Source organism: Adiantum capillus-veneris, chromosome 7 (genome assembly GCF_014529385.1).
Source record: "Adiantum capillus-veneris isolate H3 chromosome 7, ASM1452938v2, whole genome shotgun sequence".
NCBI classification, from domain to species: domain Eukaryota; kingdom Viridiplantae; phylum Streptophyta; class Polypodiopsida; order Polypodiales; family Pteridaceae; genus Adiantum; species Adiantum capillus-veneris.
The window spans coordinates 94598912-94743090 of record NC_140937.1 but is presented as its reverse complement, the minus strand read 5'-3'; the positions used below and the strand labels follow the sequence as shown (position 1 = coordinate 94743090).

Genomic DNA, 144179 nt, shown 5'->3' with positions numbered 1-144179 from the left:
AGTCCCACCTTTCCTGGCGCAATCTCTTCATCTTTCACGAGCTGATCTGGGGATGCTCCCGCTTGCTTTAAATCTGATAGTGATTCTTCGCGGCTCAACCTTTTCTGAATTTTTTGGAACTGAGCTTCAGACCCTTCTGCCTTCTGCACATCCACTCGTGTTCTTTGTTTATCATCTACCACTGTGTGTAATGCTGTTTCATGTGCGGAGACCAGCTTTTCAAACACATCCCCGGCTGCCAACAAATCGTTGTAGGAGCCTGCCTGCCTGATTTCTCCATCTTGCATCACCTGTTCAAGAGGACAGCAATCATTACAATTTTCATAACGGCAGGTCTTGTCCCAATCACGCACATCCACTGTTCATACCCAGTTACATCCACTACAATGAAACTCACCTAATCCTCTTCCCTGCATACAAACAAGCATATCCGGCACATACACATCCAGTAACCTTACATACATGTCACAACCAGTGCTCTTACCCTACACCCATTCATAAACATTGTTACCAAGCTTTGTATACACAATCAGTTGGGTTATGGGTAATAAAATAGATGTACCTTCATAGATTCGAAAAGTCTAAGCTTGAGCTTACGAACTAAAGCAGGGGCAAAATCACTTGCAGAAAAAGACAAAATACACATACAAAAAGAATATTGAAGCCAGAACAATTCAAAATTCATTTCATTCATTCAAGGAAAAATGGATATATAAAACATAAAAAAGAACAAGACCGACTTAGAATTCGCTCTATCTGCCTAAAAACAGATGAATATACAAAAACAAAACAACAGTTACTTAAAACTGTCTTCAGAAGCTTCATTGAATGAAACTTTGAACGAGAACTCAATTTTGAAGACCTACAGCAAGGACAAGACTGAATTTGGATTCGCTACTTGTCCAAACACAAAGAATAAGATCACCACCTATCTCGTGCACACCTTGGACCTCGAAGAAGCAATACACAACCACAACAAACACAAATCTTGAACACTTGACAACACCTGACCTTAACTTTGCTGCTTGTCCAAACACGAAGAATAAGATCAACCCATTTATCATGCATAGCTTGAACCAACAGCTACAACATCTTGCTTCACAAATCCAATGCTCAACAGTAGGTGTAGGTAGGTATAGAGTTTGTCATCGTTAGAACTTCCTCTACAAAATTCACGAGCTAAGTTTCTATCACATTCCCAAGGTGATGGGCAAACTCAGCCATGATGAGGGAGCAATGTATTAAAGAAAGCAAAAGATCATAAAAGAGCTATGTCAATAGATAACAGTGGTAGATTTCAACTTTTTCATTATCGTACATGTGTACCCCCGTCACTTATCATTGAGTTGTAGGTCAAAAATATATAGGGTGACAGGAGCACCAACATGTTTACTCTTCATTACTGGAAGTGGTCTCGACACCTTGAGAGACTTACCAAGATAGTGTCCACAAAGGGCAAATATTCCATCTGATGTGTAACCAGCACTACTGTCTTGTCCTTTAATGCCCCCATCACACATTCCTGTTAACCAAAATGACTTTCTCAATTTCACTATCAGCACTACAAGCTCACTATGTGCAATCATTAAAAGATGCAGGAAATTACATGAAACAAGTGAGAAGATGTGTGTGCATCAACCGCACTAAATGGATCATCCAATAGGTAAATGTCTGCATCATTGTACACTGCTCTTGCCAATTGGATCCGCTGCTTCTGCCCGCCACTTAAATTTGTTCCTCTCTCTCCAATCTCTGTAAGATCACCATGGCTAAAGCACTTCATGTCTTCTTCTAGTGCACAAGCACGCACCACCCTCTTATATCGTGGTCCTTCCATTAATTCTCCAAACAAGATGTTGTCACGAACTGACATTGACTGGATCCAGGCACCCTGAGAGACATATGCTAATCTTCCGCAGATTCGCACCTGTAAGAAGAACATCCCTGCTTACTAACATGATCACACTTAATAAGGCACAAGACACCATGTTTAACATTAGTCCACGCTCAATGATGGATTGCATTGCTAGGACAAGAGAAAGGGAGTCATGCTTACAGTGCCTGATGACCTTGCCATTTCTCCAAGAAGTGCAAGAAGGAGAGATGTTTTGCCGGCACCTACAGAGCCGCAAACAGCTACCTTCTCTCCTCGCTTTATCACCACATCAAGTGCACGAAGTGTAGGTTGAGGATCCTCAGGATGCCATCTCAGAGATGCACCATCCACCCTGATTACATAATCTGAGGTTATGGTTTCACTACCACCGACTGTCGCCAATGCTTCTCCCTCAGGAAGTTCTTCTTCTTGCAAAAAGTTCTCCAAGCGAATAAAAGATATATGAGCTTGAATAAAGGAAGACAAGACGTCAGGAGTCATCCTAACAGGATCTTGGATGATCCTAAAAATTGCTAGTACTGTGAACACCATTGTGGATTTGAGAGGGATGCCAATAAGAAGACAAGTGATGAAGACCAAGCATGTCAAAAAGGTGGGCATAAGCCAATAAACAATGGTAGCGTACATCTTTTTCTGCTGTGTTTCATGAAGATAATTCAGTTCCTCCTTGCGCATTTCTTCTAGAAATAGATTAAACTTCTCTTCCCATGCTTGCAACTTGATGACCTTCATCCCTTGTAGAACTTCTGTGGTTGCTCTGAGCCTTTCATCCTGCTTTTCCATAAACTTGCGCTGTGCAACTTGCATTGCTTTGATCAAAGGAGAGAAACCCACAATTACCACAATAATGATAACCAAAGCAGGAAGTGCAGCGAGCCCAACTACAACAGAAGCAATAGTAAATGCCCCTACAAGAACCATAGGCACAAGCCAGGCCCAATGCAGCCTAAAAGCAAGCTCAGCAAGACGATAAGCATCAACAGCTACCAAGTTCACTATTTCTCCGCTTGTGTAGCGCTGTCTGCCAACGCTGGAAAGCGCAAGCTCTTTCTGATAAACGGAAGCCATCATAACAGATGAAAGTTTTGCCCCCAAAATCCTCACTCTAAAGTACCAATGCCTCTGGGCAAAAAGCTCAACAAGCTTGGTGACTGCAAGGGCCGCGAGAAGCACCACACCTTCATGCTTAAACCGCACATTACCAGACGCATAATCGACAAAATAATAGAGAAAGATTGGTCCAGAGAGGATTCCAGCTCCTTTACATAAGGCTGTGAGACCACTTATGAGGATGTCCTTCCAGAATAACTTCCACAAAGCAAGGACAATGGATTGTTTACCGGATTTCTTGAGTGACTCCCAGATGGTGAGGAAGTCGGTTACAAGCATCTCTGATCTGCAATAGGCGGGGCAGTGTGGTAAGTCCTGAGGCACGAGTGCTCTAGAGTTGCCCAGCTTCATAAGGGGAAATCCACACCAGAAGAACAAGTAGCCGAGCCAGCTAGCATTGCCCAGGTAATCTGGAGGTTCCTTATGGGAGAGGTGAGGCAGCAATGGCTTTTTCAACTCTTGGCGCGCTGCCATTTTCAGACCAGAAATGTTCTCTGAGGAAAGTTGTGATGTCAAGCTCCTCTAGATACCTGTCCTCCCCTAGCAGCAGGTTTGGAGCTACGATGTGTAGAGCAGAGGACCATGATAGAAGCACTTTTGAAGGGATAATGGACAGGGGACACAGAGAACCGCTTTCAACCTCAATCCCAACGGACGTAAGGGAGTATGCAAAAGCCGCAGGCAGCACGAGCTTCTCTGATAGGCAAGCACCAGCTTCAGAAGCAGGGGAGTGGGGAAGCTGATTGTGGAGGTTCGAGAATGATCATGCTTGCATTGCTTGGGGAAGCTGAGAGTCACCAGCAAGACATTCTATGGAAAAGTAGTGATGATGACACAGAAAGAGAATATGCAGAAGCTGCCAGTGTCCAACAGAAAGAGAGCTTCAATTAAAACTGCAAAGGTCAGTAAGGGCCAAGGCGCAGAGATGCAGATGCTTAAAAGATTAAAAGTAAAAACTGTGATTGCTTATTATTATGGCCTCATAAATGCTTATTAGTATGGCTTAAGGGTGAGTTCAGACTAGGCGTCGGAAGATAAAAGCAAAGGGGCGTCGATCCTCCATGGCAAAATTTAATTGGTTGGAGTTGAGGCACTCTTCCGGCGGGCCCTCCATTTTTCTTCCGACCCCCCTCCCCCTTTCGAAAGAGTTGATGGCCTCTCTCAGCCCCATCACTTTGTCACTTTTCCTCCTCCACGTTGTTCACACTAAGAGGCGGCACATTTAGGAAGGCTTGTTTCTTCTGTCGGTTCAGTCTAAACCCAGCCTAAGGCTACCTATAGAGATACAGGGACATTCCAAATTTCCAATGCAATTTCACAAGAAGATTTGGAAATTTTCACATGTAAGAAAACGGAGCCTTTTTCATTGTTTTTCATACAATGCATAACATCATGAGCTTCTTTAAGGGAGGCATCGCGTACCTGGTTAGGTATGATTGGGAGAAGGGGACCGCAGGCCCAGTGGGCAATGCATAACTTCATGAGCTTTTGCTCGAGAGGCACCGCATACCTAGCTAGGCACGATTGGGGCCAAAGGGGACCGTTGGCCGGGTGGTAGCTAGGTATGTGGTGCCTCCCTCACATAAGCTCATGATATTGAGGTAAGTCACAATGTGGGAAGAATCCTTGTGTCAAAGATCTTGGGTTCAAACCCCCTTGACAACTCGTATGACATATGGCCCTTAGGGGCTGTTCTCCTAGTCCAAATGATGATTGGCCACCCTAACCCGGTTGGAATGACTCACCTTAAGAGTCGGGTTGCCTCCACCTACGGGGGTTGGGTGTGTGACTGTGTTGTAATTTCAAGTTCTACTCTCTCCAAAAAAAAAAAAAAAAACTTCTTGTGAATTTGGAAGTACGATTGAAATTAAATTTGAAAAGCCTCTTTTTTTTTTGAGGTTGGTAGTATGTGCCAACGATTTTCAGAAAATCGTTAAATCGATGAATCTGGCAAGATGCTGTGTGGCACACATGTTTGGGCTATGACTCGAGGAGCAAAAATCAACGAGCATCTGTAGCGAAGGACGCAAACAGAGAGACGACGAGCAAAGACAGGCAAGTAGCGAGAGGTGACCAGCCAACAAAGGAGTCTGACTTTTTTTTAATTAAATACCTTATTCGATGAGCTGTTGGTTTACAGCGTTGCAGTATTGTGCGTTCCTCTTGTGCGCTCGGGTTCAAAACTCCGCCGTTGTCTTTTGAGAAATGGTTAATAGAGACTCACTTAATGAGGCATTGGAGAATCTCCAGAAGTATCTGTCTAATATCTAATAAAATAAAAGTGGAACCCAATCTTTGCAAGCACGTCACATTACTTGGAATCTGAGGAGATGTTGTCATGCCTACCAAGGAAAAAAAGGGGAATGGTGCCCGTGGAGGAGAGAGGAGAAGAGAGAGGAGTGCAGTGACGTTTGTATGGCGGCGCATGATGATTTTTTTTTAATTCTGTGTAGCGTAGCACTGGGGCATCGCGTGCACTGACGGGCCGTCTCTCTCTCTCTCTCTCTCTCTCTCTCTCTCTCTCTCTCTCTCTCTCTCTCTCTCTCTCTCTCTCTCTCTGAGACGCGGACACAGACACAGAGTCTTGCGCCATGCTTTAGCGGGAGGTGAAGAGGAAAAGGACAGGGGAGGGCGAGGTGGCGTGTCAGTGGGCACGGACAGGGTGAGTCGGACGCGTCGTAGGAAATGGTGTGGGTAGCTATTTATATAAGCACGGAGGTGGCGATGCTCTTTATGCGGTGAGTGGACTAGGTCGCAGCCATGCTCCACAGCGCGGTGTCTTTCCTACGACCTCAGCATCGCGTATCTGCTCCAATGCTTGCTGCAGGTGGCGATTGGTCGGTTGTGAGGTGGTACACGATGGACGCTCCTCTCGATGGCTATTGCCGGCCCACAGTTCGGGATTGCTCGACTATTACGGCAGTGCACACAAGCGGTGCACACAGCTGAAGGCGGACAGTGTTACGCTACGACCTGCTCGTGGTGCGACGCATCTGCAAGTAGATGCCTTGTGCCAGCTCGAACTCCAGCGTGAGAACCGAACCCCAGCGGACTTTTGCTTCGGCTCACAGCCTTGGCGAGTAATCTACCTCATTAATAAATTAATGAGGCGCAGCGTAGCCCCAACAGAGTGTTGCTCAAAATATGTCTGCTAGGATCTACAAGGTATATACTATAGACTGTAGTACAAGCGTCTTATTATTTAGCACTGTGCTGCGTAACCATGCATAGGATTAATAAATTCTAGCTTTACTAGACACGTGACTCATGTTCCTGATTCAGACATAAAGAACGCCACGCAGTTTCAATTCCCAAACTTCCATGACGTACCTGGCTTTTTCAGCAACGTTCAATTTCAAAGCTTTATTGTAAATTTTTTATTTAATTTTTTAAACTTCCTTGGCCCCTCGCACTCCGCAGTGTCGCACAGCAACGTCCAATTTTAAAGCTCAAAATTTGGCCTACGTGGCATGCTCCTGCTCATTAACTCTCCCATTACAACGATTCACTCTAGACACTCTAATAGGAGAGAGTTCACACTCTTCATCATATGAGCTTCAATCTCCATTAAGCTTGAACGACCATTGTTGAAATCAAAAGCTGCCCTGCCACCAGTGTTCGGGAAAAGTGTGCCTCAGCTTAGCCTTGAGCCGGTTGCAAAATCAAAGTGGCCGATTGAGGGGAGGGCAAGAAGGAGAAAATTCCGCTTAAAATACATGGAAAATAATGTAATGTTGCAAAAATAATGGCTAGTATTGTAAAATTTCCGGTTCAGATTTGTCTTGGAGGGATTTTTGTATATTTGTGAAAAATATTTTTCCCGAACATTGCCTGCCACTAACATGTAGCAATACCAACTAAGGCCAGGTTCATATGAGGCAGCGGTAGGAAAACAGAAAGGAGCGTGAGTCTTCGTGGACAAATCCCATTGGGCAAAAATGTTCTCGCTTTTTTTCGGACCCATGGCAAAATGGACCAGCCCTCCCCACCCCCCTCCCTTCCAAAATCCCTCACAGTTGCCCACTTTTCAGTGCGAATCACAATGTGTGCAAATTGAATTGGGTTCACGAGCTGTAGCCCCACCACTAGACTACAGCTCAATGTTTGATAGAAAAGCTGAAAATCCAAATCATATTTGTTGCCGCCTGTTGTGAACGAGGGGGGAGGAGGAAAGTGAAAAGCAGGCTCTCTGTCGCACAAACTCGTCTGAACCCACCCTAAAAGGACTCATTTGAAGTACAAAGAGAAGGACCCATCACTATGGGTGCCCCCCTCGCTTGGGAGAGAACGTCTTTCAATGCAAAAGATGGCATGTACTAGTCGAGCTCTTCCCACCTAGCCCTTAGCCAATGATGCATCCAACTCGTTCGTTATCTAATGGAAAGTTGTATGATGTTCTCTAACAACGCCTCTCGTGAACTCCACTAGCGAAGGCAGTAGGCAAGGCTGTCCGCCGCCTCATTTAAACCCAACCTTAATGGCTCATTTTCCATGCAGACTTGAATGGAGCCTAAAAGTGCAAGGATGCAAGGAAGGTGCCACAGGATTGTAATATAGTGTGGTTAAGGTGGAATGTGGTTTTGTATATCTTGCAAGTTTTAATTGGAACTCTAAACAACAAGAGCATGAAAACCTTGTTTATTTCGAGCTCCAAGGAGGTAGGCTGCCAGACTTTTACTGGGTTTGAATAGACATAAGAGCATGAAAACCTTGTTTTTCGAGCTCAAGGGATGCAGGCTGCTAGACTTTTAGTGGATTTGAATAGAAATGCCACCAATAAGCAACACCCATGCTAGATTTTTGAGTTCATGCAACATGAACCTAAACGAATTCCAATGTAAAAAGTCATGTGACAAAGCCTTGGAGGGGATATACACACCAACATCCATTAATAAAGCTATCAATTTTGTTTGATTTCATCTACAAAAGCTGAGACAACAAGGGTAAACTTTTTTTTCAAGAAAAACTAGGCTTTTGCATTAAGCAAAAGAAGAAAGTGTTACAATAATTATCAATGCCATTATTTTTGAACAATTTCTTTTGTGTAACTAATCTAAAAAACATTGAAAAATATATGGTACAAATGGAATTTTACTTTACCTACTATTTTCAAGGTTTAAGGAAAAAGCTAGTCACTTTTGTTGCACATTGCAAGTGTAGAAAATCAAAGAGACTCTCAACATTACGTCATCATATGTAGCCACTGTTTCGACAAAAAATATATTCTTTACACTCGACAGGGAAGATAAACGCTTTGGGAGAATGATGATAACCTATGATTTTATCCCTCTTTTAAAGCCAATGGAGTGGTCAAAACCTCCATTAGAGTAGCACGACATCACATACAGTCTAATCCCTTGTATGTTCTGCTTACCAATTTGATTTCTCTCTCTCTCTCTCTCTCTCTCTCTCTCTCTCTCTCTCTCTCTCTCTCTCTCTCTCTCTCTCTCATATCGATCCATAATCTTTCTCTCTCTCTCTCTCTCTCTCTCTCTCTCTCTCTCATATCGATCCATAATCTTTCCCTGATTGCTTAAACAACCATGGCCACTCAGGAAATTTTAGATACGGATCAAACGGTGGTATTCTTTTGAGAGCTTAAAGGTGAATGCAATATCATAGCCTCCTGCAAGAAAAACTTCAGGAGATGCAACAGGAATGTTGACGCTACAAGAAGCAAAGATTCAAATCAAAAAGCACCAACAATCAAGAAGAACAATTCTTCTCTATAACCACAATATATAAATCCTACTGCTTACCCACCATCAAGACCCGATGGTGCATTGACAACATTACAAGCAATCTCAACGACAATCAAAATGGTTGTGACCAAAGGAAGGTAAACAATAAGAAGCATGCCAGTCTCCCTTATCTCCCACTTCAAACTCACTCTACCACAAAAAATTCAGAGTATTCAAAACTCAACTCAACTCAATAACTCTAGGACCTTTTCACAAAGCTCTGATACCAATTATTGAGCATGTAGTGGAAGCCAATAGCTTCTCTCATAGACATGGCAATGGAGAGTGTGAGCAGAGAAGAGAAGAGAGAGAGAGGGGGGTGATAACACATGAGTGGAGCAAACAAAAGAGAGATTATATTACTTTTTCTTAGCCTTTAAATAGGCTTACCTCTTGTTCACACACAGTGATGGCCACCCAAGTTGGACTGACCCAAGAAGGGATGAAGGTAAGCAACACATTTTAAGTGGACAGCATGAAGACCAACAATGACAAAGATTTTGATGTTAAGGAACAAGAAGAACATGGTAACTTAGATGACCAAGATAGCACAACTATTCTTGCACCTTAACTACACAGTCATGTGCATATTCAAATGGGGATTGATGATGTTGCTCTTAACTTATTGCATGATGTTGGGACTATGAATTATTACTTTCTATGTGTATTGCACCAAAGTTGAAATTGCACATGACTCCCATAGATAAGGTAAAAGCAACTTTTCAAGGAAGATTAAATTTTGTTTATATAATGAAAGGGTAAAGATACCAATTAGGAGATCTTATTGAGTCATATAGTAGATTTTAGTTCTTTGGGACCCACATCAAAGAGATGTAGCTTCATATGTTGTACAATGTTTTCTTTGTTAATGAATAAAGTGGCATCATGGAAGATGTGATTTTTTGAAGAGCATTTCATGACCATCGCTTTTTGAAAATTCAACGAACAAATTATCCAAACAAGTATCATGCGTTTGTTACATATGGAAAAAACTTTTACACCCTTCAATACATGGTGGAATGTGCTTCTCACATACATAAAGTTGGGTAAAAACGGCACATACGATAAAATGTAAAATGGCTTTTGGGTTTAGATCTTTATTTAGTTTAAAAAATTTAGCATCATTCATATCCTAATTGTCGTTGTTCTTGTTGCTGTCGTTGTGATTATCACCTCCATTGTTTTTGTCACCATCCTGTCCTTGCGAAGCAAAGAAAGAGCTCCACACGTGTGTCCAAGCTTCCATATCAAACTCGTTGCGCTATCATAGCTAATCTTCCCCAGTTAATTATTGCATTGTGAGCAAGAGTGCCACAATTATTGATGTCCTCTTTGATTAGATTTCGAGCATTGTTTAGCTCAAAGAATGTGTTGAAGAGATTTTGTGGTTTGGAAGGTATCATGGAAAGCTTGGGTGTTGTTGCGAACAATTTGTTGGGGTTTAGAGCAATTGGTCGAACCCATTATCAAACCCTCATTACCCCTAATTTTATTATTTTGACGGTTAATACAATAAGGAGCGTGAGGCCATTATTCTTATTGTGCTTCCACCCAGTTTGTGCTTTTGCTCTCCATCCTCACACCACTGCACATGCACGCATGTATCTATGCATGTGCACTTTCACAAGTGGTGTCAAAGCTTTAGTTGGTGGCACGACGGTGGCATCTCGACATTATCCCCTCTCCCTGTGTCTGCATCGGCCTCAGCTCGGACCTTGGTGATTGAGTGTGTGCAATATACTTTTTGAGAGTGATAGTGTGTAGAAAAGGATTTAACGAGCTTGGAATCCTAGAGGTGAACGCCTTACGGTAGCTCAAGCATTTCTAGATTGTGCAGTAGCATTGAGAACCTTAGCAAAAAGTTGAAGTCCTCTAAGCAACTTTTTTTAGATCTTAAAAAAAAAAACTACAAGCATACGACAACGCTACAATAAGCAAAAGGAGGAGAGAGATAGTGCTGGTCAATTTAGACAGCAATGCAACAGGGAAGAGAGTGATATAGTGTTGACAATTTTGAGTTATTAACATCACCTTCCTGCGTGGTATAGACAGAGTGAGACATAATCTGCGCAGCTAACCTTTTGGAACACTCGAAAAATGCCACGCAAAGTAGGTTGGAGGCTGCACATAACTCCATATATACACTATGAAATTATCCAAGCACCATAGGTTGCAAGTAAAGGAATCCAGGAAACTCACATCACAGCTCATAAGTTATCTTCAATGAGTCAAAGATGCATAAATAACCTGTCAAATTGAGTGTTGCAAGATCAGATTCAAGGACATAGCCTCAAGTGAGATCAAACAAACAACTCAATCTACTCGTTGTGTTCCTACCAATAGTAGCAATCCAGAGAGGGAAAAGTCCATCAATTAGGTAGTGAGGAGATCTATGCAAGTCTTTCATGTCCCTAAGCATTTTTATCAAGGGTTAGACTATTTCTTGGTCACTCACTGCGGAGAGCCTACCTGCTACCAAGAGGCTATTCGCATCGAATATGGCATGAAGTGGGAGCACGCAATGGAATCGGAGTATAACTCACTTATGGCATATAAAACTTAGGAATTGATGAAGTTTCAAGAGGCCAAACAAGTGTTGCCTTGCAAATGAGTGTATAAGAAGAAGTACACGACAAAAGATACCGAGCCTAAGTATAAGGCTAGATTAGTTGCTAAGGGATTCAAGTAGAAGAAAGGCATGGACTTTGATGAGATTTTATCTCTAGTAGTGACTACATTGTGTCGTGCTTGGACTAGTAGCCTCTAAGGACATGGAACTTGTCCAGATGGACGTAAAGATGGATTTCCTTCACAGGGATCTAGAAGAAGACATCTACTTGAAACAACCAGAGGGTCTTGAAGTTGAACATTAAAGGCCTACAAGGTCAGAACTGGTCTACAAGTAAGGCATTGTATGGCCTAAAGCAAGTCTCAAGGCAGTGGTACCAGAAATTTGACAAGTGCATACAATCCCAAGCTCATGTACGGAGCTAAGAAGATCACTGCTTGTATATACCCAATAGTTGAACAATGGTTCACTTATAATGTTGATGACATGCTCGTTGTTGGGAAGTCTAATGATAAAATTTCCATCTTGAAAAATTCCCTTAGCATGCAGTTTTCTATGAAGGATTTGGGAGATGCAAATCACTTTCTTGGTATGCGCGTTAAGAGGGATGGGAAGTGTGGAATACTAGAGTTATCTCAAGAAACATATATCCACAAGGCCTTGCAACCATTTAATGGGGGGGGGTGGGGGGTGGGGGGAGGCTACATGTAATATTCCAATATAGGCATATGCAAAAATTACGTGGATAGTCCAAGATCCACGCCTAGTTGTACACTACAAAAAAAAAAAAAACTCCAAAAATTGCACTGTCACACACATACACACGTTCTCACCAAGAAATGTTGTTGAGTGCATTTTGGGGAGAGAGAGAGAGAGAGAGAGAGAGAGGGAGAGGGAGGGAGAGAGGGTAATGCAATAATATGTACAATGAAAAACCTTCTCTATTGAAAAAGGAACCATTATGATGTATACCTTAGACTTCAAGTCTCCATTTTGTACGTACAATAGTATGTACAATGGAAAACCTTTGCGATTGAAAAATGAACCATTATGATGCATACCTTAACCTTCAAGTCTCCATGAACTAACTAAATTTCCCAACCACAAAAGCTTCAGTGCATGCTCAACATGCTTTAAGAGTCCTAACCAATGGAAAGGCTTATTGCTAATAATCCCCCCTTCAAGACTATCTACTAACGCTTGACAACTAGTCATGAAAAAAATGGAGTTGATATGATCCATTTGACCACATAGATTAGAAGTCTCTCTAGACCATAACATAGAGTGGATGTGTGTGTCTATTCTTGTTCAATCTTGTTCAAAAAGTATCGGCATGGACTGACAAGATAGACTCAATCCTAAAAACCATGACAACTAACCAAAACAAATTAGAATTAAGTAAACATGTCTTGACAATGCTTGAACCCATTACATCTATTGACACAAATAAAATGACTTCTAATCTACAATTGCCTCATAGAGCATATCCCAAACAATAGTTTTTGCACGTTGGCAAGAAAAAGATCATCACCATAAGAGTATGCAATTATTTGACAAATGCATTTTCATAAAACTTGTCCTCATTCTTGCTATCAATTGTAGCAAAAGCACAAGCAATCTTCATTACACAAAATAATTCTCCAAGTACTTTGATGTTCAAGTCACTCCATTTTCTTTAATCCAATCAAAATTTCATACAACTCCATAGAAGCTTGAATCTACGATGTCAATGAAACAAATAACTTTGACACTTGAAGAAGAATAAACAAAAATATGAAATACCTCTTAAAAGATGCACAATTTAACTCTCAAAAATATAAAATATCTCTCAAATGATGCATAATCAAAATCTGCATGTGAAATGCAAAAATGTGCAGAATAATGTTTTCCTTCCACCTCTAGGGTTGTTTTTTGAAAATCAATTTCTACATAAAATTTTCTAATAAACAACTTGCTCTCATACCATGTTGGTGATCAGAGGAGAAGATGAAGATGGTGAAGAGAGGGTGGATATGGAGGCTCGATGGAGGTGATTATATATATATATATATATATATATATATATATATATATATATATATAGAGAGAGAGAGAGAGAGAGAGAGAGAGAGAGAGAGAGTACAATAAAAGAATCTACTCTATTGAAAAGGAACCATCAATGTATACATAAAGCTGTCAAGGCTCTGTGCACTAACCACACATTTGCTAACTAATAAAGCTTTGTGGTGCTTGATCTTCATGCTTTAAGAGTCCATACCCATGGGGAGGCATATTGCTACCACATGTATGCCTTATGTGAGGTGTTAATCAAAACACATATACGTGCTTAACAAGCTTCTTGCTTTGAAGCTATACTTGTGGCCATTGTGATGCTCAAATGTGGATAGCTTGATTGATGATTACTTTGTTTCTTGGTCAATTGAAGCATATGGTTATGCCAATCTTGACGCATATATTGCAATAGTGCTATTGGTGATGAGAGAGTTGATTTTAGGCATCTAATGCATTGAGGGGCTTTATACGATGAAAATTTGATTGCATTATGGTTGAGCAAGCTCGTGTGAGAGTGGTTTCTATAAGTTTGATGCTTTCATGGCTATATATGAGTTTTTCAACTCATGGTAGTTAGTTTTAATGCTATTGCTATCTCATCAAGCTTATGAAATGTCTATGGTGATTATACTTATCTGTGACCACTAATGCAATTTAAAGCAATCTTGACTATGTATGCCATATGTAAAGCTCTTTATGAGCACTTAACGCTCTTGATTGGCCACTTGATGCTCTTTTGCTTAGCCAAACCAATTTTCAAGAAAATTTGATACACTTTTGATACTGTTATTGCAATGTTGATTGCTGACGCCTCTCCTGCGTTATTGAGATTGAGTTTGATTCTGGTGGGAGAATAACAGATTTTGAGGTCATTGCTCTACTTGGAAATTGTTTGAGAGCAATGTGTACTACATAGGTAGATTTTGTCTATCGGTTATCTTTTACGTACAAAGTTTATGAATCCTTGTACTCACTTGTGATGCTGACTTTGGCAACTTATGGTAGTTGTCTTGTGTCTTGAGTTTGCATAGCCTTTTGTGAGGGTCGTGGTAAGGTCTTCTAAAGCTGTGCACTAGGGGTTGACTTACCCAACGTGAGGTGGACTAGGTTGATGGAGATAGGACAAGGTGCTCGATAGGCGAATTGGCTTGACACTGTTATTGTTGGAATTAGGGTCGTGATGCACACAAAAATTGGAGAAGATGAAGAAGCCCAAGGCACACAACAAAGAATGTATTCCTTAGTGTGCAAAAAGAAAGATAATTTAGCCCTCGAGTTACCCATATCTACAATGCATGGGGGAAAAATCCTCCGAGTGAGGAAAAAACTGCCTCAACGGTCCTAAGTGTGTTCACACACATCACTCCATAGACATAGTAACAAATCTCCCCTAGGAGTGATGCAGTGAACGAAAGTTGGTACATAGTGTATAGGGAGGTACCATGCCCTAAGGACATGATCAATCCACAAAGGGAAGCAAGCCCAAATCTTTGCAAAAAGGTTCAAACTTCTCACAAGGCAATGCCTTTGTGAAAAAATCCCGAAGGGATTGGGAGCTTAGTTGAATCACTACTCGGGTGCAAAGTGCAAATGAGAAGATAGGCTCACGTATTTAAAGACGAGTTCAATAGATCATCTCTCGGAGATCAATATGCTTTAGCAATTGATGGCAATGTGGTATTTTGGATTTTTATAACTTGTCATAACTTCAATGTTTAATTTGATGTTTGAACTTTTAAGCCATCATGATAGTATAATTAAGGCTATCATGATTCAATGTCACTCTCTCATATCATTATTCATCATCAAAACATTAGTAAGGATATGGAGATGATGATGAAGGGTGGGGTATTCTCCTACTTTATTTTAGTGTATTCGGGCAATGAGATAATGATGGAACAACTCCAATCTCCTTCTTGCAACCACACTTTGCCTTAAATTTTGTGGATTTTGATTAGGTTTGGTTCCACCTACCAAGTTACAACACTACCTCTCATTATGCAATCTCAAGTTTGCACTCCCTTGCCTCTCTCTCTCTCTCTCTCTCTTTTTGAGAGAGGGAAAGAGAGAATGAAGAGTCAATGAGAATGTTGGATGGTTGAAACTCATCGATGCTTGCTTTCCCTCACTCTCAATCTCATGTTCACATAGCTACATTAGTAGAACAATCTCCATATAATATTTTACATGTGGTTAACCTCGTTGTTTATGAACCCTCTAACATGAAACTTTGAAAGAGTTTAGATGACATCATGATGGATCTTGCAAAGGGTGAGTAGGCTAGTGTAGCAATGAGGAGAACTGTGAGCTTTATGTTAAGCTACGTTGATATGACTAAACATAGTTTGCGTGTCGCAACGGTTTGGGGTTGCATTGCATGTAAGTTCAAGTTACAATTACATATCAATTATGAAAACGATGTTTTATTTCTGTTAATATTAAGTGATTAAGATAGAAAGAATGTCGTTTTTCTTTTTCAAACAATTATAGGTAGAGAAATAAGGCCAGAGATCCTATTCATGCCATTAACAGAGCCCCCTATATGCATACACACATGGTGTATCAAATATGTCCACTACCTATAGCACAACACATAGGTGAACAAAAACTTAGGTAAACATACATCTTCAAGGCCAATAACTTCAAAGCATTGTGAGAGAAACTTTTCAATGGCACTTTATATAGCTTTGTGTCTTCCTTCATAAAGAACAATGTAGTATATGAATATTCCCTTTTATTTTGTGTGTGCGTGCGTGCGTGCGCGCGCGCGCGTGTGTGTGTGTGTGTGTGTGTGTGTGTGTGTGTGTGAGAGAGAGAGAGAGAGAGAGAGAGAGAGAGAGAGAGAGAGAAGAAGAAGAAGAAGAAGAAGAAGAAGAAGAAAGTTTTAACGTCGTAGGAAACTATCCCAGGAGACCTTAAAGATCTAGCCGATGAAGAGTTGAACTCAAGACTTGTTATTCAAGAGGGAAATGGCATAACCAATCTACCACACTTGGGTGATAGAAAGGTTATACCATTTTCCTCTTTTTATTTGCACACACACATACCCACACACACACACACACACACACACACCCGAGAAGAAGAAAGTTTTAACGTCGTAGGAAACTATTCCAGGAGACCTTAAAGATCTAGCCGACGAGGAGTTGAACTCAAGACTTGTTATTCAAGAGGGAAATGGCATAACCAATCTACCACACTTGGGTGATAGAAAGGTTATACCATTTTCCTCTTTTTATTTGCACACACACATACCCACACGCACACACACCTGAGAGAGAGAGAGAGAGAGAGAGAGAGAGAGAGAGAGAGAGAGAGAGAGAGAGAGAGAGATTGAGGCATTGTTCAGGGTTCAGTCTTGAGACAGATACAGGTTCTGTCATCACCCAGACAGGAGATAGTGCATGCTTACAGGATAGAATATTACAGAGATTTTCAGATTTGTCACTGGTCAGCTATTTATGATTGTTTTTTGAGCTATCTTTTGGTTCCCAGAGCTCAATTTACTTTGGAGACTCTGTCAAAATACTGACAGTTCTTGAGGAGAGGTGTTCAGCTTGTTGTTTACAGCTTGTTTATTGTGTACAGAGGCCAGTTTACAGGGGAAAATCTGCCGGATTTTTCCCAGGAGTAAACAGTTTGGCAGATATGGCATCTTTTCAAAGTGAGACTCTTTACAACATAAAGAAGCTGGATGGCACAAACTTTCCATTTTGGAAGAAGCAGGTTTGGCAGGTTTTGGTGAAGCAAAAACAAGTGAAGCCACTGAAGCTCAAAGGGGAGAGACCAGAAGGTATGGCTGAAGATGAGTGGGAAGAGCATGACGAGTTAGCTTGTTCCACAATCATGCTGACACTGGCAGAAAATGTTTACTTCAACGTAGTAGAAGAGACTACAACGTATGGCGTATGGCAAAAGCTATGTGGTATGTACGAGAAACAAAGTGCTGCTTCTCAGATTTACTGGCTCAAGAAATTGGTGGATTTGAAGATGAAGGAAGGGACAGCCATGTCAAATCATCTCAATGAATTTCACACAATTTTCAACCAGTTAACAGCACAGGAGATAGTCTTTCCAGATTCAGTGAAGGCTATGTTTCTCTTAATCACTTTTCCAAACAGTTGGGATACTTTTCATATAGCGTTAAGTAATTCTGTCGCGCCAGAAGGTCTTACAAGTGCCAATGTAGAAGGCAGCTTGCTCACAGAGGAAGTGAACAGGAAGAACATTGACAAAGGCAAAGGCAATAGTGCTTTGGTCGTTCGAGGGAGACAACAGTCTAAAGAGAAGAAGGGTAAGAAGGCACAAAACCGAAGTAGGTCTCGTGACTCGAAGTTAAAGGATGACATAGAATGCTACCATTGTGGCAAGAAGGGTCACATGAAGAGAGACTGTACGAAGTGGAAACAAGAAAAAGGCAAAACAAAGAGTTATGAGCAAGATGAAAAGAAGAGTTCAGTGAAGATTGAAGAGGTGAATGTCACAGGATCTGGTTCAGACAGTGATTCTGGTATAGCAGCTGGTGATATCTTCCTCACAAGCAATCTTGATTCTATTATCTTGACTGCAGAGGATGGACATGCTATGAGTGATTGGAATATCGACTCAGGGGCATCTTTACATGTTTCTCCGCACAAAGAGTGGTTTACATCATATGTGACTACTAAAGATTATGTCAGACTTAGCAATGAGCAGGTTTGTGACATACTTGGAGTGGGAGATGTGCAGTTGAAGTTTCAGAATGGCTCTTCTTTATGGCTCAAGAATGTCAGACATGTTCCAGCAATCCGAAAGAGCTTGATCAGTACAGGGAAGTTGGATGATGCGGGTTATGTGACAGTTTTTGGGAATAGCACTTGGAAGATCTCCAAAAGTTCGATGACTGTAGCACATGGCAGCAAGTCAGGAACTCTGTACACTTTACATGTTTTAGAGGTTAAAAACCATGTAATTGATGTGATTGAGCAGCCAAGTGTGTCACTGTGGCATCGTAGGCTGGGACATATGTCAAAAAGAGGAATGGAAATACTTTCTCATTATGGTTATTTTCCTGGCTTTTCATTTCAAGATTTCGAGTTTTGTGAGCATTGTGTTTATGGTAAGCAAACACAGGAACCGCACAGATCAAAAAGCAATCGTAGGGATGAACAGTTAGCTCTTGTGCACAGTGATCTATGCAGACCAATGCCTAGTTTGTCACTAGGGGGAGCAACGTACTTTTGTACATTCATAGATGACTATTCTCGCGAAGTATGGGTTTACTTCTTGAAGCACAAGGATGAGGTGCTCAAGGTCTTTAAGACATTCTTGCAGCTTGTGGAGAATCAGACTGGTCGGAAGCTGAAGTGCTTAAGGACAGACAATGGTGGAGAGTACGTTTCCAAGGCTTTCCAAGACTTTTGTGAAGCAAAAGGGATAAAGCGGGAACTTACTACACCATACAATCCTTCACAAAATGGAGTTGCAGAACGTATGAATAGGACCATACAAGAGAAGGTCAGAAGCATGTTGTCAAATGCTGAGTTGCCTGATGGATTTTGGGCAGAAGCAGTGGCTACAGCAGTCCATTTGATCAACAGGTCTCCTAGTAGGGTTCTGGATAAGAGTGCAGTGGCCGAGATGCTATGGATAGGCAAGGCACCTTCGTATAAGCATCTCAGAGTCTTTGGTTGTGAATCTTATAGCCATATTCCTAAGGAGTTCAGGAATAAGTTAGAACCAAAGAGCAAGAAGTGTATATTTCTTGGCTACGGAGAATCGGGCGAGATGGGTTACCGGCTTTGGGATCCTGAGTCCAGAAAACTTATTCATAGCAATGATGTGCATTTCAATGAAGCCAAGTTTCACGCTAAGCCAGAGAAGACAGAGGAGATCAGAAGAGTTGTCTTCAGGGAAGATGGACCTAGTGCTAGCACATCAAGACAGCATGGTCACGCTCAGGAACAGCCTATAGTGGCTAGAGAGGCAGAATCAGTTGTGGTGAGACGTTCTGAGCGTGTCTCCAAACCACCTGATCGTTATGTGCCATCTCTAAATTATGTCATGCTCACAGATTGCGGAGAACCATCTTGTTACAAGGAAGCATTACAAGTGGTTGACTCGAAAAAATGGCAGTTGGCCATGCAGTCAGAGATGACAGCTCTGCATAAAAACCAGACATGGAAGCTAGTTAAATTACCACAGGGGAAAAAGGCTCTACCTTGTAAATGGGTTTACAGGTATAAGATCACCGCTCATGATAGTCAACCAAAGTACAAAGCAAGGCTTGTTGCCAAGGGCCTTAAGCAAGAACAAGGCATTGACTTTGATGAAGTCTTCTCTCCAGTGGTCAAGATGACTACATTGAGATGCTTTCTTGCATTGGTTGCCATATTGGATTTGGTGTTGCACCAAATGGATGTCAAGACAACGTTCTTGCATGTTGATTTAGATGTGGAAATTTACATGCAGCAGCCAAAAGGGTTTGTTGAGAAAGGCAAGGAAGATTTGGTATGCCAGTTGTTAAAAAGTCTTTATGGCTTAAAACAATCACCGAGGGCATGGTACCATAAGTTCCACCAGTTTATGCTTTCACAAGGCTACAAACGTAGTGAGTTCGATCACTGTCTATATACAAAGAAGGCTAAGGATGGCAGTTGGCTGATCCTTATTTTGTATGTGGATGACATGTTGATTGCTGGCAAACACTTGGAAGAAATTTCAGCTTTGAAGTCAAAGATGGCAAAATCGTTTGACATGAAAGACATGGGTGAGGCAAGTCATATACTTGGTATGCGCATTGAGAGAGACAGATCAAAGAAGTTGATTTGGTTATCTCAAACAGAGTATATCGACAAAGTTTTGCAACGTTTCAATATGGAGAAGGGAAAGGCATTGAGTGTTCCATTGCCACCATTTGTGAAACTTAGCAAACAAGATTGTCCTGTGTCTGAGGAAGAAAAGGCTGAAATGGATAAGATTCCATACGTGTCTACAGTGGGTAGTTTGATGTATGCAATGATTGCTACACGTCCGGATATTGCATTTGCAGTGGGAGTGGTTAGCAGATATATGTCGAATCCCGGCAAGAAACATTGGGAGGAAGTGAAAGGTATCATGAGATACTTAAAACATACAAAGAGTATGCGCATATGCTATGGTAGTCAGAATTTGAGTGTCAGAGGATACACTGACTCAGATTATGCAGGAGACTTGGATAAGAGGAGATCTACATCAGGCTATGTCTTTACATTGGCTGGAGGTGCTATATCATGGCGATCTCGATTACAAGATTGTGTTATGCAGTCTACTACAGAAGCTGAGTATGTTGCAGCAAATGAGGCATGCAAAGAAGCTATTTGGCTTGGTAGATTGGTAGCAGACTTGGGAATCAAAGCAGATATGCCAGAGTTATATTGTGATATGCCAGAGTTATATTGTGATAGTCAAAGTGCTATACAATTGGCAAAGAATCCAGTGTTCCATTCGAAGACTAAGCATATTGATGTGAAATATCACTTCATTAGGGAAGTACTTGAAGACAAGCAGATACAACTGCTGAAGATCCACACCAAGGAAAATCCTGCTGATCTACTCACAAAGGGACTTCCAGGAGAGGGCTTTGTGCATTGTCGTGAGTTATTGGGCATTGGATAGATGGCAACCATGTAAATCTTTGTACATTTATGTTCATAGATTTACAGTTACTTAAAGTGCCACATTGGACTTTAAGTGGGAGGTTGTGGGATTAAAGCCCAAGTGGCCTCTTATACGGATATGGCCGGCCACCCGCCTAACTCACTTATCACTAACTCTTTGTATATACTCACATATACTTTTGTGGATAATAAGGTTTTTGGGAGATAACCCTTCAAACGATTCTCTGCGTACTGTGTAAGCTCTCTGTGTAACTCTGTGTGTGTATGTGTGAGTCGATCCACGCTCCGCTCCGCGACTTCATAAAGACCTTAGGGTTAGCTTCATTAAAGACCTCCAAAGGTTAGTGTTAAAAGTCCTTTGATCTTAGGCAAGCTAGGGCTGAGTTTGAGGTGGGAATCCGGCCCAAGCTTGAGGTGCTTGTTGTGCTTGCTGACTAAGGTGCTTGAGGTGCTTGTTGTGCTTATTGACTAAGGTGCTTGAGGTGCTTAATGAATAAGGTGCTCCATGACTAAGGTGCTTGAGGGGGTAAGGTGTTTAAAAAGTCAAAGCATATCCCTACTCATGAGGGGGCGAGCCCTCTTTGTAGGAGCTACAGAGAGAACACACACACCCTCACACAAGGCAAGCTTGGTACAAATAAAGCAAATAGGACACTTGTCAAGCTCCTCTTCATGTTGCCCTCATAGTGTGCCTAAAGCCTATTGGTTGGCCTCCCAAGGGGTCTAATGATAATTTAGTTAATTTAATTAATTGTTTATGCATTCATCAAGTCCTCTGTCTCGAAGGGGAAAGGGGAGCACTTGTCCCAAGGCTACCCTTGCTGCTTGATATGCACTAAGCATGTGATTGGCCACGCTTGAGAAGGTCCAATCAAATGCAAGCTAGTGCTAGAAGAGGGAGTCGACCAAAGCAAGGAGGGGGCTAGCTTGGGGGGTATACTCTCCCCCCCCCCCCCCCCCCCCCCCACACACACACACACACACACACACACACACACACAGTCATTGTGTGGAGTTGCAAAGTGCAATATCTCCATCTCCTTCTCCAAGATTGTAGAGAAGTTGAGAGACTACACCAACACTCTTGGCTATGGAATGCAAATCCAACCAATCCAATGCTTAAGCTTGCCATCTTCTCCATCTTCATTACTATGCTATTATGTATGCTAAGCAAGAAGATGATGATAAGTGAGGAACTATTTCTTTCTCCTATGAATATTTCTTCTTCCTCTTCCCTACCCTCATTCCCCGCTAGCTCTCGCCACCTTTGAAGGTGTTTGAGGCCTTGGGACTGAGGCTGGAGATGGTTAATGCTTTTTATAAAGTCTATGTTATGCTCATGATGCATAGAGCTTTCCCTCTTCATTGCATCATCTAGGTCACAAAGAACACAAAGATTGTGTTGTACCAAGTCTCTCTTGATGGGAGAATCTATAATACAAAAGCCTATTGGAGGGGGACCGGCTCCACATAAATCTAGTCCTCTACCGTTGTCAAGTTCTCTAAACTCCCTCTTTTGCAAAAGTATTGTTCATGCCAAGTTAATTAAGTATTATGGTTAAGCTGCTACTGCTAATAAGTTCACCCTCTATGTTCTCAAAGTAGTCTCACAAAAATGCTCTCTCTAATTCTCCTAATTCCGCTATTCTCAAAGTTCATAGGCCATTTCCATTGCATTGGTATCAGAGCTATTGGTTTCTCTTTTCTTACTTAAGAAGAGAGGTCCTTAAGTTGTCCATGAAAGGTTGGGCATGTTTATTGCAATAGGGTAAGTGGAACATGGATCTATTATCTTGGTTGAGAAGGACTAAGTTCAAGGTACACCCTTGGGAAGTATAGTCTTAAGAATGGTGCCTCTAGGGGCTTGCCTTTGGCTTAACTATTATTGAGCTACGAGCAAGCTCAACAGGAACCATAATCAGCCGAGCAATGTTAAACCCTCTCCACTAGTCTTTTCAATCAACAATGTCTAAACCACGGGTGTGGCTGCTTGAGAACTCATTTTTAAAGGTAAAGGATAGTATAATTAGCATGGCTGACAACAACCAAGAGAGTAGAATGAACATTGATAACTTTGATTTTGTACATGAAGGTGCTAATGATGATGCCCCCATGTTTGTCAATTATCTTGTTACTAGGTTGCATCAAGCTATGGGCAAGCTATGGGCAACCTTCCTTTGCAAGCCGAAGTTACTCAACAACTTCGTGCTTATGGGATTCCCTTCCTCTCCAAGAGGAGAGAGAGCTTAGGAGGCCTCTTGACAAGACCCCCAAAAGAAGACTCTCTCCCATCAGAGAGGAGGAATCCAAAGAACAAGAAAGAAGAAAATCCCTAAGCTCCTCTGAAGATGTGGCTCTACAAAGACGACGGTCTAGACAATCGCCAACTCCTCCCAAGAGGAAATGGTCAACCCATCATCCCTCTCCTCGTCACTCCGAAAGGGAAGAGAGGAAACAAAGGGTAAGAAGGAGGTCACCCTCTTCTCCTTCCTCCTCTTCCGACAAAAGCTACAGCTATTCTCCTAGAGAATACAAGAGGGTTGGAATTACGGTTGCAGAGAGACACACACAGCTTGGAGAAGACGAAGGAAGCTCAAGGCACACAATAGAGAGTGTATTACTTAGTGTGCAATGGAAAGATAGATAGCCCTAGAGTGATGGGCGTATATACAATGCACGGGGGAAAAGACCTCCTGAAGAGGGAAAAAATGCCCCGGCGGTACTAGTGTGTTCACACACATCACTACCACACGTATATGGTAACAAATCCCCCCTGGAGTGATGCGGTGAACGAGAGCCGGCACATGAGTAAAGGGAAGTGCCATGCCCTAAGGACATGATCAGTCCACAAAGGGGAGTAAGCCCAAAGCTTTGCGGAAAGCTTCAAGCTTCTCACGAGACAATGCCTTTGTGAAAAGATCTGCAAGGTTGTCCTATGTTGGCACATAAGCCAAGCTGATCTCTCCTGCTGAGAGACTCTCCCTCACATAGTGGTAATGCACCTCAATGTGCTTTGTGCGAGCATGAAAAACTGGTTTCCTAGCAACTGCCAATACGCTCTGACTGTCAGTGTAGATAGTGTTGGCAGTGTCCTGTCCAACACCCAAATCAGCCATAAGGCGTCTCAGCCATACACACTCAACCGTAGCTGCGAAGACTGCCCTGTACTCAGCGTCACAACTCGAAGTGGCCACAGTAGGTTGCTTCTTGCTCAACCATGATATACATGAACTACCAAGCATGAAACAAAAACCACTTGTGGACACTCACGTGTCAAAACAACCAGCCCAATCTGAGTCCGAAAAAGCATGTAAGTCTGGCGGCAATGATCCGCCCTTCGGATAAAACAAGCAAAGATGTAAAGTGCCCTGTACTCAGCTTCACAAGTTGATGTAGCCACTGTGGGTTGCTTCTTGCTTAGCCAAGATATACATGCATTTCCCAAGAAAAAACAATTCCCACTTGTGGAATGTCATTTGTCAAAATTACCAGCCCAATCTGAATCGCTGTAACCAAGAAGCTGCATAGAACTGTGCTTTCCATACATATCCCCCCTTGGAAAGAACATGGAAAGATTAGGGGTACCTGAAAGGTAACGAAGTATGCGCTTCACAGCCTGCCAATGATGCATACCTGGGCTGTGCATAAATCTGCTTGCTTGTGAAACCCCAAATTGAATGTCTGGATGAGTGTTGCCTGCCAAATATATCAAGCAACCAACCGCTGCTGCATAAGTATGTACATCAAAAGGTTCTCCAGCATCGTGCATGCTCAACTTTGATCCAGTTTTTATGGGTGTAGAGATGGTTTACAATTTTGCATACCAAACTTGTCCAAAATTTTATGCAAATATTTTGCCTGCAACATGTATATGCCATCCTCTGATTGCACAAACTGAATACCCAAGTAATAATGTAGCAAACCAAGATCAGACATCTCAAAGGTTTTTCTCAAAGCATCTTTAAACGCTTCAATTTCATCTGCAGTATTGCCTGTAAGAAGCATATCATCCACATAAAGTGTTAGCATAATGAGAACTCCATCTCTCTTTTTGACATACAAAGTACTTTCTGTTGGACTATTCTGAAATCCCTGGCCAATCAAATAAGTATGTATCTTCTCATACCATGCTCTTGGAGCCTGTTTGAGACCATACAAAGCTTTACGCAATCTACATACCTTTTGCTCTTACCTTTTACAACAAAACCACTTGGTTGACTTACATAAACTTCTTCCTGCAAATCACCATTCAAAAAAGCACTTTTGATATCCAACTGATGCACTTTCCAACCATGATGAGCAACAATTGCAACTAGTGATCTAACTGTGGACGCACGAGAAGTAGGAGCAAAGGTTTCATCATAATCTATGCCTTTCTGTTGCGCATAGCCTTTTGCCACAAGCCTTGCTTTGTACCCATCAACATTACCATCTTGTTTCCTTTTTACCTTAAATACCCACTTTGTACCAATAGGCTTTTTACCTGTAGGCAAGTCCACTAGATCCCATGTATGATTCTTATGAATAGAATCAATTTCTTGCTGCATAGCATCTTTCCACTGAACACACTCTAAAGCTTGTTCAAATGAATCAGGCTCATCTGCATCACAAAGAGTGCTAAATCAAGCCAAATCTACTTGCTCTCTGCCAAAAGTAGTACCAGCACGTGTTTTTTGTGGCAACGGTGCATCCAACTTGCTATCCTGCAAAGTTTTTTGAACCCATTTAGGCAAGGTTCTTTCTTCCCTGAGAACTTCTTGCTCTTCACGCACAATTTCCTCTACATCATGAGGTGTCACATGCTGATCAAAAGATTGATCAAGATTATCAACCTGTTGTGATTCTTGATTCTCCACAAAAGAAGGAAGAAAACCTTCAAATACATCATGTGTCTGCATATGAGGTACATCAAAAGCAACCATAGGTTGAGCAGTAGTTTCTGCAAAAATTACATCACGACTTTCAAAAATCTTGTTTGTAGCAGGATTGTAAAGTCTATAACCTTTACTTCCACTACTGTACACCACAAATATACATTTGATTGCCTTATCATCAAGCTTCCCATGTAACTGTTGAGGGATGTGAGCATAAGCAAGACAACCAAAAACACGAAGATAACTGACTGAAGGTTTTTTGTCATACCAAGCTTCATATGGAGTAATGGTCTTCAAGGCACGAGTAGGACACCTGTTCAAAACATGTGTTGCACAAACAACTGCCTCCATCCATAGCTTATGAGGAAAACTCTTAGCCTTGAGCATACATCTAGCCGTCTCCATTAAAGACTTGTTCTTCCTTTCTGCAACACCATTCTGTTGTGGTGTGTATGGCATACTGGATTGGTGTTTAATGCCTTTCTTTCCCAAAAAATCCTTAAATGCACCTGACATGTATTCACCTCCTCGATCGGTACGAAGAGTCTGTACTTTGCAACCTGTTTCATTTTCAACCATGGCAACATAATGTTGAAAAATTGCAAACACATCTGAATTTGCTTTGAGTGGATACACCCAACAAAACCTGGAAAAGTCATCAATGAAGGTCACAAAATAAAGGCTGTTTCCTACATATGGCGTCCTCATAGGACCACATACATCACTGTGTACAAGCTGCAACTTTCGTGTCCCTCTAACTGAACCATCTTGCGAAAATGCAAATCTGTGCATCTTTTCAAGAACGCAACCTTCACATACATGTCTTGGTGGCATCTCCAATAAAGACAAATCATGCACCATATTATGACGTTGTAAAGTCATCAAACTGCCATAACCAACATGCCCAAATCTAGCATGCCACAACTCAGCATCCTGCATGGTCTGAGTCTTTGTTTCTGCAATACATACCTGAATCTGCTTTTCATAACGATCTAGCACAAATAGTCCATTTTCCAGCGTACCTGTAGTGATAAGAGAATAACCATTCTCTCGATCTCGTACAACACATCTGTCATCCTCAAAAATGACCCGAAGACCATTTTTTGCAAGAGAGGATACAGACAACAAATTCTTCTTGATCCCTGGAACATATAAGACATCTGGCAAGCATAAATCTGAACCATCTGAAATGGTAATCAAAATCTTACCAACGCCTTTGATTGGATAAGAAGCATTATTTGCACATGTCACCTTCTTTCCTACTGGAGCTACATCCAATGAACAAAACAAATCCTTCCTTGAAGTAATATGCCTGGATGCACCATTATCAAAGTACCAAATTATTTGTGTCTTGTCAACACTGTAAGCAGAAAAATCTGAATATACTAAGAAAGCATAAGAATCCTGCACAAAGTTTGCAGACTCTTCTTTAGCTGTAGAAGAATCACCAGAAGCTGAAACAACCAAACTTGACTCTTTTTTCTTTTCTTTAGCAATTTGCTTTTTACACTCACTAATGTAGTGACCAGGTTTCTTGCAGTAGTGACATTTACCTTTCTTCTTGGACTTGTCGGAATCACCTTTAGACTTCTCTGAAGACTGTCCTGCACCAGACTTGGAGTGATGAGCACTCTCTTTACCCTTGTTTTTGTTATGTACAACAAGAGCATGATCCATACCATCCACCTGTAAAGACTTGTTCTTACGTGATTGATCCTCTTGCAATAGCAAAGCCACTAACTCTTCAAAACGAAGAGGCTCAGGATTAGCTCGCAAAGACAGAGTCAAAGAAGTCTGAAAAGTCAAATAAGATGGTGGTAGTGAATTGAATGTTTTGGAAACCAAGTCCTTCTCTGGAATCACTTCATCAATGCTAAGCAATTGCTCTTTAAGATCCCTAATTTTTGTAAGATGCTCGACGATATCGTCACCTTCGTCCATCTGTATTTTGTCAAGTTGTTTCTTCAAAAACTCTATTCTGGCAGCGTTTCTTCCTCCAAACATAGCTTGCAGAGTGTTCCAAGAATCCTCAGAAGTTCTGCAAGATTTGATATGTGGTGTGATTGTCCTCTTTATGGTTAAGGCAATCACAGCCATAGCTTGTGCATCTTAAGTATCCCATTTCTTTTGCTATGGAGTGACTTGTGAGGGTCCTGCAACAATAGCTACACCACGACCAGGCGTGGCAGGTGCAATGCTACCTGGACGAACTTCATCTCCAGATACATAATCCCACAATCCTTTACCAACCAAAACATTTTTGGCCATAAAAGACCAAAGAGAATAGTTGGTACCATCCAATTTGTCTTCGAATGTAAACGCACCAAAAATCTCTTTCTCCGTAGATTGAGCCATACTGTGGATGCACACAAGAGAGCAAAAGAACCTCTAAGAGATTCACAAATCTCCTCTCCAATGCAAGCAAAACTCTACTCAAAATCTCAGCACAAAGCTAAGACAAGCTGCTTCCCAAAAGAATTGTTTACCTGAAGAAAATCTGTCAAAAAGCACACCCTCTTGATCTAAACGCCTCCGAAAAGTAACTTCTGCTACGCTGCTCAGAACAAAATTCTGAGGGCTCGAACGGCTTCAAAAGAGGGGTAAAAATAATTAGAATACTCCTGGAACGTCGAGGATGCTCCCACGAGCAAATTTTCCGAAAACTGCCTGAAAACTGCGATTGCGCGCACGGACACGAAAACGCAAGTAGAGGCTCTGGAAATCACCTTGTTGTGATACCAATTGTTGAAGATGATGAAACAGGAAACAGAAGGAAGATAGCAACTCAGAGTAGGAAGAAGATGGAGAAGGAGAAGACACAGAGCTTGCGTACGAGATCTCTGTAGTCTATCTCTCTGTATTAGAATAATCGAGTATATACAAACTCAGAGCTACAAAGCTTATATGAGACCCTAAGAGATAAGGTGTCCTTTCAAACCAGATGTCCAGGGGGAAAAACCGAGTGGGAGAAAATTGTCCCTGGTGAAGCGCGTATACACACTAACACTACTACATGTCTACATAGTAGTCATACGACAAGTGGGAGCAAAAGTCTCTTCATAATCAATGCCTTTTTGCTGTGCATAACCCTTTGCAACAAGTCGAGCCTTATGGCGATCGATCGCACCATCCGGCTTGCATTTCAACTTGTAAACCCACTTCGTACCAATGGCCTTTTTGCCAGGAGGCAAATCACATAAAGTCCATGTGTCATTTTCTATAAGTGCATCATATTCTGATTGCATGGCGGCCATCCAATTTTCCGAATTCTATGCTTCATCAAAAGACAGAGGCTCCTCAACATCATGTAAGCTAGACACAGCCAAAGCATAACAATCTGATGCATAAGATGCATGGCGAGAGCCTGAACGAGTACGACTAGACAAAGGTGCATCCAATTTACTGTCACGCAAAGTGTGCACCACCCATTTTGGCATACTTGTAGCCTGCTCATTTTCAGCCCTTTCCTCATCAAGTACATCATGTACATCTGCATCAGTAATAGGCTGATCTAGAACATTTTCAGAAACCCCCATAGGCTGTACATTTGCCTCATTGGAACTTACATTCATATTTCCACCAAAGAGGCAACAAAGTGTCATAAATGTCCTGTGAGCTTACATTACTGTCTCTAGTACATGACAGCAAGGGCTGAACAGAATCTTCCACAAACACTACATCCCGTGAAACCAGAATACGTTTTGTTTGCGGATGATACAACCTGTAACCTTTGCTTTCAGCACTATAACCAACAAAAATACATTTGACAGCCTTATCATCCAATTTTCTGTGGTGCACTTGTGGCACCAAAGCATATGCCAAACAGCCAAAAACACGCATGTGCTCAATAGAAGGCTTTCTATCATGCCATGCTTCATAAGGAGTAATAGATTGCAAAGCTTTCGTAGGACACCTGTTAAGTGCATAAGTGGCACACATGATGGCCTCAAGCGAAAAAGAAGCGGCAAAGCTTGACTTTTGACCATACATCGTGCCATTTCCATAAGTGACCTGTTTTTCCTCTCAGCAACACCATTTTGTTGAGGTGTATAAGGCACTGTACCTTGGTGTTTTATCCTACGACTAGCCAAAAATGCATTAAATTCATGAGACATATACTCCCCCCCTCAATCGGAACGGAGGGTCCCATAGTACATTTCGAGACATTTTCAGCCATAGCTAGAAATTGTTTGAAGCACATAAAAACTTCGGGCTTCGCTTTAAGCGGAAATACCCATGCATGCCTGGAGTAATCATCATTGAATGTCACGTAGTACAGGTGATTGCCCAAGGACGGAGTTTGCATGGGCCCACAAACATCACTATGCACAAGTTGCAACCTGCATGTGGCACAAACTGAACCATCCTTTGGAAACTTAGAACGCTGCATCTTACCCAAAATACAGCTTTCACAAACATGTTTGACAGGTGCTTCAAGAGGCGGCAAAGAAGCAACCATATCAGATTTCTACAAACGCAGCAAACTGGCAAAATTCAAATGACCAAAACGTGCATGCCAAAGTTTTGCATCTGAAATAGCCCTTGAATCTGCAACAGCATTTGCAAAATTTTGTCCACACTTGTCATACAAAGTGAGCTTATACAACCCACGGCACAAAAGGCCAAATGGAACAATTGCATCACCAAAACTGAGATCATGAACTGTACATCTGTCATCCACAAATTTGACTACAAGTCCAAGTCTAGCAAGTGCCGATACAGACAAGAGATTCTTCTTGATCCCAGGTACATAAAGTGCATCAACAAGTGTGAAGGAACTGCCATTTGCGGCAGTAAGCACAATCTTTCCAACTCCCTGAACTGGATAAGAGGCGTTGTTGGCACAAGTGATAGAATTCCCATGAGGGACAAACTCGAGAGAGGTAAACAATTCACGATGTGAGGTAATGTGCTTTGTAGCACCACTGTCAAAATACCACACAGGTGAATCTGCAACAGCTGACAAGCATGCATCATGGACAACAGGATTGTAAGTGCACTCTGCGCTAAAAGCCCATTCTGCATCAACATCAGCATCACAATCTCCTTTCACAAAAGACTCAACAATGGCTGCATTTGTAGTGGAACTAGCATTTGCAGTGGAACCACCCTCTTTCTTCTTAGCCTCTTTTGCCTTCAACTTATGACACGACTTGATCAAGTGATCATTAGCTTTACAATAATGGCAACGCATCTTCTTTTTTCCCTTATCACCAGAATTTCCAGACGAAGTGTTGCCAGCAGAAGCATTAGGAACAGATTTTTTGCCACTCGCAGCAGAACCATAAGAAGTGGGTGCATTACTGCTACCACCCTTTCTTTGAGAAGCAATAAAAGCCTGTTCAACTGCACGCTGCCTAGTCCTGTTTTTTCTAGAAAGTGACTCTTGCAACAACAATGTGCATAATGCATCAAACTTGACAACTTCTGGATTTCCTTGGGTCATCAGTCTCCAAGTACTAGCAAAAGTCTGGTAGGAATCTGGTAAGGCATCAAGAACAGTCTGCACAAGGGAACTGTCTGAAATGACTTCACCTGCAGAAATAAGCTGCTCATTGATATCCTTGACACTAGCAAGGAAAGTGTCCATATCATCTTCCTCATGCATAATCTTCGACTCCATCTCTTTACGCAGCAAAGCAATTTTAGCCTCATTGTGACTTGCATAAAGACCAACCAAAATATCCCAAGCCTGTTTTGCAGATTTTGCTGAACGGATGTGAGGAACAATGGTGCGCTTCACAGACAATGCAATCAATGCATGAGCCTGCACATCCTTTACATCCCAACGAGCTTGTTCTGCCGTAGGCAAAACAACTCTAACAGCAGCAATCCTTGCAGCAAGACCTGCAACATCCTCAACATCGCCTACATCCTCAGAACCAGGACGTACATCAATGCCCTGCACAATGTTCCATACACCTTTTGATACAAGAACATGTTGCATCATATAAGCCCACATAGGGTAGTTGTCCCATCCAACCTGTCCTCAGCAACAAACATCTTGAACACATCTGTGTTGTTGTTGTCAGCCACGGTAAATGTTGCACATGATGTGAAAACTGCCGAAAAATAGGAGAAACGGAGCGGGAACAACACGTGCTATATAACACAAACCGTAGAAGACTATAAGGCACCTGTTTTGCAGAAACGACAGTGACATAAATTCTGCACAAAATGACGAAATTGCATGTGCAGACCTGCCTGTAGTGGAAACGGAGGCCGAAATGAGCCCAAATCGAAAATCTGAGCAGACCAAGCTCTACGAGTTGTCCCGAAGTAATTGTCGACCTGCGAACGCTCACCAAAGCTCATTGAAATCGGAGAAAGTGAGCAGGCGTATACTGGAGCAGCTGGCGACTAACCCGGGAGGACGCAACCTCCTCTGATACCAATTGTTGGAATTAGGGTTTCAAAGAGACACACACAGCTTGGAGAAGATGAAGGAAGCTCAAGGCACACAATAGAGAGTGTATTACTTAGTGTGCAATGGAAAGATAGATAGCCCTAGAGTGATGGGCGTAGATACAATGCACGGGGGAAAAAAACTCCTAAAGAGGGAAAAAATGCCCCGGAGGTCCTAGTGTGTTCACACACATCACTACCACATGTATATGGTAACAGAGGGGAGGACATGACAAATCTTACCCTGCATGGCGAATGTCCCTAAATCTCAAGAAGTTCAAAGAGGGAGGAAACAATAACTATTTTCTTACGTATGATGGCACCTTTGGTGCTATTGACAAAGTATTGGCCTTCATCCAACAATTTGATGCGGCCTTTCGAGACGAGGCTTCACAAAGTCCTCCAAGGTACGCCATGTAGCTATGCACTTCTAAAAGTCTACTCGTCAATTGTGGTCTAGCATTCGTGGCAATGATAAAGCCCCAAAGACATGGAAAACTCTACGAGTTTCCATCATGAAGAAATTCCCCGCGAGCGATGCAAAGGAAAAAGTGCTTGCCGAATGGTGGAGTTTCAAGTTTCTCTCCCATGAGTCTATCTGCAAATATGTAGACAAGTTTTGGGATTTACATCTCAAGATCACTGTCTTTCAAAAGATAGACTTTTGCCAAGAAAAAGCAATAATTCTGTACGGTATTACAAAGAGATGGCCGAATACGTCAACTCCCAACGGCCTAGTTCTACAACCAAAGTAATCCACCACACTATGGTTGCTTCGCACATCAATTTCCAAGAAGGGGCTAGAAGGAATGACAAGCCCATGGAAAGCAAAGACAAAAGTGATGCAAAGGGAAAACCAATGCCCAAAATTCTTCCCAAGGCAATTCCAACAACAACAATCCGTCCAAGGAGAATGGAGTTTACAATGGTAAGAATAAACTCTTTTTTTAAGGAGCTTGAAGCTTTTTGCATGGACCGCAAATGTTTTAAGTATGGGGAGCAAGGACATGGCTATCATTCTTGGCCGAAGAGAAATGCCTGCAAATAAGACTCCTAGAGCTTCCTCTATCGAAGCTCCAAAAGAGGATCCTCATTGCAAAGGATCACCTCTCTCCTATGCTTGGGGAAAGGTAAGGGAGCATGATGCCTTCATCTTGTTTGACCTTGGCTCTACTCACAACTTCATATCCACGGAGTTGGCCACCAAGTTGGGCATTCAAGCTTTCAAGATGGGACATACTGTAACTGTCGATACAACTTTCAAGGGATAGAAAACTTCCGTTACTCCCTTGATTGGGAAGTTGAGGCTTCACGCAAAGCTATGTCGACAAAGAAGACTTTTTCATCTCTCCTCTCCAACATGAGGATGCTATCCTAGGGGCACCATAGTTCAACTGCATGGCTGCCAACATGAAGTTCCTTGAAAGGAGAATTTACTTCACCTACAAGGAAAAGAACATGTATATAGATGCTAGTGAGTTTGGTCATACTATACCACTTGTAAATCCTCTTGCTTTTGATAAATCAATGCAAAGCTCAGTTTCTGCGTACATGATTTTTGTCAAGAGTCCTTGGAAGGTCCTAATGTTTTATCAAATGTAAATGGTATGAATCAAGAAGAGTTAGACTTGTCTAATTTTCAAAAAGGATTCCAAGATGTGTTCATCAATGATATCCCTATGGACTTACCTCCAAAACAAGGGGACGATGACCATCGAATTGAGCTCCTACTAGGAAGCTCACCGCCTAACAAGCCTCCTTATCGGGTTTCCCAAGCTCAACAAGCGGAGATCATGAGGCAAGTACAAGAATTGTAAACAAAGGGATGGTGAGGCCTAGCTCCTCTCTCTTTTTTTCTCCATTTCTCCTAGTGCAAAAGAAAGATGGTACATATCGTATGTGTGTGGACTATCGAGCACTAAACCATATCACTATCAAAAACATATTTCACGTACCTCGGGTAGAAGATCTATTTGATAAGCTACAAGGATCTACCTACTTCAGTAGGATTGATCTTAAAAGTGGCTATCATCAAATAAGGATAGTGAATGAAGATATCCTAAAGACCGCGTTTTGTACAACGTCTGGTCTTTATGAATATCTAGTCATGCCTTTTGGCTTGACTAATGCACCAGCCACGTTCAATCGTCTAATGGAGAAAATCTTTAGACCCTATTGCAAATTCACTAGAGTGTTCTTTGCAGATTTCATCATCTACTCCCACCCTTTGGAGGAGCACAAGCAACATCTCCAAGTGATTTTTCAAGCATTGAGGAAAAACAAGCTTTTTATCAATTAAAAAAAGTGAATTTTTCCTTCAAGAGATTCACTACTTAGGTCATATTATCTCTCAAGATGGTATCCGTATGGATCCATCAAAGTTGGAGGTAATAAGAGCATGGCCTAATCCATGGAATCTACATGAGCTAAGAAGCTTTATTGGTATGTGTGCATACTATAGACGCTTCATAGCAAAATTCTTTCAAAAAGCAGAACCATTACATGACTTAACAAAGAAGAACGTTAAGTACTCATGGACTGATAAGGAGCAAAATGCTTTTGACAAGCTCAAAGAGAAGCTTACCTCCCAACCAGTCCTTATCCTTCCGGATCTCTCAAATCCATTTGAGGTCCAATGTGATGCTTGTGGTGATTGCCTTGGAGCAGTCTTGCTTCAAGAAGGGCATGACATAGTATATGAGAGTCGAAGGCTCAATATGCTATGCTCAATACGGATGAACGAGTCTTGGGCATTTATGAGAAAGAGCTTTTAGTTGTTTTACATGCTCTAGACACATGGAAGCACTATCTATTGGAGACTCCATTTATTTTGCGAATCGACCACCAAAGTCTCAGGTACTTCATGACGCAAACCAATCTTTCCGACAGACAAATGAGGCTAGCAAATTTTCTTTCACAATTTTATTTTCATATTGCTCACATTCTTGGTAAGCACAATAAAGTGGCCGATGCACTTTACGAGGACCAAAAGTTAATGTGTATCTATAGCTACTCACAATGGTCTATCTTCTATGATAGATGAGTATGCTACTGACCATGACTCTAAAGACTTAATGTCATCCCTTGCATTGGGGAATAAAGAAGAATCATTCACCTTGCAAGATGGTTATCTTCTCCATGGCAATAGGCTATTGGTTACCCACTCCCTTGCATTGGGGAATAAAGAAGAATCATTCACCTTGCAAGATGGTTATCTTCTCCATGGCAATAGGCTATGTGTTACCCACTCCCTTCGTGAGAAAGTTATGTATGAATCTCATGCTCCTCCCTATGTGGGGCATAGAGGCATTCAACCTACTCTTTGAGGAGTAGAGACATACTTTTATTGGCCTACCATGAAAGTGGACATACAAGAGTATGTTTCAAAAAGTGTGGTATGCCAATAGACTAAGTATGATAGACGGAATCAACCTAGATTACTCCAGTCATTGCCAATCCCTAATTCACCATGGGAGAGTATATCCATGGATTTTATCTTTGACTTACCCAAATCCATCCATGGGAATGCGGGAATATGGGACAATAGTCGACAGGTTTAGCAAGCAAGCACACTTTATTCCTGTCAAAAAGACTTAAGACACACCAAATGGCAACTCTCTTCATATCACAGATTTTCAAACACCATGGATTACCAACATCCATCGTGTCAGATAGAGATCCTAGAATGACCAATAATTTTTGGAAAGGTCTTTGAAAATCTAGGTATAAGATTGAATTTCTCTTCGGCCTATCACCCACAAACGGATGGCCAAAGTGAGATAGCCAATCTTACGATACTCGATCTACTAAAGACTTATGTTAGAGAAGTAGATCAACGCTCAAGATGGGAAAAGTACTTACCCCTTGTAGAGTATGCGTACAATAATATTGTCCATACTTCTACGGGAAAAGCACCTTTTGAAATCATTGAGGGAAGACCTAAAACTCTCTTTCTACTTAAAGTACATGGGAAGATCTTCGATGTCGATGAGTATAGCCGTGACCTACAAGAATCTCTCCAAAAGATTAAGGAGGCTATATCCATTCCTCAACAAAGGCAAAAAGTTGTTGCTGACAAGCACAAAAGGGCCTTAACATTTAAAGAAAATGATTGGGTCTTACTTAAGTTTCCCAAGGCTCGATTGAGACAAACGACGGGCAAAAATCCTACGTGCCATCAAAAGTATTATGTTAAACTAGTAAAAAGTTACCACGGCCCTTTCAAATTTTGAAGCCAATCAATGAGATAGCTTATCAACTCAAGTTGCCCAATCATTGGCTCATACACAATGCTTTTTCAAGTGAGCCTACTTAAGCCCTACAAAGGAGAGCCACCAAGTGAACCAATTATTGAAGACCCTCCCAAATTCGAAGACCAAGAAGAGGTGCTACAACCCGAAGCTATCCTTCAGCATGAAGATATTAAGGTACTACGACATGGTAAGATTATCCGACGATATCTTATAAGCTCAAAAATTATCCTTTTGAAGATGCTAGATGGATGCAAGGTACACAGCTTAAGGATAGTATGAGCCTTGTCAATGCTTACAATCCTACATTAGAGTAAGAAAATGTCTTATAAGACTAATTCTCTTTTTAAATAGTATGCATGCTTTCAATCAAGTGTGTGATGACGATGTCTCTCAAACACCAAGTAGAATTTGTCACTCTACTTTGGGAGAATGAAATGGACTAAAGATTAGACATGCTTGCGGTAGCTATGTCTCCCAAGCACCAAACGGATTAATCATCCATCTTGGAATGATGTTGTAGGGTAAAAAGGGATCCTCTACCCACTAAGAAACATTGACTAATGACTAAGGCTTTATCTCTTCTACCTCATAGTCGAGGACGACTATGATTTCAAGAGAGAGGTAATGCCATATAATCTGATATCTAACCAACCCAAATGATTTTCTCATATTATACTGATCATTTAATGTGGGAGAATAAACGAGAACAAGGGTTAGAATATAGACATGTGCTTACAGATCTATCTCAACACATGGGCCAATGGTAAAGGGGTCCAAATGAGAGATGGTCTATCAAAGAACAAGGCTAGCTAATGGAGCTTAAAGACCTTAGGGTCAACTTCATTAAAGACCTCCAAAGGTTAATAGTGTTAAAAGTCCTTTGACCTTAGGGCCTTAGGCAAGCTAGGGCTGAGCTTGAGGTGGGAACCTGACCCAAGCTTGAGGTGCTTGTCGTGCTTGCTTGACTGAGGTGCTTGAGGTGCTTAATGACTAAGGTGCTAAGGTGCTCCATGACTAAGGTGCTTGTGTTAAAGTTTAGGCATCCCAAGTGAACTGCCCAATGTGAACCCATTATTTATTTTGGCTTTTAGTGATTTATTTCACTTATTTTTCAAAGTCTGGGTAGGGCAATTTATTGAGGTTTCTATATAAGAAACCCTCAACCCCCATTGTATTATAATCTATTATCTCATTGCCTTGGTTGATTGGTTCAATGCATCTCTCTCTCTCTCTCTCTCTCTCTCTCTCTCTCTCTCTCTCTCTCTCTCTCTCTCTCTCTCTCTCTCTCTCTCTCTCTCTCTCACCTTGGTCTACACGCTTTCGCATCGCCGACTTTGACATGGTATTAGAGCATTGTGCGTGAAGGACCTTGGTGGAGCAAGGCGACTAGGAAGAGAAGAAGAAGAAACCCTCTGCTGCCATTACCCTAAAACACTACCTTTGTTGCCCTATGTTTTACAATCTCCTTAGCGTTTTTCTTCTTTGTAGGCATTACCGCGGAAATCTCCCCGAACTACCAGCGTTTTGCTCTGTTTCCTGTCGTTTTGAAATGCACACGCCTGCTGCCCTGTTCTGCCCACTTGCGCATTGACCTGCCCCCAAGAGAGCCTACGTTTTTGAAACACAACTCCCTACTGCCTAGCATTTTTGGTTGTGTTTTTTAGCCCTGAACGACAACATTTCCTGCGTGGACAGCAGCCTCTTTGGAGGCGTTTCTTGAGCAAGAGGAGTTCCTCTGTTGGCTAGACCATCATCCATCATTTTCGGCCTTGCTTGGAGCGCGTCTAGAGTGTGTTTTGCAAGCTGGACGGCAACTTGATGAAGCGGTCGGAGAGCAGCAAAAGAGGCGAGACAAACCAACTAAAATCTATGAGGAGTAAATCAACCTTCGAGTTAGCGGCCTATGCACCATCACAATTCTCAAGAAGACCACCCAACTGTTTGGCTCGACATTTTGAATTCAAAGGCAAATGGGCAAATTTGATAAAGGAGAACGGCATCGGCAAGCTTGACACGGATGGCAGTACCAGTACTCAATTAGCTACCTCGGTACCCAAGAGGTACGACCACAATTATGACTGTGATTCGACGCTTTGTTTGTCTCAGGAGTTGGAAGCCAAAGGCAAAAGCAAGAATTCACTTGAAGAAAAAGTCAAAGGCAAGATGTACAGAGGTTACAAAAAGGAAGATTTGAAAGCGGAGATCGGCATGGCACACGTGGCGGTGGCCACAGTGGCCTCGACGTCAGATTTCTAGGCAAAGTGACGGTGTCATCACTAGCTTCATCCGGAGAGAGGCTTGTGAGTGGCAGAGAGGGGTAGACAATGCTCCCTATGATTGACTTGGACCCTTGTGTAGGAGTTCAAGTTATTGGCGTTTGGACCCGTAGGTCGGAGTTCAAGGCACATGCATCTGGCAAGCAACCAATCACGCGTATCAAAGACACTATGTATGGGCGCGCCATTTCATTATTGTTGGTTGGATCATGGACAGGATGTGTTCCAGAGTTCATTATCTTGGAGTGTTAAATTTTGCACGTGATATGTTCACAGTTCACGAGTGGGGATTATTGGACGTAGTCTTGTCTATAGTTCAGATTTTCTACAGAGGCAACTAATGCTCAAGATGGCATTTCTTTCAGGTACAAAGTTGAGGAGAGCAACACCGAGGTGTATCTAGTAGTCTGCAGCTGTTGGGGTGTCCATGGTAGCTTTTTTCATTGACTTGGTTTCATTATTGATGTCCACTATGAGCTGCAGAGAGGGTGTTAATGTTTAGGTATCTCAAGTGAACTACCCAATGTGGACCCAATATTTATTTTTGCTTTTGCGGATTTATTTCACTTATTTGTCAAAGCCTAGGTAGGATAATTTACTGAGGTTTCTATATAAGAAACCCTCAACCCCCATTGTATTATAATCTGTTATCTCATTGCCTTGGTTGATTGGTTTAGTGCATCTCTCTCTCTCTCTCTCTCTCTCTCTCTCTCTCTCTCTCTCTCTCTCTCTCTCTTTTAAATCCCGTAAGATGTGGGAGCAGCACCAATTTGATCGAAACCACTTATAACCCAAGCTCTATTGAATACACAACACTGTTTTTTAACCTTGCTCTCATGTTTGACCCTCTGGCAAATCCGATCTCACTCAATAAAAGGCTTTCTGCATATAAGGGAAATTATCGCTTTGACGAATACTAATTGCACCGAATAAGGCAGGCCTAAACCGGCCGCATACAACTGGCAAAAGCACTGAGGCACAGTAAAGACTTCGCGGCGGGCTGCATATAAATAAAGCAGAGGGCATGCGAGGAGAGCACCCGACTGTGCACCAATACACAACTCTGAGCATTCTTTCACACACACACACACACATCGTAGGAAGCAAGTCTCGGTTCTGCTTTAGGCTTTGCAAAAACGACGCATGTCTACTTGAAGGAGGGCTGCCCTGCTTGATCATACTCAAGCAGCTCACACACATACATCTCAACAGGCGAATCCAACTCAAGACAAACCTTCATCATCAGGAAGCACAATCAGAATAGGCTTTGACATCATTGGGAATACAACACGGTAAGGGAAACTCATGCTTCTTTCAGTACTGTGGATCTTGTTACATTATGGCAAAGTTTAAGCTTAGTTGATTGATTTACGTAAGCAAGGTATACATAGCTGCTATTTGACATGTAAACTCCTGTCTTTTGTATAAAAAAGAAAGCGTTTTTTTGGAGAAGAAAACACTCTCTGCAATTCAATAGAAGAATGTAAAGTAAACATGGGGAAACTGGGAACGTATAATTGCTCTACATAAATGTGTATAAAGGCATAAGAAGGGGGAATGTTTTCAGTATGGTATAAACATTGTTCGCATAATCTGGAACACTATCTTATCTGCATGTTTTGGAACACGGGATATCTCATATGCAAACAAATGATACTGTCTCGGGATACATGGTTGAAACAAATGACCAAACTAGGTCTTAACTCGCCTTGCAGTAAAATAGTATACACTCTAAATGGTAAAACAAAAGTGTGTTATGAAAATGTAGTTAAACATGGTGTAGCATATTGGGTCGAAAATATAGAAGCAGACGTCTGATATGCCATGGTCTAACTTTATCTGCTATCAAAATCTGAAAAAAGTAAGATAATGGTTGAGAAGAGCGTAGTAGAAAAAAAAGGTTTTTTTTAAACAATGATTGACTAAATAATGGTAAACATCTACTCATGAATAGCATTCTGTATGTGTTTTGCTTGGCAGCCTCATATCAGAAATCATTTAAAATGGTTTCAGCACGAAGCATACAGACGACGACCCCGAGTTCTCAGGTAGACTTTCGGTCTACTAGAAGGTGTTTAACCAGAATTTGGCATAAGCGTTCCTTTCTTTAAATTGTTATATACAGTGAGAAATTGTAAGCAAAAGTTAAATCTTGTATATTGATTTTTAAACCATTTAGGAAAAGTCTATTGTAATTTTCTGAACTAGGTACTTGTAAAGTAAACTAATGAAATGCTACCTAGTATGTGCATAGAAGAAGATCCTCATGTGAGGCTCCTCAGAGAGGAGGGGTGGATGAAATTGAAAAAAAGGTCAAAATAGAAACAAAAATGTGGAATTTTTTGCTAGAAGGAAAAGATTGTCTAAAGGTTTAAAGGTGTGACATAACCGTATCGTGGAAAGTACGTACATATTTGGATAGGTAGTTGTAGTTTTATATTTTTCAAACAAAAATCCTCATCTGAGGCTCTACAAAAGGAGCGGTGGTATAATTTTTGAAAAATGGGTCCACATACAAACAAAACTCTGCCAAACTTTTGGAAAAATATATCTTATCCGTTATACAAACCCAAAAATGGAAATCACTCCTACATTTTTCTCTAAAAAACCTATTTCTATATCTCTCTCTTTATCCTCTCAGGCTATCATTCTATCCAATTAGAGGGTAGGATGCCCAAATCTCACAGATAGTTGATATAAAAGTGTTGTTGTATAGCTGAGGTTTTTTCCAGTTATTCTTAGAAACTAGCATCTAGAATAGACCACTAATAAACAAGATTTGGTTTATATAACTAAACTACAGGGCATGATGCTATCTATCGGAAGCCAAACTATGGGGGATATACAATCCTTTGAGAATGCGAGCCCAAAAAATTGCAAGAGATGCTACCTATCCAATGGAAAGCCACGTCCCTCCACCATACGTGACTTTCAGAAAGGATGCAAATCAGCCTTCATCATCAAACCTGAAACAACCAGTGTACTTGTTGAAATTATGGTAGAGGAAAGTCTGTCAAACAAAATTATGGTGGAAAATACCGTTAAAAGACGGATCATGCCTGCTAGAGAAGCAAAGAAAAAACTCCCTTGAAATGCATATAAGGAGAGTGAAGGGGTTTAGGGCTATGTGACAGCAATAACAAGCAGAATAGATTGTTTGGATACTTGTCTTCCCATCAAAGTTGCCCATTTTCTAGCTGGCTGCTTGTGTTGGGTGGTGGTAGGTATAGGTCTATTCTCTCATGGATTCTGAGACTCAATTAGTCTCCTACCAGAATCGGATGTATCAGTTTCATTTATAAATATTTGGATTGTGTCAATATTGTCTTCATATATTGTCTACTGTAATTTAGGTCTTATCTATTTTAGGTCAAGTGTCAATATATGGTTCTATAAGAGGGTATGTCAAATTTAATCTCTCTCTCTCTTTATTTCCCAAGTTGTCCTTGGTCGGACAACTACCATATATTAGTGTGATGCAGCTGCCATGGCCGTGTAAACATCTCTCTCTCTCTCTCTCTCTCTCTCTCTCTCTCTCTCTCTCTCAAAGAGGTGCAGACAATGTCGCCAACATGCGCAAGCTTAGAAAAAGCAAAAAAATGGGTACACAAGATAGGCCTTTGCAACTATGCCAATTTTGGCATACTAACAAGAGCCTTGGCATAGTACAACTGAGCTGCTTCACTCAGGAGGCTCATTTATCCACCCAACTTACTTATAATTGAGCCTCGTGTGACCACGTCCTAAAGTTGACTTTCTATAATTATTGCTAATCCACGATGTTAAAGACACCTAGGCCATGGGGCCTTGCCTTTGCTTTTAGAACCACAAATCCCTTGGAGAACCCACTGTTTTGTGACTCTTCTTTTAAAATTTTATGACCCCACCAAGGTGCGGGTCACATACTATTACATTTGAAAAGGTTGGTCATTTCTTACATTTTGGAGAGGTGTCATTTCTTACAATCTTACCCTTCACTTTTGCATTTTAGATTAGATGTTTCGTAAGGTTTTTTGAAGTGAACCAGGGATTGACACATGGAGGGTCTCTCCTTCCTTGAAAATTTTAAGTTGCTTCATATATAGTAAGTATAGATATATAGTGTAGTATTTAATGGCCTAGTAACTTGTGTGTAGCGGAAAATAGCATAGACATAGTGAGAATTTCATTGAATAGATTCCTAATGAGCATAGCAAGAGTGCTTGGGTGGAGAGAGCAACAAAAAGCATAACACCTAGGTAGATAGGCATGAACAATACTACAAAAGAGAGAGAAATTAAGATATTGACAACAATTGAGGACCATGATTTCATGGAGCTGGCCCTCCCTCCAAAAGGCTTTGTATTATAGGTTTCCCCCATCAAAGGGAGACATTTTACAATACATCTCTTTGTGGTCCTTCAATAACTAGCTAGTGCATGAAGATGGAAACTTCAAGCACTAAGCAAACACTTATAAAACATAACATCAATTCCCTCACGATCTCAAACCCAAGACCTCACACACCTTCGAAGATGGTGAGAGCTAGCGGGGTATGAGAGTAGATTGAGAGGAAGAAGGAGTAGTCTAACGAGAAAGAAGTACATCTCCTCAGATAATCACTCATATTAGCATAGCATAGCTTAGTAATTAGCATGATAGAGGAGATGAGTATGCATTGAAGCTTGGATCTTGGTTGGATTTGCATCACAAAGCCAAGAGTTGTTGGTGTAGGACTCTCTTCTCACAAGCTTGGAGTAGGTGATGAGCTTTCCATTAAAGCTTGAGAAGGAGAGAGAGAGTCTTCTTGCTTCACACATGAGGTTGTGTGAGTGTGTAAGTGATAATGCTCTCACAAATTCAGCCCCCTCTCTCTCTTGGTGGACCCCTCTTCCGTTTTACTCATGCAGGCACCCCATTGGCCCATGCCAGGCTTAGCCAGCAAGAATTAAGTAGCATAAGTGATAGCCTTTTGACATGTGTCCCCGTTTTCCCTTTTGTAAGAGCTTTAGGTAATTATTTAATGCAACAATAGGAATCAGGCAAGCCATTGGGCTGATGAATGCTCATTGGACCCCTTGGGAGACTGTCCAATAGTCTTCCAGAGAGCTTAATTCTTATTGGTTTAAGTGTTTTAAAATGAAATAAACTAAATGTACTCTAGCCTAATTCTCATTGGTCTACCTCTATGGCCATCCGATAGGATTTGAGTGCACCTTGTGGGCACCTGGGCTAGGAAGCTAGCATGTGTCCCCTATTCCCTTTGTGTAAAGGAAGCTTGTGAGTGAGTGTGTGTGTGTGTGTGTGTGTGTTTCTCTCTCATCCCCTACTTATATGGCTCGCGCCCTCCTATGTAGGAGCCTTGAAGACTTTTTGGCACACTCACTACACATCCAATTTTACTAAGCTTGACCATTGGACACAACCTTTGAAATTTGGAACCTTAGCATTTTGGAAGTCTTAATGGGCTGAACCTTAGGGTCTTTAAAGCCCATTGTTGCACATTGCTCTTTTGCATATGGACCCCCATTTGGATCCCTATTTTCCCTCCCTACTGTGGCCGGTTTGCCAGCTTAACTAATATTCTAGCTTTTTCTCCCCTGGTACTTCCCCATATTAAATGATTAGTTTAACATGGAAAATCATTTAGGAGAATTAGATATTGGTTATTATAACATCTAGTATAGATTTTTGGTTTAACATTTACAATATGAGTTGAAAATTTAACATTAACCCATGTATAGCATGTACAAAGGACATTGCCTAACTTGGCTCACTCTTTTTGCCTTGACTAAAAATAACTTTGCAGCTTTTGGTTCAAATTGGATATAATTAAAAATTAAAACTCTTCATTTTTTTTGTAGCGGTCCCGACATTCCCACTCGAGCGGATACAAGAGCGTGTCTTTGGGCATCACCAAATATACTGAGTAGGTGATACGATTTTTGAAAAAGAAAAAGAAAAAGAAAAAGAGGAGAATCCACACAAATTCTTCTCGTGCATCTTGTAAGATCCCTTGGTCAAATCTATCGCGCGAGGCAAGAAGGGAAAGGAAGGCAGGGCGATTGACCCTAGGAGGTGGCAGTGCATATGAGCAGTAGGCCCTACGAGACGAAGGGAGGGGAGCGAAGCAAGGCAGCAGGAGTTGGACAAGCTTTAGGGGAGGGGTTGTAAAGGTTAGCCTTTTTTCAGAAAAGTTAACGGAGGCCTTGCTGACAAACAAGTCAATTGGTTGACATGGTTAGTGTGGACACTCTGGGGCAAGTCATTGCGAGATCATATTGCATAAGTGAACAATTATTATTTTGGTGCTTTGAAGTTGGTATGCCTATACCGTCGGCACACAAATTTGGGTACTTTAGGAAGATTCAAGAGTATTATGAGTAGCAATCAGCCAGTAGGTGATACAATTTTTGAAGAATCTCTTTTTATAAAATTGTAGTAGGTGCCTACAATTTTCTAAAAAGAGATTAGCAAACGAATCTTTCCAGATGTTGCAACGGAGCTGGAGAGATGAATCTTTCCATATGCCATTGACGGAGGTGTAGAAAAAGAATCTCCATGATGATGTGGCAAATGCAGCAGTCTGTAGGGACGACAATGCAGGCTAAGGACCGCAAAGTTGGGTTGGGAGCGCAACAACTTTTCTTTTTAAAGAAATGAGCTAAATTCCTTGATCAATGGGCCATTCGTGAAGACTGGTTAGTGTAGTGATAACAGGATTTTATTTTTCACCACAGACTAAGTTTAAATCTCGGTCGCTATGGTGCTCCAGACAAAGCTCCAATCTAGAGGAATCTACGTAGATTCTAATGAATAAATTTATGAATCTCCTAATAGAAGAAATTGCAACATTAGGTCTCCACAATTCAAAAAAGAAAAACTCTTTTCAAAATATCTAAAATGCAAAATTGAGGGTGTAGAAAATGAAAAGCTTCTTGCAATTGGAAAGTTAGAAGACTTTTATTTTATTGGTGTTCTAAAGGCCTTGGTACCCAAAAGGTAAAGGTTGTTCAAATTTCTTTGTTAGACAAGTGTCCCTAAGGGACTCAAAGTCTTGTGAATAGAGGCCATGGACCTGAGGGTGCTCATGCATGGTGCTGCGGCAACAGCAAGGCGGGGAGGAGGCAAAGTTGTTGAAGATTTTTGGAGGTACTAGAGGGCATTGTACTCTAAGGTGGGTTGCCGAGCGACTCCACCCTCCTTGGTCACGTTTTTCTCTAGCTAGCTCTCATCTTTTTGGAGCAGATGGAGGTGGCCCCTCTTGGCTGTTTGCAGCTGAAATGGTGACCGTGTCTTCGTTTGTCCGATGCAGTGGGTCGAAGGAGATCTATGGCGGTGGTGGCAACTCGGCCCGGGTCGTGGCTTCCTTAGGGCCTCGCTTCATCTTTGGAGGGTACTTGGCCCACCTTGATGGCTTGCTTCACGGAGGTGAGTGGTACTAGTTCCGTTTGTCTACTAGTTGGGCTTATTGGTAGTGCTTTGTGACAATATGTGGTGGGTGTCCTGGGACATGGGGTCCGCTTGTGGTAGGAGTGCTCCCATGGTGGCTTCTCGGATACTCATTATGGTGATGGGGACAAGGGCCTCGCCCTGATGCAAATGTATTCATTGTAGGGTTAGTTTTTTTATGTACTGCTCAAGTAAAGGCTCCCTGTAAAAGCCTTGGTCTTGTTGGTGTCTCCTTTTTGGTTTATGATTACCTTTGTTAGTTTGTTGTGGGTAAGGGCTCCATGTAAAATCCCGAAATAGTGTGCTTGGTTTGGTTAGTTGGCTCTCATGGCACATGGTGTGCATGAGTGGTTGTAAATATTTTGGTTTTCCATTTATTTCAAACTCACCTATTGGCAAGTATTGCAAAAAACAAGTGAAAGGGTCACGACGGCTTTAAAAAACAATAAAAAAGTGATAAAATAGTTAGATTGAATTAAACTAGTATCAGTGTTTGGGAAAGGATTGCCTCAGTTTAGTCTTGAGCCGATTGAAAATTGAGACTAGCTAGTTGGTAAATGGAAGAAAAATCGATGAAATATGTGAAAAAGTCGTCCAAAAATTTTACAAATCTCAAAATTTTTGTTATTATTTCCGGTTTTTTTCTTTGTGAGGAGGAAACTCGATCAACAGCTGCTTAATAAAAGAGACTTTCTCGAACATTAACACTGACTGGAATCAAGCTATAAAATGCAAGAAATGTAAAGCCATGTGAAGTTGTGAAATGAAAGGTGAAATAAAAAGAACTAATTAATATATGTGTGTGTGTATAAAATTTATTAGAATTATGCAAGGTGAAGCTTCACTTTAACATTCTAAAACAATAGAATGCAAATATATATATATATATATATATATATATATATATATATATATATATGTGTGTGTGTGTGTGTGTGTGTGTGTAAAATTTACTAAAATTATGCAAGGTGAAGCTTCACTTTAGAATTCTAAAACAATAGAATGCAAGAAAAGTAAAACATGTAGGATGTGAAATGAAAGGTGAGTTTCCATCATGCACTGAAAAAAATGAAAGTCTCCCTAACCCAACACAACACTAAGGGTTTCTTTTAGAAAGCCAAAAAAGAAAGCTCAAACTTTTGAATAGAAACCTAGTCTCCAAAGCATCCTTTACTTTATTTGCATGTTTGAAAATGACTTTAGAGATCCAAACATTAAACAAAATATTCAGAAGAGTTTGATCTTATGATACAGTCTTTGAGATAGTCTTTTTGTCTAAGCGGCAAGTTTCATTCTTATACAAATACAAACGGGAAATACTAGTAGAAATTTTCAAAATTTTCAAAATGTTCGAACTATTTTCTAGTATATTTAATCGGGTTTTTTCCCTTTATCAACTTGAAATAGTTTTAGGGAAAGGATTGCCTCAGCTTAGCCTTGAGCCAGTTGAAAATCAAAACTAACCGGTTACAAACCATGGTAAAGGGAAGAAAAACCTGTGAAATATGTGAGAAAATAATTTAAAAGTCATGCAAATTTTAAAATTTTGCTAGTGTTTTTGGTTTGCTTCTTTGATCGACGGCCGCTTAATAAAAAAGACTTTCTCAAATATTGACTAGAATTAAGTTATAGAATGCAAGAAAAGTCAAGAATGTGAGGCTGTGAAATGAAATGTGAAATAAAAAGAACTCATCAATACATATATATGTGTGTGTGTGTGTGTGAATATAAATTATATATATATATATATATGTGTGTGTGTGTGTATGTTTCCATAGAATTTACCAAAATTATGCAAGGTGAAGCTTCACTTTAACTTTCTAAAACAATAGAATGCAAGAGAAGTCAAGATATGTCAGGATGTGAAATGAAAGGTGAAATAAAAAGATCCATTCACTATTTAACATTTAAGGTAAGTCTCCGTAATCATTGAAAACATCGATGAAAGTATATCTAACCCAACTCTTCTCTAAGCCTTCTTTTAGAAAGCCAATAGAACGATTTAGTGAAGTCAATCTTTTTGAAATCCTCAAATGAGAGAATCATTTATTAATACCTAAGTGTATTAGTGTTCAAGAAAGGTTTGTTTGAGCTTAGTCTTAAGCTGATTGAAAATCAAGATTAGCCGGTTGCAAAGGATGGTAATTCAACCTAATGGTTTTATCACTTTCTTATTGTTTTAAAAAGCCACCGTGACCCTTTCACTTGTTATTTTCTATGCTTATTTGAAAGCATTAAAATATTTTATTGTTTTTATTTTTATTGTGTCTTTTTATTTTATTTTGTTTCAAAATGTTGATGTGCAATGTGCACCACTTATCTTATTATTGGGACCCCTTCGTAATATATAAATCATTTGCGACTAGGGGGTAGCGACTAGAAGAAAATAAAAAATGGCCCATTAGTGGAGATGACAAGAAGATGCTTGAGGAGATTTAGAGGAAGAGGACTGAGAAGGGAGAGGCAGATCACGTGAAGGCCATGCCTCCCAATTAGGGATTTCTCTTGTTACCATATACACGTGGTAGTGATGTGTGTGAACAAACTAGGACTGCTGGGGCATTTTTTCCCTCTTTAGGAGGTTTTTTCCCCGTGCATTGTATATATGTCCATCACTCTAGGGCCATCTATCTTTCCATTGCACCCTAAGAAACACACTCTCTATTCTGTGCTTTGAGCTTCCTTCGTCTTCTCCAAGCTGTGTGCGTTTCTCTGCAACCCTAATTCCAACAATTGGTATCAGAGCAGGTTGCGTCCTCCAAGGCTCAGTCGCCAGCAACTCCACCACACGCCTCCTCACTTTCTCCGACTTTCATGAGCTTTGGCGAGCGTTCACAGGTCGATAAAAATTTCGCGTTTGCTTGTAGAGCTCAGTCTGCTCAGGTTTCTTATTCGAGCTCATTTCGGCGTCCGTTTCCACTACAGACAGTACTGCACAGGCTATTTTGTCATTTTGTGCAAAAATTATGTCTCAGTGCCGTTTTCTGCATAACAGGCGCCTAACAGTCCTCTACGATTTGTGCTCTATAGCACGTGTTGTTCCCGCTTCATTTCTCCTCTTTTTGGGCAGTTTTCACATCAGGTGCAGTATTTACTATGGCTGACAACAACACATATGTGTTCAAGATGTTTGCTGTTGAAGATAGATTGGATGGGAACAATTGCCCTATGTGGGCTTACATGATGCAACATGTTCTTGTGTCAAAGGGCGTCTGGAATATTGTGCAGGGCATTGATGTACGTCCTGGTTCTCAGGATGCAGGCGATGTTGAGGATGTTGCAGGTCTTGCTGCAAGAATTGTTGCTATTAGAGTTGTTTTGCCTACGGCATAACAATCTCGTTGGGATGTAAAGGATGCGCACGCTCATGCGTTGATTGCGTTGGCTGTGAAGCGCACCATTGTTCCTCACATTCGTTCAACAAAATCTGCAAAACAGGCTTGGGATATTCTAGCAGGTCTTTATGCAAGCCGCAATGAGGCTAAAATTGCTTTGCTGCGTAAAGAGCTGGAATCAAAGATTATGCATGAGGAAGATGATATGGACACTTTCCTTGCTGGTGTCAAGGATATCAATGAGCAACTTATTTCTGCAGGTGAAGTCATTTCAGATAGTTCCGTTGTGCAAACTGTACTTGATGCCTTACCAGATTTATACCAGACTTTTGCTAGTACTTGGAGACTAATGACCAAAGGAAATCCTAAACTTGTCAAGTTTGATGCATTATGCACATTGCTGTTGCAAGAGTCACTTTCTAGAAAAAAACAGGACTAAGCAGCGTGCAATTGAACAGGCTTTTGTTGCTTCTCAAAGAAAGGGTGGTAACAACAATGCAGCCACTTCTTATGATATGCTGCTGCAAGTGGCAAAACTTTTGTTCCTAATGCCTCTGCTGGAAATTTTGGTGATAAGGGAAAAAAGAAGATGCATTGCCATTATTGTAGAGCTAATGATCATTTGATCAAGCAGTGTCCTAAGTTGAAGGCCAAAGAGGCTAGGAAGAAAGAGGGTGGTTCCACTGCAAATGCTGGTTCCACTACAAATGCAGCCATTGTTGAGTCTTTTGTAAAAGGAGACTGTGATGCTGATGTTGATGCAGAATGGGCTTTTAGTGCAGAGTGTACTTACAATCATGCTCTCCATTATGCATGCTTGTTAGTTGCTAGAGATTCACATGTGTGGTATTTCGACAGTGGTGCTACAAAGCACAATACCTCACATCGTGAATTGTTCACCTCTCTTGAGTCTGCCCCTCATGGGAATTCAGTCACTTGTGCCAACAATGCCTCTTATCCGGTTCAGGGGATTGGAAAGATTGTGCTTACTGCTGCAAATGGCAGTTCTTTCACACTTGTTGATGCACTTTATGTACCTGGGATCAAGAAGAATCTTTTGTCTGTATCCGCACTTGCTAGACTTGGACTTTTAGTCAAAGTTGTGGATGATAGATGTACAGTTCATGATCTCAGTTTTGGTGATGAAATTGTTGCATTTGGCCTTTTGTGTCGTGGGCTGTATAAGCTCACTTTGTATGACAAGCGTGGACAAATTTTTGCAAATGCACTTGCAGATTCAAGGGCTATTTCAGATGCAAAACTTTGGCATGCACGTTTTGGGCATCTTAATTTTTCCAGTTTGCTGCATTTGCAGATATCTGATATGGTTGCTTCTTTGCCGCCTCTTGAAGCACCTATCAAACATGTTTGTGAAGGCTGTGTTTTGGGTAAAATGCAGCGTTCTAAGTTTCCAAAGGATGGTTCAATTAGGGCCACATGTAGATTGCAGCTTGTGCACAGTGATGTTTGTGGACCCATGCAAACTCCATCCTTGGGAAATTACCTGTACTTTGTGACTTTTTTTAATGATTACGCCAGGCATGCATGGGTATTTCCGCTTAAAGCGAAGTCTGAAGTTTTTATGTGCTTCAAACAATTTCTGGCTATGGTTGAAAATGTATCAAAATGTACTATGGCCACCCTCCATTCCGATCGAGGGGGGGAGTATATGTCTCATGAATTTAATGCAATTTTGGCTAGTCATGGGATAAAACACCAATCTACAATGCCATATAAGCCTCAGCGAAATGGTGTTGCTAAGAGGAAAAACAGGTCTCTTACGAAAATGGTAAGATGTATGGTCAAGAGTCAAGCTTTACCACATTCGTTTTGGCTCGAGGCTGTCATGTGTGCCACTTATGTACTCAACAGGTGTCCTATAAAAGCGTTGCAGTCTATGACTCCATATGAATCATGGCATGATAGAAAGCCATCTATTGAGCACGTGCGTGTTTTTGGCTGTTTGGCTTATGGTTTAGTGCCACAAGTGCAACATAGAAAATTGGATGATAAGGCTGTCAAATGTATTTTTGTTGGTTATAGTGCTGAAAGCAAAGGTTATAGGTTGTATCATCCGCAAACAAAGCGTATTTTGGTTTCACGGGATGTAGTGTTTGTGGTTGATTCTGTTCAGCCCTTGCTGTCATGTACTAGAAAAAGTAACGTAAGCTCACATGACATTTATGACACTTTGTTGCCTCTTTTTAGTGGTGGAAGTTCAAATGTAAATTTCAATGAGGCAAATGTACAACCTATGGGAGTTTCCAAAAATGTTATAGATCAGCCTATTACTGATGCAGATGTACATGATGTACTTCATGAGGAAAAGCGAAGCTAAGGCAATCCTTTCTTGGACACTGATTTCAATTAAACTCAACCTAATGATTTTATCACTTTCTTATTATTTTAGAAAGCCACCGTGACGCTGTCACTTGTTTAAAAATTGGCTCCTACTAGCTTGCTTAAAATAAAACACATTAATTGAAAGATGTCCTCAAGATTCCCTCTACCCTCATCGCCTAGTTCTCACCTCCTGCTCATGTTGCCAAAATCTTTTTCTGTTTGTGTGTTGCCCTTCCCTTCTGGACTCGTATATATATATTTGTGTGTGTGTATGTAAATATAAATATAAATTAATAAATAAATATGTATGCATGTATAGAATTTACTAAAATTATGCAAGGTGAAGCTTCACTTTAGCATTCTAAAACAATAGAATGCAAGAAAAGTCAAGACATATCGGGATGTGAAGTGAAAGGTGAAATAAAAAGATCCATTTAATATTTTATAATCAAAATAACATTTAAGGTAAGTCTCAATCGTCACTGAAAACATTGAAAGTATGCCTAACTCAACTATCCTCTAAGGCTTCTTTTAGAAAGCCAAATAAATGATATAAATATATATTAAAACACAACAAAAATTCCATATGATTGTAGGCACTTACTTAAACTTGCTCCCTCTCGTTCCTCTTAACTTAGTAGGTCTTCGTGCCTTCTCACCTTGTTATATATAAAGGGGTGGCCTATAAGCAATGTGCCAGTGCTTTTGTGGAATTTAGTTTACTTCTTAAGTTTAAAATGATTTGTGGTACATAAAAAAGAGCTAAAAGTTTTCAAAAAATTATTATGTTTAAACTTCAAATCATTTGTTGCACCCTCTTCCCAAAAAAAAACTGAATAATGCTTTGGAAAAGATCATATGAAAGGACATCATCTCTTTCTCTTCAATACTTTTATAGAGGGACTCATGTCAAGCAATAAGAATTTGACGACCTTTGTCCATATGGATACTAAGGCCTTTAGGGGACAAAAATAAATGAAGCTTTGGAAAATAGCACTTGAAAAGTACACAATTTCTTTTCTTCGAGACTTTTGAGGCTCTCTTTGGGGACACATATCAAACAATTAGAATCGAACAATCTTCACCCATATGGATGGGACCTTAGTACCTATATGGATACTAAGGCCCTCAATAGGTTTAAGTTATCAAGGCAAAGTTGCCCCGTGCTCAAGATGGCTAAGTGTAACTGGAAAGAATTCTTAAAACCAGTGAAAAGGTTTCTTTGGAAGAACAACACAAAAACCTCCCAACCGTGATAGTGGGCTAGATGGGAGGTAGTTGCTCGCCCGATTGACCAAGGAGGGCTCAACATTCGTAACCTTGTATTTCATGCAGAGGCCCTTTGTGCCAAATTTATGGTCTCACTGGCTAAACAAGACCAAGCTTGGGCTATCATGACCAAGGAAATGATTGATGTAGCAAAACTGGGATCGAAAGGGGGAAAGTGGAAGGGGGTTGTGATGCACGACAAACTGCTCGCCCCGAAGTGGTCTTATCTTAGATCTGGTGGACTCTCAGGGGAGCTGATGAGGAAGTGTAAAAGTGCAGCTAAGGTTTTGGAATGGGGGGAAGCAACCAGATACTTTAAGAACTCCATTTTGCACTGGTCCCCTTGGCTCTCTAAAATAGTGGGGCCGCCGCAAAGCCCCTACTAGAAAGTGAATAATAAGGGGCTCGTTCGACTAGAGCAATTCTGGGATGGCAACAAGAAGTGCTTGAAAACTGCTGACTCTTTAGCCATCCAATTTCAACTAGATGGCCTTGAGATCTTACTAGTGTATAGGGTGATTAAAGAGCTCGATAAGGTGGTGATGCCAATTTGTGAATCCAACTTTGAATGGGACGATTGGAGATGGCCTGGGAGTAGCCTCTTTTGGAAACCACACTCTAAAAGCATCTACCATGCATTAATGTACGAGGCTGATTGGTGTAGACCCCTAAACAAAGTATGGAAGAGGCACTGGACGGAAAAACGGTGGGAGGGAGTCATGGAGAACATCTGGAAGCCAAGATGGCCTCAATATATGAAGATATTTCTGTGGAAAGTGATGTGGGGTGCTTTGCCGACGGGCGTAAAGATACAAGAAAGAGGCATCGGATCCGATCGATGCTCGGGGTGCAGAATAGCCAGTGAAGACCTAGCCCACCTGTTCATGGGATGTCAGGCAATTAGGGGCATGGCTGGGAAAATATGCAAGTGGATTCAAAGGACATGGCAAATTAAGTTCTTCAAGAATGATCTCTTATTTGATAGTAACAGGATGGGAAGTCTTGCTCTTATCGTATGCACTCAAATAATCAGGTGCTACTTTTTCCACCATATTTGGCAAGCAAGGAACCGCCGCGTGTTTGAGGGGGATCTTGCTGTGGCAACCTTTTGAGAAATCATGCAAGAGAGCAGATTGATGATCCACATGATCGGATGCAAAAAAGCCTCAGAGGATTGGTCTAGAACAATACATAACATATTGTAATGAATAAAGCCGAGAAGTACGAATGGTTTCTCTGCCAAGCAGATAACTTGTAATCCTTTGACCCTCAAGGCTCGATCTGAGCTCGAGGATTGGTGTATATTTTGTTCTTAATACTATCCACTCACAATTGTGAGTTTTGCACCAAAAAAAGAAGAAGTTATTAAGGCAAAGCAAAATACCTTTTACATAGACATTGAAGACCATATACTCATAAGCATCAAGCTAATATTTCCTTGTATCCTTGCCACATAGTGATTAGTATTCTCAAGTTTTCCTTTCGTTCTACACCTTGAATACTCCTTTATGGAGGGGCTTTAAAACAAAATAGCATAGTCTTAGCCTACTTAAAGACAAGAACATCTTTGAAACTTAGGAAAAGAAAAAAAAAAGAGTTACCTACAACTTTGAAATTGCAACACACACCCAACCCTCGTAGGTGGAGGCAACCCAACTCTTGAGGTGAGTTCTCTCAATCAGATAAGGTTAGCCAAACCACATGGGAAACACACTTGAGAGCTGAATCATGTATTTGAACAGTCGAGGGAGGCTAAACCCACTCAAAGGCTATGACTCTTCCAACTAAGCTAGCACTCATTGACATGTTTGAAACTTTTGCTTTTTATCAACTTCCACAAAAGAAAACATATAACTCACAATATCTAGTGCTCCAAAAACCCTACCTTTAGTGTATTTCCACCTTAAAATTTTGAGATTTACCAGCCTAGGATTGATGAAGACAATAACTCTATAAATTTTAAAATGAAGCACAAAAAAAAAGGATAGCTTGAGCATTTTTATTTTTCGTTTTTTAATGTTTTTTGTGTGCAAAAAGGAACACAAGTTTCAGCTTTTGTGTGCACGACCATAAACCAAGTAACATAAATGTAGCATATTATGTCTTGAATTGTGTGCCCATTCTTTTGTTTGAAAGTGCTACAAAATACATTAACACCAACGTGGTTCCAACCTCTCATCCCAAGTATTTTTTGATTTTCTATTTGCTATGATTATTGAAGGAGCTAGTATGTGCATTACCACATTAAAATTCTAATGAAAGATGATTCCACCTCTCTTCTATGAGCTGATTCCAATTGAAGTTTCTTTCTTCAAAGAGTTCTTTAGCTTTGACAACAACCCTATATCTACGCCGCTAACTCTAATTGAGATTGTACAATTAAGCTCAACTAATATTAGTTACATTTTTTGCCTCTCTATTTAACTTTTTTTCTTTTGTCAATTTGGCCTTCTTTTTCGTTTCATTTAGGTCTCCGTATCAATAGTAATAGCATCTTTCTCTTCATATCCTTTCTTCTCTAAGTTTGCTAGAGCAACGTGCAGACCTTGTAGACATTTTTCACACCTTAGTCGGCTAGCTCAGTAGGCAGCGAGCATGCAATATTTATGAGAGGCGAGTGAAACTAGAAGAGTAAAATATAGTTACTTGAAGCACAAACAACAAATCATAGCCTACCTCTTTCGTACCGAGCTCAATTACATACAACTACAACTTTACCTTCAACAAACACCCATACTATAAGTACTGCTCGACTAAAAACTCATTGACCTGACTAGTTTCAAAACACCATTTACCTTTCAGTTCCCACATCGGCTCTCCAAGTTTATGTTGGAAAATGTTTCTAACTGTGATTTAGAGCTCTCCCCTCCTCTTCCAGCCTTAGAGCTCTCCCCTCCTCTTCCCCACACACACCGATAAAGGGCCATGGAGAGAAGAGGGCCCTTCAACTTTACATAGGCACTAGTCGATGAAAACTGACGCACCATCTGAAAAGCACCCTCTACAACGGGTATAAAGGGTGCTTCACAAATGTGGGCGGTGATTCAACCACACCCCAACGCAGGGGCCCTCTCCTGGTTCGTTATGGTCCCTTGAAAAAAAATAAAAAAAAAAAAGCTTCGCTTCGACTAGTTTTATGGGATTGCGCTCTCTCCAGGTTCGTTAATGGTTTTTAGAAAAACAAGTGATAAAATTACCAGGCCTGCAGGCATAGTAGAAATTTCTTTTTGACACGCAATTTTCGAAGCCCCCTTTATATGCTTTGTGTGATGCAATCAACTTATATAATTTGCCATATATAACGTTAAATGACAGGCAATTTCGAGATTCTAGCATGTCAAATGACATGAGGTTTTTTAAAAGCACTTGTTTGATAGGAAAATTAGCCCTTGACAAAAAAATAGGTGTCAATTTTAGGCCTTGATATGAGTCTAGATCCCACTTTAAAAGCTCTACTCTCTAAGCTTCTTTAAAAAAAAAAACATAAACACATAGAATTGAATTAGAAAATCATCCCTAAGCTTTAGAGCCCTTTGCTCTAAACCCCACTTTAAAAATTCTACATCCTTAAACTCTAGAGCCCTCTTTACAAATTTAAAATTCTAGATCCCTACGTTGTAAATCCCACTTTAAAAGCTCTAAAGTTCTAAGCCCTAAAAATCTAGCCCTCGAGGTGACCCTTTCTTTACATGTGGGTCCATGTAATCTTTTCACTTTCTTTAATTGAAAGTTTTACGTTCTTAAAAAAAAACTCTAGGTCCTCATTGGAGACCTTACTTAAAAAGTTCTATATCTTTAAGTTCTAAACTTAGCTTTAAAATCTTAAAAAATAAAAATAAAAAATCTCTAGAGATTAAAGCTCTAAAGGATAGACCTTTTCCTTTAAGTTTGAACTAACAAAAATGGCCATCTTTTTTTGGCTTTCTAAAAGAAACCCTTAGTGTTGTTGTGTTGGGTAAGGGAGACTTTCATTGTTTTCACTCCACGATGGAGACTTACCTTTCATTTCATATCTGACATGTCTTTACTTTTCTTGCATTTTATTGTTTTATAATGCTAAAGTGAAGCTTCACCTTTCATAGTTTTAGTAAATTTTACACACACATTCATACACATATATGTTTTTTTTTGCATTCTATTGTTTTAGAATGCTAAAGTGAAGCTTCACCTTGCATAGTTCTAATAAATTCTATACACACACACATATTAACTAGCTCTTTTTATTTCACCTTCATTTCACAACTTCACACGGCTTTACATTCCTTGCATTCTATAGCTTGATTCTAGTCAGTGTTAACGTTCGAGAAAGTCTCTTTTATTAAGCGGCTGCTGGTCAAGTTTCCTCCTCACAAAAAAGAAAACCGGAAATACTAGCATAAATTTTGAGATTTGCAAAATTTTCGGACGACTTTCTTACATATTCCATCGGATTTTCTTTTGTTTACCATGGTTTGCAGCTAGTTAGTCTCGATTTTCAAACGGCTCAAGACTAAGCTGAGGCAATCCTTTCCCAAGCACTGATACCAGTTTAATTCAATCGAACAATTTTATCAGTTTCTTATTGTTTTTGAAAGCAGTTGTGACCCTTTCACTTGTTTTAAATTTTAATATATAGAACTCACAATATTTGAGTGTATTGTACTAAAGTCATCCAAAATTTTTATATATATCCATCCCTGACCATGCTCAACCAAGTCATGGCTGGCACCATACCTAACATAACACAAAAAGAAAATGTTCCAAGCAGTATTGAAACTTTTCTAGGGGTTTTACAGGGAACCCCCAAACCTAAATACAACCAATACTATAGCCGAGGAGAGTGTTATACAGGGACCCCTCCAACCCATACACAGGAAAACATAGCCAAAACATACAAACGAGGAGATCCTTGGATGCCACTACACCACAGGGCTTTGCCACCGCCCATCGGTGTGTCCAAAGGAAGCAAAACAGTCGAACCGCCAGCACGGCAAGGGAAACCATCACCTGACATGTCAAGTCCGTACATAAAGCCATAGAGAATCAGATTTGATGAGGATTATAACCTACCACGCTGCATCAAGAAACCACCACCAAAAATAGACAACGAACCATGTGAAGCATTGCCAGTACTCCAACTCCATCCAGGCTTTTCAAGGGGAGCCAAGCCCCTTTGCAAGGGTGTTCTCTTGCACTACAGGACCTGAACCAACCAGATCCGCCATCCCATCAATGCCAACATAGTCACGACTGAAAGTAGACCTCCCCGAGCCACACCCGACATGGCGTGCATTAACCCCTGCAGGAGCAGGAAAAGGCCGCCGCCCAGCCTTGGTTCCAAAAAGAAGGTTCATGTGAGAGGAAGAGCGCTTGAAGCAGGGCCGCTTAGTCGGAGTACCCTCTCCCGAAGTGCCGCCTTGATGCGGGAGCACCCCTAAGGGCGGCTTTGTCCTGATCTCTATCATCGACGACGCCTACAATAGGTGTGTCCCATCTTATAAATGAAAACTTTGTCTATAACCTGAAGTTTCAACCGGTGAAAGAACTTCTCAAAATGAAAAGGTGACTCTTGGGATTTGTGGAGCCACTCAGTAGGTGGGTATAACGTTTTATGCTAAGTCTTTATCATTTAACTTCCAAGGCTTTCAACGTTTCATGCTTTCAAAGGCAGCTCAAAATCCTTTCCTTGGTAAATGAGCATTCACTTCATATTTGAAAACTCAAGACATGTCCATCATTAGATTTACACACTCTTCATTTAAACGAGTGGCCACTATCTTATTTCAACCAATCAACAGTTTTGATCTATCAAAAAATGCTTGAAATTCAACTCAACCTTGTTTCTATTTTAGTCAAAAAAAAAAAGAAGGCATCTCTATAGCTTTTGCCCTTTGGACAAGCCAAAAAAACCATTTAACGCTCCATTCCGACTACTCTTATGGGATTGCTCCCACTCACCCAATTCTATAACTCAGAGATTGAACCAATAGTGGGTACTAGGCCAACACCCCTTGAGAGATCCGTTATTGGTCTTAGTGTAAAAGATCAATGAGAAGGTGCGAATTTTCTTTGTTGTGTACTTTTAATCCTGCCGTCAAAAAGAGAGTTGGAATTTTGACAACGTCCTCTTTGTAGGCGCTAGCGTCGAATGCACTGGAGGAAGGTGGTTACTGTATGGCGACTAGCGACAGCAAGCCTAGCAGCCTCTTTTCTTTCTCAAGAACACTGGACGTCCGAAGCACTCAAGAATACCGTCTTTTCACGAATCCCAGCAGCTGCCATGAAGCCGGCTCGTCTCTTCTACGTTTAGCTGCTGCTCTATAGGGCCCTTCGCCCCTGCTACCTGCAGCTCGACAAGGTTGTACAACCATTTGCTTCGCTCCACCACTCATTTTCTGCTCTTGCAACGCTGGACCTTCTCATTCTGTTGCAAAAGCAACCTTCGTTTTCTGCTTAATTCCCTTCAATTGTTCCGACATTTTGGTCTGTTTGAGACTCTCATCACTGCATCCTTTCAGCTATGGAAGACGACACAGAGCATATCATTTACAACATGCGCATTCCAGAATACATCATGCAAGTCTCCATGCAACAAAGCTCCGACTGTTTATCTGCTAAAATGTTGCGCGATCCACACATAAACCCTCCCAAGTTACCCACTCTAGTGCTCGTGAATTCTAAAAGTGGAGGTCAGCGGGGGCAGCAATTTCTTTCCCCATGTCGAGTGCTTCTCACCCCTGCTCAGGTGAATTTGGCCTGCCTTGTACTCAAGCTTTTCTTCTAATTTCCTCGCATGTCATTGACTGATTTCATGAGCTTTTGATGGTCTTTCTTACCGTATCAGACACCCTCACTTCAGCTTCTGATCCATTTTGAGCTTTTTACTAACCTTTATTGGATACACGTACTTCAATAATATATCCCCTTTTGATCGTAGTCGAAAAATCATCCAAAGGCAGGGACTAGTGTATATCCTTGGTGTGAGTATTGCTTTATTTTTGCAATGCGTAAGCTTTACCTATAGACTCTCCATCTGAAGTTTGAGAGGCTTCTTACCATGCTTTCTCTATAGACTCTCCATCTGAAGTTTGAGAGGCTTCTTAACATACTTTATCCTCGTTAGGATTCTAGTCAAGGAAGCAGCATTAACCTCCTCTTAATAGATAAGATAGCTTTCTCTTTAGCTGTCATGTTTTGTAAAGACTAATGTCGTTAGTGGGGTTGTCATCGCGTTTATGTCAATACTATGTTTGGTGGACTTGATGGTTAGGCTGAAATTTGGTATCGTGGCAGAGACAAGCTTGTGCGTGGTAGAGAGGGGCAAGAAGTGCTCCGTATAATTAATTTGGACCCTTGTGTTGGAGTTCAAGTTACAAGTGTTTTAACCCATGGGTCGGAGTTCAACACACATGCATTTGGTAGGGAACCAATTAGACGTATCTAAAACACTATGGATGAGTGCACCAATCCGTCGTTGTTGGTCGGATTATGGACAGGATGTGTTTCAAAGTTCATTGTCTAGAAATTTTTGGACGTGATGTGTTCACAGTTCACGAATGGGGACTCTTGGATGTAGTTTGGTCTATAGTTCAATTTTCTACAAGGCAACCGATGCTCAAGATGACATTCTTCTAAGGAACAAAATTGAGAGTAGCAAATCCAAGGTGTATCTAGTGGAAAGGATCCTTTGCTGGGGTGTCCATGGTAGCTTTTTCATCGACTTGGTCTCACTATTTATGTCCACTATGAGCTCCAAAGAGGGTGTTAGAGTTTTGGAATCTCAAGTGAACTGCCCAATGTGATCCCATTATTTAGTTTGGGAATTTGTCCTTCAGGTCATGCCATGTGATCACTTTGTGACAGGCACCACTTTGGAGATCGTGGATTTGGAAGGCAAAGCCCCTTGTTTAGTTGGATTGAGATCCTGGTGAGTGGCAGTGGCCTTTGTTGTGCGATGATGGAGCTCCTCTATACTTTTTTGAGTACACCGTATCCCTTGGGAGGAGGCTTCTTTTGTGGACCCAATACCCACCTCATTGTCCACGCCAGTCAGAGGTATGGTAGAATCATTGCATCCTCCTGCTTTCCAGCGACAGTTTTCGTAATGCATCTGGACCCTCAAGATCAGCCATAGGATATGTTTTTTTATGTGGATGATGATAGCACACACAGGATTGCTTGTTGGCACTTGGGTTGCAGTCACAAGTCATGATTTGACTTTTTAGAGATGTACTTTAGAGCATGAGTCCCTGAGGCACTGTTTCTGGGTTTGCCCATATGCACAGCAAGTGTGGATGACAATTTGTTGTTTGTTGATTAGAGTGGGCATCGATGATAAATTCGTGACGTGGGGGGTAGTTGCATGGCTTTTGCAATTTTTGGGGTCACACACCTTTTTTCAGGGCCTGCCGATAGATCCGGTCTTCATGCTTACTTCAGACCGGACACTCTACAAATGATCCCAGGTGCAGGTCACCGCTTGGGTTTTTGCCAGCAAGACACAAATTTCACTATGAATATGTAGCATCACTCTTTGGACTCCCCTACATCCACCATTTTTACAGCCATTTGGATTGAGCTGCTGCATACTCTTCGTAGTCACCGGGATTCCTCAGCCTCCTTCTCCAAGGTAGTGGAGCAATGTCGATGCACTTTCTTCACACATGGGCGAGATCGTCAACTCTTTTTAGGCGAGACCATGCCACACCACATGGCATTATGCATCTCCCTAGTGTTCATTTTACACACCACCTTGACGTTTACATAGCCTACACATTGTTCCCTCGCTTTTGTACTTCTTCTCTAAGGCCACTGAGCATCTCTAGAGGTCTCTTTTGCGCGCGTGCGCACACACACAGATATGAAGTGTTATCTGTCACAAAGTGATGACGTGGCAGACAGAAGAAACCCTAATTTTCGAAAATCGCGGAGGCTAATTATTATTATTATTATTATTTTTAAAATTTAATGATGAGTGACGCGAATCTTGCTTTTTCTCTAGTGCAATGAGAAAGAGAGAGAATGCTTTTGCTTTCAAGTTTTGACTCTCTGTGAGAGAGAGAGAGAGCAATTGCTTTTGATTTGAAGCTTTTGGGGCTCTGCTTTTGGGCATCCCTTGTAACCTTTAAATTAGTGGTGAGGGCCTCACTTCTCAGAGCATCTGGACGCAGAGTCTGAGAGTGAAACCCTAACCGCTCTCTTGTACTTTGATGATTGATTAATACAAAAAGAAATACCGAAAAGGGCGCCAGTCTTTGGGGCCAATATCTCTAGGCACGGAACTCCGTCGGGCCAGTGCAAATCTATTGTGATCTGTGAATTGTTTGAAGTGGTTATTTGGTGCTATTGTGATTGATTCTTGACTTGGAGTGTCCAAGTCTGTTACAGTGGTATCAGAGCACGACCGATTTCTCTTCTACGGGAAATCCGATCCCCAATTTTTTTCCGCGGCACCTATGGATTCAGGCAATGATCAGTCGACTCCCTCTGCATCTGGAGATGCGGGCTGGGATCACAACGAAGATTCAAACAGAGTATGGTCCGCCTCGGCCTACTCAGGCGGAGCAAAGAGAGATGAAGCGTCGTCAATTGATCGGCGATGCAATGAAGATGATGCTCAATTTTGCGAAGGACCCAAAATTTGCAAAATATATGAGCGAGACTTCTTTTCAAGAAGTGCATGAGCAGTGGGGCAGAAAACTAGTGCACCTACTCTCAAGAAACCTTTTGCTCACAAGAAATATTCAGAGAAGGAATTAGAAGAGGTGGTTGATGCACAGATTGCTCAGCTTTTTGACGCGCAAAAGAAAGCCAAAAAGCATGGCAAAAAGCAGAAGAAAAGCACTGACTTCCTAGGATATTTGGGTCGTCAGTCGACTTTTGACAAGGCAAAGAAACAGAAGAAGCGTGTTCGATTTGAAGGAGTACCCAATTCTTCTTCTTCTTCTTCTTCTTCTGACAGTTCTTCTAGCTCTTCAGATTCGAGCGAAGAAGACAGAAAAGGTAAAAAGCGAAGCAAGAAACAAAGCTTCGGAAAGGGCAAGAAAAAGGCAAAGAAGGCTACATCTCGCCCAGAGACTGACAGTTCTACTGAGGACTCGTCTACAGACAGCTCAGATTCCGATGACGGAAACTTTTATGCGAACAAGAAGAATTTTTACAAACCTAACCAGTATGACTTTCTCGAAGATAAAAGCAAGAAAGTCCGAGAGTTTAAGGAAGGTGGCCACTCGATCAAGTTTGATACTTTTTCAGAATACTCAGATGCTTCGAAGGCTTTGTCTTTTATACAGCAGTTTGACATCGCTTTCGTGGGAGGACGCTATTCAGAGCACTCCAAGATTCGGAGAGCTGCCTCTTACTCTAAGGGGAATGCTCGTACTTGGTGGTCCACGCTTCTTTTAAATAAGACTGCGCCAGTTAAATGGATGAAATTCAAGAAGCTTTTTATTTCTTCTTGGTTGACGGAAGAATATGAACGAGATATACGAGGTGCTTGGAACCATCTTCGGATGACCAAGAAGGATACAATCAATGCTTATTGTGAAAGATTCTGGAGCTCTTTTCTACCCGCCTCTTCATTCAAGAATATCTCGTTCAGAGAATAGATTGAGCGGTTTACCTTGGGTCTATCTACAGAGATCCGAGATCACTGCTTGGAACAAAAGTAAGCTTCTATTCAGGAGTTGATGAGTCATGCGAAGCGGGGCTTTGCCATTCACTCTGGTAGTCTGACCTACCCCACAGATGAGGCCATGACACAACGAGCCGAACAGACTTCTGGGAATGAAAGTAGAAGGAAAAAGAGAAACCCAAAGAAGAAGGATGCACGACCCAAGCTTACTCCTCAGGAGAAAGCTCGCTTCATTAGAGAGGGAAAGTGTTTTGGATGCGGGGAACATGGACATATCTCCGCGAAGTGCCCTATAAAGGCACAGAAAGAACAGAATGATAAGAACGACAACAGGCCTGAGAGTTCGAGAGCAGCTGAGGAACGTGGCAGAAAAGGCAGATAGAAAAGCAGAACTGGTACCACATGGCGTGGGACTTGCACCGAATCAAATGAATGAAAGTACAAACTATGCCGCTTTTTGGGGCAAAGTGAAGGATCAGGAAGCTCTTTTGAAGGAGCCAAGGCCAACTTCTTTTCACTTGGAATTGGCGGCTCGATTTGGAATTACGTCCGACAGACAGACGCCACAGGCGGAGGTAGTTTGACTGGCACCCAGATGGGATGTTGCCATTACACCGAGCATTGGCAAACTTCGTTTGCAATGACAGGGGTGTTCAGGGCACGCGAGTGACGTTCTACTCAGGATCCCTTGGTACCACAAGAACTACGCCGTGGTTGACTACCGGGCCGAGAAAGCGACTTTGATAAATGAAGGGCTTAGAGATTGTACTTGATGAACTTGAGTTTCTTACTCATTCTTTTGGGAGAGAACTGAACGATGGATAAAGGTTGAATATGTTTTGACCTGAACAAAAGAACGCTAAGATTTTTCTCCACACTCATGTAGATTGCTTTTAGAGGGCCTGAAGATCAAACCATTGATTTGATACCTGGAAGCACGCCACCGAACCGGCCACCTTACCGTGTGAGCCGAGTATAGAATGAAGAGATTATGAACCAAGTGAAAGACCTCTTGGAAAAGGGTCTTGTCCAGCCTAGTACTTCACCGTATTGCTCTCCAGTGTTGTTGGTTTTGAAGAAAGACGGATCTTGGAGAATGTGCATCGATTATAGCGCTCTCAACGAAATCACCATCAAGAACAGATTTCCGATTCCTAGGATCGATGATATACTTGACAGATTGCAGGGATCCTCGTACTTTAACAGGATTGACTTGAAGAGTGGATATCATCAGATCAGGATAGTGCGAGGAGATGTCTACAAGACAGCTTTTCGGACGACTTTTGGGTTATTTGAGTTTTTGGTGATGCCTTTTGGCTTAACGAATGCTCCTGCGACATTTAACCGGATGATGGACATGATTTTTCAAGAGTACAGGCTATTTGTTGGCACTTTCTTTGACGACATCATTGTTTTCTCCAAGAATGAGGCAGATCACCGAGACATTTGCTTCAAGTCTTTCAGGCATTACGAGATCACACGTTAGTGATTAATGCAAAGAAAAGTGAATTTTTCCTACTAGAGATGCACTTTTTGGGACACATTGTGTCAACAGCAGGAGTGCAAATGGACCCGGTCAAGATAGAGACTATCCGTGATTGGCCCGCTTTGAGGAATGTCCATGAAGTTAGAAGCTTCTTGGGATTGTGTTCGTACTACAGGCGGTTCATACAAAAGTTTGCAGAGGTTGCTTCCCCTTTGCATATCTTGACACAGAAAGGAGTCTCTTTCTCGTGGGGATCCACAGAGGTGACTGCCTTTCAGACATTGAAAGAGAAATTGACTACAGGACCAGATTTGACTTTGCCGGACTTGCAGAAGTCATTTGAAGTATTTTGTTATGCTTATGGTCGTAGTCTGGGTGCGGTCTTGATGCAAGAAGGCCATGTCATTGCTTACGAGAGCCGATTGTTCTCTAGGCCGGAGATAACAACACAGATTTATGAGAAAGAGGTTTTGGTGGTTATCCATGCTCTTACTCAGTGGCGGCATTACCTACTCGGAGCGGATTTTACTGTCTTTACAGACCATCAGAGTTTGCGCTACTTCTTGTCACAGAAGCAGCTTTCGGAAAAGCAGATGCGGTGGGCGAACATCTTGTCACAGTTTCACTTCCAGATTGTCCATGTGCAGGGACAAAAGAATGTGGTGGCAAATGCTTTGTCTCGGAAGCCGTTGGTTCTGGCTATTTCCGCGATACATCATAGGAGCTTCGAGGATATGGTCGATCGGTATGCCACAGATATAGATTTTGCAGATATTTTTCACACGGATACGAGATGGGGAGACAGCAGCTCGATACTCCCTTCGGGAAGGCTACTTGATGAGAAAGACTATGTTGTGCGTTACACAGCCGTTGAGGAAAAGGTTATAACTGAATGCCACTGTCCACCTTTTATGGGTCATCGCGGCATTGCTACCACCATGAAGGGGGTAGAGAGATACTTCTTTTGGCCGAGACTCAAAAAGGATGTGGAAGAGTTGTGCGCAGTATGCCAGAAGGTCACGTTTGACAGACATAAGGCATAGGGATTGTTACAACCTTTACCCATACCCACCTGCCCCGGGAAAAGTATTGAAATGGATTTCTTTTTTGATCTCCCGAGAACACAGAATGATCACGATGATTTTCGGATTACATGGCACGTCTGAGACGATTGTCTCCGACAGAGACCCCAGATTTATGAGTTTGTTTTGGAAGGCAATTTGGGAGAACATTGGCACGCGGTTGCAGTTCTCGTCATCGTTCCACTTGCAGAGACTGACGGGCAATTTGAGATTGCCAATTCAGTGATTTTAGATTTATTGAAGTCTTGTATCTCGGATCAGAAGACTCAATGGGAAAAGAACTTACCTTTGGTGGAATTTGCCTACAGTAACACGATACACTCTTCGACGGGGAAGACGCCATGTGAGATTGTTGACAGTGCTGCGAAGGTTCCATCCTTCCTGAGCACGAAAGATTAGATATTTGAAGCGGATGAATATTCGCGAGATTTGGATACGGCTTTTGCCAAGGTTCGCGAGACTTTGCAGGAGTCTCAAGAACGACAGAAAAAGGCAGCGGATCGCCATCGTCGCGACTTGAAATTGAAGGAGGATGATTGGGTGCTCTTACGCTTTGAGAAGGCACGCCTACGAAAGAAAAAGGGAAAGGAGAGGCTTTTTCCAAAGCTTAGTATGCGATACTACGGACCTTTCCAGATCACTGACAAGATAAATGATATCTCCTTCCGATTGAAACTGCCAGATACTTGGAGGATTCACAATGCATTGCATGTGAGTCTCTTGAAACTTGTTAAGGGTGATGTGCCTGATGATGGGGAGCCTGATGAGCAACCCGAAGTGGAAGAAAACGAGGAGATCCTTGTTGCTGAACAGATTTTGGCACATAACGATACGAAGAAAGGTAAAGTCCGAAGGCGGTTCTTGGTTAAGTTCAAGAACTTTCCCGCATTTGATGCGAAGTGGATGGATGAGGAGGACCTAGCAGATACTCCTCAGATTGTGAAACTTTACCTCGATGTTTTGGTTTAGCATAGTCTACTCTAAACGGAACCCAGAAATTCAGCTTGGCCGAAGATTTGGTGCAGTGGGATGCACAAGAGGGGAGTTACTCCGCTCCCTTGTCAACAGATGCCTTGATTTTGATACTAAAGTCACTGATGTCTCTTTGAGCTTCATGGATACTGAGAGCTGACAGTATTCTGCTGGATGACTTTGTGAAATGGAATTCCTGATTATGATACTGATTTGTTCTTGACTTCTTGTGAGTGCAGGAACTGATAGACGAAATGACTGCAGCATTTTGGTCTACTTGATCTCGAATAGACATGGTTGCAATAGGGGTTAGTCAATCGGACATCGAGGAGGTCCCGATTGGACCTAGATGTGATTGCTAGCTACATTGCCGATAAATCATGGTTTAAGATCCGAATGAATGTTGAATGTCATGTGATGTCGTGTGATATGACTGTCGATTTTGTACATGTGCTAGATGTGTGTTCCTAGTACGTAGGTACTAACAGTCAGTGTTTGCTAAGACGGTTTATGGCTTTTGTCGGTTTTGCAGGCGTAATCGCGGTTGATTACAATGCTTTCAAGAGGAGGGTATGTCACAAAGTGATGACGTGGCGGACAGCAGAAACCCTAATTTCTGCCAGAAACCCTATAATTCCCGCAAATCCTAATTTCTATCAGAAACCCCAATTTTCGGAAATCGCGGAGACTAATTTTTTTTTTTAAAATAAAAATAAAAATGATGAGCGATGCGAATCTTGCTTTTTCTCTAGTGCAATGAGAAAGAGAGAGAGAATGCTTTTGCTTTCAAGTTTTGACTCTCTGTGAGAGAGAGAGAGAGCAGTTGCTTTTGATTTGAAGCTTTTGGGCATCCCTTGTAACCTTTAAATTAGTGGTGAGGGCCTCACTTCTCAGAGCATCTGGACGCAGAGTCTGAGAGTGAAACCCTAACCGCTCTCTTGTACTTTGATGATTGATTAATACAAAAAGAAATACCGAAAGGGGCGCCAGTCTTTGGGGCCAATATCTCTAGGCACGGAACTCCGCCGGGCCAGTGCAAATCTATTGTGATCTGTGAATTGTTTGAAGTGGTTATTTGGTGCTGTCGTGATTGATTCTTGACTTGGAGTGTCCAAGTCTGTTACATCTTCTAAAGGCCATAATGACCTATGAGACCAAAGAGTTACATCATGGTGAATCTGATACAAGGTCTGGATACAAAGAAAGAAACTAACTAAACAAGAAACACTGCTAGAGCTATAAAAGGTGGGTATTAAAATGGTGGATATGTGTATTAGAATCCGGAGATGGCTCATCGGTCGGTGTATGATCGTGTCGATGTCTTCCATGGTGAGAGTTTGGACAGGGCATCTCCCGTGTCTCACCAATATAGATATGATTCTATGTTGCAACCTCCTCCATCAATGGGGGCATTCCCTCATCCTTGGCCTCTTGGATATCCGTAGCTTTGTTGCTTGATCACTCAGTATACCTGAGCGAGCGAGCGAGCGAGAGAGAGCGAGAGAGAGAGAGAGAGAGAGAGAGAGAGAGAGAGAGAGAGAGAGAGAGAGAGAGAGACTCGATTGTTGCTTAGCAGGGGATTCTAGTCTTTAGCATTGCTGAGACTGGCCATCATGGACGTCACAGAGAGAGAGAGAGAGAGAGAGAGAGAGAGAGAGAGAGAGAGAGAGAGAGAGAGAGAGAGAGAGAGAGAGAGAGAGAGAGAGAGAGAGAGACTCGATTGTTGCTTAGCAGGGGATTCTAGTCTTTAGCATTGCTGAGACTGGCCATCATGGACGTCACATCAGATTGGAGTTTCAAGGTGAGGTTCCACATGATCAACAATTGACTACTGCCCATTGGTAGCCTGTTAGAGTGGTAGGCTCTTTGTTTCCACTAATGAGGAGGCACCACTTGGGAGACTGGTGGATTTGGGAGAGAAAGCCCCTTGTTCACTTGGTCTTGGATCCTGGTGAGTGGTAGTGGCCTTGTTGAGCGCTGAAGGAGCCCTTCTAGCCTTTTTTGAGTACACTGTCTCCCTTGGGAGGAGGCTTCTTTTCCGGACCCGGCACCCACCTCATTGTTCACGCCAGTCAGAGGTATGGCAGGATGAGCGCATCCTCCCAGCTTTCGAGCGACAATTTTGATCATGCATGTAGACCCCCCGGATCGTCGTAGGATATGTTTTTTCATGTGGATGATAGCACTTGAGGGATTGCTTGTTGGCACTTGGTCGGCAGTCAGTGATCCGACTTGTTAGAGATGTTTTTCAGAGCCCGAATCTTTGAGGCACTGTTTCTGCGTTTGTCCATATGCGCAGCCAGTGTGGATGGTAGTTTGTTGTTTGTTGATTAGAGTGGGCATCCATGATGGATTCGTGAAATGGGGGGCAGTTGCATGGCTTTTGCAATTTTCGGGGTCTCACATCTTTTGTCAAGGCTTGCAAATAGATCTGGTCTTCCTGTTTACTTCCTTAGGATATAGACGGGACACTCTACAGATGATCCTAGATGCAGGTCACCAGTTGGATTTCTGCCAAAGAGAGTTTTCACCACGATATGCAGCATCGTGCTTTGGACCAATGTGCCCACATTTTGGGCCATAGTCCTCCCCTACTTCCACCATTTTGACAGCCAATTGGTTGCATACTCTTCGCAGTCAGTGGGATAGGGCAGTGGAGCAGCGTCAATGCGTCTCTCTTCACACATGGGCAAGGTCGTCAGTTCATTTCCGTAAGGATCATGCCCATATCACATGGCCTTATGCACCCCCACAATGGTTCATTTTACACTCATTGTACAAACCACATTGATGTTTACATAGCCTACACATTGTTACCCTACTTTTGTACTCCCTTTGGGTGATAGGCCATTGAGCATGTCGAGAGGTCTCTTTTGTACACAGAATACAACCCCTTTTCTCGCCAAAAAAGAGAGAGAGAGAGAGAGAGAGAGAGAGAGAGAGAGAGAGAGAGAGAGAGAGAGAGAGATGAGATGTAATATTAACGTCTTCAAAAGGCCAAAATGACCTATGAGACCAAAAGGTTACATGTGGTGAATCTAATACCAGGTCTGGGTACAAAAAGTACAAAGAACTGAAAAGAAAATAGTGGGTAGGGGTGGGGTGAAAGCTGATACAAAGGGAAGACAAAGGGGTGAGCTGATACAATGGAGCTCTTTGACAGTCGAGGCATCATATACATATACATCAGTATCCGGGACGGCTCCTATGTCGCGTTAGTATGGTATGGATCCTCTGTCGCAGTCTGCGTCGATATCGAGAGGGTCCTCTCATCTGTGGGCGACGAGACCGCCCCAACTCTATCGTCCGATCAAGCAGTATGCCTCTGGTACCTCTGGCGTTGTTATGTTGTGGGGGCTGCTCGAACTCCTTTGTCTGTGACTAAAAGGAATCTGTGACCTTCCGCTGTCGCTGGATCTCTCTCATTGTGCCCCTCTTCAAGAGGTCTTCTCTGTGTTTGCGAATCTCCAGTAAGTATAATCTGAGGCATCTCTGATCCTGGTATCTCATGACTATAGAAAGTGGCCCAAAACCCTCTCTGAATAGACAGTGAAAGCGGCCTCATATCTCATAGTATACTGGGCAGTGACATATGTAATGTAGCTCTGTCTCTGGCTCTATTTGGCACACCTGACAAATCCTGGACTCAGCGGGTACTCCTCTAAATCTACCTGTCTCGATCTCTAGTTGATGTGAGGATGTGCGTATCTCATCAATAGCACATCGTATCCCGTGGGATAGATGAGTATCCATGTATCCTCGTTTGATCACAAAACCATCCTCCGTGAGTTGGAGAAGATGCTGTCTATAGAAAGTCATCTTCGTACCTAGCTCATGTGTAGGTTGTATCCATGTCCTCTTCGTATCCAACTGAATCAAATCCTATCTGATGAGCCTGGTAATCTCTGCCCTTGTGAGGGGGATGGAGGGTGTGAGGATTCTAGGTACTAATCCTTTATTAGTACTTAAACTCATGATTAAGACTTAAAAAACTTGAACTGAACTCAGGAACAAGACTCAGAAGACTCTGTGTTTGATTGATTGAAAGTGTGATACAAGGGCTCCTTATATAGGAGACAAAGAGACACGAATGAAAAGACACATCTCCTGGTGAAGAGACATGACTTTAGACGTAAAGAAACATCCTTTCGGCGAAGAGATGCAACCATTGGGCGAAGAGTTGTACCCGTAGAGCGAAGGGGTGTGACCAGTCGTCGAAGGAGTGTGGCTTTTGGTGAAGAGGCACGTCTCTTGGGCGAAGGGTCGTGTCCATCCAAAGGTAGGGGTTCTGCTTGGCATGGCACTTCGTATATCTGCATCAATGAGTAAGTAGGTAATGTAACTAAGTCACAAACGGGACATTCACTCCCTCTTTAAATAAAGCCTAGGAAACTCCGGGAGAAGGAAATGTATTGTTGTAGTGCTTCTGCATCCAAAGCTCTATCTGTTAAGTCCCATGTCATGGCACTATTATTGACCATGACTATTTTGCCAAACTGAAAACTGATCATATCTGCAACTTGTCTCATCTTTGTCAAAAGTATGAGTATCACATCTGCAACTTGATTAGTGCCTTTGTCAAAGTCTTTTGTAACTTTGAGCTTTGTCCAATAAAAGATTGACTCTGTATCTACTTCGAGTGAAATTATTGGTAAACTGACTTGAGTTTTCTGTTGAGTGATGACCACTGGTTGGAAATCTGTAAAGTATTCCATTGGTTTGTCTGGAACAGTAAAATCCTCCTGAAGGGATGTCGTAGACAGAGACAGAGTAGTGTTTGAAGGTATATCCATCTGTAAAGGTTTATCAATAGAACAAGTTGTGTCCAAAGATTCATTTGCAGCGACTGAAGTCGTGCTGCAAGAGTCTGCATCTGATTTATCCTTTGCATCGTTAAAGGCAAGGAATGGAGTCTTCAACTTTGAAAAATTATTATTCACCACTGCATTTGGTATCTGTTCAGAAACAAAGACTGTGTTCTGCAAGGGTGGTGATGAGGCTACTTTTTTAGCTTGGATCACGGCCATAGAAGGGTTTATGTGTTTGTCTGTTGTCACACAAGAATTAAAATCTTCTGAATCTTCAACTTTCTCAGCGGGTATTAAGGCTTCCAATTGAGAAGGAGGAGGTTGAGGGAGCTGTCGCCTCTTAGACCTCTGAAGGATCCTCTTGCACAAGGAAATGATCAATAAATCTTCGACTTGACCACCATCAGATAAGAAAGACTTAAATGTAGGGCATGGCTCGTGAGGGGGAACTTGTGTATCGTCGCGGCATTCACGATTGAGTACTTGACTAGGGTCAAATATATGTGCCACTAAGTAAGCACATCTTGATATTGCTGATGATCATTTGGAGGCTTCATATTGCTGCTTTTGTTGCTGATGGTTCTGATAAGAAGTTGGTTGCTTAGAACTGTAGGATTTCCAAGAATATTCATGCTGAGACTTTTGCTGCTCGCACGAAGATACTTTGTGTCTAGTTGTCTCTGAGAAACCATGCTTTGGGTGAGAAAATTTGGACTGCAAAACCTCCGATTTGGCCGGTTCAAAGCTTTGTATCTGTAACTGGTCCAAGCAATTGTTGATGGAAGCAAGACTTGCTGAGAAAGTCTGTTGCATAGCTTCCATTTGGGCCTTGAGAAGGCAAACATGTGCGCTTGTTGATCATCTTCTCTCTGGGACGTCGACATAGAGATCTCGACCTCGTTGATGGGAGGTGTCTCCACTGGAGCGGGCGACAAAGGTGTGTAATCCGGGACTAGGAGCTCGCTATGAACACGCGACCAATATATTCCGGCTTGGAATTGGTATATACTACAGCTCGAGAATTGGTTCCAGAATCTGTTCCTGGTTCTGTGTCCGTCGGCGGAGTGTCGTGAATAATAATAACCTCGAGGAAGGGGGTTCTCTGGCAAACTCTCCTCCGGAACTTCATCTATGTATGAGAGATACGAATAGGTGCCTAGGTGTGATCGTCAGCGTAAGAATTTGCAAACGCTAGCCTTGCGACATCTATTGTTTTTTTTTTCTATCGCTGACTGGTTTAATTGAACAGGTACATTCAAATGGCCCTTTTAATTAATGGGAGTGGCCGGCCAGGTTGGGCGCCCTTAATGAGCTTAATAAAATAAGTTGCACTGGCCTATTAGCTGGTTTAATAAAACGTCATGTGCTGCTGTATAAGGGGCTTGCGTAGACTTTTTTTTTATGAAAGGCTGCCAGCGTAAGATTTCAGCGATTGGTGAGGAGGCGCCTGGCTGAAGGGTATGTGTAGGGAAGAGACATGCGAAGAGGCACGGCAGCCAGCAGGTCATATGCCAAGAGGTGCGAGCACTCAAGAAGAGGCATGGATGGCTACCAAGAGGCAAATCCCGATGAAGAGGTGCCAGTGAAGAGGTGCATCGCGAGGCTTCCACCAATTTCAGCACACACATCGGGTATGCCATCCCTCTGTATATCTGTATTATGTATGTATTACAGACAGTTTAGGGTAAGGGTTACCTCATGCTCGTGTAGAAGTGTGTATACCACCTTTCTTCTGCTTCCATGCAACTTTGGGAAGGGGGGGAGAGGGTAGTAACGAGGGTGAGAGGCTCACAACTTTCGGGTCCCGGGATAAAATTTGCTCTTATAACACTGTGAGGATTCTAAGTACTAATCCTTTATTAAGTACTTAAACTCATGATTAAGACTTAAAAAAATTGAATTGAACTCAGAAACAAGACTCAGAAGACTCTGTGTTTGATTGATGTTTGATTGATTGAAAGTGTGATACAAGGGCTCCTTATATAGGAGACGAAGAGACACAAATGAAAAGACACATCTCCTGGTGAAGAGACATGACTTTAGACGTAAAGACACAGCCTTTCCGCGAAGAGTTGCAACCATTGGGCGAAGAGTCGCACCCATAGAGCGAAGGGGTGTGACCAGTTGTCGAAGGAGTGTGGCTTTTGGTGAAGAGGCACGTCTCTTGGGCGAAGGGTCGTGTCCATCCAAGCGTAGGGGTTCTGCTTGGCATGGCACCTCGCATATTTGCATCAATGAGTAAGTATGTAATGTAACTAAGTCACAAACGTGACAGAGGGTGCATCCAGAGAGTATTGAAATGGGGGTAGCCGGTCCATACTAAAGCCATGTAACTGAAACAAAGATGCCATCTCTGCAGACCAAAATGATCTATCTCCCTGCAGTGCCAGCTGTCGCGAAGACTCTAGTGCTAATCGAGCATATCTGTCTCTAGGAAGAGCCCAAGTGCTATGCATAAATGAAACTGATCGAGTGAGCGCCTCCACTACCGATGGAGGAGCAGCGAGCTCCACAATGTCATGGGGTACTGAGGCCTTGGCCCTAATCATCCGAGAAATCATAGACACCAATGTCTTCTCCATATATCTCCATCCATCAGTACTGCCAGCTCTGCTATGATGATCAACTAAGGGTCCCTATATCTTTTCTCCATACAGCATGGCCGAAGTACCAAAGTGTCAAAGAGCCAAAGCTTTGTCCGAGGTTCTTGGAACCGAACCTGCGAACATATCCTCTCAAGTCTCCCCAATGCTGCATAGGCTCTGGTCAATCGCGTATCTGCTGCACGCCTCAGGGAAAATACTGGACCACTGAAAACCGCCCCAAGATAAGTGTATGTATCTGCCTACTCCACAGTCTTTCGACCATATGTAAAAGTGGGGGCGGACCTCCTTACCCACTGCGCCGTGGTGTTAAACACCATTAACTTGGTCTTACCAAGGTTCACAGACAATCCACTGTCCCGTGCAAATACATGCAGTGCATCCAAATGATGCTGCATCCCTTTTGGAGAATCGGAGATCAGCACAATATCATCAGCATATAATAGCAACGGAATCCATGTCCCTGCAAGCTGAGCACCTTTATCACCCTTTGTATGTACATAATCTGAAAATTCATCTACATATATCCCAAAGAGAGTCGGAGATAGGGGACAACCCTGCTTCACCCCAATGGTGGAGTGAACCATGTTGGACATGCCCTGAGTAGTGCGTGCCTGTCCTACCATTGTCTTGTATAAAGCTACGATCCGCCAGATCAGCTATGTGGGCACCCCCATGTCTTGCAATCTGCGTATGAGTCTGGCTCATGGCACTGTATCAAAGGCTTTGCGGAAATCCACAAAGCTACAATATATCCTCCTGCCATGGTGTCTACCCTCCTCAATAATGTCTCTGAGTGTCAAAATCTGGTCAAGAGTGGAGAAACCTCTCTTGAACCCTGCCTGTCCTGTTGCCCGTATGCCCTCTCTCTCTCTGCCCATCCACTTAACTCATGCTCAAGAATTGATGCATATAGCCTAGCCAGAGTGTGACCAACCATGATGGTTCGATAATTCCGGGGAAGCATAGGATCTCCCGACTTGAAGATAGGCACAATAGTGGACATACTCCAAGTCTCATACATGGCTCTATTAAACATCATAGCAAGAGGCTCTGCAAGCATATCTCTGGCATGGATAAAGTGCTCTGCTACCAGACCATCATGATCCTGTGCTCTTCCTGTCTTCATCTTGTCAATGGCTTTCCTTACCCTCTCAACAGTAAAGAAAGTACATGTTTTCGGGCATGCCTTTGGAGGGTCAGGCAAAGGTGGTTGCCCCGATGCTGTATAGAGAGATGTAGCATATTCCCCCCATGTCTATGTAAAAGTGATGGCTGGCGGTGGAGAGTGCTCATTGAAAAGCCTCCATGCTTCACTAGAGTCCTGACTCATAAACAGCTGGTACAGATCACGCTCTAATTGAGATAGGTAAGCCCTCTTCTTTCGTTGCACTAGGCGGCGGAAGATAATCCGTGACTGTCTATGTGTAGTAGTACCCATGAGCACCTCTCCCTGTAATCTGATCCTCGTCTCTGTACACTCCTCATCATACCAACTGTTCTGAGGCATGCTCCCAGATCGTCTGCATGTAGGCTGGCTGTGGGGATACGCCTCTGATGCTGCATCATGCAACGTCTCTGTCAGAATCTGGATGAGGTCATCTAGTGGTTGTCCTAGCTCCTGAGTGCATAGCTGCCTGTATATCTCATCGGTGTACACGTGATCCGTCTCCCTCGTGAAGGTCTACCGAGTATGTGTGGAGGCCTCTCCCAATGGAGCTATGTTGAACTGGAACGATAGAGTGAAAGACAAGAGAGCATGATTTATTGCTACCCCAACCGGTCTACTTCCCACCAGAAATCCTGAAAGGAAGGAATGAGTCCTTGCAGAGCCATAACATAATCCATTGTACTAGCGCCATGCCGATGTGGAAAGCATGTAAAACCACCAGCTTCAGGTAATCTCTGTAGGCCATTCAAAATGGCCAATCCATGTGCAGTCCCCATATCAGTCAAGTATCTGCCATACTCAGTGTGCTCCTCATCCTATGATAATCTAGACAGGCCCATTTCCTCTGAGGTATCATAGAATATTGTCTGGTGGTGGGCGGTCCTAGCATTGAAATCCCCCAAGATAATAATGTCGCCTTCTCTGGAAAACTCCCATATATCATCATCTAAAATAGAGAAGGGGGACTGTGCTCTAGGTGATGCATATACTGACGTACTAGGAGGAAAATAGCAAATAGCGATGTAGAGATATCTGCCTGTCTTTGCCTTCAGTCTCACCCACATGTACCTCGCATGCTCATCCCTCCGTGCTATATGTATCAGAGACTGTAGCTCCTCCCTGAAGAAGACTGCCATCCTCCTGAACCTCGTCCTCTGTGCTCTAATCGAGTCTCCTGTCTGCAAGTTGTCTCCCATTTGTATCCGCTCACATGGGGCATGGACTGCCCCAGGGCTTGATGCGTCTCAGAGTAGAAAATGGTGTCTCTCCCTGTGAAACTATCCTCAAAGGCCCCTACATCAGGGCGCAAAGATCCATTACAATTCCATGTAGCCACTCTGAGTGTGGTCTTCACCCTCATCTTCGTCACCAACTGTTCTCTTCCTTTTGTTACTCCATTACCTCTTGCTGTCAGATTTTACGAGGTGGTGGGGTTTCTGCTCGACATCGAGCTTCTATTTGTTGCTCACTATTATCTGCACCGCTGGTGGCTTTTGATAGCTCTGGTTCTTGAACTGCTGTGGCGGAAAGGCTTATGGTCACAATGCCTATCCTCTAGAGGCTACTGTCATCCTCTCTCCGCTTAGCTTGCCAGGGTGCGTTTTACTTTTTTTAGGAGAGGTTTTTTAGCTTGGCCTTCCATCTTTACCATTTGGCCACGCGCCTAGTTGTATCTCGTTTTTCAATTTTCCCTTTGATGCCCTACGGGCTTGCTTTTGTAAACAATGATGTACTTGCTCTCATAATAGGCACCATTTGGGTGTATCTAGGGGATTTTCAAGTATTGAAATCACCCTCTTTTGTGTGTGTGTGTGTGTGTGTGTGTGTGAGAGAGAGAGAGAGAGAGAGAGAGAGAGAGAGAGAGAGAGAGAGAGAGAGAGAGAGAGAGAGAGAGAGAGAGAGAGAGAGAATGGAATGAAATGAATTATCACGAAATGAAATGTCTTCAAAAGGCCAAAGTGACCTATGAGACGAGAAAGTTACAATGTGGTTAATCTGAATTGCTAGGTGTGAACTGAGCAGCTAGCTGGGATAGCTAAATCACAAGAGATCCAGCATCGGTCGCTAGTGGATCTCATCAATCTCCTCCATGGTCAATAGTCTGACTGGGCGTCGTGCATGTTGGGCCAAAGTGATCCGAATCCTTTGATGCAGCCTCCGTTGATGCTGTGTAGTCCTCCGCAGTCGTGGGCGTTTGGATCTCCCCAGCTCGGTCGCTCGATCGGTCGATCAGTGTGCCTCTGGTGTGAGGTGGCATCTCTGATCCTCGTACCGCATGACTCTGGAGAGTGGTCCAAAGTGACCTATGAGACGAAATGAAATGTCTTCAAAAAGCCAAAGTGACCTATGAGACGAGAAAGTTACAATGTGGTTAATCTGAATTGCTAGGTGTGAACTAAGCAGCTAGCTGGGATAGCTAAATCACAAGAGATCCAGCATCGGTCGCTAGTGGATCACATCAATCTCCTCCATGGTAAATAGTATGACCGGGCGTCGTGCATGTTGGGCCAAAGTGATCCGAATCCTTTGATGCAGCCTCCGTCGATGCTGTGTAGTCCTCCGCAGTCGTGGGCGTTTGGATCTCCCCAGCTCGGTCGCTCGATCAGTGTGCCTCTGGTGTGAGGTGGCATCTCTGATCCTCGTACCGCATGACTCTGGAGAGTGGTCCAAAGCCATCTCTGAACAAGCAGTGGAAGCGGCCTCGTATCTCGTAGTAGACGGGGCAGTGGCATGTGTAGTGCAACTCTGTCTCAGGCTCCATGTCACACAGGAGGCATATCCTGGCCTCTACTGGTACTCTGCTGTATCTCCCCAGTTGGTGTGAAGATCTGCGTATTTGGCCAATAGCATATAGTATCTCATGAGACAAGTGGGTGTCCATGTATCCGGGCCTCGTCACAAAACCGTCCTCCGTAAGCTGGAGAAGATGCTCTTTGTAGAAAGCCATCTTCGTGCCCAGCTCCCGTGCTGGTTGTATCCATGTCCTCTTGGTGTCTAGTTGAGTCAGGTCCTGACGGATGAGCCTGGTGATCTCGGACTGTGTAAGAGTCAGAGAGGGTGCATCTAGTGAGTACTAGAAGGGGGGGCAATCTGTCTATGCTGAACCCATGCGCCTGAAACCATGATGTCATCTCCCCATACCAGCATGCTGTATCTCCCTGCATGGCTAACTGTCGAGAGGACTCAAGTGCAAGGCGGGCATATCTGTCTCTGGGAAGTTCCCACATGCGGTGTATGAAGGAGACATATCTGGTGAGCGCCTCAAGCACTAGTGGGGGGGCAGCTAGCTTTGCTCGGATAATGGCACGTGGTACTGAAGCCTTGGCTCTAATGAGCTGCGAGATCATAGAGACTAGTGGTTTCTCCATGTCCCCCCATCCATAGGTGTGACCTGTCCTCCCGTGATGATCCAATGAAGGTCCCCAAATCTCAGCTCCATAGAGCAATGCAGAAGCCACCAAAATGTCAAAGAGCCAGAGCTTCGTCTGAGACCCTTGAAACTGAACTTGTGAACACATCCTCTCCAATCTACCCAATGCTGCATGGGCTCTGGTCAATCTAGTCTTTGCTCCTCTCCTCAATGAAAATGCTGGTCCACTAAAACCACTCCAAGGTAAGTGTAAGCATTTGTATACTCCACTGTCTCCTAGCCGTATGTGAATGCGGGAGCTGACCTCCTGATCCACTGTGGGGTGGTATTAAATACCATGACCTTGGTTTTACCAAGGTTGATAGACAAACCACTTTCATGGGCAAACCTATGCAAAGCATCCAAGTGGCGTTGCATCCCCTCCGGAGAGTCGGAGATCAACACAATATCATCAGCATATAACAATAGTGGAATCCATGTCCCTGCCAGCTGTGCACCTCTATCACCATCTCTCTCAATGTAGTCAGAAACCTCATCCACATACAATACCAAATAGAGTAGGAGAGAGCGGGCAACCCTGCTTCACCCCAATAGTGGAGTGGACCGGTGTAGATAGACCATTTGAGGTGCGTACATGCCCCACTACTGACATGTATAATGCCATGACCCCCCAAATGAGCTCTGTGGGTACTCCCATCTCCTGTAATCTGCGCATCAATCTAGATTTGGGTAGTGTGTCAATTGCTTTGCGGAAGTCCACAAAGCTACAATAGATCCGTCTCCCATGTGATCTACCCTCCTCAATGATGGCTCTGAGTGGCAAGATATGGTCAAGAGTAGAAAAGCCTCTCTTGAACCCTGCCTGCCCGGTTGCGCGTATCCCCTCTCTCTTTGCCCATCTACTCAGCTGCTGCTCAAGAATGGACGCGTACAAACTTGCAAATGTGTGTCCAATCATGATAGTGCGATAAATCGTAGGCTCCATAGGGTCTCCTGACTTGAAGATAGGTACAGTAGTAGATAGGGCTCCAAGTATCAGGCAAGCCCTCACACATTGGCACGATTAAACATAACTGCTAGAAGCTCTGCTACTAGATCTCTGGCACGCATGAAGTGCTCAGCCACTAAGCCATCATGATCATATGCTCTCCCAGTCCTCATCCTGTCAATGGCCTTCCTTACCATCTCAGCGGTGAAAAAGCACATGTGTGGGGGCATGGATTGGGGGTTGGGAAGGGGCGGGTGTCCAGGAACTGTGTACAAAGATGACGCGTACTGGCCCCAGGCCTCTGTAGAGGTAATGGGAGGGGGGGGGGGGAGTGCTCATGAAAGAGCCACCATGCCTCACGTGAGTCCTGACTCAAGAATAGCTGGTATAGATCTTGCTCTAGGCGAGCCAAAAATGGCCTCTTGTTCCGTCGCACTAGGCGTCGGAAGTCAATTTGTGACTGTCTGTGAGTGATGTCCCCCAAAAGGACCTCCCTCTGAAGTCTAGCTCTAGTCTCGCGGCATTCCTCATCATACCAGCTGTTCTGGGGCATGCTCCTATAACAGCGTCTCTGCTCAGGCTGGGTGTGTGGGTATGCCTCTGCTGCTGCTGCATCATGTAATGTTAGTTTCAGTATAGTAGTAAGCTCCTCCAGAGGTCGCCCTGGCTCCTCTGTACACAGGCGTCTGTAGATCCCATCTATGTATACAGAGTCCGTCTCCTGCGTGAAGGTGTAGCGAGTAGGGGCTGCTGCCTGTGGCCTGTGTGCTACACTAAACTGAAAAGAGATGGTCAACGACACAAAAGCATGATCCGCTGCCACATCAATAGGTTTGGGTCCAACCGTGAGATCCTGGATACTAGAGATGAGACTTGGCTATGCCATGATATAATCCATTGTGCTGGCTCCATGTCTGCGTGGAAAGCATGTAAAACCCCCCGTAGTGGGAAATCTCTGTAGGCCATTCAAGATGACCAATCCTTGTGCAGTTCCCATGTCTATCAAGTGTCGTCCATACTCAGTATGTTCCCCATCTTGTGATAGTTTGGATAGGCCCGTCTCTGCAACATCCAGCTCTCTCAGCATCTTCTCTGAAGTATCATAAAAAACTGTCTGATGATGGGCAGTCCTCGAATCCCCTAGAATGATGATGTCACCACCTCTAGAGAACTCCCATATGTCATCATCCAAAATAGAAAAGGGGACTATCCTTTGGGTGGTGCATACACGACGTACTCGGGGGAAAGTACAAATAGCAATGTAAAGATATCTGCCCGTCTCTGCTCTCAATCTCACCCACATGTACCTAGCTTGCTCATCCTTGCGAGCTTTATGTATCAATGCATGCAACCCCTCCCTGAATAAACTGCCACTCCTCTTGAGCCCCGCCCTCTATGCTCTGATCGTGTCTCCCGTCTACAGGCTGTCTCCTATCTGTATCCACTAATGTGAGGCATAGACTTCCCAGGGGCTTGATGTGTCTCAGAGTAGAAGGCGATGTCTCTTCCCGTAAAACCATCCTCAAAATCACCCACATCAAAGCGCATAGATCCATTACAATTCCAGGTCGCAACTTTGAGTGTGGTCCCATAGGCCTCACACCGTCATGTGGAGCGTCGCTCTGATATTACCACTCTCCCATCTCGGTAAAAGGCAATCTTACCTTTTTTCCTTGCCGCTCTAATCTCTGGCATTACCTCCTGCAGATGAGCGATCTGTGAGAGGGTAAGGTCATCCCCGAGAAAGATGCCCGTTTTCTTAAGAGTTGGTCTCTTCTTTAAAAAGTCCTTTGCTTCCATGGAGGAAAAACGAAGGATGAGTGCCCTTTCTTTTGAGGTTTCCCCCTTGCTCCCATTTTTCTTGCTGCCCACTCTCCAAGCTCTTGAGTGCATTGATTCATGAACCCCCATCAAAGCCATGAGTTCTTTTACCTCTTCGTCCACATTATCTTTGTCTTTAAGGCTGCAAATTCTCACATGTAGAGAGCGCAGACACCTTCTTTGCTCCTCTTCTAGTGTCAGGTTAATAATGGTGGGTTTGGACGTTGTTTCCTTACTTTTTCCTTTCTTGGCAACCTTAATCCATTTCTCGGCCTCATCTGCCTTCTGTTGAGTTTTTGTAATAACATCCACCCAAGAGGTCGTCATTTCCTTGTGCTGCTCTTCCCCCCTTTGTGATGGCTTGCACTTGCTCTTTGATCGTGTTGAGCTCTTCTATTACTGAAGGTTGCAATTCTCCCTCTTCAAGTATATTTCGTGATCGTGCCTCAGCGAGCTCCCTCTTGAGTGACGCAATCTCTTCGTCTTGGGCCGTCATACGTTCTCCTAGTGTAGTTATCTTGCTTTCTTGGGCCAACACACGTTCTCCGAGCATTTTTATTGTGCCCAATAGGTTGCGGTTGATCTTGTTAATGGTATCGGTCATTTCTTCTTTGCACTTTTGAACTGCATCTTCTAAGGGGTCGGGCTTATCATTTCTGTTTCCTCATGCTTGGTCGCCGCCAAAAACGAGAGGAAATTTGTGACGGTAGTAGGAGACCACACTGCACGCACCACATTATACATACATGTTCTCCTACATTCAACATACATGTTCTCCCACATTAAGCATAATGGCATACATTTGCATTTCCTGCAATTTCTGCAAATCAGAACAAAGTCCCGCTTTCTTCAATTGCATGTTCTGCAATTTCCGAATTTTTTGTAAATTTCTGAATTTTGCGCTCTCTATTTTCTGCAATTTCTGTTTTTCTGCAGGGCTGAAAAGACTGTTTTTGATACTCTGTTTTCTGAAAACGTTAACCTGCACCTGCGGAAGGGGGATTGGCTTAGGGGGGTGGCGCACTGCCTGCAGGTTAGCAAGGGAGGGGAGGGGCTGTAGGTTACGCGAGGGAGGGGGGTGTAGGTTGAGAGAGAGAGAGAGAGAGAGAGAGAGAGAAAATGAACAGCGTGCTCCGAATCTTCTGACATAGCCTTTGTCGATGTTGTGTAGTCCTCCGTAGTCGTGGGCACCTGGATTTCCCCAGTTCAATCGCTCGGTTGATCAGTGTGCCTCTGGTGTGAGACGAGAGGGAGCTCTGCTGTAGGAGTGGCTCTTGCGGCTGTCCCGTGTCTGCTCTGAAGAAGTCTGTGATCCGTCTGTGAGACTGGCTAGCCTCGCCCTTCATCAGGCTATCTCTGTGTCTGCGCAGCTCGAGCAAGAACAAACCCAGGTGTCACAAAACCGGAGCGTACACGAGCACTTGAAAATCTGAAAATTAAAATACTTTGCAAATGTGAGAGAAGGGAGAAGATCGACACAGTATTGGGGACCAGAAGATGGGCTGGTCCCCCCCCGTTAAGAGTATTCTTTTATTTAGGGAGAATTCGTATACAAGCACGAGAACCCGAGGAAACCCCTCCGTTCTGTAATCTTAGACCCGAAGGTCGTGCTTTCCCGTAAAGGGCTTGGGCACAAGGCCGTTCCTTCCTGTAAGGGACTTAGGCGCGAAGCCGTACTTTCCCGTAAGGGACTTAGGCGTGAAGCCGTACTTCCCGTGAAGGGCCTTCCCGAAAGACGGGAGATTCCTGCAAAACAAACCACACAAACACGCGACAACAATTCGTAAGGCGAATCCACAATAGATACCTGTCTCTCTTGCGCGGGAAAAGCGACTTCCGTGCTTCGTAGTCTCGCGATCTCTTGCGGCAGAATCTTCTCTTGCTGATGTTGGTACCTCTCGTGAGTGAGGGCATGTGGTGCTTTTATAGCTCCCTGGCCACGACACGAATAACTGCCCGCGTAGAGATCGCGGCCGTTTTTTTTTTTTTTTTTGCGCTGTTCTACCCGAAATAGGGAGAGAGAATTCGCTGGCTGGTTTTGTTGCTTTATCTTCTAAGTGGCTGCCCACTTATTAAGTGGGCGGCCGGCATATTTTAAAATTGGTATGAACCTGCCCAAAAACTCAATAAAACCTTATAAGTTAAAACCAATGCATTTAACAACACTTCCCAGGCGTCCCTGGATGCCACCACATGCACGAATGCAATGCAAACATAGATTCCTCGCGGGAAAGCGTCTGCCTTCTCGCGATTGTTCCTGCTTTTCGTAAAAAGCTTCATTGAACCCATCTTTATTCTTGTGCTTGCGTTCTTACGCGTATTTTCTTACTCAGTTCGGATTTCCTCCTTAGCCTACGGGATGCCCCCTTACTGATGCACCCGTCACCCATCATGTGACGCATCAGGGGCACTCGTAACCCGGCCCTTTCCACCGAACTTACGGAAACTCCTTCGCGATGTTTACTGTCACCCATCAAATGACTCATCAGAGTTGTCCGTTCTTGATGGCAGTTCCTTTAGCTACAATCTTTTAACAGTTCTTAGTGCACACAATAAAATATCCTAAAAAAGAGATTAATCATTAAAAATAAGAAACTAGTCCAATTAGCAACATCCCTCTGGCTTCTAAACAGTTGACCTCAACTGTAGTGCTTGGACATATACCTCCAGTATCTCGGGATAAGCTGCTAATTCCTCCTGCGTCATCCACTGAGCATCTAGATTCGAATAGTTCTTAAACTTAACCAAATACTTCCGTGTTATCTTTCCGGATTTGAGAGACCGCTCTTGATGACTTATTATTTGCTCCGGTTGGAGTATTTCTTCCGTTTCCTCAACCTCAGGAGGTTCCTCAGCACTAGGCTGGCTTGGAGCCGGTCCCACATACGGCCGGAGTAAACTGACATGGAAAGCATTATGGATCTTCCAATTAGGCTGTAGCGCTTATCGGAACGTGACATCATTTACTCGCTCAGTGATCTTAAACGGCCCATAATAACGGGTAGAAAGTTTTACCACCTTCCCCTTATGAGACGCTTGTTTCTTAAGTCTTGCCTTCTCAAACTTGAGTAAGACTAACTGTCCGACTGTTAAGTCTAGATTCCTTCTGTGCTTGTCTGCAGCTTTCTTATGCTTTTCTTGAGAGCGTAGAATAGCTCTCCTAACTTGCCCGTAGGCTGTGTCCAAGTCCCGGACAAATTCATCTGTTGCAAAGATCTTATCCTTAGTTAAAAGGATGGGTGGAAGCAAAGGCTTACCATATAGAATCTCAAAAGGTGCTTTCCCTGTCGATGAGTGTATGGTATTGTTATACGCATACTCGACAAGAGGCAAATATTTCTCCCAGTCAGATTGCCGGTCTGACACATAAGCTTTTAACATATCCAATACTGTGGAATTGGCTATCTCACTTTGCCCGTCCGTTTGAGGATGGTAGGCAGATGAAAAATTCAGCTTCGTACCAAGATTATCCATCAAGGCACGCCAAAAATTTCTTTCCATGCGAGGATCTCGATCACTCACAATAGACTTAGGCATTCCATGATGCTTAAAGATCTGTGCCAGAAAGACCCTAGCCATATGATCTGCTTTTATCGTTTTCTTGACTGGTATAAAGTGTGCTTGCTTGCTAAACCTGTCCACAATGGTCCAGATCGCGTCATTTCCAGTCTGAGTTCTAGGGAGGTCCATGATGAAGTCCATGGCAATACTTTCCCAGGGTTCATTAGGCACAGGCAAAGGTTGTAGCAACCCAGGCGTCTTATGCCGATCATACTTCACTTTTTGGCAAACCAAACATTCCCTGACATACTTATCAATGTCTGTTTTAAGGCTAGGCCAAAAGAAATATCTTTCCATTGCTAAGGTCGTAGGGAGAATACCCCGATGACCCGCATAAGGCGAAGCGTGTGCTTCATCCATGATCTTCTTTCTTAATGGTTCCGCCACACATATGGCCTGATGGTGGTAGAGATAACCGTCCCGAATGGAATAGGGAAACTCATTCTCTCCACGATGTAGCTTTCCCCAAACGGTGGAGAAGTCTGAATCATTCGGATACAAATCCGGTAGTGCTTCTAATTCTTGATGATACACCGAAGTGATAGCGTTCACCCTTGGCCGCCTAGACAATGCGTCCGCGACCACATTCTTACTCCCAGCCGTGTGAAGGATCTGGAAGTGAAACATAGACAAAAAGTTTGCCCATCTCATCTGCTTCTCAGATATAGTTTCCTTTGCGTAAGAAAATACCGCAAACTCTGGTGATCAGTCTTGATCACAAAATCCGCTCCTAGAAGATAGTGCTTCCAGTTGGATAAGGCGTGAATCACAGCCGTGAGTTCCTTTTCGTAGATTGATGCATGCAACTCTGCATCCTTGAGCCGTCTGCTTTCGTAGGCCACTGCATGGCCTTCTTAGTTTAGCACTGCTCCGATGCAATCGCCTGAAGCATCGCAGTGAACCTCAAATGGTTTTCTTAAGTCAGGCACTATCAAAATAGGTCCATGGCTTAGCAAGTACTTGAGCCGATCAAAAGCTCCTTGTCTCGATCCCTATCTGAAAGGAATCTTCTTCTTTGTCAAGTCATAAAGTGGTCTTGCTACATGAGCAAATCCTCGAACAAACCTTCGATAATATGAACATAATCCCAGAAAGCTACGTACATCATGTACCGTAGTGGGAATAGGCCAATCTTCTACCACTCGGATCTTGGCAGGATCCATACTCACTTGATTGTGAGAGACTATATGGCTGAGGTAGTGTATCTCTGAGAGAAAGAACTCGCTCTTCTTTGCATTCACATGCAACTCATGCTTTCGCAATTCTTGAAACACTAAGTCCAAGTGCTTCCGATGTTCCTCTTCTCACTTAGAGAGGATGAGTATGTCGTCAAAGAATACTCCCGTAAAAGCTCGATACGGGCTGAAAATGCGGTCCATCATGCGATTGAACGTCGCAGGAGCATTTGTCAAGCCGAAAGGCATTACCAAAAATTCATATAGTCCAAAGGTTGTGCGGAAAGCAGTCTTGTGGACATCCTCAGGGGCGATCCGTACCTGGTGATACCCACTCTTTAAGTCTATGCGACTAAAGACACTTGCACCCTGGAACTTATCAAGTATATCATCAATCCGAGGGATCGGAAAGCGATTCTTGATTGTGATCTTGTTTAAAGACCGATAGTCTATGCACATTAGAAACGTGCCATCTTTCTTCTGCACCAGTAGAACTGGAGAGCAGTAGGGTGAAGCACTTGGTCGTACTAACCCTTTCTCTAGAAGCTCGTTGACTTGCTTCAAAATTTCCTCTTGCTGAGCAAGACTCACCCGATAAGGGGGTTGATTGGGAGGCGAGCTACCCGGTATGAGATCTATGCGGTGATCTTCTGGGCGTACCGGAGGGAGTTCATCAGGAAGTGTTTCCTTGAACATCTGGGATTGAGTTCGAGCTTGGTGGTGCGGGTTCCTTCCTTGCGTTCTCTTGCCTCGTAGAGGCTTGTTCTTGCCGTTGCTGCTTTAGCGGGCAGTCCGGTTTCATATGTCCTTTCTCGCCACAGTAGAAGCATCTTCCTTCCTCTCTGAAAGTTTGAAGTTGAATAGGAGAAAGATACTTAGTTTGCTTGCCAGTGCCCTCTGGCTTCTTAGAATGATCATCGTCCCTCGATGGAGGACGTTTTCTTCCTTGGCCCCCTTGGTCATCGTAGACCCCTCTTTGTCTTGCACGGTAAGTGCTATGCTCCATCTTTCTGGGCGTCCCAGTTGAGTGCAAATCCTCAGCAATGATTGCTGACTCCTTCATCCTTTGAAGAGTATCATGCGGATACACCTTCATACTCTTTCGAAGCTGCGGTTGAAGACCCGCTTCGAATTTTCTTTTCTTTTCCTCGTCGGCAATCTTCATGAAGGGAGTGACCTTCAGAAGAACCGACCAATACTTGTCCACATAAGTCGTTACTCTTTCATTCCTTCTGGGCAAGCCAGTCCCATTCCTTCTGTATGTCTTGCTCGAAGTCAGGCGGAAGAAATTGTTCATAAAATTCAGCTTTGAAGCTCTCCCAAGTTCTGGCCTGAGAACCTTCCAGAATCTTGGCTAACCACCAATTACTTGCCGTTTCCTTGAGGTGCATCCCCACATGGCGTAATTTGGATTTTTCTGTGAAGTGCCCATTGGTAAAGGCGACTTCAAACTGTCTGATGAAGGACAGTGCTTTGGAGATGTCTCTCCGTCCATTGTAGGTTTTGAACTTGATGTCCTTGTCGCTTGATTTGAAGACTCTCATGCGATGTTGAGACTTGCGACCTTGCTTCTTGAATCGAGGCTTATCTTTAGGTTGATGTATGGTAGTTGCTTCCTTCTTCTAACGAGATGATCGAGAAGTAGAAGTATAATCAGGAGAGTAAGATGGAGATGAGATAGAGATGTCCTTGCTCTCGTCTAGCAGAGAGAGCGCTTTTTCCTGGCCTTTCCTTGAAGTAGGCCGTTCATTCCGATCCGAAGATCCTTTGTGCACCTCGGCACGTGCTTCTTCTCTTGCCTCCTGTGGTCTCACGCCAACAGTGTTGTCTTGATGCTTGGCTGCATCAGTTCCATTCGTTTTCTTCATTCCGCCCAAAAGCTTTTGGACGTCTTGTAGCAGTAAAATTTGTTGCAACTCCGCAAGCTGAGCTTGCACTTGTTGAAGCTCCTCTTCAACGCTTCTCCCTTGGCTCGACATGGTTCTTCCCGTTCTTCCCGGAATCGTCCTTCTTTGCAGAGAAAGAGAGGAGTCCGAGCTTTGATACCACTGTCACAAAACGGGAGCGTACACGAGCACTTGAAAATCTGAAAATTAAAATACTTTGCAAATGTGAGAGAAGGGAGAAGATCGACACAGTATTGGGGACCAGAAGATGGGCTGGTCCCCCCCCCCCCGGTTAAGAGTATTCTTTTATTTAGGGAGAATTCGTATACAAGCACGAGAACCCGAGGAAACCCCTCCGTTCTGTAATCTTAGACCCGAAGGTCGTGCTTTCCCGTAAAGGGCTTGGGCACAAGGCCGTTCCTTCCCGTAAGGGACTTAGGCGCGAAGCCGTACTTTCCCGTAAGGGACTTAGGCGTGAAGCCGTACTTCCCGTGAAGGGCCTTCCCGAAAGACGGGAGATTCCTGCAAAACAAACCACACAAACACACGACAACAATTCGTAAGGCGAATCCACAATAGATACCTGTCGCTCTTGCGCGGGAAAAGCGACTTCCGTGCTTCGTAGTCTCGCGATCTCTTGCGGCAGAATCTTCTCTTGCTGATGTTGGTACCTCCCGTGAGTGAGGGCATGTGGTGCTTTTATAGCTCCCTGGCCACGACACGAATAACTGCCCGCGTAGAGATCGCGGCCGTTTTTTTTTTTTTTTTTTTTTGCGCTGTTCTACCCGAAATAGGGAGAGAGAATTCGCTGGCTGGTTTTGTTGCTTTATCTTCTAAGTGGCTGCCCACTTATTAAGTGGGCGGCCGGCATATTTTAAAATTGGTATGAACCTGCCCAAAAACTCAATAAAACCTTATAAGTTAAAACCAATGCATTTAACAACACTTCCCAGGCGTCCCTGGATGCCACCACATGCACGAATGCAATGCAAACATAGATTCCTCGTGGGAAAGCGTCTGCCTTCCCGCGATTGTTCCTGCTTTTCGTAAAAAGCCTTCATTGAACCCATCTTTATTCTTGTGCTTGCGTTCTTACGTGTATTTTCTTACTCAGTTCGGATTTCCTCCTTAGCCTACGGGATGCCCCCTTACTGATGCACCCGTCACCCATCATGTGACGCATCAGGGGCACTCGTAACCCGGCCCTTTCCACCGAACTTACGGAAACTCCTTCGCGATGTTTACCGTCACCCATCAAATGACACATCAGAGTTGTCCGTTCTTGATGGCAGTTCCTGTAGCTACAATCTTTTGACAGTTCTTAGTGCACACAATAAAATATCCTAAAAAAGAGATTAATCATTAAAAATAAGAAAATAGTCCAATTAGCAACACCAGGCATCTCTGATCTTCGTATCCCATGACTCTTGAGAGTGTCAAAACCCTAATGGAAGCGGCCTCGTATCTCGTAGTAGACGGGGCAGCGGCATGTATAATGCAGCTCTGGCTTAGGTTCCATGTCACACAAGGGGCATGTCCTGGCCTCTGCTGGTACTCCGCTGTATCTCCCAGTCTCAATCCGCATCTGGTGAGAAGATGTGCGTAACTGGCCAATAGCACATCGTATCCCATGAGACAAGTGGGTATCCATGTATCTGGGTCTCGTCACAAAACCATCTTCTGTAAGCTGGAGCAGGTGGTCTCTGTAGAAAGCCATCTTCGTGCCCAATTCCTGTGCTGGTTGTATCCATGTCCTCCTGGTGTCTAGCTGGGTCAGGTCTTGGCGGATGAGCTTGGTGATCTCTGACTGTGTAAGAGTGAGAGATGGTACATCCAATGAGTACTGGAATGGTGGTAGCCTGTCTATGCTGAACCCATGCGCCTGAAACCATGATGTCATCTCCCCATACCAGCATGTTGTATCTCCTTGTATGGCTAACTGTCGAGAGGACTCAAGTGCTATGCGAGCATATCTGTCTCTAGGAAGTTCCCATGTGGGGTTTATGAAGGAGACTGATCTGGTGAGCGCCTCCACCACTAGTGGGGGGCTGCTAGCTCTGCTCGGATAAATGGCCCGTGGTACTGATGCCTTGGCTCTAATGAGCCGCGAGATCATAGAGACGAGAGGTTTCTCCATGTTCCCCCATCCGTCTGTGCGACCCGGCCTCCCGCGGTGATCCAATGAAGGTCCCCATATCTCAGCTCCATGGAGCAATGCTGAAGCCACCAAAGTGTCAAAGAGCCAGAGCTTCGTTCGGGGCTCCTAAAACTGAACCTGCGAACACATCTTCTCCAATCTACCCAATGCTGCGTGGGCTCTAGTTAGTTTGTTCTCTGCTGCTCTTCTGAGTGAGAATGTAGGTCCGCTAAAAACCACTCCAAGGTAAGTGTAAGCGTCTGTGTACTCCACAGTCTCCTGGCCGTATGTGAATGTAGGTGTTGACCTCCTGATCCATTGTGGGGTGGTATTGAACACCATAACCTTGGTTTTACCAAGGTTGACAGACAAACCACTTTCGTGGGCAAACGTATGCAAAGCATCCAATTGACGTTGCATTCCCTCTAGGGATTCGGAGATCAACACTATATCATCAGCATATAACAAAAGTGGAATCCATGTCCTTGCCAACTGTGCACCTTTATCCCCATCGCTATCAATGTAGTCAGAAACCTCATCCACATACATACCGAAAAGAGTAGGAGAGAGCGGGCAGCCCTACTTCACCCCAATAGTGGAGTGAACCGGTGTAGAAAGTCCCTCCGGGGTGCGTACATGCCCTACTACTGATCTGTACAATTCCATGATCCCCCAAATGAGCTTTCCTGTAATCTGCGCATCAATCTAGCTCTGGGTACTGTGTCAAAAGCTTTGCGGAAGTCCACAAAGCTACAATAGATCCGTCTCCCATGAGATCTGCCTGCCCAGTTGCACGCATTCCTTCCCTCTCTGCCCATCTACTCAACTGTTGCTCAAGAATGGATGCATACAACCGTGCCAGTGTGTGCCCAATCATAATAGTGTGATAATTCCCAGGCTCCATGGGGTCTCCTGACTTGAAGATAGGTACTATCGTAGATAGGCTCCAAGTGTCCGGTAGGCCGTCACACATGGCACGGTTAAACATAACTGCTAGAAGCTCTGCTAGTAGGTCTTTGGCATGCATGAAATGCTCAGCGACTAAGCCATCATGATCATATGCTCTCCCAATCCTCATCCTGTCAATAGCTTTCTTCACCATCTCAGCGGTGAAAAAAATACATGTGTGTGGGCATGGATCGGGGGGGTTGGGGAGGGGCGGCTGTCCAGCTACTGTGTACAAAGATGATGCGTACTGACCCCAGGTCTCTGTGGAGGAAATAGCAGGGAGGGGGGAACTGCTCATGAAAGAGCCGCCACGCCTCACACGAGTCCTGACTCAAGAATAGCTGATATAGATCCTGCTCGAGTCGCCCTCTTCTTCGGCCGCACCAGGCGTCGGAAGTCAATCTGTGACTGTCTGTGAGTGACGTCCCCCAAAAGCACCTCTCTCTGAAGTCTGGCTCTAGTCTAGCAGCACTCCTCATCGTACCAGCTGTTCTGAGGCATGCTCCCTGATCGGCGGCTCTGCTCAGGCTGGGTGTGTGGGTATGCTTCTGCTGCTGCATCATGTAATGTCTGTGTCAGTATAGTAGTTAGCTCCTCCAGAGGTCGCCCCGGGTCCTCAGTGCATAGGCGTCTGTAGATCCCGTCCATGTATACAGAATCCGTCTCCCGTGTGAATGTGTAGCGAGTAGGGGCTGCTACCTGTGGCCTGTGTGCTACACTAAACTGGAAAGAGATGGTCATCGACACCAGAGCATGATCCACTGCCACCCCGACCGGTCTGGGCCCAACTGTGAGATCCTGGATACTAGAGATGAGATTCGGCTGTGCCATGACATAGTCCACTGTGCTGGCTCCATGTCTGTGTGGGAAGCATGTAAAACCTCCCGCAGCAGGAAATCTCTGTAGGCCGTTCAAGATGGCCAATCCATGTGCGGTGCCCATGTCTATCAGGTGTCGCCTATACTCAGTATATTCCACATCGTGTGATAGTCTGGACAGGCCAGTCTACAACATCTAGCTCTCTTAGCATCTCCTTTGAAGTATCATAAAACACTGCCTGGTGATGGGCAGTCCTAGCATTGAAGTCCCCTAGGATGATAATGTCACCATCCCTAGAGAACTCCCATATGTCATCATCCAAAATAGAGAAAGGGGACTGTCCTCTGGGTGATGCATAGATTGATGTACTCGGGGGAAAGTAGCAAATAGCTAGGTAGAGATATCTGCCTGTCTCTGCTTTCAATCTCACCCACATGTACCTAGCCTGCTCATCCCTGCGGGCTATATGTATCAGTGGGTGCAGATCCTCTCTAAATAACATTGCCACTCCCCCCGAGCCCCGCCCTCTGTGCTCTGAGCGTGTCTCCTGTCTGTAAGCTGTCTCCCACCTGTATCCACTGATGTGAGGCATGGATTTCCCAGGGGCCTGGTGTGTCTCAGAGTAAAAGATGATGTCTCTTCCAGTAAAGCTATCCTCAAAAGCACCCACATCAAGACGCATAGATCCATTACAGTTCCAGGCAGCCACTTTGAGTGTGGTCCCATAAGTCTCGCACCGTCATGTGGAGCGTCGCTCTAGTATTACCACTTTTCCATCTCGGTAAAAGGCAATCTTGCCTTTTCCCCTTGCCGCTCTAATCTCCGGCATTACTTCCTGCATATGAGCGATCTGCGAGAGGGTGAGATCATCACCGAGAAAGATGCCAGTCTCTTTAAGAGTTTGTCTTTTCTTCAAGAAGGACTTCTTCGCTTCCATGGAGGGAAAACGGAGGATGAGTGCTCTTTCTTTTGAGGTTTCTCCACTGCTTCCATTTTTCTTTATGTTGCCCACTCTCCATGCCCTTGTGTGCGTCGGCTCATGAACCCCCATGAAGGCTGTGAGTTCTTATACTTCTTCGTCCACATTGCCTTTGTCTTTAAGACCGCAAATTCTCACATGTAAAGCGCGCACCCGTCTTCTTTGCCCCTCCTCTAGTGTCTGATTAATGATAGTGGGTGTGGACGTGGGCGTTATCTCCTTGCCTTTTCCTTTCTTGGCCACCTTGATCCATTTCTCAGCTTCATCCGCCTTCTGTTGAGTTTTGGTAAGAACATCCACCCAAGAAGTCGTCATTTCCTTGTGTTGCTCTTCTCCCTCTTTGATGGCCCGTACTTGCTCCTTGATCGTGTTGATTTCTTCGATTACTGAGGGTTGCAGTTCGCCCTCTTCCAGTGTGTTTCTTGATCGTGATTCGGCGAGATCTTTCTTGAGTGACGCAATCTCTTCCTCTTGAGTCGTCACTCGGTCTTCCAACGTACTTATCTTGCTCTCTTGGATCAACACGCGTCCTTCGAGCATGTTTATTGTGCCCAAGAGATTTTGGTTCATCTTGGTAATGATCTCCGTCATTTCCTCTTTGCACTTTTGAATGGCATCCTCTAGGGGGTCGGCTTTATCGTTCAGCTTCTTCATGCTTGATCGCCGTCCGCAAAGGAGTCACTAAACGTACGTGTGCACCCACACTAGCAGCGGGCGCGGTAGCTGGGCGAGTGGGGGAGCGTGAGGCGGTATGGCAAGGGAGGGGCAGCGATAGAGTATAGACGAGAGAGAGAGAGAGAGAGAGAGAGAGAGAGAGAGAGAGAGAGAGAGAGAGAGAGAGAGAGAGAGAGAGAGAGAGAGAGAGAGAGAGTAGGGGGGAGCAATGTTAGAGAACCGGGGTATAGTGTATTTTAACTGGCTGAAATTGCAAAATCCCGGCTAGATTTTGAGCTTGCCTTTAAGAAAACCGGACAAGTTTTAGTGGAAATACTGGCAAAAGCTTCAAATTTTAACCTAAAACCCTGAAAGCTTTCAAGCTTGCCCTTATTTTCTTCGGATAGGAAAAATGTATTTTTCTAGCCTTGGGGGAGGGTGGACCAGCGCGTAGAGAGAGAAAAAGGGACAGCGATCGCGTAGAGAGAGAAAGGGGGGGGGGGGGACAAAAGAGAGAGAGAGAGAGAGAGAGAGAGAGAGAGAGAGAGAGAGAGAGAGGAAATGAAACGTTATATTAACTTCTTCAAAAGGCCAAAATGACCTATGATACCAAAATGTTACATCCATGTGTGAATCTAGTACAGTGTCTAGGGAACATAAAAATAAAAATAAATGAGGGTACCTAGAGTGGGTAGGTATGTAAGTCTAACCTTCATCTATACATCGGCTAAAAGCATATGGGGAGGGGTACAATCATATGTGGGCTAATGAGGTGCACAATGGAGAAAGCATACAATCCATGAACTCTCTCATGGGTCTTTGCAATATGGCCTCAATGTTCTCCATGGTTAGCTCTCGGGGGGGGGGGGGGGGGGGGGGGGGGCGCGTTCTTGATGTGGGGGGGTGCGTGTTCTTGATGTCGCTCAAAGATGCTCCATAGCCTCCAATATATACCTTGTCTACGATGTGAAGGTCCTCGTATCCTCGGGCATTGTGAGCATCCAAGGTAGATGGCTGTCACAAACGGGAGCGCATAACAATATAAAATATACTCAGATAAATAGAATTTATCACTTAATACTGAAGCCAAAGGATATAGAGAGAAATAAATAGAGAGAGAGAGAGAGAGAGAGAGAGAGAGAGAGAGAGAGAGAGTGAGAAGATCGACACAGTACTGGGGACCAAAAGATGGGCTGGTCCCCCCCCTTAAAGAGAATTCTTTATTAGGGAGCATCTTTTTACAAGCACAAGAACCGGAGAAAACCCCTCCGTTCTAAATCTCTGACTCGATGGTCGTTCCTTCCCGTAAGGGAAATCCGAGAGACAAGCTCTCAATCCTTTTTCCGTCTGTACTCGGAGTCGAAACTCCACAGACAATTTCCGAATTCCGTTCCCAGAATTCCCAAGCGTAGGCCGAAGCCTTCTCGCTTCTCCTTCGCGATGAAGTACCTGCAAACACACACGCAAACACGCGACAACAATTCGTATGGCGAATCCACAATAGATACATGTCGCTCTTGCACGGGAAAAGCGACTTCCGTGCTTCGTAGTCTCGCGATCTCTTGCATTATCTGGCGGCAGAGTCTTCTCTTGCTGACGTTGGTAACCTCCCTTCAGTGAGGGCATGTGGTGCTTTTATAGCTCCTTCACCACGGCACAATCACCACGGCACGAATAGCTGCTCGCGAAGAGATCGCGGCCGTTTTTTTTTTTTCTGTTCTACCCGAAATAGGGAGAGAGAATTCGCTGGCTGGTTTTGTTGCTTTATTTTCTAAGTGGCTGCCCACTTATTAAGTGGACGGCCGGCATATTTTTAAAATTGGTTTGAACTTGCCCAAAAACTCAATAAAACCTTATAAGTTAAAAACAATGCTTTCACAGCACTTCCCAGCGTCCCTGGATGCAACCACATGTACGAATGCAATGCAAACATAGATTCCTCGCGGGAAAGCGTCTGCTCTTTCCGAAAAACTCGTTAAAATATCCGCTTTTTAAGAAAAGCTTCTCAGAACCCATCTTTATTCTTGTGCTTGCGTCTTTACGCGTATTCCTCTTTCCAGTTTGGATTTCCTCTCGACAATGGATATCCCCTTTCTGATGCACCCGTCACCCACCTTGTGACGCATCAGGAATACCCATCACCTAGTCCTTTCCTACCGAACTTATGGTACAATCCCCTTCACGATGCTCTATGTCACCCATCCTATGACGCATCAGAGATGTCCGTTCCTGGATGGTCGGATACTTCTTCCCGATGCTCCGGCTCCCTGTCACCCATCCGATGTGACGCATCAGAAGTACCCGTTCCTGGTGGCCTTACAGATATTCCCGTTCACAGTGCTCCCATCATTACTTTGAATGACGCACTAGGAATACTTTGTACTGGGATGTCTCTAGTGAGAAAAACCCTCCCACTTAAAATTCCAATAATTCATTTAGAATTACTTTTCCTTGATGTTCCAAGCGAGAAAACCCTCTCACTTATAAATCCAATACTTCATTTAGAATTATTTTTCTGTTAGAGATAAAGCCAATTTAGCAACAATGGCTCAATCAAGAAGGATGCCCCAATGAGGGTGTGACTGGGTAACGTGTGGTGGGCAATCCCGAGTAGTCCCACCGTAAAAAGTAGCGATCTGCTTTTGCACGGATCCTCTATATGTAGGTCCTCTGATTCTAAGGGTAGTCTCTCCGAGTCTATGGATCTCCTGCAAGAACAAACCTAGGCACCTCTGATCATAGTAATCCATGATGCAGGATAAGGGGCCAAGGCCCTCTTTGAATAAGCAAGAAAAGACCTAAGCACAGCAGTAGCGAATGGCGTCGTTTTTGTATTTACAACAGATAGTGTAGGATATAAATTAGTCTTTCACTTTATTTCATTTTGAATCTGCTCTCTTCCATCAGTTTATGTTCTTCTATTGATTGTATGATTTATGCAAGGGTTTTAGCTTTGGAAGTTCATACCTTTTGGACCGTAATTCTGCAACTAATGGATGGCCGACCCTCTTTGGAGCTTTCCAACCTTCAAACTTTTGTGGTGCAGTCGGAGTTTACTTTGGCAGAGATGCATGCCACTTCAAGTGTCAACTGCCCATAAGAAAATATTCTCAGACAATGTTAGTTTTAGATACAGGCTACGAATTTTAATGTGAATCATAATTCCAATTTATCAATATTTATTAGAGTGTTGAACTTTAAAACGTTTGTAGCGCCTATTTCAGCATTTACTTTTATGTGCTGGAGATGGTTGCAAGTTAAAAACATCATGTAATTACGTGTGTTACCTCTATACTTGCAGGTTGTAGATCTGAATGAGGTTCAGCCGGAAACTTTACTTCGGAGAGTCCTAGGTGGCCTAGACAGACTTTGCAAAGAAGGTGACCACATTGCTGCTGCTGTGAATGAAAACTTGAGGATCATCGTAAGGAAATTTTTGAGAAGTATTTTCTTACCTGAATCAAAGTTGAGCATTCAAATTATGAGGCTTGGCAAATGCAAGCTGGAAACTTTGCAGTATTGATTTCTTTTCCAGTTGTATACCTTTTTTACTTTCTCAACCTTCTTGTTGAGGTGCATTTGGCAGAATTAATATCTTATTTAAGGATTCATCATATTTACATGTTACAAGGGTTGGAAAACGAGAAAGGAAAAGGGGGAGGGGGGTTCATGACCAGGAGCAGGACGTCCCTAATTTGTGATGCAACTCTATAAAAACAAGGTCGACACTCCTCTGCTTTTTCCATCAAGGACCTCAACCTTGTTGTTATACCCAGAGAAGAGTCTGAGGATTGAAGTTTTCAAGGACCATTGTAGCTTAGATTTGGTTTTGTGCCAAAGGTCTGTTGCTATTCTTAGTGATGAGTAAGTAGGAGGGTTGATCAGCTAGCTTTGTTAACACACAAGGAGATGTTGCAGTGTGGTCCAGGAGACTCGTTTAGTTGCTGTGTAGGTAGAAGCAAAGTCATAATAAGATAGGAAGATCTTAGACAAGATTGGATTGAATGCAGGTTGCAGGAGGAGACGGCACTATAGGATGGGTGCTTGGAACCCTTGCAAACATGAAGCTGTCTCATACACCTCCTGTTGCACCTATTCCCTTTGGCACTGGAAACAATTTTCATTTTTCCTTCGGATGGGTATGAATCACACATTTCATGCACTCACATCATAGTTGCAAATATAATTATTACAAGGAATTTATTTCAGGGAAGAAAGAATGTTGGGACAGACTTGAATTCTGTCAGATCACTACTCATTGATGTTGCAAAGGCGAGAGTCCTGCCAATTGACAGGTTGTGCATCCTGGAAACTCAATGATTTATTCTCAAGTCTCAAACAATGTCTATTAGATTCACTATCTTGTATGTTGAAACAACTTTCAATATTCCTGTTTTTGAGTCCAATTTACATTTTTCAGCATCAAATTTGATGAGCTCCAAAACTGTTTTTTATTTTTAACAATTGACTGGCGCAATTTTTGTATAAAGAATTGAAGAAAATAGCTCATACTTACCGCATATTTGGAGTTGCTATTTTGCTAATATACTTATTGGCCTCAAGCGTGCCATGGGCTGACTTTGGATGTGCTTGATTCTTTCAATTTTATTGTGCAATGAGGCTGAAATATTGGATCAATCTTTGGGTTCCATGTGTTGCTACTTGTTACCAGTGATGATCTTCCATAGAAAGGCTCTTCCATGATCTTTATCAGTTTTAATTCTTTTGGAATTGCTCTTGCAGCTGGCTTGCTACCATGAAGGTGCCTGTTGCATCCAAGGAGACTTTGGAACATATTACAATGCCTCAACCTATGCATGCTTTGGATCTTCCTTCTTCTCCGAATAATAAGGTATGACAATATGCGGTCAAACAATCTTCTAGACCTGAAATTATTTGCTCATCTGAGCAGCAAAATAGGCTATTGTTTGTGTCTGCCGCTAGTTTCTCAATCTAAATCTAGACTATTGTGGAATGATTTCTAGATTTCAGTAGGATTTCCATTTTTGAAAGCTACTTTGTGCTTTTGTACAACCTCGGCCCTGCCACACAATTCATATTACAGCTTTTTTTTTTCATTTTTTCACAAACAGTGGCCTGCTTTTTTTCTATCAAGTATAATAAGAAGCCTTTTTTCCATGTTTAATTTACCTGCTTCGTATACTTGAAAGTGGTATTTCTGTTATGTCAAAGGTGATTGTGAAAACAAGATCAATCTACCTCTTTCTTATAGTCTTAGGCTGAGTGAAAACTACTCATTTGAATCATCTATCTGACAGCTTCACATAGTTTTCAATAATAAAATGTTCTGCTAAATGCTATTGCAAGTCCAACACATTGACTGCTCTTTTAAGCAGACGCTGTTATGGCGTACTACCTTATTTTTCTAGATGTAGTGCCGAGATTTTAGCAGGGATTCCCAAAGAAGCATGCATGTTTTAGATGAGGATGGCTGCTCGTCGATCATTTCATGAATTACAGATGCAATCATTTTTTGTGATTTTAAACATATGTACACTGGACAATAGCCAAGATTTGTGATCATCACTATTTAACATGGGAAGGCAGAGGGTGTCTTTTAAACATGAATCTTTTTAATATCATCGTTCTTGGTTGTTCAGAAAAGCCATTATCATGTGGATACAATCTATAAGATTATTTAGTCGGTTAAGTAGTTATCTGTCTATTTGTGTGGATTGGATTGATCATTTAATGGATAAGCCCTTTAAAGTATTATTTAACGTGATTGATGTTAGCGGCACAAAGTATTTTGCACTCCTAATTATTTACGGAGATGGGCAACTTACAGTCATATTAACACTGGTCTCTTACAAAAGGGTCACTTGGGTAAATGAAAAGGTGGGTTGTATCTAAAACTATTAGGTATATGAGATAGAGCCATTATGGGTTTAGAAAAAGGGAAACTCAGGAGGGTGATAGAAACACAGTTCGTTCAAATTATGAATCAACTCTATACAAATCGTGAACACTGCCGGACAGAGGAAATGCAAACACGTGTCCGAGGGAGGGGGGGATCCCTCCCTCCATTATATATAATATAGACAAAGCCAATGATTGAGCAACTACTTCTTGGAGCTTCTCACCCCTTGTCATCCTCGAGATGATGCTGATGATAGCAGCGTGGAGCTTCACACACACATCCAACTTGTCGAAGTTGCTGGTGATTGCGTGCACACTTCATCCACAATCATCACATACAAAGCTTTGAGCCGCTTGCTAGCAAGGTAAATATCTACTAACTAGCTTTTGATTAGTGAGTGGAAAACAATGATGTCACCATCTTGCCATTGATCGCCATCAATGCCATGCTGCCTTAGGATCATTGCCACCAGCAAGCAGGTCTCCACACAGCCCCGACTTAGTTCACCTGCCCTATCGCTAGCCCTGCATGGCTACTGACTGGCGAGGTCGGGCCAAGACCACATCTTCAAACTCGTGTAAAATTAGCATGCAATAATCCGGTTCAAAGCGCAAGCAAACCCGTCGAAAGTAATCATTGCTTCAAATCATAACTAACAATAAATCCTAAGGCAAGCAAGCATATTAAATCATGCCCAAAAAGGACACACTGCATGATGGCAGAGAGATACGGCCAAAGAGAGTGATTGAAAGACAGTATGAGAATCTTTTGCAGCTTCTAAAGACACGGAAATACACTTTCAATAATGTCATACATTCATACCCTTAGGAAAACGATGGGAATCTGCTGCTTTTGAGAAATGCATACTGAAGTGTAGATGCGGACCTGCCATCTAGCTACAGCTATCGCACTGCATACTGCCAGGTTCAACTGAAGCCAAATCACTCTTGAACTTTGATAGTTCACCGCTTTTGCCGTACTTGATAGCTTTTAGTTTCCTTCAGCTCCATGATACCTATCACAGCATCGTTGAGCACAATGGAGCCTACCATGGGATTGCCTGCACTTGACGTTGTATCCAGCCACCCATGTGCCTTGGATGCTTTAATCTTTTGATTGGACAGGGTAGAGATAGAGAGAGAATGGGAATGCCATAGGAGGACCAACTCAAGGAGCAGGTGCGCAGCATTGGGGGCGGTTTGGGGTGCAGAGGTGCCAAGTTGTGTCGGCGGTGGCCAAACATAGACGGGGAATGGGAGAGGGCTTGCCTGCCTCCCTCATCAACTTGCTACCTCGACTCCTCTCTTGGAACCCTTGCCGTTTTGCTGCTATTGGCCCCTTTGAAAGCACCTTGCTGCTGCCTACTACCTGCCACCATCAAGCCTGTTTATGTTAAACGTTCGAGTCATCTGCTCATCATAGCATACCTTGCTATCCATAGAGCCCTGTCGTGAACTGCCCATTGCAATCTGATGCCGCCAATTCAGGCCCAATGCCCACTATCAAGCTCTACTTCTCTCGGGGCTCCGCATGCCTCCCTCCACCTCTCTGTGGCAAAGGCTGGTGGGATATGTGTGATGAATGTGTGTGTGTGTGAGAGAGAGAGAGAGAGAGAGAGAGAGAGAGAGAGAGAGAGAGAGAGAGAGAGAGAGAGAGAGAGAGAGAGAAATGAAATGAAATGTTATATTAACGTCTTCAAAAGGCCATAGTGACCTATGAGACCAGAAAGTTACAAGGTGGTGGATCTGATACAAAGTCAGAGTAACAAAATAACAACAGTACAAAACAAAGATATATACTATGGGATCCTAGATTGGTCGATGTGAACTAAGCAAAAAGCTAAGCAAAAATGGACGGCTTGCTGGGATAGTTGAATCACAAGAGATCTAGCATCGGTCTTTGGCGGATCTCATCAATCTCCTCCATGGTTAGTAGTCTGACCGGGCGTCGTGCATGCCTGGCCAGCGTGCTCCGAATCTTCTGACGTAGCCTTCGTCGATGCTGTGTAGTCCTCCCATAGCAGAGCTCCCCCTCGTCTCACACTAGAGGCACACTGATCGACCGAGCGATTGAACTGGGGAAATCCAGGCGCCCATGACTGAGAGAGAGAGAGAGAGAGAGAGAGAGAGAGAGAGAGAGAGAGAGAGAGAGAGAGAGAGAGAGAGAGAGAGAGAGAGAGAGAGAGAGAGAGAGAGAGATGAAATGAAATGAAATGATATATTAACGTCTACAAAAGGCCAAAATGACCTATGAGACCAAACTGATTACAATGATGAGTCTAGTACCAAGTCTGGGTACAAACAAAGAAAACTACAAACTAAAAACTGAGATAGGAGTGCTGCCGACTCCTATGGGTGGCTGATAAGCTGAGCAATGGTATCATGCCACAAAGGTACAAAGTGGGGATAAGTGTCACCATGATACAATATAGCAGTAGCATGAAGCCTATCCTGATCGACACTCTGGGTGTCGTGCTAGTATCCTGTGGATCCTCTGCCGCAATCTCCTCCGGTGCTGCGTGGCTCCCCTCCTCAGTCGCGGTCGTCTCGATCTCCCCAACTCTATAGCTCGGTCAATGAGAGTACCGCTAGTGTGTGTATGGGTGGGAACCGATCTCTGTGATGGTGGTGTCCCCTCTGCCTCTGTGGTACTCGTACTGAAGAAATCTGAGACGCGTCTCTAGGGCTGTCTCTGTCTATGCCCTCTCAATAGAGAGTCTCTATGTCTCTGCATCTCAAGTAGAAATAATCCGAGACATCTCTGATCCTGATATCTCATGACTCTATCTAACGAGTCAAAACCATCTCTGGATAAACAATGAAAGCGTCCCCGTATCTCATAGTAGACTGTGCAGTGACATATGTAGTGAAACTCTGTCTCTGGCTCTGCATGGCATAACTGACATATCCTACTGTCTGCTGGTATGCCTCTGAATCTACCTGTCTCAATCCCAAGCTGGTGTGAAGATGTGCGAATCTGGCCTATGGCACATCGTAACCCATGAGATAGATGTGTGTCCATGTAGCTGGGCCGTGTGACAAAACCGTCTGTTGTGAGATGGAGAAGATGCTCTCTATAGAAAGACCTCTTTGTACCCAACTCCCGTGATGGCTCTATCCATGTCCTCCTGGTATCAAGCTGGATAAGATCCTGCCGAATGAGTCTAGTAATCTCCATACGTGTAAGAGCCAAAGATGGTGCATCAAGAGAATACTGGAAAGGGGGCAGCCTGTCCATGCTGAAACCATGCCTTTGAAACCATGAGCTCATCTGTGCATACCAACATGATGTATCTCCCTGTAATGCCAGCTGTCTGGATGACTCAAGAGCAAGCCTAGCATATCTGTCCCAAGTGGTGTCCCATAAGCTGTGTACAAATGATACTGATCTGGTAAGTGCCTCAACCTCCATAGGTGGGGCAGCCAGCTCCGCTCGTATGATGTCATGTGGAACTGAGGCCTTGGCTCTAATCATCCTAGAAATCATAGATACCAAGGGCCTCTCCATATTACTCCATCCAGCATTGTCAACAGACTGTCCCCAAACCTGAACCCCGTAGTGCATAACTGAAGCGACCAAAGTGTCGAAGAGCCAGAGCTTTGTTCGAGGTTCTTGGAACTGAACCTGTGAACAAATCCTCTCTAAACCGCCTAGGGCTGCATAGGCACGAGTTAATCTAGTGTCTGCTGCCACTTTCAGTGTGAACCTTGGTCCACTAAAGACCACCCCAAGATATGTGTATGCATCAGTGTACTCCATACTGTCCTGACCATATGTGAATGTATGTATATATATATATATGTATTAGTGTCTGCTGCCACTTTCAGTGTGAACCTTGGTCCACTAAAGACCACCCCAAGATATGTGTATGCATCAGTGTACTCCATACTGTCCTGACCATATGTGAATGTGTGTGTGTGTATATATATATATATATATATATATATATATATATATATATAGAGAGAGAGAGAGAGAGAGAGAGAGAGAGAGAGAGAGAGAGATATGAAATGTAATATTAACGTCTTCAAAAGGCCAAAATGACCTATGAGACCAAAAGGTTACATGTGGTGAATCTAATACCAGGTCTGGGTACAAAAAGTACAAAGAACTGAAAAGAAAATAGTGGCTAGGGGTGGGGTGGAAGCTGATACAAGGGGAATACAAAGGGTGAGCTGATACAATGGAGCTCTCGGACAGTCAAGGCATCATATACATATACATCAGTATCCAAAAGGCTATAGAGATTCAATGTCCTCCAAGGTAGGCACTCTGTCGGGACGGCTCCTATGTCGCGCCAGTATGGTATGGATCCTCTGTCGCAGTCTACGTCGATGTCGAGAGGGCCCCCTCATCCGTGGGCGACGGGACTGCCCCAACTCTATCGCCCGTTCAAGCGGTATGCCTTTGGTGCCTCTGGTGTTGTTATGCTGTTGGGGCTGCTCGGACTCCTCTGTTTGTGACTGAAAGAAATCTGTAATCTTCCGCTGTTGCTGGATCTCTCTTATTGTGCCCCTCTTCAAGAGGTCCTCTCTGTGTTTGCGAATCTCCAGTAAGTATAATCGAGGCATCTCTGATCCTGGTATCTCATGACTCTAGAAAGTGGCCCAAAACCCTCTCTGAATAGACATTGAAAGTGGCCTCGTATCTCATAGTATAGTGGGGCAATGACATATGTAATATAGCTCTGTCTCTGGCTCTATCTGGCACACTTGACAAACCCTGGACTCAGCGGGAACTCCTCTAAATCTACTCGCTTCGATCTCTAGCTGACGTGAGAATGTGCGTATCTGACCAATAGCACATCGTATCCCGTGGGATAGATGAGTGTCCACGTATCCTGGTCTGATCACAAAACCATCCTCTGTGAGTTGGAGAAGATGCTCTCTATAGAAAGTCATCTTCATACCTAGCCCATGTGTAGGTTGTATCCATGTCCTCTTCGTACCGAGCTGGATCAAGTCTTGTCTGATGAGCCTGGTAATCTCTGCCCTAGTGAGGGAGACGGAGGGTGCATCCAGAGAGTACTGAAATGGGGGTATCTGATCCATACTAAAGCCATGTAACTGAAACCGAGATTCCATCTTTGCATACCAACATGATCTATCTCCCTGCAATGCCAGCTGTCGCGAAGACTCTAGTGCTAATCGAGCATATTTGTCTCTAGGGAGAGCCCAACTGATCGAGTGAGTGCCTCCACTACCAATGGAGGAGCAGCGATCTCCGCCCTAACAATGTCATGTGGTACTGAGGCCTTGGCCCTAATCATCCGAGAAATCATAGACACCAAGGGCTTCTCCATACATCTCCATCCATCAGTACTGCAAGCTCTGCTATGGTGATCAACCGAGGGGCTCCATATCTCCACTCTGTACAGCATGGCCGAAGTGACCAAAGTGTCAAAGAACCCAAAGCTTTGTCCGAGGTTCCTGGAACTGAACCTACAAACATATCCTCTCAAGTCTCCCCAATGCTGCATAGGCTCTCGTCAATCGCGTATCTGTTGCACGCCTCAGGGAAAATACTGGACCACTGAAAACCGCCCCAAGATAAGTGTATGTATCTACGTACTCCATAGTCTCTCGACCATATGTAAAAGTGGGGGCAGACCTCCTTACCCACTGCGCCGTGGTGTTAAAGTTTAAACACCATTACCTTGGTCTTACCAAGGTTCACAGACAATCCATTGTCCCGTGCAAATCCATGCAATGCATCCAAATGACGCTGCATCCCCTCTAGAGAATCAGAGATCATCACAATATCATCAACATATAATAGCAACGGAATCCATGTCCCTGCAAGCTGGGCACCTCTATCACCCTTTGTATGTACATAATTTGAAAAGTCATCTACATATATCCCAAAGAGAGTCGGAGATAGGATACAACCCTGCTTCACCCCAATGGTGGAGTGAACCATGTCGGACATGCCCTGAGTAGTGCGTACAAAGATCCCCCAAATCAGCTCTGTGGGCACCCCCATGTCCTGCAATGTGCGTATGAGTCTGGCTCGTGGCATTGCTTTGCGGAAATCCACAAAGCTACAATATATCCTCCTACCATGGTGTCTAACCTCCTCAATAATGGCTGTGTGTCAAAATCTCGTCAAGAGTGGAGAAACCTCTCCTGAACCCTGCTTGTCCTGCTACCCGTATGCCCTCCCGTATGCCCTCTCTCTCTCTGCCCATCCACTCAGCTCATGCTCAAGAATTGATGCATATAGCCTAGCCAGAGTGTGACCAACCATGATGGTTCGGTAATTCCTGGGAAGCATAGGATCTCCTGACTTGAAGATAGGTACAATAGTGGACATACTCCAAGTCTTAGGGAAACCTCATACATGGCTCTATTAAACATCATAGCAAGAGGCTCTGCAAGCATATCTCTGGCATGGATAAAGTGCTCTGCTACCAGATTCATGATCCTGTGCTCTTCCTGTCTTCATCTTGTCAATGGCGTTCCTTACCCTCTCAGCAGTAAAGAAAGTACATGTTTCTGGGCATGCCTTTGGAGGGTCAGGCAAAGGTGGCTGCCCCGATGCTGTGTAGAGAGATGTAGCATATTCCCACCATGTCTCTGTGGAAGTGATGGCTGGCGGTGGAGAGTGCTAGCACATTGAAAAGCCTCCATGCTTCACTAGAGTCCTGACTCATAAACAACTGGTACAGATCACGCTCTAATTGAGATAGGTAAGCCCTCTTCTTTCGTCGCACTAGGCGGCGGAAGATAATCCGTGACTGTCTATGTGTAGTAGTACCCATGAGCACCTCTCTTTGTAATCTGATCCTCATCTCTCTACACTCCTCATCGTACCAACTGTTCTGAGGCATGCTCCCAGATCGTGTGCGTGTAGGTTGGCCGTGGGGATATGCCTCTTGAGGCTGCATCATGTAGCGTCTCTGTCAGAATCTGGGTGAGCTCATCTAGTGGTCGTCCTAGCTCCCGAGTGCATAGCTGCCTGTATATCTCATCAGTGTACACGTGATCCGTCTCCCTCGTGAAGGTATACCGAGTATGTGTGGGGTTTGCAAGTTGTCTCCCAATGGAGCTGTGCTGAACCGGAACGATAGAGTGAAAGACAAGATAGCATGATCAACTGCTATCCCAACCAGCCTAGTTCCCACCGCAAAATCGTGAAAGGAAGGAATGAGTCCTGGCGGAGCCATAACATAATCCACTGTACTAGCGCCATGCCGGTGTGGAAAGCATGTAAAACCACCAGCCCAGGGAATCTCTGTAGACCATTCAAAATGGCCAATCCATGTGCAATCCCCATATCAGTCAAGTATCTGCCATACTCAGTGTGCTCCTCATCCTGTGATAATCTAGACATGCCCATTTCTGTAATATCAAGCTCCCGCATCAACTCCTCTGAGGTATCATAGAACACTGTCTGGTGATGGGCGGTGATGGGCAGTCCTAGCATTGAAATCCCCCAAGATAATAATGCCACCATGTCTGGAAAACTCCCATATATCATTATCTAAAATAGAGAAGGAGACTGTCCTCTAGGTGATGCATAAACTGACGTACTAGGAGGAAAATAGCAAATAGCGATGTAAAGATATCTGCCTGTCTCTGCCTTCAGTCTCACCCACATGTACCTCGCATGCTCATCCCTACGAGCTATATGTATCAGAGATTGTAGATCCTCCCTGAATAAGACTGCCACTCCTCCTGAATCTCGTCCTTTGCGCTTTGATCGAGTCTCCTGTCTGCAAGTTGTCTCCCATCTGTATCCGCTCATATGGGGCATGGACTGCCCCAGGGCTTGATGCGTCTCAGAGTAGAAAATGGTGTCTCTCCCTATGAAACTATCCTCAAAGGCCCCTACATCAAGGCGCAAAGATCCATTACAATTCCATGTAGCCACTCTGAGTGTGGTCTCATAGGTCTCGCACCGTCATGCGGGACCCTTCTCCAGAATAACCACTCGTCCATCCCTGTAGATGGCCACTTTCCCCTTCTCTCGATCTGTCATTATCTCGGGCATAGCTTCTTTCATATGAGCAAGCTGTGTGAGTGTGAGGTCATCTCCAAGGAATATGCCGATTTTCTTTAGTGTAGGACGCTTCTTCAAGAAGTCCTTCTTTGCCTCCATGGATATGAAGGATAATTTTTAATGGTGTGGGAAAGTATCCCAAGAGACCTCAAACATCTATCCGATGAGAGTTGAACTCGGGACTAATAGAACGTTTCAAATTGGAGCGGAGCAGGGGGCTTACAGATCTAGCTAGCCGTTTCAGCTGCGTGGGTAGGTGAAGCTAGAAATCTGGGCATGGAAATTAAATTGACTGTTGAAAGCCTCCTATGAACTTTGGGGACCACGGTGGTAGCACCTACCTTACCCCCCCCCCCCCCCCAGCCTCTCTCTCTCTCTCTCTCTCGCCTGGCTGACTCCTACCGGATGATCTAGAGTTTGCAACATGGCAGGGGGAGGGACCAGAATCCCTTACCCCTTTATACATAGTATAGAAGTATAGATTTGAACATTCGACAAAAAACCTCCTTCCTAGGATTTGTGTCATGTTTTCGAGAAGAATCATGGCCGAATATGGGAATTGGAGCTATATACCCAAGAGAGAATTTGCAAGCATGGCAGATCATTTAAGGTTGTCCACTTAAATAAAGAACCACGATATGCAGGAGCCAACTACGCTGCCAGCTTAGAGCTATTTAGCCGGCGTTAATGGGAGTTGGCAAGACAATGGCAAGCCCATCCACTGTGGCTAAAAGGATTTATTGCCACGTGGATGGGGCTTGAGCGCTGTTGATTAGTTGTGCTTGAAGTGTAATCATCGTGTCTCTCCATCAGGGAAGCAAAAGAACACATGTCATGCATCCCAATTCTAAAGGCCAACTATACACGTCAACAAAATAGAGGCTGCAACATGCAATGCAATATGCAGATGCCCCTTCAGTAAAAATCCCCCACCTTATTAACCCTCTGCCGATCTGAAATTTATATGCAAGACTGCAAACTATTCTTGATTAGAATTTGGGCGAAGAAATCTGCAATGCTTGGGGATGCAACCACCAACTACACAATACTGATCAATGAAGGGAGAGATGACAAAATCAACTGCTCTCACTTTTCCCTTTTTGAATGATTGGAAGAATGAAATAGCTGAGAAACTGGAGACCTACTGACCCACTTTGGCCAAGTCAACATTTTGCTAGCTCCGATTCAAGCCAGTTGGATCTGCGGATCACTGAATGAAATTGTGGATGTATGTCTTCTAAAGGGCTTTTTGTAAATGAACTTAATGCCACCCCCTCCTACTTGTACAAGGTCTTTGATGTAAACTCTTTGTCTCTTAACATATTCATGCGTGCTTCTGGTTAAAAAAAACAAAGGCACAAAAAAGTTAGCCCACCTTTCTCCCTTCTCTACAAGGTTATGGTGTTTAACACCACAGCACAATGGGTTAGTAGGTCAGCACCCACTTTTACATATGGCCAGGAGACGGTGGAGTATACAAATGCATACACCTATCTTGGGGTAGTCTTTAGTGGACCGGTGTTTTCATTGAGGAGAGCAGCAGAGACTAGATTGACGAGAGCTTATGTGTACCAAACTTTTTTTTTCCGAGAAAAAGATCCTTCTATTAGTTAATGAAAACTGCCCATAGGGCTACAACCACCTCTGCAAGAGAGGGCTACAACAAACATGATGGGGAGACTCTCCCAATGAAAAAACAGCATATATACAATGAGGCTACATCAAGAGATGGGAGGAGGGAAAAGCCACATAGGTGGACGGTAGTGCCATATGAGCACACCCTGGACAATGGTGTAGAAAGGTCCAGGGCGCCAGAGTCAAAGGAAAGCCTCGCGTCGCTCTCGCATGTGGTCGGAGCTGCCTTGTAGTCCCTCAAGCTGTCCTCTGAGAGTATGGGTCAGCACTAGCCAAAAGTCACGAACAGTCTCTGCTGGTGGCACAGGGCGAGCCTTAAAGATGCGAAAACATCGGGCCCGCCAGATGAACCATAGTGTCAGGCCACTGATGAGCTCCCAACACTCCTCTCTCTTAGTGCACCACTCCTGTGCAGTAAGCTCTGTAGTAGCAGGCTGGAGTGTAGGTCGCCCCCCCTGCATCACTATCATCCTGCTGGTGGAAGATAGCTCAAACTAAAGTGCCGGGCCCGTGATAGTGGACCAAGCCGCTGCCCCCCAAGTGTACTGTCGAGCCGTGGAGAGAGCAGGCATCAGCCGAAGAACTCGTAGCCACACCTGTTGGGCCGAGGGACAATCCCAAAGACAGTGACGCTGACTCTCCACCAAATGGTCACAAGCTGCACATGCGGCCGAGAGACCACTATGCACCAGCCAGCTCCCTACTGCTGTAGCTCTGTGTGCGGCCAGCCACTGAAACAAGGTGACTCGCCTCGGCTGTCTGGAGTCCCACAAGCTCTCCCAAAAGGCTGCCAAGAACTCGACTGTGAGACCCTCCTCCTGCCAATGACGTGCTGCAGCGGGGCGGGCCTCTCTCTCTGCTGCTAGTATATGATGCCCACTACTCGGATAGAGAGAGGAGGAGCAGCGGGGCGGGCCTCTCTCTATGCTGCTAGTATATGATACGTGCTGCAGCGGGGCGGGCCTCTCTCTCTGATGCCCACTACTCGGATCCTCTGAAAACAGCACTCTGCTACCTGCGGGGCCTCTACTGCAACTCGTTGTAGTCGTCCCCCACCCTGAAGCTCAAAGAACAGGGCTGGGACAGTCTCTGAACAAGCCCTGACTGAGATGAGAACCTCCAGTCGTGTGAAGGCTCCCATCCATCGGGGTGCTACTGGCTTGAGAGGCGTGAGCCACTCAGCTGGAACTGACTCTGAGATGTCCTGACACATGCTCTGTACCCCTCTCACGCCCTGTAGCTGGAACCCCTGCACCTCCTCTGACAAACCTGAGAACTCTAGCCAGTCACCTAGAGAGCGTGCTGGACCTGCTGCCATGGGACCCCAGGAAACATGAGGCCAACTACCAACCAAGTGGCCTCTCTGAGTGCTAACCATGGGGTTCCAGACGAGGGGCTGCCGTAGGCGCTCCTCCGTGCACGTCGGCTGTCTCTGCTCCAGGCCACGCCGTAAGAGCTCCCAAAATCGAAGCAAACCAAGATCGAAGCAAACTCACAGCGAAGCGGGTCCTCCAGTCTCCTGCTCAAACCAACTCTACGCATCTCTGTAAAGATCCATCTGGTCGAAGGTTTCCAAGGGCCTCCTGACTGAGGCACCCTGGCACGAAGCCGTTGTAGCAAGAACTCCTTCTAGGGTTCCTCACCTGGAAGAAGTCCTCTGACGATGAACTTCCCAAGAAGGGCTCTGCTCTGCTGTGCTGGATCAATGATCCCAAGCCCTCCCTGAGAACAAGGAAGCGTGATGACCTGCCAAGCCACCTTGGCTCGGGCTATCTGAGTGTCACGTCCTGACCAAAGGAAGTTCCTGATCAGCCTCTCTACCTGGCTGATACAAGAACTCGAGAAGATCCAGCAGGAAGTAATGTACCACATAGTCGCCAACAACACCTGGTTGGCAACTACTACTCTGCCAGCCAGAGAAAGTCGTGCTGAGCTCCAATGTAACAACTTTCTCCTGATAGATAGGAGAAGGGGAGCAATCTGCTGCTCGGGAGACGAGTCCAAAACAACCTGACAACCCAAGTACCGAACTGCAGTCCCTGGGGGAATCCACCTGAAACCCTCTCGTGGCATCCAATCTGGCACAGGAGCACTACCAACTGAGAAAGCCACTGTCTTTCTCCAGTTGATCAGTGCGCCCGATGCACAACAGACGGTCTCCAAAGCCTGCTCACATCTGTGAAGATTGGCCTCCTGGCCATCTAAGTACAAGGCTGAGTCATCGGCAAACTTAGCGTTCAGTAGCTCATCTCCCCGAATAGGGAGTGCTAAGCCCCGTAGACCAACCTGCTGTGACACCAAAAATCTGCTCATCGCCTCCGCATAGAACAAAAAGAGAAAGGGGGCAAGGGGACAACCTTGTCTGACCGAGCGTGTAAGCATGAAGCGATCACCCCTACCTCTTGCCAAAAGTACCTGACTGTGAGCCTGTCTGTACAAGGCTGACACCCCTCTGATCCAAGCATCTGAGAAGCCCATCCTGCGTAGAGTGCCCTCTAGAAAGTCCCAGTCAACTCTGTCGTATGCCTTCTCAAAATCGAGAAGAAGAATCACGAGGTCCTCACCACGGAGCCGTGCCAGGATAGAAGCCTCCCAAAAAGTAAAGATGTTGTCAAGGATACTGCGTTCCTTGACAAAACCTGTCTGAGTCCCATGTATAAGGCTCTCTAAAAGTGGTTGAATCCTCAAACTCAGAGCCTTGGCAAGAATTTTGTAGGCTGAGTTGAGGATGGTGATGGGGCGCCACTGTCGAATCTCATCCAAGGAGCCACCCTCCTTGGGAATGAGGTAGATCAGGCCCTCACTCATGCTGTCAGGCATCACTCCTGTGTGCAAAATGTACTGAAAAGCACTACAGAGATCTGGGCCAAGTAGGTCCCAGTACTCCAAGAAAAACCTGGGAGTCAACCCATCCTCACCTGGACAGCTACCACGGGGGAGGGCCCTAAGAGCCGTGTGCAGCTCCCCAAGTTGAAGTGGCATCTCTAGCCTCTGACGCATCTCCTCAGTCACAAGACAAGGCATCTGTGCCCAAACCTGCTCCCTGCATGCATCTTGCTGCTCTGACTGGGGCTCTGCAGACAGTAACTCACGGTAGAAGTCAGTAGCAACTGCACGCATATCCTCGGGCTCACAAGCAACTGACCCGTCGGGCCTCCTCAACTGACTGACCTTGGCATGCGAGTGCCGAGGTGCCATTGTCTCAAAGAAAGACCAGTCACTCTGTCACCCACCTGAGTCCACTGAGATGCCTATCGGTGGAAAGCAAACTCATGTCGCCTCTCCTCTATGCTAGCAAGCTCCTGTCGAGCTTGCTGTAACTGCTTCTCCAACCAAGGACTGTCTGGATGCTCCTCCTGCATCCTCTATAGTGAAGCAATGCCCCATCTGAAGTGCTGCTTTGCCTCTCTCGCTGCAGCCCGGCGAGCCAGAGACTCCTGAAGAAAAAAATGGCTAATCTGAGCTAGGCCTGAGGCCACTCTGTCAGCAGGAGAATCCTGTCTGTCCATGCCTTCTGTCCAGAGAGCCTCTACCCTCTCTTTGAGTGCTTAGTCCAACAAGACTCTCTCTGGGATGCGAAGCATCGTGCTCCCACTCCTCTGCCTGTCTGCCACTGTGAGGATCACTAGTGCATGGTCCAAGAAGGAGGTCCCTGCCAGGATGCCCACTGATCCTCCCAAGTCACTGAAGTGGTCACTAGTGTAGAAGCGATCTATCCGCGATAGATTCACTCCTCCCACTCTGCGGTCTGACCGAGAGAAGGCAAGACTGTCTGGGGCCCTCACAAAACCAGAGTGGTGCCATGTATCCGAGACCCTCAGAGTCATACAAAACCTCTCCCAAGCTGCCAACTCGACTCCATGCACAATAGCATGGCTGCCACCAATCCTGTCAGAAGGGTCTGTCAGAAGGGTCCTCCAACATGTTGAAGTCCCCTCCTATGCACCAATGATCTGCCTGCGGGGCAGAGACTCAACAATTTGTGACCAAAACTCTGCACGAGCACTCGCCACATTGGGCGCATAGATGTTCAGGAACCCCACAAGGCCACCCTGGACCTGCATAGTAATCCACTGAGCCCTGCCTGGCACAATAATCCCTCAACAATTTGTGACCAAAACTCTGCACGAGCACTCGCCACATTGGGTGCATAGATGTTCAGGAACCCCACAAGGCCACCCTGGACCTGCATAGTAATCCATTGAGCCCTGCTTGGCACAATAATCCCTCTGCCCACAATGGCCTGCTGCAACGAGTCCGCAATAGTCATACATACCCCACCCTGGATGCCTCCAGGTCCAAAAGCAGCTGACCAAAAAGTATCATATCGTCCACGCAAAAGCTGACCACATCGCCGAATGCGGCTCTCACACAGATGGTGCTCCTGAAGCATAAGGAGATCAATCTCTCCTCCCACAAGGCAACGCTGAAGCTCCTGACGCAATCGGCCCCGCTGACGCTGAAACTGGGGCCCACCTAGTCCCTGCACGTTCCATGAGATGATCCTCATGGGGAGGGAGAGAGAACAGATGTTGCCGCAGCAGCTAGACGGGCTATCTTTGAGGCTGGCTTGGATGGGGAGTAATCCGCATCCGAGCGTCCTCTAGATAGGCGTGACTGCAGTGAGTGCCTAGCCCAAGCCCAAGCAGAGCGAGCCGTGCGTAAAGCAACCTCCTCTGTCCAGAAGTCCTCATGAATGTATACATAGCATGGAAAACACTGCGTATCAGCAAAGAAGTAAACCACAATGTGCCTACATCTTGCTGAGTCTGGGGGTGTCACCGCAAACTTGGCCAATGGCCACAAAGTCTGCAGCATGTCTGTAACTCCTAGTTCTCCCATGTGGTGAGAGAACTCTAGGACCTGTGTATGCAACCATCCCAACACTGAGTCGAGAGTCCACTCTTTCTCGGCCCTGCCGCAAAGGGGGAAGGAGAAACCAACTGCTGAGTCCAAGGCCTCTGTCCCCCTAGCGGCAAGGAACAGAACATGGACCCTGAAGCAGGCTGCCTCATGGTCTGCTGAGGGATCGTCAAGAAAACGAGTGAAGCCGTAGTCGAAGAACTCCCAGCGGCCCTGCCGCAAAGGGGGAAGGAGAAACCAACTGCTGAGTCCAAGGCCTCTGTCCCCCTAGCGGCAAGGAACAGAGCATGGACCCTGAAGCAGGCTGCCTCATGGTCTGCTGAGGGATCGTCGAGAAAACGAGTGAAGCCGTAGTCGAAGAAGTCCCGGCGGCGCCGGATGTCAATGCTCGTCAGACCACGAGGGATAGCTGCAAGGGAAGATGTCTGTACCTGCAAAGGGGGCCGTAAGAAAGGCTGACCCTCTCTCGCTAGGCGACTCGTGGCAAAGGTGCTGCCAAGAGATCTCCTAACCGCCGGAGAAGGTCTTGCCCCCTGGGTTGTGTGTCCGGGCAGAACTGCCACGTCATCAATTTGTGACATTATGCAGCCTTGGGAGGATTGGAGAAGATGTGTTCGCAGGTCCAGTTTCAGGAACCTCGAACAAAGCTGTGACTTTTTGACACTCTAGTGGCTTCAGCTATGCTTCATGAGGTTCAGATTCGGGGACCCTTAGTGGACCACCATGGCAGATCTGGTAGCCCTGATGGATGAAGATGTATGGAGAGACCTCTAGTCTCTATGATCTCTTGGCCGATTCGGGCTAAGGCCTCATTGCCACATGAGATTATTCGAGCCGAACAAGCTGCTCCGGCTCTCATAGTTGTGGCCCTTACTAGATCAGTTTCCTTCATGCATAATTTATGGGATCTCCCCAGAGACAGATATGCTCGGCTAGCCCTTGAGTCATCCCGACAACTAGCACTACAGGGGGACACAACATGCTGGTATGTCCATATGACATCATGGTTTCGTTTACATGGCTCCATTCCAGTACTCCTTGGATGCACCCTCCCTTTCTCTCACATGGACAGAGATCACTAGACTTATACGTCAGGATTTGATTCAACTAGATACTAGAAGCACATGGATACATCCAACACGAGTTGGGCACGAAGATGGCTTTTTATAGAGAGCATCTTCTCCAACTAACAGAGGATGGATATGTGATCAGGCCAGCCTATATGGACACTCATTTATCCTATGGGATATGATGTGCTACTGGTCAGATGCGCACATCATCGCATCAGCTAGATATTGAGACTGGCAGATTTAGGAGAGTACCAGCAGAGGCCAGGATATGCCAGTTCTGTCATATAAAGCCAAACACAGAGTCACATCACATTTGTCATTGTCCGCTTTCACTGTCTATTCAGAGAGGGCTTTTGACTGTTGGCTAGAGTCATGAGATATCAAGATCAAAGATGCTTCGGGTTGTTTTTGCTAGAGCTGCGCAGACACGGGGAGAGTCTCTTGAGGAGACCATATTAGTGGAGAGAGCCATTGAGCTCGAGAGAGCTAGACGCCCACGTCTACGAGGGCGACCACGGCATTGACGAAGGCTCCATCAGAGGATCAGGACCATTCTAGCACGATATGGGAGACACCCAGTACCACTATTTAGAGAGGCGGACATTGACGAAGCTCTTCAGCGACCGATGCAATACTTTCTCAGACAACACTGGAGACCAATCTGTTACAAAATGGTGAATCTAATACCATGTCTGGGTACAAAAGAACTAGAACAAAGATACTACTACTAGAATCCATCCTCATCTGCACTCTGGATGTCGAGAGAGTATGGCTCGAATCCTCTGCTGTAGTCTCCGTCGATGTTGTGTAGCCCCTCTCCTCAATCGTGGCCATCTGGATCTCCGTAGCTCCAGTGCTCGGTTGATGAGAGTGCTGGTAGTGGTCGAATGAGTGTGGGCCGAGCTCTGCAGTGATGGATGCTCCTCTGGCTGTCCCATATCTAGTGAAAAGAAATCTGTAATCTGTCTCTGGGACTGTCTCTCTCTATCTCTCCCCAGTAAAGTGTCTCTATATCTATGTAACTCAAGTAAATATAGCCCAAGACATCTCTGATCCTCATAACTCATGACCCTAGAGAAAGGACTGAAACCCTCTCTGAATAAGCAGTGGAAACGGCCCCGTATCTCATAGTACACTATGCAATGACATATGTAATGTGGCATCCAGTGGAGACTTAGCGACTTTGCTTGTGGGACTACCCGGGAGTGCAACAAGTCTGGCTGTGGAGTCTCCGCTTGATGGTATTTCTCCTTCTAGAAATGACCTATATTTGGGGAGCACCGGCTTGATCAACTCTATTTCTGTAGCCATAGTGCATCACTAGAGGTACACAAGTGTCACAGAGTAGCTAGAGAGTGGTCAGACTTCTATGGACATGATGGACCACTAGGGCTACTATGGACTACTATGGGTACAATACAGTGTATAGTGTGCGGACTACCATGGACACTATGAACTAGTAGGGCTACTATGGACCACCGTGGCTAGTGTAGCCTGTAGGAGCCCATCTGATAACATGGACTCCAGCTTGGTTGGCCCACAATCTACTGAGATTGGGCCTCAGTAAGTCTAGATATTTCCTTGATGTATGTATCGATTGCAAAGTAGTCAATGGAGTACTGGGTCACCCCACGCCATCAGATTGGTCTCATCCTTCCATTACCTTGCAATAAAGCTTCTAGGATCTAGTCTCACTGCGCTCTGCATGAAGAGTTCTGAGTTGAGCCTCTACACTCCCCTTCTATCCCTGTGCGGTTCTTGGTCTGGAGCTGTGGGTGCTTCCAGTGAGACTCTTGTAGCTGATACTCGACGGCTGAGGGTTCAATCGTTCACTGAGTCCATGGTGTCTATACTGTCAGTAATCATTGCTGTCTATTGTGTCAGCTATGTTGTCGACAGTAGTCTGTTTGCTTTTGCTGTCTATTGTTGCATTCTGTGATCTATGGTTGTCGGTGTGTTTTACGGTTGAGTGATTGCCTACTGCTTTTTGTTGTTGTGTTTCCCTTAGTCTTGAGTGAGGCTTCATCACCTTGCTAGAGGCTGCTGCTATAGGAGGGGCGCCCTTATCAGTGCCCCATGCTGGATCTCTTTTCAGAGACACGGAACACGAGAAGTATCTACATCAGCAGCCTTGCCGTCTGGTTTATTTGGAGGGCACGGTGATGAAACAACACTGAAAGTTTCACACATACGTCCAGATACATTGTGTATGTATACAAAGGCGTGCGTGCAGACATAGACATATGCATATTGTAATAGCTGATATATTTTTTATTAATTTACAAAGATTTTAAGCTGCTTTAAAATAGATGGAGTATCAGTATGTTTGATCACATGTTCCTTGACTTGCATCATAAGTTGATGTCTGCATGTGTGATTACCTCTTCTTGCTGTTGAGAAGTTTGAACCTTACAGGATAATATGCAAATTTTTGGTGGACGTTTCTGGAACTATTTCAGTCTAGGTAAGATGCTACATTATATTAGCTCATTTGCAGCATGATGAATGATCTGGTGCATCAAAGATCTCAACAAGGAAAGTTAATTTCTTGGTTTTGATCATGTGCCCTGAATGCAGGCATGGATGCTCAGGTGGCGTTTGCTTTCCATCAAGAGAGACAAAATTATCCAAAAAGTTTCAAGAGCCAGTTAAAAAATCAGGCAAGATTATCCTTTCATCGTGCCACGTGTGGTTTGGCCGTGAAGGTGGCTAGTGCTGGACATCTAAACTTTTCATAAATTGGTCACCGACAGTTTTCATAAGCTTTCTTAAGGTCAACTTACTGTAACTACATTGCAGTGGCTTGAATGGTAAAAGATTCTGCCTAACCATTATCTGAAGTTGAAAGCTTGGCTCCCTCGCAAAAGGGTAGTTATGTTCACGTAATGTGGTCATGTTGCTATTGCTAATACCCTGTCATTTGAATGTAACATTTTGGTCCTTTGGGGATCACCAAGATCCTGTGTATCCAGAGGGGATGCCTGTGGTGGCCCTTTCTGATGTTACATATTTTCTGCTTGTCTAAGTTTAGTTTGCAATTGGTTGGAAGGGAAGATGTTCCCCCTCGTGTGTGCATGTGCCCGCAAAATTTGCGTGAAGTTTTTTCATCCCAGCTATGAAGTTGTGGCACTTTGATATGATTCCTAATGCTAGGCTGGCTGGTCTGTGCATGCTAAGGGGACATTGGCTTTGTAGAATTTTTGGGAATGCAGAATATAGAATAATGCATGAAGGTGACGTAGTGACAAACACCAACGTAGATCTGAATTTTTCGTTTTCCCATGCCTCCCATACTAATAACACAGCATGAGGTTTTTAACAACTGGAACAACCTATTGTTTTGTTAGACATGGCTGTTTGTAACGCTGATTAGTTAGTTCTACTCGTGGTGCAGAGTACATATGGAATGATAGGGTGTGCCCAAGGATGGTATTGCGTCAGATGTTTTCATCCTGCATCACGGTATGAATTGTTGCTAGTGTTTGTTTTCTTTTGCGGACAAAAGGATGAAGTAATATTCCGTGTTGCTGTTCAAAACCCTCATTGATTCAGAAGTATAAATTATTTCGGGAAAATCGAGTATGCTAAGCATGATGAAGATTGGCAAGAGCTGGCTTTATCTCCCAAGTAATTGACAATGTACCTTTTCTTTTCTTTTGAGCTGTATGTGATATCAGTAAGTATTTTACAGATTTTACAGTGATTTGCACATGTGCAGCATTCGGTCAATCATATTTTTGAATCTACCGAGCTTTTCTGGAGGGTTTGACCCTTGGGGACATCCAAGTCATGGTATCTCAGAGAAGGTCATCCCTATCTTTTATTGATAGTTTAAGGCACAGTTTCCTGACCTTGCTGTGAAAACAAAGACTTATCTCTTCAGGCTTTGCTTAAATTTAGTAGGAACTTCTATAATGCTGGAAGAAGCCCTGACAATGTTCTCAAAGTGATGGGTATTTTTGTTTCTCTTGGTTGTGCGTTTATGTGGAAGTGTGTCTTTCTCAGATGTTCTTAAGCTTAGATATTTTTGACCTAATCAAAGTTTGTGTTTGTCAAACATTCTTATTTGCAATGACCGAGGGGATTGTTTTTTTAGTTAAGTATGAACCCCCTGGTGGCTTGCTTGAGGGTAGGCCTAGGAGTCCAGGCTCACCTTCTAAGGCTAGAGGGTGTTCTCGTAGAAAACAAAGTTCAACATAAACTTAAAGTTTTTCTGCCATTAGAATTTAATCTTGATGAGCTTCAAGGTGGAAAGGTATGTGATGTTCGATACATATCTGGTATGTAAGGTGCGCAATACTGAACAGTATGTATCTTAATGTACGTGAAAATTTGTGCTATTAAGAAAAAAACCTAACTTATAGAACAGTTTAGGATATTGTAATATGCTCAAACTCCCCATTCCAAAACCCCATACAAATGAAACTAAGAGATACCATAAACTAGAATTTATAACCATTTTATGTATCACCTGAGTCATCCAACAGATTGCAAGAGGTTTAAACACTATTTTAATTTCATCCAAGCTGCAAGAGACCTCATAGTCCAAAATGGAAAACCACAAAATGAGTTTAATGTCATAATGAAGCTAGAAAAGCTCTAGGCAGAAGTCTCAATGATAATCAAAGATCATAGTACCATACTACTCAAGTCTCAAAGACGGGGAGACACAATGAAAACTGAACAGTGACACATGTTACTGTCTTTGGTCTCATGAAAAGTAGAAAATCCACATTATGTCCTACTCAAAATAACCAAGGTTTTAGACCGTACTAGGTAGTAGGTAGTAGGTACTATATCAAATCCCATCATCAGAAAACAATGATGAAGAGTGCATGTCTCCCTCTGTCAAGGCATTGCCCTCTTCATCATACTCTAGCTCTGCTATATTAAGCTCAAGTGAGGGGCCTGCATCATCCTCAGCTAGGTCATCCAGCTGTGAATTGAGGCATGGTCTGAAAAGAAGATTGTGAGACCTGTCACCTTCAATAGTCACAGAATCAGTCAAATCTTGATCGACCGACAACAATTTATAAAACAATGTGGTGATCAGTGATGCTTATGACACATTCATTATTCAATTGCCACATGGCATGATGGCAGTGGGCTCATTAACGATTGCCATTGATCAATGATAGGTGACCGATCATATTACATAACACAATGCACATCCATCTGATTCCAGATTCCATCATTTGACATTCAATCACCACATGGCACATATGACATTGCCATTTATACATGATGAGTTTATGAGCATACACCAAGAGATAGATACTGAATAAAATACAAGTGAGAATTGAGATCGACAACTGCACATGAATACCGACGATGCCAATGGTGATTTCAACCATCATTGTGGGACTGCAACCATCTCTCCAGACTCCGGAGTCCCTCCTGCGAAGAATTCTGAGAGAGGGAATCTACCTCCCCGCATGCGCAGTCACTCTTGGGCAGTGATGACATAAGTAGGAATGTCATAGCTGTTGTACAGGCGGTGCATGACAAAGGTGGTCATCTTTTTTTTCCTGTTTGGAAAGTAACAAGGTCTTCAACATTCCTCTTTTAGGTCAATAGGTAGCAGTTTTTCATTTTAGTCTTAAGCTTATTTTAGGATATAAAAATTTGTTCTGTTGTCTTTTGTTTGTGTTGTTGGGTGGAGTCTGAATTCTATGATTAAGTTTTTGTGCCATCTTAATCTTGTTGAGATAGCTATAAGTTGAGTACTTGTTTCAAAGTTTCAGTCAAGTAAGCCGGTCTAACTTATTTTGCTTGAGCCTTCTCTAAAAGCATAGAGAATGGTTTGTTTTTATCTAGTTTTTGTTTAGATTCAAACAAAGTGATTTAGCTTTTTCTTTATCCGCATTTTTTGTGCACCTTTCTTTGCGTCTTTCTGTGTGTATTGTATGTCTTTAGGTCCCAATTCCACTTGTTACTTGTCTTTAATAGTTTCTAGAGTAAAAGCTTACATTAAGGTTGTTACTCTAAGATGAGTTTGTATCTCGATAAAGCATTTTCACAGCTAAAACTTCTGTTTTTAAGATTTCTTTTGATTAATGAACCCTACAAAAACAACAATGAGGATTAAAAGGTGTCCTTTGTTTGATGTGCTGTTGGATCTAGCAGAGAAGCTTAACAGAGCCCCAAATTGATGATGGCATTCTGGAAATAGTTGGATTTCGAGATGGTTGGCATGGCCTTTCCCTGCTTTTTCCCGGTGGACATGGGACACGTCTGGCTCAGGTTTGTACAATAGCAATGTGTTCCTTTTCATGTTTGCACTGTTTTCTTCACTATATCAAGGGTCATTAGAATCCCAAATGCCTGTCTCTTTGGCTTGTTCATGTGGCTTTGTTACAACCAATGTGTTTTGTATCAGCGCAATTTTATATCCACCCAACCATACTACTCTCATTTCATCTGATGCAAATGCTAAATGTCTTTGAAGTTCTCAATTTTTCTTCTATGCCTCTTAGTGGGCTTTATGAGAGAGATTCTTGAGCTAAATTTGGTGCCGCGGTGTCACAGGCACACAGAATCAGATTAGAAATCAGTTCTGTAAATCATACCTACATGCGCATGGATGGAGAGCCTTGGCTACAGCCTCTACCTGAAAAGGATTCTTTGACCACCATGGAAATTTCTCATGGTGGCTGTGGTTTTGTACTTGCGACAGAAAGAAGCATAGTGAAAACCTCAAAGTCGTCCGAACAAAATCCTCAAAACAAGAAGTGAATGCTCCAGAAAGAACTTGCTGTCAGAAGGTTTTTTTGTAGCAAACAAGAGGAGGTCCATCTGCTCTTTTACCTACAAGCAAGTTGAGTTGATCCATGAATAATTTTGACATATGAAGCATAGTGAATTGATTCCTTGACAAGAAAAGATGCCTTTTAAGGAAGAAAGTGGAAGAAGGTACAGCAACAAGAAATGATTGCAAGGTAGGGAAAGAAAGCACAAAATTGGCTATCATTTTTGACAAATCTTTCTCTAGCTTTATGCATTTTATATTAAAAAAAAACAATCAACAAAGACATTAGCCTCACAATAAAAACCTCATGGTCTTGATCACTAGCACTTTGGTTTTCTATGGTAACAACTTGGTCACAGATGACAAGGATGCAAAACCCTTCTCAATTGCTTCTGCATGGTACACACGGAAGGGCCCTCAGCCAACCCTCCCCAAGAGATTGTCCACTTCCCTTCATTAGAGAGGGTTCAGAAGTGTGCTTTTTGAGGCAAAGAACATAAAGGAAATATGCGTCTCAAGGGATACCATAGAGATGATCCTCAAGGTCCTATAGGCCCTAAGTACACGTTGACATGCATGGAAATGGACCCTATACCTAGGGGTGAGGGATCAACTTTATGAGTAGATGGTTGGTGTAGCTTTGCAAACCGGTGGACTCCAAATGCAACCGAGGGAATTCAATCTGCATATATTTTTGGCCTTTTCAAATGAGGCACTCAAGGAGAAAGTAGAACGGTGTACATAGGGTAAAGGGGCCATTAAAAAACAGGGGTTTTGTGAAGGGACCCTTGGACCCCTTACTTTTAACTTATTTTGTGTCCACTCTAAAGACACCACTGGCCCCTTGGTGAGCTGGCTAGTGCAGCTTAAGATGCTATCCCCGCCGTCAGATCTTGTGTTCAAGCCTTGCTAGCGCGATTGGCCTACATTACCCCCTTATGCGGCTTGCTACCAGTGCTCGTTTTTGTTACACGCAATTCGATTTTCGCCATCGCGTGGCCTCGTGAGAGCTTCGATCACGCCAAAAAATTTGCGAGAGGTAGCAACCGATCCGCTCTATCCATTGAGCACCTTTGCAACAAAAATGGTGCATTGTGTTGCGCGCAGCGTGTTGCCCCGCTTAGGTGGCTCTAAGTTGGGGGTTTTACCCTATTCTATCTTGGTTCTTTTGGTGTACGTAAAGCCTTGAAGTTTTAGGGGCTTATGGACCGTTGGATAAAGTTTGTCAATTAGTGCCACGTGGAAAGCCCCCCCCCCCCCCACACAAAACACACACCTCTTATAACTAGTAATTGTCTTTTTTAGTATATGTAGACCCTTGAGAGAGATAGCTAACATTTGTTTTCCTATTCTATAAAGTGGGGCATTGAGTAGTGAGGTGAGTCTTTTCTCATCCGGCCTTTTGTGACTTTTCACTTGTTTTCCTTCTATTTTTTTTAATTTGACACACCAGAGGGCCCACAGAGGGGAGGGAGGTGCTTATCCGTTCCAAATATTAGCCATGTTACATGGTCGGGCAAGGGCCACGTATCATCGGGCAAGACCCAGTGTAGGCATCACCATGGCCACCTAATTGATGCACCATGTATTGGGAAAGACGGAGAGAACTCGTAGCAACTAGCTATGTTAACCCTCGCGGCTCACGGACACCCCATCACCTACGACGGACGTGTATTATGTATTTGGTAGAGTCAGGTACCGGGCTTGTCGGACCAATAGGAAAAGGGTAAGAGTGATCGCCGATGAGAGGCGCACTCTAACTGGGACATTCAAGGGATTAGTTGGCTAAGCATGGGCGCCCAAGTGTGAATGGGGTGAGCTCATATAAAAGCCAACTAAACCTAAAATTCATTGATTTTCTCATTTGTGCAATAGAAGAGTGCTCTTGCTCCATCTCCATCTCCATCTCCATCTCCATCTCCATCTCCATCTTCTTCTTCTTCACCTCCTCGTGTGTGTGTGTATGTGAGAGAGAGAGAGGGAGAGGGAGAGTGTGTGTGCGATCGAGCATTACGAAGGCACGACGGCGGTGAAGCGATTGAGCACGACGTAGCGACGTCTCCTTCTTCTTCGCGGCGAGGAATTCTCCACGGAAGGAGCATAGAGCGGTGAGTGACACACCATTGCCCTCTTTTGAGCTTACTAGTTAAGCTAGTTGTGTGCTTGGAGCCGTTTATGGCTCGTACACAGTGTTAAGCAAGGCCCTTGCTTCGACAGTGCGGCAAGGAGCGCACATTTTTGGCGCTGCTGTCGGGGAATCGCCCTGCACTAAGCCCAAGAGGCACTTTGTGCTTCTCCTATGAGTTGTTTGTAGTAGGAAAGAAGAGGAAGAGGAATGAGTTGTTTTTCTGCAAGTTGTTAATTTCTGTATTGTCTGCAAGTTCTGTGATTTCTGCATAATGTTGTGTTTTCTGTTTGCACACAGTCTTTGCACAATTAGTAGTCGTTAGCTTGTTTGCAGTAAGTAGGAAGGCAATTAGCAATTTCTGCTGCACACAGTCTGTACACAGTTTTCCGTCAAGGTTTGCCTATACACAGTCTTTGCACAGCAAGGTAGCGAGAGAGGAAGTAGGTGGACAGTTAGCTCACTGTCAATAAGCAGTTAACAGATTAGTTAGTGGTTAGCAGCACTGTTAGTAAGTAGATAAGGTAGTGAGTTGTTGACTGGGAGGTTAGGTAGGTGACAGTTTGTGTGGCCAAGAAAGAGTCACCAAAATCGCGCGGGCATGCACACAATTTTTTGTCAAGGTTTGCCTGCACACAGTCTTTGCACAGTAAGGTAGTGAGAGAGGAAGTAGGTGGACAGTTAGCTCACTGTTAGTAAGCAGTTAACAGATTAGTTAGTAGATTAGTTAGTGGTTAGCAGCACTGTTAGTAAGTAGATAAGGTAGTGAGCTGTTGACTGGGAGGCTAGGTAGGTGACAGTGTGTGTGGCCAAGAAAGGGTCACCAAATCCGCGCGCGATCGTCGCCCAAAAAAAAAAAAAGAAAAAAAAAAGAAAATTAAAAAAAAAAAACAAAAAATATTTAAGCGTGAGTGACTGGGGGGCTACACTAAAATTTTAATCGGGATCGGGATCATTTGCCCAAGCCCAAGCCCAAGCCCAGGCCAAGGCCTCAGTCCTCAGTCTTATGATATATACTAGACTCACTCTTATATATACCCTACCCCCTCAAAAGGGAATGAGAGCATGTGGGGCAAGTCCTCCACTCTCCTCCCTTCTCTTCCCACTTGCACCCTTAGACTTTCTAATTTGGGCCTAGTTTTCTACTAAAAATTGACGGTTTTAGGAATTCCGAGGGCATAAAGTGACCAAACGGAGGGCTGTAAAACACGGCATGTCCCTCTGATCGAGACGCTCGTTTTGAGCTATCATACATTCTATTCTATAGCTGGGTGAGAAAAAAAAGGACCAAAAAATCAAAAAATAAATAAATAAGAAAAGACTTGGGTTGCAAAACACCCAAAATTACTAGGTGAGTAGCCTTCACGGGCCCTCACTGACACTTCTAGGGGATCCAAGTCATATGAACTTACGCTCTGGACGAGTGTTAGAGCACGAGCATATTGGTAGTGCCTCCATTTACGCGGGCACCCATTATTCTTCCATCTTAGGTTCTGGACCTTCAGCCGGGACTCAAGGTAGCGCGACCCAAGATCCTCATATCGCGTCTAGTGATTCTTCCTCTGACTACGAAGTCATGGAGGGGTATCCTACACCAAACCCTGATAGTTCAAGTCAAGACATGCATGCCATGGGCCCACGGTCCGGGTCCAACGTGTTTAGCCGCTTAAAAGAGACCCTTAGTAGAGCTACTCGCTCCGAACATGCGATTAATGAAATAAATGAAGGGAGTGGGGAAGTAAATTCGTCATTCATGCTTAAAATAGACCCTATGCTTCTTGAGAGTGTGCATGTGAATGTTCCATCCACTGCACCTCCTGATCCTTTAGGATTATTTCCCTCTGAGGTTTTACTACCCGATGGTAGGAGTCTTGCCGAAGTGCAAGAGATCGAACGCTATATGCAAGCAACAAGGGAGAGGGAAATTGAGAACCTACGAGGGCTAGAACAAAGTCGGGCCTTGAAAGCAAAGGCTCCTATGACAACAATCATGCCAGCCGAGCAACCGAGTGCTCCCAAGGTAGCAGTCACGGAGGGGCAAGCTATGGGGAGCAATAATGCTTCCACTTCAAGGGAAACCTCCAGCACGCCAGGCCTAGATGAGATATTCCTAAACGAAAATTGGGAGTATGAACTACAAGCAGAAGCTTTAACTGATCGGTACACAGGACACACCTATCATGTGGGTTGGTTAGATGTTATACAATCCACATCGGGTGCTACTAGCATAGATGAGCAACAACAGAAAGTCTGTGATGTCCTCCATAGGATTGTTGAGTTAGAAAGATAGAACACAGGGATCAACATGCCTTCAACAGGCCTAATGAGATTCTTGGATACGAGAAAGGCCAACCAACCAACCTTGTCACAAATGGAGACTCCCTCAGTGAGCCCCATTGATCCTCCATATGTTGTTTCGCCAGGAGCCTCAGTACAATCTGAGCCCACAAGTGGCAGCTTTACCTTCCCAGATCTAGCTCATCTTTCTCTTAATGACACTACGGCTACCATGCATATCCCAATGGTGAGCATGACAAGAAGTACACCATGGAGTTCATTTGTTAACACGGCGCCGATGCCTAGTAGCACAGTGGCCCCAACTATACCTACATGTATGTATCAATCATGTGCACCTGTCGTACCTCAGCCTCATGTAGCTCCTACACCTCCGATTATTCCAAGAGCTTACAATCCACAATGGAATTATCCATGCTCTTATACAAGTGGAGCCATGCCATTTAATAATAACATGCCATATCAGGCACCCCCTATGCCTAGGGCCACGCCTGTAAACTTTGGACCACCGTCTGGTACACCACCATACGAAATTTGGGGAATTTGAATTCTCGATGCAATCCAAACGAGAGATTCAACAACAACCAATTGCTCGATAGATTCATTAGGGGACTACGACATGAAAGTATCTATAATGGCCTAGTCATTAGAGGTATCACTACTTGGGAAGCAGTCACCATGAATGCAATCCAATTGGAGGATAATTTAATGATTGCAGGAGAAAGAGTGTCTGCCGAGCCGAAGTCAAGTAGCTCGCAAGCATCAGGGCATGAGCCAATGAAGATAAAGCCAATCGTGAAAGAGCAAACGATATCTGAGATGACTTTGGCAGATCTCACCAAGGCCATCCAAGAAAGCCTTAGGGGTAATCGTGCTCCACAAAACACTCATATGTATCCAAGAAGGGAGCAACAATGGTGCTCAATTTGCTTGGGCCCACATACTACGAGTGAATTCCCTACTTTCAGAGTAAAGTTTAACAGGACTTGTAACGCGTGTGGTAGGTATGTCCATCAAGCGAAGGATTGCCTAATGCTTAAACGCATCATGGAAAATAGACCGTCTATAGCTTGGGCAGACTCACCTCGAGTTCCTGCATTGATGCCTACCCCACCCATGGAGCAACAATTGCCATTACAGCACATGGTCCCTAGAACCCAAAATGTGGTCCAAACCACACCGTTGCCACCTCCAGTGCTAGGACCACAACCCCCTCATCCAAGAGTTACACCTATGAACCAAATAGGTTGCGAGTCATCTAGTACTTATGTAGATTGCGAAGGGGACATAGACCCTAGTATCACCTATGGAGTCGACATGCTTGAGGAGTGTCCCATGTACTATATGGAAGACCATTGGGGACAAATCAAACCGGTATATCAAGCTACTACGCTAGCAGCAAGAGGCTAAAACATTAATAGTTTTGCCAGGAGACCACCTCTTCAGTGCTACGAATGTGGTGGACCACATCGAGTAGCTGAGTGCCCCATTAGAATGCAAAAGAATGCTGCACTAATGCAAATAAGTCAAGGGAGTGCATTGGCAATGCCAATACTCATTTGTAATCGTTGTGGCATAGATCATTTGATCGCACAGTGTCCTAACAATCCAAACGCGCCGAAAATCACACCATTGAACTTAATAGAGATTGTTGATGGGACACCACCAACTATAAACATAGCACCAGTGAATGTACTCACACGATCGATGCTCCAAAAGCAACATTACATCCTCGAAGAGAGAGATGCTGCATCCATTGGCCGAGCGAGAAAGAAGAAAACACGAAGAAAGAAATCCCTTAATGCTTCTAACTCAAAACCTAGTTCAAAGACTAATATAGGGACAGGAGAGGATCCCGTGTATATGAATGACCCTGAGGATGACTCAGATTCGATAGAGACCACAGAGACCAAAACTATTACTACAAAGGAAAAAGCCAGTGAAGAGGATCACGAGAGGGAATTACGACGAACACCAAAAGAGTATTCAAAGTTAAACCACCCAGTTGCGAACCCCCAAGATAAGCCACGAGAGACAAAAAATGAGGATTGCAAGAGAAAGATTGGAACCTATCCAAACCCAACAGTGGAAATTGAACGAGTCCAACAACTGAGGGGTTTGGTGGAAGAAACTCAAAGAACATTAGAACCTGAACCCAAACATATCTAGATGTCGGACACAGTGTTTCCCACACAAGTTCAACCTCACAAGAACTACAGACCGTTAGCCATACCCAGTATCATTCGGAAAGAGAGTGAGGGTAGGACATCTGAAAGTGGACATACACCTTTCCTACTAGAGAGAATGTTTAATGAGGGAATGCCCGACCCCCTTGAGGAAGTGGAGATTCCATCTTCACCATTCTCTTGTCAGGGTCCTACGTCCCACAAGATGCCATTAAATGTTGCCAAATTGATGAATTTCATGTCTTCAGAAGTTAGAACCACCATCATGTCCAAACTATATAAAGACCCCGAGCTAGTCTCAGCTCTTCGAGCCTTCCTCAATGGAGAATTACAGGCCAGATTACCACAGTTTGCACATATGAACAAACCTGACTTGGTAATGAATGATGAGGAACATTTAGCACCACCATCTGACCTAGCGGAACATGAATCTGTAATTGAAGTACCCGTTAACAAGTTGGGGCAATACTTTGAAGGTGATGAATCTAATGCTACTTTGCCAATCACTACTAAAGGATTAACTGTAAAGGGAGTCCTTGACGGTGGTGCGGGAGTCAGCATGGTGACAAAGAGTTGTTGGGAGTCTATGGGGCGACCTCACCTTGAAGCCACAAGCGTAGTGGTAAAAATGGCTAATGGATCTATTGTTACGCCTATTGGAATGCTTAAGGATCTCAGGATCAAGGTCTTGGGACACAAGGTAAGGCAGACTTTCATTGTTATGGATTTTTCCAAGCATCCTATGTCATTTGAGATGATCTTAGGGCGTCCATTCATGAGGGAAGCAAAAATGATGCATGACTGGTCCAAAAACCACGTCTACTTATAGTTCCAAGACTCTGTCATTCGAGTTGATCTTTTAAGTGGTCGAACGCATCCTCTAGGAAATAAATTCATCATTGATAATCGATCAGACACAACAATTCACTCAGCTCCATTACAGTATTGTTACACGTGTAACGAAGACACGGATATTGGGGAGAACTCTCCTTATATGGATATCCTACCCGGAATGGCTGAGTCAGACAATGTCGATTGGGTGCACCTAGCGGCAACTATAGATACATGGGGAGCTAGAGGAACAACCTGGGTAACACCAGATGGGGAAGAGAGGATCTCCATAAAGTTACAAAGGAATCCACAGTGGACCTCCATAAAGCTACAAAGGAATCCACACCTCCCAGTGTTCAAGAATCACCTGATGAACTACTTCAAGTTCGATCTTGGGAGAGTACCTTACCACCCTTGCAACTCGACGAGGCGCCTAAGGTAATAGAAAACTACTGGCAAAAATCTCCACCTATTACCAACTGGAACAATTGGTTTCAAAGGGTGACAAGCTCATTTCAAACGGTATGATCTACCCAAGGAAGGGGGGAGTGTTTGCTGACAGTCATCATTCATTTGTTTCCCTCTCAACCTTCCTCCCTGGCCTCTATATCTCCCAATCTTAGGGAATGTACATATAAAGCTTTATACTCACAAAAAACAAAAAAATAATAAAGAGCAAGAGCAATTAGCAAACGAGTATGCACATTAAAAGTCAAAACATTGACTCAGACCTACACATGTCACATCTGGTACAGTGAAACAGAAACCTATGCCATAAAACACCTTTGATCCTCATCACTTGAGTGATGGAGGGTAGGTAAGATTAGTACGATAGGAGTGTTTCTGTTTTAGAGTTGAGTGATTAGCAAAGTTCTCTTTTCCCACTAATGTGCCTCCTGGAGGTATTCCTTTTGTTTCCTAGTGTGTACAGGAGCGTGTTGCTATTGATAGGATTTGGACCTTCATGGAATCTTTATCTCGACTCACTCTTCAAATCAAGCGCGACCATCGACACAAACAGGTGTTTCTTATCCATTAACATTGCCCCTTATCTTTTTTGCATCTATGATTGTCTGCTTTAATTGTGATTGGTAGCCTAATATCCAGCACATTTGCTTAGTAACGAACATTTAATTCAATGTAATTTTTTGTCATAATCACTTGTCTAGGTTTAAAACTCAAGCAGTCCGACTAAGCTAAATTGACCAAGTTAGGTGTTAGAGATCTCCTCTTAATACCATGGGGAATGCCTTCCTAATAATCAATGGTTACTTAGGTTCTTAATCCGATTTAGGTAGCATTGTGTGAAATGTACTAGGGCTTTCTAGTGGACTTGACCCTATTGACCTTTAGCTTAAGTATTATAAAGGGAGTTTACTAGTGTGATGAGCCTGGGGAGGTGTACCAGTGTTATATGACCCCCCAAAGTTACAAAATTAAAATACTGAAAATGAACAAACAAAAAATCAAAGTGCCACACTGTAAAATCTTAAACTGGAAGAGAAATCTCAGCTTGATTTGGTACTTCACTCACATGTATTGCCTATGGTACTAGAGCCCTAGAGGTTCCCAGTATGGGCACTTTTTCTTGAAAAGAAAAAAACCCAAGGCATACAAAATAAGCACACACATCAAAATTGAATCACTGTGAAAAGAATTTGGGGGGTCAAAGAAAAAGTAATCAGTCAGGCGATGATTTCATGAGAAATTCCTTTTATGGTAGCTTAACTACAAGGTCTTCTAGATATAGCCTCTAGTCAGCCCTCGAACATGAATACTTGGCTCTCGCGATTAAACAACTTAATTGACCACAGAAAATTAAGAAGCTTACCCATGGTATTAATATTCGATCTCTAGTGCCTTTCGACCGTCAAATTAGCGACCCCAGACTTGTTTAATTTTTTACCTTTACATCTGTTTATGCATTTGATTACATTACAATTTAATGTTCATTGCTGACAAATTGTTTGAAATTCTTTTACCAATCAAATTGTCTACCTAAAACTGCATATGCTTTTTAATCACTTATGAGAATGCAATTACTGTGCCAATGTTGTTTGATTTGGCAGTGACTGAAGAAGGCTAAGGACATTCATCTCAAATGCTCTTCCACCTCGACGAATGAGCTTCAACTCAATAGCTTCCGAGGACGGAATCTACATCAGGAAGGGGGGCATGTTAACCCTCACGGCTCACGGACACCCCATCACCTACGACGGACGTGTATTATGTATTTGGTAGAGTCAGGTACCGGGCTTGTCGGACCAATAAGAAAAGGGTAAGAGTGATCGCCGATGAGAGGCGCACTCTAACTGGGACATTCAAGGGATTAGTTGGCTAAGCATGGACGCCCAAGTGTGAATGGGGTGAGCTCATATAAAAGCCAACTAAACCTAAAATTCATTGATTCTCTCATTTATGCAATAGAAGAGTGCTCTTGCTCCATCTCCATCTCCATCTCCATCTTCTTCTTCTTCACCTCCTCGTGTGTGTGTGTATGTGAGAGAGATAGAGAGGGAGAGTGTGTGTGCGATCGAGCATTACGAAGGCACGACGGCGGTGAAGCGGTTGAGCGCGACGTAGCGACGTCTCCTTCTTCTTCGCGGCGAGGAATCCTCCACGGCAGGAGCATAGAGCGGTGAGTGACACACCATTGCCCTCTTTTGAGCTTACTAGTTAAGCTAGTTGTGTGCTTGGAGCCGTCTATGGCTCGCACACAGTGTTAGGCAAGGCCCTTGCTTCGACAGTGCGGCAAGGAGTGTACAAGCTAGGAACCTCCTCCTCGAGTGACCCACCCCAAGAGGAGGATGCACTCGAATGTCCAAAGGCAAGAGCCCTAGCAACGTGAGCACAAGGTGTCTCTCTAGAGTGTGACCCAACGGAGGATTTGAACCCACAACCCTAGGTTGAGAGGTCGAAGCCTTGTTGTTAGACCAACTCTTTGAGGACATTTTCCTTCTATTTTTAATAATAGAGGCTTTAACAAAGCATTCTCTTGTACAAGTAGGCATGTAAAGAGAGTCATTCCATAGTGGGTCACACACCATTTCTCATTTTCTTATGTAGTCCATTGTGACTTTTCACCTTGTTTGTTTTGATTGAAGCTATTCATGGTTTCATAGTGTAGAAGTCCCAAGTGAGTTTAGACTCACCTTGTTTCTCATTGACGACACGTCGTTAGACACACTTTGATAATGCACCATCCAATACTCCACTTTTTAAAACATAATGGAAGAAAAAAATCCTATGGGAGAACACTCCAAGATAGCTAAGGATCTCAAGAAAATCTCTCAAATGGGAAATTGAGAGAGGTAAGGAAGAGACTTACTGTATAGGTCATCATGTGTACGGTAAATGTGAATTATTACACATTGAATCAATACATGAGTGTTGCCTCGTTGCCTCTATGTGACAATGAGAGCAACCAAATTTTGAATGACATGATTTGTCTGTATGCATGGTATTACCCATCGACATCAAGTAAATCTTATTGGTGATTAGCATAACTTCTTAACTGTAAGATTGTTAAAAAACTATGTTTGGCACGGATAAAGTGCTCTCATAGCTATGGTTTATCTATCATTAATGAAGTTGAAAAAGAAGTGTGGGATATGGTTATCAAAGATATTCCTCTTGAGGTGCAAGGGCCCATAACCTTGGATTTCTACATCTTAAATGTGACTTGTGTCAATGTTGTTGTAAGCCGGGAGGATTGCATGGTTTAGGTTTCCTAATTTTGTCTTTGAGGAAAAAAGCTTCTCTAGAAAGGGGGAATTGTGACAAGACAAATGTCATAAGGGCTAACAAAGGACAAGGTCCTAAAGGTTAGGCCTTCAATATAGGTTTTATATATAGGGACCAAATATTAAATATATATGGAGATGGTAAAGTGGATGTTTGAATGCACTACACAAATGTTGGTCGATTTTTTCTTTTGTTGAAAATCCCTAGTCATGCATATTTAAGATAACAACATTGAATTTTGAAGAAAAATTGGGAGAAATAAAAGATTCTCCAAATAGGCCTTGAATAATATACATAAGATAGAAAGTGCATAAGCATTGAAATGCTTAAGTTTTGCAAACAAGTAGTTAGTATTTTTCATATGTATATCAAGGGAAGGGTGACTATGTCACCCTTCACCTAAGGACATGGTTTTGCAAGAGAACACAAGAAGGTGATATAAGAGGGGGATTTTATATTTGCGAGCTTTTGTTTTCGAGCTTTCTAACGTATACCACATTTGGCTTAAGTCATCCAAGGCGTTGCCAAGCCCTAGGTTTATTTTCAACAACACCTAAATAACTAGCTATAATATCATCATGAATTTTTATGACCATATCAGCATCTTGCCTATCCCACATGCCATCAAGATGCAAGCATAGGTGATTGCATTTGGAGAGACGCTCTTGCTTTGCATCCATTAAAGCAACTCATAGCTTGTTATTCATAACCTTGTTGGATATATCTCACAATGTGTGTGTGTGTGTGTGTGTGAGAGAGAGAGAGAGAGAGAGAGAGAGAGAGAGAGAGAGAGAGAGAGAGAGAGAATTTTTCTTGCTTGTATCATTTTTCTTCATGACTTGCCTGCATCATTTTTCTTCATGACTTGCCATGTGTGTGTGTGTGTGTGTGTGTGTGTGTGTGTGTGTGTGTTTGGATTCTTAAACTACCATGATTTTTTTTTTGCTCCTACACAATCTTGGCAGAAACGCTATTTCAAAAAACGGGTATATCTTGAAAGCATACTTATATTGAGATTCAGTTAGGGACCCTACCCTTGGTCATGGTAGTACTACATATGACTTGTCCATCTACAAAATGCACTGCAAGTTCGTATCTCCAAGTGCTAGAACTTCCTTGCAACCAGTACATGTGTCTCTGGACATAGGTGCATATTCCAATCCACAAGAATTGTTAGCTTTGTAACCACAATGATCTTCATATGTTGGAATCCACCAGTATTATCCATTGTCCCTGCAAGTACACGTTTGTGTGTTTTTTTTCTTTTAACCCCAACGTTCCACAGTTCCATTCTCTTAAATTGAAAGTCTAGTTATAGTTGTTATTTTCACACATAGCAACTTTGACCAAGGAGATTCTCGATCCCCCTTCTCCAAGCATGCTAGTACACAATGATATAGCATGCCTCTCTCTCTCTCTCTCTCTCTCTCTCTCTCTCTCTCTCTCTCTCTCTTTGCATCACTAATTGATTAGTCTTGATTGGAAGGTTCTAAGCACAAATATGGCGAGTTTTTTGCACTACACGAGCCTTAGCTTTTACAACGACCTCCCCTTGAACGAAATCCCCTCGAACTTGCGACTATCAAGCCGGACAATTCCCATACATGCCTGTTGCTTGGTAGTATTTGACAAACCTGCCAACACCTCGTGCATTCAACTACGGATCATTAGTGAACTCCAAGGCTGCCACAATATAACATTGGGATTGTTGTCCAACCATTCTCAAAGCTCGCCCTGATCTCTGCAAAGCCTTATATTGTAAATCCCTTTTGCAAGTGAATTCTTTTTTATTTTTTCAAAATTGGGTAGATCTCATGCTTCTTAATTAAACTTGACTCGCATTATCATTGTTTTGAAAAGCCCACCAAGCCCACCACATTTGGCATACGACCCAGTCAATACAAAGCACAATGTATGCAAGCGTAGGTGATATCATTTGGCATACATTTTGCATACCACCCAGGTAATACGAAGCATAACGTATGCAAGCATACGTGTTTGCTATTAATTCAAAACACCTCAAAGCTTCTTCGTTTTTCTTGTTGATGATACCCAATCTTCAAAAAAAGGGGGGGTTGGAGCCCCCTTATCGTCCGCGCGAAGGCGGATGATGGGGGAGCTCCAGCCCCCCCTTTTTTTCCGGATTGGGTATCATCAGCGTCTTGTATAATGGCACATGCCTATAAGAGTGGGTCATGTGTGCATCACATGTGACATACAAGTCATCTAAGGCATTGCATCTTGAATTATTATGCCCATATCAGTATCTTCCCTAATACCACATACCATCAAGATTCAAGCATCAACATCTTCAAATGCAATCAACTCATGTGTGAAAACCTTCAATGTAATTTTTCTCGTGCTATAGCTTATATTTGAAGGCAAAAAGGAGGAGCCCCTCCCTGACTCACATGCACATGTTTAAAAACGTCAAATGGAAATTATCCCCATGCTAGAGCTACACTCTTGGCTCATCTCATAACGGTCATCTAAGTCAAGTCTAGTTGTTGTTTGCGCATATCAACAAAAAAGGTAGGTCATGAATTACTAAAAAATGTTAAGCTCTTGGTTCACAATAAAAGGCGAGGCAAGAGCTCCTTGATCATTTGCGTGCGCACGGATGATCAAAGAGCTTTTGTCCCTCTTTTTTCTTCTCAGATTGAACCTCCATAAGACTTCATGTGGCAGAAAACCCTCTTTCTACACTTGGTAGGTGGGATGCGGCTCTTACGATGAGCAACGAACTCAATGCAAGTGTGGAAAAACTAAAAGGAGGCAAGAGCCCTCTGCTCGTCCGCGTGCATGTAGATGAGTGGGAGGCTCATGCCCCTCCTTGTTATTAAAATTTATATGGGTCATTTTCAAGTCTCTGTGAACTAAAATGCCGTGCAAGGCCATGATCAAAGCCACACTCCAATGAAACTATAGAGAGGCAAAGCTAGAGGGGGGTTGATGAAGCATTTCCTTGACTAGTGATAGCAACCCATGAATGTAAATGGAAGGAGATCAAGGATAGAGAGTAGGTGAATGCATGCACTTGGTAGAGAGCACTCTATGTTGGCAAAGAAAAGTGTTTGCACATCTGAATCTCTGACCCATGTGAAGATCTTGCATAAGGTGGCAAATCTTCAAGGTGCTTGCATCAGGATGACAATGCATTCTTTGCCACAACCATATTGGGCATATCTAGCAGTCAATGTGCTCCAAGTGATTGTATTTGTCGTGCTTTCATGAGGATACCAAATTTGGATGCAAATGCAACGACGTGTTGTTAGAGCCGTTCCTTTGATTTTTTTGATCGACGCTCAATTCCCTTTGAGTGTAGCTTGCTGGCAATTCAATCTACCAATTGTTATGTGGTTATGATTTTTAGTCAGCTTAAAACCTTGTGTAGGCTACTAATAATGAGCCCACAACCAACAAAGTTGCTCAAGTTTGCTCGAGATAATTAAAGATACAGTGGGGAGAGAGCATTATTGCTTGATGGTCTGAAAAAGTTCCTTTGCAAGGGGATAGGGAAATTATGAATCTAGGATGCTAGAGAATCAAGACGAGGTTAGTCACTACACCAATTTTACATGTGATATTCTTTCTTTCTCTTGAATGTGCTATTATCTAATAGTAGTTGAAATATGCTCTATGATAGCTACGTCATAATAACCAAGATCTTCCAAAAGTTGTTGATATAAATGAACTTCTATTCTGTAATATCATCTATTGAACCAAAATATTTACAAGATGTCCCTAATAAGGGAGGGGTCGTGGGTTTGGGCACTTTGCTATTTGCATAGAGTGTAGGTTCATGGTCTCTCCAAATGTAGTCTTTTGGAATGCATTTACTAAAGGATACGCGCAAAAAAAAAGATAGGAGTAGACTTTTTGATTGCATATAACCATAGAGTTGGCTTCTCTCTAAATGCAATCACCTATGCTTACATTATCAACAACGTGTGGCATTATGCGAGAAGTGGATTGGAAAAAAATGAGATGGATTGTTATGTTCCTATGAATTAGAAAATACCATGCTTGACCTCTATCCCTTCATGTAACATCTATAAGATATTACCAAGGCAATCCTTCTTTGAGGACAATCGCACACCAAGTTTTATGTTGTATAGTTGGGTTTGCTCATGTACTCCCCATCTATGAGAATTTGATTTACTGGTTGGGAGTGACCTATCGATGTTAGTTGGTAGGCCAGTCAAAGCGGATGCCGGTGCAACTAGGAAAGGCAAGAACCTATATGCTATTTATAAAGAACGCTTTTCTCAAACACTCAATAGGATGCTTGCCACTAGGAAAGGCAAGAATCTCTAGGTTGTTTACAGAGGATGATTTTGTTGAACACTCAATATATTCATTTTTTCTCTTAGGATTGTTTTCTATATATTGGAGATCACCTATATTATATGTACTTATCACGTGGGCTCAAACATAAATACGTACACATTTAATAAAGAACATTATCAATTTTAGTACAAGTTATTGGACTGAAATTTCTTTGGTGCCTTCAAATATGGGAAGCTCATGGAAGCTTTTAGGCCAAGTTCTATTCCTACGTAGGGATTCACAAGAGCAAACCAATATTTACATGACCCTTTTATAGCCACTAGCTAACTAATGGAGCACATGAAATTTTAGGGCCTCACAAAAAATAATGATATAGGTGCAACATTGCTTCTTGCAAAGAACATTAAAACTTGCATTTGCATGGCACCTACAAAAGAATATAAATAAATAAATAAATAAATAAATAAATAAATATATATGTGTGTGTGTGTGTGTATAAAATTTTATTTTATTTTGCATGCCACGTGCAAAAGAAGAAATATATATACATAGTGCATGAAATTTATTGAGAAAGACATAGTGCATGAAATATATTGAGAAAGACAAGGGCATGAGATGTAATAGAAAGATGAGGGAGAGGGAGAGAGAGAAGGGAGAGAAGACCAACTATAATTCTTGTCAACAAGAATCACTCGTAAAGTTTGAAAGGTACCAAGAAGCCAACACTCTCTAGTTGTAGGTGGAGAATGAATGATGAAAGTTAATCAACAACGATGCATTTTAGCACTGATGGAGGTTTTGGAACAAGAGAATTTAGCTTTCTTCCTACCTCTTTCTCTCTGTCTCTCTCTCTCTCTCTCTCTCTCTCTCTATATATATATATATATATATATATATATATATATATATATATATATATATAAGAGTTGAGACTTGGTTTGCTTAAAGGAGTGACTACATAGACTTGGTTTGCTTAAAGGAGTGACTACATAGACACAAAGTGTTGTATGAGGGGATGGTTGGTGCACTAGAAGATGGTGAATTCTACTTGCTATCACAAGAAGGAAGAACCAATACTTATAATTTCTCTAGGGAAATGAATAAACTTATAATTTGCAATCATCATAGCAAGTAAGCACTCCATATATGGTCTAGTAGAAAAAATGATCACTTATTTTATAGACAAAAAATAAAAGTTCTATTTTTCATTAGCAGAAGGGCTAGTTGCCTTTAAGACCTTAGCCCTTTTGGTGGGAAAAAAAAATGAACAATTAGGCCTGTGATGTTGTTTGGTTGGAAAGCTAGTTGTACTCACTCTCTGATTGCCTACCAAGTGCATGAGTCATTTTTCTCTTTGTTACTTGACACAATACATCCATCAACCAATTGCAAGAAGTCATCAAGGTGAAAAAGAGCACACGAGTGAGGATGATATCTATGTGTATAGTTGGGGCATATGTATGTGTTTCTCAATTAGTTTTTTAGTTTAAAGGGCAAGGAGACAAGCTCCATGAATATATATTGCATGACATAGTCTAATTATGTATGTCTTGGATGTTATCTATGAAAATCTTCATTCAAGATCCTTCAATTTTGTCATCATCATAGGCCTTTATGAATAGGTGTCCTTCTCTATGAGGGTTCAACATGAAAAATTTGATTGTGCACAAGATCAATAGGCCTCAAGCATATATATACTCCTTGAGATTAATGTCCACATCACTCCAACATGCATGATCAATCCATACTACTATGTAGCAGTATGGACTTTCCCAATGTCGTGAAAGTCTCGATCAGCCTATCTTAACCCACATGGATGTTATGTTCATTTATAAGAAGCCCCTCAAGATTCGCTTATTGTTGTGAACAAGAAAGATCTCTTCTATCTATGGAAAATGTGGCACATGCCATTTAATGATTTTGGCGTAGTTATTACTTACCTATTTATTTGTGAAGTGAAAACAACATGGTTTTTTTTTTCCTTGGGCAAAACTTGATTTTTGATTCTAGTTCATGAAAAGTTATAGGTCAAGACACATACTTCTCTCTCTCTCTCTCTCTCTCTCTCTCTCTCTCTCTCTCTTCTCTGCAAAACTTTTGTCAAAAAGCTCAAAAAATGGCACTTGATTTGAAAAGAACGAAATGAAAAGCTCACAAATATAATGCACTCATGTAAGAGATGGATGGAGCTCTATTGGAGAAATTTCTATAGATCATTTTCATCTTTTATGTCCTACAATAATAAGAAAACAAAGTAAGAGATACTAATCAATTAGTGGATGGCCACCTAGAGCATTAGTACCTCACTCAACCTCCTCTCATTAAGCAAGCTATGGACATATATGCATGGTGTTTGTATATATATATTTATATAATAAGTAATTGATAATGTGCAAACGAGAGGGTATGTCATAAAATCTAATATCTAACCAACCCAAATGATTTTCTCATATTAAATTGATCATTTAATGTGGGAGAATAAACGGGAACAAGGGTTAGAATATATACATGTGCTTATGGATCTGTCTCAACACGGGGCCAAGGTTAAAGGGGTCCAAATTAGAGATGGTATGTTAAAGAGAAATGCTACTTAATGGATCTTAAAGACCTTAGGGTAGCTTCATTAAAAACCTCCAAAAGTTAGTGTTAAAAATTCCTTTAACCTTAGGCAAGCTAGGGCTGACCTTGAGGTGGGAATCCTACCCAAGCATGAGGTGCTTGTAGTGCTTGCTAACTAAAGTGCTTAAGGTGTTTGTGGGAACCTTTTCCAAGCTTGAGGTTCTTCTCATGTTTAAATGACTAAGGTTCTTGAAGTGTTCAATTCAAACATGATCTCTCAAGAGGCATAAACTATTTTCATGTTTAAATGACTAAGGTGCTTGAAGTGTTCAATTCAAACATGATATCTTAAGGAGCATAAAAAACACATGTCAAGATCCTCTCCATTTGGCCCTCATGATGTGCTTGAATTTTATTGGATAGGCTTTAAAGGGGTCCAATGATAATTTAGATGCATAAAAATAAATAACTAAGTTCTTTCTCTCAAAGAGGAAGAAGAGGACACATGTCCAAATGTTATAATTAAATAGAGAGAGAGAGAGAGAGAGAGGTGGACCAAGCATGTGAGGAGGTATACTCTCCCACACACACACACTCTCTCTCTGATTGTGTGAAGTGCAAAGTGCAAGAGCTCCATCTCCTTCTCCAAGCTTGTTGAGAAGTTGAGAGCCTACAACGACACTCTTGGCTATGGAATGCAAATCCAACCAAGAGCCATGCTTCAAGGCTTAAGCTTTCTATCTTCTTCATCTTCATTACTATGCTATTATGCTATGCTAAGAAAGAAGAGTGACGATAAGTGAGGAACAATTTCTTTCTCCTATGAATGATTCTTCTTCCTCTTCCCTACCCTCATTCCCCGCTAGCTCTCTCCACCTTCGAAGGTGTTTGAGGCCTTGGAACTGAGGCTTGGGATAGGTAATGATTTTTGCAAAGTTTGTGTTATGCTCGTGATGCATGAAGCTTTCCATCTTCATTGCATCACCTAGGTCACAATGAACACAAAGATTGTATTGTACCAACTCTCTCTTGATGGGAGAATCTATAATACGAACGCCTTTTGGAGGGGGGACCGACTTCAAGTAAATCCGGTCCTCAACTATTGTCATGTTCTCCAATACTCTCTCTTGCAAAAGTATTATTCATGCCAAGTTAATTAAGTACTATATTTATGTTGCTACCATCCACTAAGTTCACCCTCTATGTTCTCAAAGTAATCTCAAAAAAATGCTCACTCTAATTCTCTTAATTTCGCTATTCTCAAAGTTTATAGGCCATTTCCATTACATTAGTATCAGAGCATTTAGTTTCTCTTTTCCTGCTTAAGAAGAGATGTCCTTAAGTAGCCTATTAATGGTTGATTTAATTATATTAGGGTAAGTGGGATTGGGATCTATTATTGGTTTTGTTGAGCCCAATATGTGGGATATGGTTCACACCTCAGGAGCTTTGGTCTTAATAATGGGTTCTTTTTAGACTTGCGTACGGCTTTACCATTATTGAGCCATAAGAAGTCCGAAAGGAGCTAGCCCTCGACAATTCTGCAATGTTAGACCCACTCCACTACTCTCTATAATTCAAGCCGTGGGTGTAGATAAGTGCTGATTTTCAAAGGCTAAGAGGAGTAGAAATTAAGTTTTTGAATTGCCAAAGAATACACTAAGTAAACACATAAGTATAATTAGCATGGATGACAATAACCAAGAGAGTAGAACAAATATTGATAACTTTGATTTTGAACATGAAGGTGCTAATGATGATGCCCCCATGTTTGTCAATTATCTTGTTACTTGCATCACGCTATGGGCAACCCTGCTTTGCAAGCTGAAGTTACTCAACAACTTCGTGCTTATGGGATTTTCCTTCCTCTCCAAGAGGAGATAGAGCTTAGGAGGTCTCTGATGAGACTCCTGAAAGAAGACTCTCTCCCATACGAGAGGAGGAATCCAAAGAACAAAAAAGTAATGAATCCCTAAGTTCCTCTGAAGATGTGGTTCCATGAAGAAGACGGTCTAGACGATCGCCAACTCTTCCCAAGAGGAAATGGTCAACACACAGTCCTACTCTTCGTCACTCCAAAAGGAAAGAGAGAAAAAAAAGGAAGAAAAGGTTAAGAAAGAGGTCACCCTCTTCTCCTTCTTCTTCACCTTCCTCCTCTTCCGACGAAAGCTATGGCTATTCTCCTAGAAAATACAAGAGGGGAGGACATCGCAAATCATACCTTGCATGGTGAAGGTCACAAAAGCTCAAGAAGTTCCAAGAGAGAGGAAAGAGTATCTCTTTTCTCACCTATGATGGCACCTTTGGTGCCATTGATAAAGTATTGACCTTCATCCATCAATTTGATGCGGCCTTTGGAGACAAGGGCTTCATGAAGTCCTCCAAGCTATGCCATGTAGCTATACACTTACAAAAATCGGCTCGTCAATGGTGGGCTAGCCTTCGTGGCAATGGTGAAGCCCTAAAGACATGGAAAACTCTACGAGTTTTCATCATGAAGCAGTTCCTTACAAGCGATGCAAAGGAAAAAGTACTTATCGAGAATGGCATAGTTTGAAGATTCTCTTCCATGAGTCTATTCACAAATATGTGGACAAGTTTTGGGATTTACATCTCAAGGCTACTGTCATTTAAGTATCTTTATAATTTAACTCCTTATTCTTGCAGGTTCGATTAAAATATATGCTCTTTGCCTCGACCATTCCCTGTTCTTTGCCGCAAATGATGCTATATATTCATCCCTAGCTGCCTTAAGCTTTTTTGAGATCTGTGCTCTCTTGATCGGATCAACTATAGTACTCATCCGAGCAGTCATCCTATATCTTGGTATAACCTGATAACAACAAAATCCATATTTTGCATTATAAGAATTACACTCTCTTGCAAATTTCTTTTATATATATGAAACCCTGACAATTATTACCATAATTTTGAGCGACCTCCTCTGCCCTCAAGTGGCTAGACTCCATAAAAAATAGAGTACAACTCCAATAATTATACATGAAGTAATCTATACATGTTATAGTAACATGCTGAATCAGAAAGTTAACAAAAACCTATTTAATGAAATTCTATTAGCCACTAGCTGGTCTAGCTCCTATCTATGTTCCAGACATGATGTTATGTAGAAAAAACAGAAAAATTGAAAGCCCTAGGAGTTTTAGTATTCAGAAACAGGAAGAAGTCCAACCAAGAGACCATAACCATCCTGCAACGAGTCAGTATTCCAATCCATGTGGCAAGTATGCATCACCAGTCATGAAGCTCTTATGCTAAGCTATTACTACTAACCCAAGACATTTCTACCAATTTCAACTCAATACCGAACAATAGCCCCATATCCGCATCTTTACCGGTTTCGGTCCAGTAAACTAGGTCAAGATAGCTTTTAGATCTATCCTAAGGGGTATAGTAAGACTAGCTTGTCAGAGTCTATGTCATATATATGAAATGCCAGGAGTTTTATATCCGAGGTCGAGCTTATGTAAACTATACAAATCTTGAAAAAGCCAGTACCAAAAACTGTCTAGCATGTAAAGTGCATCAGCCAAGAATGTATTATCCTGAGCTAGATCAATTAGTTTATGAAGGAAGTTTTCTTCAAACTTGAGTCACCCTATATAAATATGTACCTCGTTATCATGCTTTAAACAAGGTAAGGTTAGCATAGATTGAGACCTAGGTAGC

The 144179-nt window shown here is 43.4% G+C and overlaps 2 protein-coding genes across 4 annotated transcripts in view; one reads left to right on the top strand and one right to left on the bottom strand.

The window, feature by feature from the left end:
* Nucleotides 1-4026, bottom strand: part of LOC147454246 (ABC transporter C family member 8-like) — an 8773-nt gene extending 4747 nt beyond the window's left edge. The window contains exons 1-4 of the mRNA XM_086516252.1: nt 2057-4026; nt 1607-1927; nt 1436-1522; nt 1-290 (exon numbers count right to left, since the gene is read on the bottom strand). The exon at nt 1-290 is cut by the window's left edge and continues 334 nt beyond it. Of these exons, the coding sequence (XP_086372378.1) occupies nt 1-290; nt 1436-1522; nt 1607-1927; nt 2057-3481 (2123 nt within the window). The 5' untranslated portion in view covers nt 3482-4026. The remainder of the gene's footprint in view (nt 291-1435; nt 1523-1606; nt 1928-2056) is intronic.
* A 55285-nt stretch (nt 4027-59311) lies between these two features.
* On the top strand, nt 59312-122785 carry LOC147454245 (diacylglycerol kinase 5-like). Of its 3 annotated transcripts, XM_086516249.1 has the most exons (13): nt 59312-59529; nt 59690-59916; nt 97566-97688; nt 98275-98403; nt 98474-98559; nt 99008-99116; nt 118130-118178; nt 118292-118374; nt 119109-119176; nt 119267-119341; nt 119415-119520; nt 121841-121957; nt 122243-122785. In XM_086516249.1, exons 2-13 carry the CDS (start codon nt 59692-59694, stop codon nt 122447-122449), a joined length of 1377 nt encoding a protein of 458 aa, XP_086372375.1. In that variant the 5' UTR covers nt 59312-59529; nt 59690-59691; the 3' UTR covers nt 122450-122785. The 3 variants fall into 3 exon arrangements, with proteins under 3 accessions (XP_086372375.1, XP_086372374.1, XP_086372377.1); XM_086516248.1 differs by having other exon boundaries at nt 59312-59916; XM_086516251.1 differs by having other exon boundaries at nt 59313-59916; nt 119433-119520.
* The last annotated feature ends 21394 nt before the right edge of the window (nt 122786-144179 follow it).

Bases quoted from the DNA above. Each gene is read 5' to 3' on its own strand.
- LOC147454245 (XM_086516249.1), top strand. From the start codon at position 59,692: ATGGAAGACGACACAGAGCATATCATTTACAACATGCGCATTCCAGAA. The intron at 97,689-98,274 runs GTAAGGAAATTT...GATTGAATGCAG, and splicing joins ATGAAAACTTGAGGATCATC to GTTGCAGGAGGAGACGGCAC. The intron at 119,521-121,840 runs GTCATCCCTATC...TGGATCTAGCAG, and splicing joins GTCATGGTATCTCAGAGAAG to AGAAGCTTAACAGAGCCCCA.